The sequence below is a fragment of the Xenopus laevis genome, chromosome 5S (genome assembly GCF_017654675.1).
Source record: "Xenopus laevis strain J_2021 chromosome 5S, Xenopus_laevis_v10.1, whole genome shotgun sequence".
Classification (NCBI taxonomy): Eukaryota; Metazoa; Chordata; class Amphibia; order Anura; family Pipidae; genus Xenopus; species Xenopus laevis.
The window spans coordinates 110,840,078-110,984,256 of NC_054380.1; positions in this window are offsets into that span (position 1 = coordinate 110,840,078).

Consider the following 144,179-nt stretch of genomic DNA (forward strand, 5'->3'; position numbering starts at 1 on the left):
GATTTATTCTCAAAACAAACGGTGTCTCCCCAATCCGGCAAGCAATAGGGCTCTCCTCTACTGTTAAAAGATACTTTTCACAAATAGATTGCTGTATACCTCAGGTCATTGAGGGGGAAAGAACAGATAAAAGTAATATAGTGCAGTATTTAAAATACATTTGTTGTACACACACTGATAATGAGTTTTCTGTGCTTAATTACACCCAAGTGTTTACATTTACATAAAATTGTTGTGCACCAACTTAGAGGACATTATCCAGTGAATTGCAGTTTCCTTAAAAAGTTAAGGGTTTTTTTGCCTCAACCATGAAGTGCTAGTTTTAGACCCGTGGTATCGGATACCCCGGTTCCTAGTGTATCTGTATCGATTATACTCACAAGAAATGAGTTGATAAAGGCATTGATGGTGATAAGCGTTCCAATTTGCTTAAAATTAGGGATGGGCAATTTTTTCTCTTGTTTCACCGAAAAAAATTACGGCCATAGACTTGTATAGCGTTGTGCGTCAAAATAAAAAGATGTGCGTCAAATATAATTTTGCCGCGCGACAAAATTTTTTTGACACCCATAGACTTTAATTTGTGGCAAAACGAAATGGTCAAATTCGCCCATCCCTGTTTAAAATCTTCTTGTATTCTTAGTGGGTAAAAGGAAGCAACATGTGTGGAAGCGTTTATACAATTTTAATAAATAATTAAGATTACACTCATGAACGTTTCTCCAATAAAATCACTCTAAAAACAATGCAGCATCTCCATATGTTGCTCCGACTTCTTTAGCGTCTGTTACAATTCAACGCACTTGTCTCTGCAGCTTCCACACTCCCATGTAACCGCTGACGCGTTTCACCGACCGGCTTCCTCCACTTGGGTGTAATTAAGCACAAAAAAATTCATCATTGCCCTTTATCGCCCCTTTTCTTTAATATCGCCATAGACCCGCTAATTAAACATATAATCCTAAACACAACATTTGGGGGAATACAAATAGGTCACACGAACTTAAAAGTTACGGCATTCACAGATGATATTTTTCTATTCCTTGGGCAACCCAAAACAGACGTGCCTATATTATTAAACATCATACAAAGATTCGGGAACATAGCTGGATTCCAAATAAATCTACATAAATCGGAAGCACTTCAACTACATCATTCAGACCCTACGGACTGGCTTCCCCATTTCCCCTTTAAGAAAACAAAAAATCATATAAAATACCTAGGGATCAAAATCCCATCACACCATAAACATCTATATGCGTTGAACATAAGGAAAACAATAGATGAAATACAACAAGAAACACAACAATGGAAACATCTAAACCTTACCTTCCTGGGTAGAATACATTTAATAAAGATGATCATATTCCCAAAGCTCTTATACCCAATACAAATGCTACCTTACTACATCAAACCCACGGATGTCAAACGAATTAACAATATATTCCGAACATTTATCTGGAACAGGAAACGCTCTAGGATCAGCTTGTTCAAACTGGAACAACCTAAAGCTCAAGGGGGAGTTAATTTCCCTAATATTAAAGAATATAACACCGCAGCACTACTGAGATATGCAGGAAACTGGCTCCTCCATAGAGATCAATACGCAATACCTTCCCTAGATCAATACTTAAGCAAAGACTACTCTCTTAATTACCTATTACACGCTTCCCCTACTGAAACCCCCCCAGACCTACGTGACAATCCTCTGTTTGCAGACACGTACAAAGCATGGCACACAACTAGGAAAAAACAAGGTCTATCGCCATACCTATCCCCATATTTATCCTGGTTGGGAAACAAACAATTTCCCATTGGCATACGTAACCCCATACTTTTGCAGTGGCGTGACAACGGTCTTTCTACCCTCAAAGATTTACTAACAGATGACCACTCTCCAATTACTCAACAACAACTCCCAGCGAGTAGATATCAAGAGATGACTCTCCAAATACTACATAACTCTTATCTTACCCCACTTAGAAGACATAAAATGGGAAATCTCTCCTCCGACAACTGCCTGCGCTGCCGCTCACCAAGAGCCGACTTACTACACAACCTTTGGACATGTTCTAAACTACAACCCTTTTGGCAGGAAGTAATCATATATGGTGGACAGATGGTCGGGAAACCTGTCCAATTGCGAATTGAATGGGCATTATTCAGTCATACCACATTCTATGCCCAACTATCAAAACCTGAAAAAAACCTAATAGGAAGGCTGGCTGCTGCAGCTAGGAAAACAATCTTACATCAGTGGTTGACTTCAGATTCCCCATCTATATCGATAGTCAAACAAAAATTACACCACCTATTCCATATGGATTGGTTGGAAGCAATAACCAGAAAGGAACACAACACAACAAAATTTTTTCACACTTGGATATCATACATAACAACACTCCCACAACACACTAGGTATCTCACGGTTTATACATTTAGACAAACAACCTGGTACGCTGAGGAGTCGCTCAGAGAACACCCACTTGTGATGGAGGCATCCCAATACCTCGATAACTGGCACCATGAACAAGAAGAACTAGTTTTTGCACCCCCCAGGAGTCATCAGATAAACAGACTACTGATGTTATGTCCATCGAGTCCCGTGTGAAACCTTGTACTACATCTAGAGCTGTATGTTTTGTAATTATTGTTGGAAAAAAAAAAAAACATTTTTGCAATCTGTTCAACTTAGATAAACACTTGTTCTCGCTATATATATAACTGCAAAAAGTAACCGTATGTTATATGTGTTATAAACGAATAAAAACAAGTTGGAAAAAAAAAAAAAATCATCATAAGTGTGTGTACAACAATTTTATTTTAAATACTGAACTATATTACTTGTATCTGTTCTTTCAGCAATCTATTTGTGGAGTGTAGCAATGGGAACAGACATCAAAGTGGAAAAGGCTCAGGTTACACAGCAGATAAGCTCTGTAGAACATAATGGTGTTATCTGTTATCCACTATTTAATCTGAGCCATATAGCCTTCTTTCAATTTCCGCCATCGCTACTTAGCAGCTTGTTTATATGAACTATAGTTGTGTTTCTGAAGCAAACACATCAGTTTTACCAGTGCAGGGCAACAGTCCATGATATTTTCATTATTTTAAAATAGTTTAATTTTTTGGTGTTACTGTATTAAATAAACTATCTTAGTTGGGATCAAGTGCAAGGTACTGTTTTATTATTACAGAGAAAAAGGAAATCATTTTTAAAAAGTGTGATTATTTGATTATTAAAAGGAGTCTATGGCAGATGGCCTTTCCGTAATTCGGAGCTTTATGGATAACGAGTTTTCGGGTAACAGATCCCATACCTGTATCTCTGTAGATGGTAGATTTCATTAATGTGAGAATGCTAGAATATACAATGCTGCTGTTCTTTTTCATACAGGCAGTTTTATGGTTAAGTCATGCAAGCAATGAGTAAACATATCATTATAACATATAAGACATTATGTTTGATTAAATATTAACTGATTAGGCAGAAAATGCTTTATAAACTTAAAATGGAAATGTGAAGGTTTTTACCTGAAACTGCTTTTTCCAGCATGCTGTGTAACTTGCACCAGAAGAGGAGCACAGAGGTGAGTCCTAATGATATTCAGCTGTGAACAGGGTGTAATATTGTCTGATCAATGGGGGTAAAGCTCTTACACTTGGTATCTAAGGATGGAGGCACACAATGCTATTTGGGGGACAAATCTCCTCTTCTAATCTCCTCGCAATGCCTTCCCTCCAGCTAGAATCTAAATCGTGGATGGGATAGCACTCGGAGTCGCCTGAAGTTTCCTGGTGGTGCAACTTCGGGCTACTTTGGAAAACGAAGCGTTCCGAGTGCCATTCTGTCGGCGATTTAAATTCTAGCCGGCGGGGAGGCAGTTCGGGAAGATTAGTCTCCCCGAATCTTCCCGTCTGTCTCTGCCCTAAAAGTGCATCTATTCAAAGGCATATTGACACATCCTATCAACTTTATTTAATGTTTAAATGTTGTTTTTGTAGGTATGATCAAACAAACCTTATCCATAAAAGTATTCTACATAATAGATTCCCTGCCTGTACTGTGCAGTTCATGCACAAGTAAGTGTGTTTTTGTAAGATAAACATGCATCTCTCTATTTTATAAAAATGCAGCATGTTGGGTTTATAAAACTCTCTCTCTCTCCAACTGCTGCCTTAAACATTGTGACGTTTGTGACTATTTTTAGATGTATCTTTGTGGCAATTTTAGTTTTTAGAGTTTCAGCTAGGGACACATTTAGAGGGTTAAATTCATTTTAATGAAGAGTTCCACTTGAGCTACTTGTCATGCAGCTGCCTGGATATTTCAGTGCATTGCAATGTCTGCCCTTATTCTAGTTAATGGAAATAGCTGTGCATCTGACAAACTGAGCCATTTGTTTGTACATTTGTTTTGTTTGTATTGAAAAAGAAATGAAACTACAGAAAGCAAAATAGAAAAAGAAAAACATTTTTACATTCGTTTGACTCAATGGACAAAAAAGCATAGGCATAAGACTTGTCTTCCAGTGACATTAAATCAGTCAAATAATACACCTTTCCCATGTCACAACCTGTATATCATATATCACAGCAGCAATTACATTACTATTATGGGGAAAACATTACTCTATAGGTAAAACAACAAGACAATTTGTACAGGTATGGGATATCCAAAATGCATGGGTTTTCCAGATAAGGGATCTTTCCGTAATTTGAGTCTCCATACCATAAATACAATCAATTAAAAATTCTGCATTGTGTCTGAAATAATCAAGTTTATATTCGCTATTCCTCTCTCAGCATCTATTTCTATTCATTCTGTCTTCATGCAGCAGTTGGGTGTTTAATGAACGAAATTGCAAAAATAGTTTTGAGTCCCTCCAAAAACTGTCAAAACATTAAAAAAATGCAAAAATATTTATTAGGACAAAGTAGAAAATGGCCTTAGATGTACCATCCAATATATCCACTATAGGGGGGGACTCCCGTTCCTAGCAGATGAAATAGAGCTCACTCCATTACAAACAAAATCTAACAAAATAACTGCCTTTTGCACAAATTCTGAATGTAGAGAGAAAGGATTTCTGGTGATTTTAATATATTGAGCTCTAATACATCTTCTAGGCAAAAGGAGCCCCATTATAAGATATATTGGATCATTCATCTGACACCCAACTCTTGAATGAAGACAGAATGAAGAGAAACAAATGCTGAGAGAGGGATAGTGAAGATAAACTTGATTATTTCAGAAACCATACAGAATATTTAATTGATTGTATTTAGAACATTTTTTATTTCAGCATTCTGAAGCTTTTTTTAAAAAAAATCTTCATTTTTGTAATAGTTCCCTGGAGTCTATGAGAGATAGCCTTCCCATAATTGAAGCTTTCTGGATAAAGGGTTTCAGGATAACAGATCCCATACCTGTATCCAAAGTTGTGTTCTACTTTTTCTGTATTTAGTACAGTGGTGGGGGGGGCTCCTTTCCTAGCAGATGAAATAGAGCTCACTCCATTACAAACAAAATCTAACAAAATAACTGCCTTTTGCACAAATTCTGCATGTAGAGAGACAGGATTTCTGGTGATTTTAATAGATTGAGATCTAATACATCTTCTAAGCAAAAGGAGCCCCATTATAAGATATATTGGATCATTCATCTGACACCCAACTCCTGAATGAAGACAGAATGAAGAGAAACAAATGCTGAGAGAGGGATAGTGAAGATAAACTTGATTATTTCAGAAACCATACAGAATATTTAATTGATTGTATTTAGAAAGTTTTTTATTTCAGCATTCTGAAGATTTTTTTTTAATTTTCATTTTTGTAATAGTTCCCTGGAGTCTATGGGAGATAGCCTTCCCATAATTGAAGCTTTCTGGATAAAGGGTTTCAGGATAACAGATCCCATACCTGTATCCAAAGTTGTGTTCTACTTTTTCTGTATTTAGTACAGTGGTGGAACTGGTGCTGGATGTATTCTGCTGCCACTTCTACTCTTCCAATGAGTAGAACGCTGTCTTTAAAATGGCGTTATTCGCAGGCTGAGAATCAGCCCAGTGTGTTCATAGCCAAACTTGTAATAACCTCTAATTTTGGAGGGAAAATGTATGGTTTTAAATTGAGAGCTTTAAGTCTTCCTGAACAGCTTTAACCATGCAATCCTGAGAGATGGAGACAACTGTGCACGGATAACTCCATTATTCATTTGTTATTTGTCATATGCACTTGATAGGGATACAGCGAGAAAAAATAAGCCATTTCTTTAAATTAATGTAAAATTGCATTTTAGCTTAATGCTGCTATTCATAAACTCAATTTGCATACATTGCCTTTGAATACAAGGATTGTTATCCTGTGAGAACATTCACATTATAAAATATTATAAACTGTTAAATCAATTTTTATATTGAGGCCCTTCATGCATTCTTCACTTTTAATCTAATTTTCTTAAATGGAACGGGGGATGATTTCTGAAGAATTATTTCATTTTGCATACATTCTTCATAATACGACTGAAATATTAAAGGGAAATATACCCTATACCTGTATATATATATATATAGCTTATCGTTAAAACGGAGAACTTTTCTGCTTTATTCATTGTAACTGAAAGGGAAGTAAATATAAACACCTTTTCAAAATTATTGTTGTGACATTATATGTATGATGTGGCATCTCTAGTTGTGGGTGGAAATTGTCCCAGAGGGATATTGTCCTACTCTACTTTATATGGAGCATTGTATGTTTCTGACAATACATTAATATTACAGATGGGGTTGTAATGCAATAAATAAAAAATATATGCAGAGCCATCAAAAAATAAATGTCAAGGGACACAGTGTGAACTGTACCCTGTTATATCACAAGCTGGCTTCCTATTAAAAAAAAAAATATCTTAAAACACTTTCTATTATGAAAATTATAGCACTTTGAGGAACAGCAATGACATTTGAAGTCACCAGCTGCTTAATAGGCCAGTGTCACCTTAACAAAAAGGGCGCCTAATCTTTGGATTGTCACTCACTGGCATGTTTTAGTAGTACTAAAAAGGAAATTTAATCATTCTATTCCCTTGAAAATACATAAGAATATCTGTTTAAGGGGCAGATTTATCAAGGGTCGAATTTCGAAGCGTAAAATACTTCGAAATTTGACCATCGAAATTAAAATACTTCGAATTCGAATATTGAAGTCGAAGTATTTTTCACCGAATTTGGGGATCGAACGATCGAAGTAAAACCGTTCGATCGAACGATTCAAATGATTTTAGCGTACGAGCGAACTATTTTACTTCGATGTGTAAAGACTTAGAAGATGGTTGTAGAAGATCCCCAGAGGCTAACATAGCACTTCGGCAGGTTTAATTTGGCGAAGTATTGAAGTCGAAGTTTTCAAAAAATTTGATGGTCGAAGTATTCAAAAAATTACTTAGAATTTCGAATTTTTTTAATTTCAAAAATTCCCTCGAATTCACTTCGACCCTTGATAAATCTGCCCCTTAGTGTAAAATAGTATTTGTGACCCCACATCTGCCTATACTGCCTGCCCCTTATACAGACCCTGAGTATGGGAATTAAATTGCCAGCATTTTTTCGAAATGAGGGGATATGATGCCATGTTCATGCATTTAGTATATTAAATTAGTGGGCTTTTCTAATGAGTTATTTTTTCCATATCCAAAGGCAGGATATTCCTCATTTTAGGCAGATATTTCAAACACAGGAAGGTAAATTGTGCAGGTTTGATGGAGTCAATCCCATTGGCCTATTGACATCATTGCATCAATATACAGTACTAATTCAACAAATTTGATCAAAACATGATCATTTTCTACAGCCTTCAAAGATTTTATATCTTAGGACTTTTTCTTTTTTTTTAACTGATTAATATTGATCAATAATGGTTGCCGGTAGCTGTGAAATCAATGTGCCAATTATTTATTAGATGATCTGCAAACACATTCATTGGGTTTCCAGGAAATGTTGATATGCTCAAGGTCTTGTTTTCCTCCATTCACCAATATTTTTTATGCAAAAGTAGCATTTAAAACATATCATTCACAAACAAAGGAAACTGATATATGCAGGTTCTACTCATTACATAGTCCACTACTTTAGCACTGTTTGTAGATGCCAGTGTTACAATAGAACAGCAGTCATTTACATTTAAATCTGAGTATTGTGATAAAACATTTTGATTACAGAAGACAACTCCATCCATAATGAATCAAGATTTGCAAAACTCCAGAAAATGCAATTGAAGATCATTTCATTTGTACCTCTTTATTACTGTGCAGAAAGCTTTACATGAATACATGAAAAAACTGGATTTGCCAAGATTTACAGAGCAATGTTTGCTATTATAATAACCTGTTTTTTTAAATAACAAATAACTTAAATAATTAATCAGTGACTTGTTTATAGCATGGATTATTCTGACTGTGTAATCATTACCTGCCATAAGAACATAACACAGAATTAACATATTCATACTTATACAAAGAGTGTTTTTTTAAGATAAAACAACACATTTAATTATTTAAATTGACTGTAGAAAAGACGCCATAATAACATACCAGTGAATGAATAAGAATTTTCTAATAAGCTTTAAAGTTAACTCAGGACTGAGCTTTTGCAAGGTTTGGTTACTAGTATAATGTACACACCAATTGTGCAAACATACAGTACCTTATTGGAGCCAAAGGTTTAAGGAAGGATACTCTCTTCTGAAGCTCCTGGGCTGGTGTAAGGACATGGGGTCTGGAGTCCCAAGTGAGTTCATGAGCTTCTGCCCTTCCCTTATCGATTATCATCTGATTTCCTGGTTTGACTCATGACCTACTGTATGGATTTGCTCTTGTAAATAAAGTTCTATGCCAGACCTCTTGCCTGCTAAACTGACTTATCTTCTGCTACCCGCCACAGCCAATGACCTGTTATAAGGCTTTGCCTCTCTCAAGGCACCTTGCACATGTGTTGTTTTCTTCACTGCTTTCATTTTACTTCCACCATCACATGGCTTCTGTTTTTTCATCAAACCACTGATGTGCATTACCAGGGTTACACAGCACATGGGCTCCAACCAACCAGTTCCTCACCTATGGGGTTGTAAGGAACGTTCTGGCACACCAGAGGGCGCTCTGGCTGCTAGGATGCAACCAAATTGTCATGCGCCTGTTCTGATGTTGGAGCGTGATCACGTGTGCATGTGATGTGTGAATGTTTTGACGCAGGCACACGTACGCACACCAAACAGTCATCTGGTACTGGTACATGTGCACTACCTTTAAATAGATGCCAAGGCCTACAGATCCTTGGGAAGTAATCTGCGGCTATTCTGGTAGACTCTGAGCCTTGTTCTACTGATTGATACTCGTTGCTGACCTCTGTCTGTACCCTTTCCTGATTGATTGCAGCATGGACTGACTTCTGCCTGCTCTACGTTTATTGATATGCCTGCCGCCTGGACCGACTTCTGCCTATCCCTCATTTCTGATTGACTGCCGCCTGGACCAACCTCTGCCCGAATTGACCACTCTTCTGGGAATTCCTGTTCTCAGCACTTTTGCCATTCCTTCTCTGAGCCCAGCTCTGTTCTTAACCTCAGTTGCTGGTTCTCCAGTGGAACTTGTAGGAGAGGCTTCACACATTTCTCATGACTCCTTGGTAATACCCTTGACAGGGTTTTCTAGACAGGTTAAACAGAGGAGTACCAGAGGAGAATTGCCAGGAAATTCATGAAACATAAGTTCAGAAACTGGAGGAGACTTCTAGAGAGACCAAATCATCCCAAAAAACATCTGTGTCAAGTAGGGTCACGGTCAGGATCAGCAGTACAGAAGACAAATTAGTAGTACAGAAGGAAATTCAGGTTGGGTCACCAAACAGAATGGGTCACAGAAAAAAGAGAACAAACCCATTAATAATGACTGGGCCCCCCTTCAGAGTCCTACCAACTCCTGAACTGTACCACTTAGGACCCACTAAATGTGACTGTTCAACCATCCAAAACTCTGTAAACAAACAGAGGTGATTACGTCCTGACAATATCCTTTAAGTGAACAAAAAGTAACACTATACTTTTTGCAGAGCCTGTAGTAAGTCACCCACCATCTAGCTTAATGCTGCGAACAAAACAAGACAACACAAGGCTTTATTTAGAGTAGTTATTGCTCCTAGAGGTATTATATGAGCAGAGGTGAGTTTATTCTGTGATCATTGAGTATTAACAAAAGCCTCAAAGTTCTGTAAATTATTTAGGTATGTGCATCTAGATGTGCATTATACTTTGTTTTTTACATGAAGTCTAAGCATAGCATAAATATTTCTTTGTTTTCTGTTCCAGAAAGAAAAGCATCTGATCATCTTAGCTTAGATATTCTATATTAATTCCCAGTTTTAAATAGCATTTATCTTACAGAGCTCACACAAAGCATATTTCAAGCCCCCTATTCGGGACAGGGTATTTTATTAAGGTAAGAAATCTATTTGTAACAAACCTTCATACCAGGACCCTCTTGTATTTCTAGAGTGTGCCAAAGGCAAAATTCCATTTTTGCACTGCAGCCTTTAGTCAAATGCAATTCAGATACGTTCATATTTCAAGAAAAAAATAACTTTGATTTTACACTTTAGAACAGAGCATGGATTTTTATAAGTGTAAAATATACTTAGAATTTCGTATGAATTTGCGCGATTCGCCGCCAGCGAATAAATTCACGAAACGCCCGTGAATAAATTCACGAAACGCCCGTGAAAATCCACCCGAAAAAATTCGAAAAAAAACGGGCACCGGCGTCAAAAACGAGACGCCTGCGCCGATTCGTGAATTTTGCGAATTTTCCGGCAAAGCGAAACGGCGCAAATTCGCCCATCACTACTTCTATGTAATTTTTGATCTATTCCAAGTTCAGTGAGTTTGGTTACAGTTCTATAGGACTCAAACTTCTTAATAACATTGCATATGGTGGACTCAGGAACATTAATATCTCTGGAGGTGGACTTGTAAACTTAAGACTGCCTGTTCTTTACATTTAGGGGCAGATTTATCAAAATGTGAGTTTAGAGATCACCGCAAAAACTCACCCACTTTCTATTCATCCGTATGGGATTCTTAGAATAGTATTTATCATCTTAAAGTATGGTCTATCTGGGCGATGAGGGGATATGCAACCTCCCAAATGCACCCTCCATGGTTTCTTACTTTTTATTTAGGATCATCCTGAAAACCCCTCTTTTCTGTCTTTTATCAATACTCAATTGTAAATGTCATTCAGATTTTACCATTTAAACCTTGGTAAATCTGTCCCTAACACCACTGATAAATACACTTCTAAAAATCCCATAAGGATGAATAGAAAGTGGGTGAATTTTATTGTGGGGAACTTTAATCTCACATTTTAATTACAATTCTCAGAGAGTTCTCTGCTTTGCTTTCTTTTCTATGTGTTTGGTGCAGTGCACATGGACACAATATTTTTTTTAAAAAAACTAGATGAGTAGGTGACTCTTACATTGCAGTCTACTTACAAATTAAGAAAATAACTCTATAAATCCAAATAAGAAAATATTTAGTATTTTTCCATTTTTATTTTTTCACCTCAAGAAAAGAACTACATAAATTAATACCATACACTTGCTATTTTTTAAGTAAAATAGATGATTGAGAATAACCCCAGCCCCCTCCTCCCCTCCCAAACTGCACCAGGTACTCCCCCAAAAAGCAGATACAGGTATGGGTTTCGTCATCAGGAAACCAATTATCCAAAATGCTCTGAATTACAGAAAGGCTGTCTTCCATACACTCCATTATAATAGAACAATCCAAATTTTAAAAAATTATTTCCCTTTTCTCTGAAGTAGTAAAACAGTAATTTGTACTTGATCCAAACTAAGATATAATTAATCCTTATTGGAAGCAAAACCAGCCTATTTGGTTTATTTAATTGTTACATGATTTTCTAGTAGACTTAAGGTATGAAGATCCAAATTATGGAAAGATCCATTATCCCGAAAAGATCCATTGTCCCAAGCATTCTGGATAGCAGGTCCCATACCTGTATAAATGTTTCAGGCTAAAAACTGGCAAGAATGGAATCCTGCTTCTCTGAGTCCACATTGATTGTTATTGTAAGAACACAATATGCGCATTTGAAGCAAGGTACAGATCAGGTTCAACTGTGCATGTTTCTGTGGATAAATGTAATATGGAGGAGGACCCAATGTGGCATGAAATGGTGCCTGCCAAAAGCACTATGTACTGTGTATTATTCAGTCAGGATAAGTTATAACTGCTGTTTGGTGACTGTGGCTTTAGTTCTCCTTTAACAATTTTGGGCACAAAGCCGGCATTATTCTATTTAACAATGTGCCAATATTTTGGCCACGATAGCATAAGTTTACAGATATATTTCAGACTACTAGTGGTTTGAAAGCATAATGTTCCAAAAAACCTGTCCAGGTGCTTTGCCAAGGGCAGAGCCACTTTTCTTACCATGAGAATACATCCTACTAAGTTACCAGGGCCCTCCCAAAATGGGTTCCCAATTATTTACCCATATGTCAACTGGGTCCCCTGGGTGGTGGTTCCTGCCAAAAAGTAGAATGTGGGCTAAATGGGAAAAAAGTGATGAGTGCACTGGTGTCCCTGATCTGCGACATTAATGGGATACTGTCATGGGAAAATTTTTTTTTTCAAAATGCATCAGTTAATAGTGCTGCAGCAGAATTCTGCACTGAAATCCATTTCTCAAAAGAGCAAACAGATTTTTTTTATGTTCAATTTTGAAATCTGACATGGGGCTACACATATTGTCAATTTCCCAGCTGCCCCAAATCATGTGACTTGTGCTCTGATAAACTACAATCACTCTTTACTGCTGTACTGCTGGAGAAATTGTTGGAGTAATATCACCCCCTCCATTCCCCCCCAGCAGCCAAACAAAAGAACAATGGGAAGGTAACCAGATAACAGCTCCCTAACACAAGATAACAGCTGCCTGGTAGATCTAAGAACAACACTCAATAGTAAAAACCCATGTCCCACTGAGACATATTCAGTTACATTGAGAAGGAAAAACAGCAGCCTGCCAGAAAGCATTTCTCTCCTAAAGTGCAGGCACAAGTCACATGACCAGTGGCAGCTGGGAAATTGACAAAATGTCTAGCCCCATGTCAGATTTTAAAATTGAATTTAAAAAAATCTGTTTGCTCTTTTGAGAAATGGATTTCAGTGCAGAATTCTGCTGGAGTAGCACTATTAACTGATGCGTTTTGAAATATAACATGTTTTCCGATGACAGGATCCCTTTAAGTTAAGACCCCCCTGTGATCCACCCAAACACACACACTCACCAACTAGCCCACCTTTTTCAAAATCATACTTTTGCTTCTCTGCCACTGGGCCCCTAAATGAAGTATTCTGCCCGATGGAGCCCCTTACTCAGGGTATGTCAGCATCTGTTGAATTTACCACTGCAGGGCCCTAGAAATACAGGCAACAGTCTTTATTTTATCTTCTACTCCACAGATTATTTTATATTAAGAGTAGCCCAGACAAGTTAAAATGCTGGAAGCTACACCAATAAAACAGAAAAGTGAAACAGATGTCAGTATTGCCTATTCCTAGAGGAGAGGTTTGGCTCCCCGGAGGTTGCAGAACAACTGAATATTGCAGGGCATTCCGTTAAATCTGGTAGCTTTACTTCTGTGTCACTAAATGTTTGTGTATGTTGAGCTACCACATCTTTAGCCTTTTATGACAAGCTTGATTTGATCAATGACATTTAGGTACACACATCACAACAGTAGTCAGTAGAGATATAGTTAGTCTGTCACATGCTATTATATATGCTATTAATAAATCATGCTTTCTGCTCAAATGTCATATAGTGATGGGCGAATAAATTCACTGGGCGAACATTTGTAACATTAAACTATTTAACATACACAAAGTTTGGTTGCGTTTCACCAGTTTTACATACCCCTTACTAAAATTTCATTAAAAAAACAAGGCTTCTCTATTTTTAAACATAAGGTAGACATTCACAAATCACCAAGAAAATATAAAGTTCTTCTCTGTGAAAGCAAGAAAACAGTTATCCATCTCACTTATGTTTCACAACATCGCTCTTTTTTTTCTGGTACAAATAAACCCCTTTTATTTCATTTCAGCCCTTTTCTTTTAAAAAGAGTTTTACAGTATATAGGATAATCTATACAAGGAAATCACATCTGAGGTTTTAATGGGTTTAAAGGTATATATTGGCATGTAATATTTCAGATAAAGGCCAAATTGAATTTGCGGCTCTGGCTATGACCTCTGAGGAAGGGAAAACCGATTGATCCAGTTCATTTGTGTTTTTTTTAATCAATTTACTTTCAGCCCCTTGTCTCTCAAATGTCAAATAATAAAAACTCAATACAGTTAAAAAAATTCAGATTGCAGAATAAATAGATCATGATGATCATTATAATTATTAATGGCCAAGGTCTAACATTACCTAAAACAATTATCCATTAGGAGAGCCAATTAATTGACAACTGGGTATTGGTATTAAATAATGCAGAACATTCAGTATTAAACATTCAAAGGAAAGAAGAAAAAGACGTATCTGATTAAAATGACTCATTTTTTTCATGTTTTTAAAAAGATGGTGGCTGTTAATTAGCAATCTGGTGAAACAGATTTCCCCCGGGAGAAAATTTCTCTAGAGAGATTAATATAAATCAATTTTGGTTTTAAAATGTTTAATACACAGTATTAACATTTATTTATGTATATTGATATTTGCAAAGGAAATTATGCTTAAGAACCCTTATAGAAAATAATGTATTTTATTTAATAAAACAACACACACACAATCACACATATATTGCACCAGAGAAGTGAAGTTCATGAAATTTTTGGGTAGAATTCAGATTTTTAGCTCCATGTTGTATACAATGGATACAAAAAAAAAAAACCCCAGTCTTAACAGGTTTTGTACATGTAAGGCCCAATGGTACTTAGATAAAGGACATATAAAGAGGGAATAAATATGAAACACATATTCTGTCAAATGTTATCTGACATACATCTAAACCCATCCTGGTTCAGAGAATCTCTCCATTCGAAAATTCTTATTCACTATAACTGTTTTATGCAATTTGGGATTATTACATTCCTAGGAGGTTCATGTTAATGTAAAGAAAACCATAATTCTCCCAATTCCCGAATGGACCTTATTTATCATTTAAAAAAATGGTTCGGGCAAACTTCGGACTTTTGTCCCAAAAAGTCTGAGGTTTTTGGACTTTTCCAGAAAAACTAAAAATTTTCAGACTTTTTGTCCCAAAATCCCCAAAATCATCGGATATCGGTACTGACAGCAGCGCATACACTGGGACCTTCCCATTGACTAATACAGGGCGGAGAGCTTTGAGATGCCAAGTTTTCAGATTCAGAGTTTTCAGACCATCGGACTTTAATAAATCCCGAAAAATTCCTATTTTTTTTAAGGTCCGAAAAATCCAAATTTTTCTCAGATATTTTTAATAAATAACCCCCTTAAAGTGATACTGACAATAAAAAACGACTTTTTAAAGTATGAATGTACATTTAGGAGCAGATTTACCTAGGGTCGAATATCGAGGGTTAATTAACCCTCGATATTCGACTGTCGAATGTAAATCCTTCTACTTCGAATATCAAAGTCGAAGGATTTACCTCAAATAGTTCGATCGAACGATCGAATGAAAAATCGTTCAATCGAACGATTTAATCCTTCGAATCGTTCGATGGAACGATTAAATCCTTCGAATCGTTCGATGGAACGATTAAATCCTTCGAAACGTTCGATTCAAAGGATTTTAATCCATCAATCGAACGATTTTTATTTGACCAAAAAAAGATTGTAAAGCCTATGGGGACCTTCCCCATAGGCTAACATTGACTTCGGTAGGTTTTAGGTGGCGAACTAGGGGGTCAAAGTTTTTTTTAAAGAGACAGTACTTCGACTATCGAATGGTTGAATATTCGAATGATTTTTAGTTCAAATCGTTCGATTCGAAGTCAAAGTCGTAGTCGAAGGTCGAAGTAGCCAATTCGATGGTCGAAGTAGCCAAAAAAATAATTCAAAATACGACGTTTTTTTTATTCTATTCCTTCACTCAAGCTAAGTAAATGGGCCCCTAAAAGTTACTTACAGGTCATAGATTTGTTTTTGTAAGTTATTGTTAGTTGAAGTTTCTAAACCTGACTGTTTTGCCAACCTGACTGTCCCATCTCAGCCTGTCAGTTAAAGTTTCTAATGTTAACCGACTACTGCTGCACAAATATGGCAGCCCCTTCACAGGCGACCACAGGGAGTCAGATAGCTAATTTAAAAGCATTGGGCAAATACTTTATGGCAAAATGATATGAAGCATGCAAAGTCAATTTTATGGAAAAGGTTCAATTTCTAGTGTCAGTATCTTTTTAAATGCTAAGATGTGTAAGAAAGTATAAAGGTGATAGAAGAGCGAATATGATAATATATGTTACAAAAGAACAAATTATACTTGCATGTATGAGAAAAGGTTCAGTCCTAGAATTCATTTATAGATACCTAGGGGCCGATTCACTAAATTCGAGTGAAGGATTCGAAGTAAAAAAACTTCGAATTTCAAAGTATTTTTTGGGCTACTTCGACCATCGAATGGGCTACTTCGACCTTCGACTACGACTACGACTTCGAACCGAAGGATTTGAACTAAAAATCGTTTGACTATTCGACCATTCGATAGTCGAGGTACTGTCTCTTTAAAAAAAACTTCGACCACCTAGTTCGGCAGATAAAAGCTACCGAAGTCAATGTTAGCCTGTGGGGAAGGTCCCCATAGGCTTGCCTAAGTTTTTTTGATCGAAGGATATTCCTTCGATCGTTGGATCCTTCGATTCGAAGGATTTAATCGTTCGATCAAAGGAATAATCCTTCGATCGTACGATCGCAGAATTTGCGCTAAATCCTTCGACTTCGATATTCGAAGTCGAAGGATTTCAATTCCTAGTCGAATATCGAGGGCTAATTAACCCTCGATATTCAACCCATAGTGAATCAGCCCCTTACTGTAGCTTAGTGATCAGTGAATAGATTAGAAATGGGAGGACAGGCTCTAACATGAATCTTGGGCACTTTTTTTGTGTTTTGAAACACATTTCAATGGGCAGTAGTTATCACAAGAGATACTGTATTTGAATTGGTTTTCATTTTTTATTATTTGTGTTTTTTTTAGTTATTTCGGTTTTTTATTCAGCAGCTCTTCAGTTTCCAGTTTCAGCAATCTGGTTGCTAGGGTCCAAATTACCTAGCAAACATGCATTGATTTGAAAAGAGACTGGAATAGGAATAGGCCTGAATAGAAAGATGAGTTCTAAAAAGTAGCAATAACTATACATTTGTAGCCTTACAGAGCATTTGTTTTTTAGATGGGGTCAGTGACCCCCGTTTGAAAGCTGGAAAGAGTCATAAGAAGAAGGCAAATGATTCAAAAACTATAAAAAAGAAAACATGAAGACCAATTGAAATGGTACTTAGAATAAGCCATTTTATAACATACTAAAAGTTAACCACCCCTTTAAAGTCAATGGACATTTTTGTGCCAAATTTTTCCAAACCAAGCTATTTTTTTATGGTTCCCATGGACCATTTCCAGTAATTGTGTCATTTTTAAACCATGCTTTTCTTAGTTATCAGTTAGGTTATAATTAAGTGCCTATAGCACAAAACCCTTAAGATATTTTTGTTAGTATGTTCCTGAAAAAGACCCCAGGCTTAAACTTTATTTAAGCCTGGGTTCCTGTATTATATTATATTAAAATATTATTCTAGAATATAGTCTGGTACAAAGAGACGTGTACAGCATTTCCCCCATTAAATTAAATGTTACCTTTTCCTGACAGCCCTCCTTATTTTGGCACATAATGTATCGCTATACAACAGTAAGCAGGAGAAATAGGGGCCTTAAAAACTTTTTCACAGGCTACCGAATTTTAGCTCTTTAGCTCAGCAAGCCCTTGGAATAAACTTCCCCAAGCGATTAATTTAGTATTTCAAGGTCTCCAAAAATCTAAAACATTTTAATTGGAAATGTCAGGTCAGGTTAAAGATAACAGGAAATTTGTTCTAATCCATTAGATGTTCTGCGGTGCTTTATAAGCACAATGACGTGTTCAAAACATTGAACGATTTTTGTGCTGCTGTACAAGAATAATAACTTATAATAAACACACAAATAAAAAAAAGAGTGAGTGCACAGTCAAGCTTGGCCAAGTCCATGTACAATAGTTCTGGAAAGAATAGCAGTCTCTTGAATTAGTACATCCTATAAATTCCTAGTTCAGTATTTCTCTATGGCTCTCCTTGAAAATGTAAGAAACACAAAGAGCATAAAAAAATGTGCATTTCGTTTTGATAAAAAGAATTTCACAAATAAACAAACTCCCATTTATTGAGTTCCAGTTTATTTTTGTACAGCTGTAATGCTTCCTACGTAAACTGGAGTCTGTTGGTAAAAACATAAAGACCACTGATGGGGCAATGTAATAAAAGTCCGAAACAGAAAAGCTATTTTTTCCTTTGTGCAAATTTTAATAACTTTTGCAAACTCATGACCACTTCTGACAGTGAAAGAAAGATTGGGAATTTTATAGTTTGCGCCAGTGCACAATGTATGTAATAAAATTTCTTACTGAAAAAGTTATTTACTCCAGCACTTTTTACAAGTGCGCAATGCGAAATTCATATCTGCAATGCAATAACTGTCTAAAAAAGAATATTGCATTGTGAAATTCTTTATTATTATTTAAGCCAATTGCTTTTGTTTTTGCAACTTTTAGTACATTTTCCCCTTAGACCCTTGGGCTTTTGAAACACTAGACTGATGTCGATCGGGTAGGGCTGAAAATTGAATCGGATCACGGAATGCATCTGTTCGTTGATGCGGTCATGCGATCCGACCACCAGTATTGCCTTCATTATGATCTGATCGTTGGGCCCTAGGGTCCACGATCAGATCAGCCCAATATCGACCACCTCAAGGTGGGAATATCGGGCGAAATCGGCAAACGAGCGGATCTCTACATGTACGTTCCTTAAGCCTATGAAACAACTAATCGGCCCCTACACTCCTAACAGTTGCAGGCACATGGAGCAGATTTCTATGCTGAAAGAGGCAAGTATGCATTTTGGCACCTAAAATCACCCTGTGTACCTGCACCCTGGCCGAAGTAGTGCAAGCACATCAGAAAGGTGTTAGGAGTGTAGGAACTGATTTGTTTATTCGTAGGCTGCGAATCCGTCTAATGTGGCAATAGCCCAGGGTCTAAGGGGAAAATGTACTAGAAGTCAAGAATCCACCTGGTGTGTCTTTACCTTTAAAGCAATAGGAGTCATCAGCAACAAGCAGGAAAAATACTCTGCAGGGACAGGTGGAGTCTAAGGGCTCTTGCAGACGAGCGTTTTTACCTGCGCTCCCCTGCGTTGCGTTTTTCTGCGTTCAGCCGCAGGGGAGCGCAGGGATAGATGCATTACATTTTTTCCAATGGGGCTGTACTCACACAGGCGTGTGTAGGCGCCGAACACGGGTTGAGACGCAACATGTGGCATTTTTCCTGCGTTCGGCGCCTACACGCGCCTGTGTGAGAACAGCCCCATTTGGAAAAAATGTAATGCGTCTATCCCTGCGCTCCCCTGCAGCTGAACGCAGAAAAACGGAACGCAGGGGAGCGCAGGTAAAAACGCTCGTCTGTAAGAGCCCTAAGTGATTGGAAGGGGGGTGAAATAAAAGCCTGTGGCAATTTATGAAAAATATTAATACATTTTCAATAAATAAATGTTAATGAAATGTTCAAATATCTTTACTTGAAAATATAAATGTGGATGGGAAATCCTTTGGGGGTTATTTATTAAAACTCAATTTTTGTTTCTGGTCGAGTTTTTTAGTGAAAAAAGTCAAATTTTTAGGAACAAAAACTAAATTTTTCCAGCTTTATTATACTCCAAAGCTGCTAAAAATCAGAATCTGAAAATACTCCAGCTAAAACCTGTCAAAATCATGTAAAAGTGAATGGCTGATGTCCTTTTAACAATTTGAAGATGTTTCTTGCCTTCGCTCATCACTAGTTGTGAATGGTGTGTAAGTTGCACCAATAACATTGGTAATTCTTTCCAGCGCAGGGCTGTCAATTATGTAATAAATCACAATTAGGGGGTTATTTACTAAAACTCAACTCTCACTTTATTTAGAAAATGTAAAAAACAATCGCAACAAAATCGAATTGTGTAACTTTTTCTATTGTCGCTCTGAAAAGCATTTATTTATTGGATTATCGAACAAAAACCAGTGCAAACAGCCCGAAACTATCAAGAATCCTGAAGGTAAAAGAACATGTTCCAATTGTTAAAGGGACCATCTGCCATTGACTTCTACCTGATTTTGACAGGTTTTAGCTGGAGATTTTTGGATTTTTAGCAGCTTTGAAGCATAATAAATCTTGAAAAACCTGACCTTTTTTTCCCTCTAAAATTCTGGGGTTTTTGCCCTTTAAAGCTTGACCTGAAAAATGTGAGGCTTGACAAAAAGCCCTCGATATTCGACCATCGAAGTAAAATCCTTCTACTTCGAATATCGAAGTCAAAGGATTTACCGCAAATACTTTGATTGAACGATCGAAGGAAAAATCGTTTGATCGAATGATTAAATCCTTCGAATCAAATGATTCAAAGGATTTTAATCCATCGATCGAACAATTTTCCTTTGGTCAAAAAAAGCATAGAAAGCTTGGGGGGGGGGAAGGTCCCCATAGGCTAACATTGAGGTAGGTAGTCGGAGTTTTTTTTTAAAGAGACAGTACTTCGACTATCGAATGGTCGAATAGTTGAACAATTTTTAGTTCGAATCGTTCGAAGTCGAAGTCGTAGTCGAAGGTCAAAGTAGCCTATTCGATGGTCGAAGTACCCCAAAAAAAAAAACTTCGAAATTCAAAGGTTTTTTACTTCGAATCCTTCACTCGAGCTTAGTAAATGTGCCCCTATGAGTTACTGCTCCTGGGCAAGGTTAGTGATTTCATTGCATAATGGGGATAGACTTCTATAGCAAAATTGCCGCACCTTTGCCATTTTGCATCCACCTTTTCCTTCTGGTCCCTGCAGGAACCACCAAGATTAAATTAATGAGGTCAGTATATTATAGTCAAATACAGACACAATTAATGAGATGAGAATATTTAAACTCATGCTGGAGGTTGGTATAAAACGTGCTTCTCTAGTTGCATCCTTGAGAATACATTATTCATACCAACCTTTCTTGATGACAATGAAGATTTTCATTCATCCAGGTCATGGTATATCTAGGATAGGTAAATTTAAAACAACTGGACTTGCTGAGTAATCAATGAATTATTCATTGATTACTCAGCAAGTCCAGTTGTTTTAAATTTACCTATCCTAGATAACCTTTCTTGATGTTTGACCACCCACAGGATGAAAACAGGTTTCCTCAAATAGTAACTTCTTTTTTTTTTCAAGTTTCAGGTTATTCGTAAATCTAATCTAATGGCACCCTCCAGTGAATTAAATCACTTAAAATATTATTACCCTGAGCCATGGGTGTATGCAGAATATTTTCCGGGGGGGGGGGGCAAATAGGATAATATCACATAGGGTAGCATCCCACTGGAGATGAAACTATTCATAACAATGCAGAAGATAACTTAATTAAGGCTTGCCTTGGGGTGGGAAGTATAAAAAATGTTTTGTGTTGTTGGGAATCAAATTTACAATCAATTTGTTGAAACTAGCTGGAAAAGTCAGGATAGGGCAACTGCCTCCTCTTGCCCCCTTCTGCGGACACCCATGCCCTGAGCCATTGCTCATTTGTAAAGGAAAAAAACACCAGGCATGGGATTTTTCTAAGGACGTGCTGCTCAGCCATCCTACTCTATCCCCAGAAGTATTTTTCACTGACGTGGCTTTGTGCTTATCCCGTATCATAAAAAATTTCCTGAATTTAGTACCTTGCGCATTCACAAACTAAATCCTACTCAAGGGATCCTTGGGAATTAAAAGAAAGATGTTGGCAGTTCTGTAGAAATATCCCCAAGCAGGTTCAATTAAAATGCAGCACCAGTCTGGGGAAAAAACATAGCAATTTAATTGTCTGAGGGGGGGGGGGGCTGATAATGGACCCTGTCAGTGCCTTGTAAATTAAATACTCAAATCATTCTCCTGGGAATCTATAGCTCTTTTACAGAACAAATAAAGGTTAATTCAGTGAATGGTGCAATCATTCTGGGCACACCCAGTAAATCAGCTTTAATTTGTTATTTTAAATGCCAATAGATTTCCCAATGGGAGAGTCTGATTCTTTCATTTACGACCAGAATATTCAGTTCATTTTTGATATCCAGTACCAAAATAGAACAACTAAACTAATAAAGGCTATCTAAGAACTCAGTTCGGAAGAAAGACGGACAAGTTAGGATTCTTTACATTGTAGAAGAGCAGCAACGGCTTCGCATCGATCGCAATCAAATCCAAAATGCGCTGGCGTTGGCTAATTTGCATACGGCGGGAAATGATAAAGTTGAATGGATGTATATGTTGCAGCAAATACATTACATTACACAAGTCCAGGGAAACTTAATAAAAAAAATATAGTTGTTATATTGCCCTACACATGAGCCCTGTGTAAAGTTTATGTTTCATATGTTAGGAAATGTAGGGGTGAACACTGCTTACCCCCCAAAAATGTAAGGACTTTTGCAGGCTATCACTCTGAAAAAGGAAAAGACGCCAACGTTTTTGGGATTTTTTCCACTAAAAAATCTAGGAAGTCCTATGCACTCCATTGCACTTCTCCTGGTCTGAGCTGCCGAAGGCAAGTCTGGCAAAAGAGGTAACGTTCAGTAAAATCCGCATCTTAGTGAATTTGCAGAGTTACGTCCATTCGCCACAACGAAAATTCACCTGGGGATAGAGTGCTAATGATCACTAATGTCTGTCTCTTTCGCTAGGGACGTTATGCCTGCGCCCAGTAAATCGCAAAGTGCCTGAATGACGTCACGCTGCGATTTTTCGCCATTGTTAGTCACTTCGCCCTTTAGCAAATCTGCCCCCAAGACACTATTGTCTCTCTGCTTAATTAAATATAAAAAAATGTTTGTCCAAATAAAATAGAGCAGTTGTGTCACCAATTACTGCCGACACTCTGCAGGTTTGTTTAGTACAATACCTCATGCTGAATTTTTAGCAAAGAGAATACATCTATAGAACTCCAGTGTATGTATGGAAAAGTAGACCAATTTAGTAGTGCTAGACAATTTCACTGCAGATTCGGTGCAGAGCAGACAGCTATAAAGTGTCTAGCATGTAATTGAGAATACAGTTTTCAGAAGACAACAAAAGGAAATGGATCTTGGTGCTATTATTTTACACTTGTTTTAGTTTTAGGCTAAGCAAGTTATGTATCCAGGCAACAGAAAAAGTGTGTGAGTAAAGGGTTTTATAGGAAATTACTTTTATAGTCCTTTTATACTTTTGATAGCATTAGTAATGTATCGTAGCGATAGGTTCTAAACTTTAAAGGAGATGTAAACCAGAAAACCAGCTCACAGTTCAGCTCTTAGTCTGGAGCTACCTGGGATAGTTCCTTCAATGTCACCCCCCCCTTTGCAAATCAGCGCTTACCTTTCCTGCAACAGAGGGGTCTGGGGGTCACATCGCTAGTGCTGAGAGAGCAGTTGCACTTTCTTGCACTAGAAGAGCCAATTTCAGGTGAAAAAAAACTGGAAATTCGGTTTTTAGTTACCAGTAGTGAATTTTTGACACCCCAGGTAACTTGTGGCCTGAGGCAATTTTTTCAACCTGCAACATTCTTCCAAGTACGTTTGCCAATTTTTTTGTTTTGTTTTAGATTTGGAATGAAACAACAGTGTCACCAGCTACAGTTCTGCCAACCATCCTGACAGTGAGAAAACTTCAGGTGAAAAATTAGAAAATCGTATGATGTTGTTTTGCTTTGAAAAGATCAAAGAAACCTTGGATAACTGTTTCTCTTTTTTAAGCAGAGCAACATCATGAGTTCTCTCTTCTTCTGAAATTGCCTCCTAACTAAAGAACCAACTGCTGTTTCAATTTCATTATTAATTAATGTAATTTACAATTAGAAGAGCACTTTGAGCATGTTTACATTAATTTGCTTTGATGGCTTAACTTTCCTTTACCCAGTAGCACAACCTTTTTATAGAAAATAATTCTTATAAAAAGATGGTGTTTGTGACCACTTTAAGGGACAGATTTACTAAAGGGCGAAGTGGCTAACGCTAGCAATATTTCGCAAGAAATCTCATCTGCAGGGACATCAGCAATTTACTAACAGGTGTAGATGACAATTCACTAGCGTATGGGACAGTCGCTATCGTTCATTCACACTCTATTGCACGGCGCCTCTTCGCTCTTGCAAGCGGTCATTATTTTTACTGAATATTACCTCTTTCACCAGAGTTGACTTTGCCACCTTAGACCGGGCAAACTGTTAAAATGAAGCTGGATCTTCATCAATCTTATGTCACCTACATCATATTCTGTCTGCCAGAAATGCATTAAAGATGTAAAAACGCTGGCGACATTTCCTTTTTTTAAGTGGGATTGACTGCAAAAGTCCTAACTATTGAACTTTTATGGGATAACATTTTTCACCAGACATTTAAGGGGCATGGAACATTAATTTTAGGGTGGACTCATGTCTAGGGCATTATAGGATCTCTTTTGTCTTTATTAAGTTTCCTTGGATATTTGTAATAAAAAGTGGCCACTTCAAGCATTTGCACTAACATCTCTAATAAAGACACCCTTATAACTTTAATGTACCCGCCCTACTCAATTTGACAGAAGCCTAAAGTCGCCAGCATTCGTCACCCAGGTCGCAACTTTGCATTTTAATGAATTAGCGTATTGGTAACTAATTTTCACACATTTAAGTGGTGCGAAGTGTTCGAATCTGTCACTGCCGACAATTCGCCCTTAGTGAATCTGCCCCTTAGTGTTAAATCAGGCTACACGTATTTTGCTATCAAGTCCACTTTTTAACAAATACATATATAAACTAGAACTATAGAATGACGATCTTCTCAAATTTTACATGGGTTTTAATACCCCCACAGGACTCTGTAAGGTTTATATTTTAGAGAAACCAGAATAACAAAAAAAAAGCCATGTCCTAAAGGTCCTCTTGGGAAATTCAGAGTAATGAATAAAAAACATAATAAAATGGTAATATCAGGACGAATATCATTACTGGTTGAGACAGTGGAAAGAGATTGTGGAACATAGTGCTCCTCTTTGGCAACCAGTATCAGTTCTACACTTCAACAGCATTTATAGCAGTTTACAGTCCTAGTTTGATGTACAAGCCTGGCCGTGCTTTAACAATTTGCCTTTTTATATGCATTATTTGCTCCCAATTGGAAACATTCTCTTTTTACTTGTTAAATATTTATCCCTGTATTATTTCATGTTTGTTTTTGTAAATATCCTTTTATTTTAATATTTTAATAGAACTGCTGGCAGCTATTTGTTTAGTTTTTGCCCACTCTGGCTTCCAATGGTCCAAGCTTATTCTAGCTTGACACTTTATGAGTTGCACAGGTCCCTGTATGTTAAATTGTTACACTAACAATCTCATTTCCTACCTCAGACACATCAATAAACTTGTGTATTTCTGGACAACGAGGTACATTGAAACACATGTAGAACACCCACATGGACACCGAAAAAACAGTGATTCATGGTGCACACAAACAAACCATACATGTTAGGTCACATGAGCCAATTAACTAACTAACTAAACTGCGGTAAATGTTACTATATGTTTCCAAAACACACACAAGTAGGTTAACTGATACTTGATGAAACTGGCCCTAGTGTGTGTTTGTATGAATGTAGTAGGGAAATTAGATAGCAAGCTCCACTGGGGCATGAACTGATGTAAATATAGAGTAATATATCTAAAAGTGCAATGTAACATGTGAGAACTTTATGAATAACAAATTGTAATTACCTAATACATATACAAAATGCTCTTGTACTATCTCTTTTGTTGCCTACAAAAAGCCTGAAGCTTTATCTGTCTGGACATAAAAGCTTATTGAGCTCAGAGCTCAGTGAAGTAGCTTGAACACTTTTGTTCTAAAAGATTGTTCAAGGATACTGTGAAAAGCCAATGACTGCATTTAGCATAATATATTTATTTTTACCCATGAGTAAGACTAAATGCGTCTCTTATCCATAATCTGACAGACTTTAAAATAATCTGAATGATCTCTTCAAGCATAGGGAACATTGGTCTGAATGTGTCTGTTCTTAAAGGAGAAGGAAAGGCTAAAATTAAATACGTTTTATCAGAAAGGTCTATATAAATACATCAGTAAACCCTCAAAATAATGCTGCTCTGTCAAAGTCCTCTGTCAAAAGAAACATCACATTTCTTTCCTTCTATTGTGTATACATGGGCTTCTGTATCAGACTTCCTGTTTTCAGCATAAACCTCCAGGGCAGGACTTGAGCATGCTCAGTTTGCTCCTCTCTCCCCCTCCTTCCCTTCCTGCTGTAATCTGAGCCCAGAGCTATGAGTGAGCAGGGAAACTCAGGTAGGATGTGATGTCACACCAAGCTAATATGGCAGCTGCTATCATAAACAAATCGAAAGAGCTTCTAGAGCTGTTTACTCGGGTATGGTAAAGCATTCTACAGAATAAATAGTGTTATAGCTTGCACTATTGTGGCTAATCTATTGGCCATAAACTGCTTTGCTAGCCTTCCTTCTCCTTTAACACATACGAATATAAAATCAATAGTGAGCAATTGACTTACAGGTAGAAAAAAAAACTTGTTTTTGGACTTGCATATTATATACAGTATTATATATAAATGGATCTAAACAAAGCCATCTAGACAGGACACATTTTGTAATGATTTTCAAATATTGCTGGGCACTAAATTCTAAGTATACCGGGGGATTAAGAAAATCTTCTTAGAATTCTGCAATAGCTTGTACAGGAAATTACAGCAACTGAAAATCACTGTCATAATAAAACAGGCAGTTTCAAATAATGACTTAACCCTTAGATTACTCAAGGCTTTGCAAAATATGACTGGACCTTTGAGTGATCTGGCTACAAAATCCAATGAACATTTGAAATGAATGCAGATAAATGAAAATGTCATTGTATAATACAGCTTAATGGAAGAACAGTAGTGTTTGGATCAAAGAATTGTGTTTGTTTTGTTAGACCCCTATATTCATTCAATGTAATTGCACTGTAAATTAGTAATCAGCAGAACTACAGAGGACCCAACCGGTTCTGCTTCCTCTATAGCTGAAAAGAATACCTCCCCTCCCCAGCCCCTCTTTCACATGCAGGTGGATGGGAGAGTCAGTTGCAGAGTGGGTGGATGAAGGGCTAGGAGTGGGTGGATGCAGGGTGAGGAGTGGGTGGATGCAGGGCAAGGAATGGGTGGATGCAGGGTGAGGAGTGGGTGGATGCAGGGTGAGGAGTGGGTGGATGCAGGGCGAGGAGTGGGTGGATGCAGGGTGAGGAGTGGGTGGGTGGTTAGGGTTTGCCATGCCATACTGGGGGGCCCTGCTGACACTAGCTACACCCAGTGGGTAACTATAGCAGAAGCAGACCCCACATTGGCAGGGGGCCTGGGAGCAGGGGGCCCTGACTGTGGGATCTGCTTCCTTTATAGCTCATAAAGAAGAACCTCTTCTCCAGCTGCTCTCATATCTGCAGCAAGTAAGGGGGCAGCAATTCAGGTGGGAGTGGGTGGGAGTGAGCGGGGCATGGGCAGGTGGATGCGGGATGGGGAGTGGGCGGGAGGATGGGGATCAGAATTTGCGGGGCCTCTCTGAAGATTTTTTGCAGGGGGACCCGGCATACTCTACTTACGCCACTGGTTACACCACTGCTGTAAATAACTAAATCTGTCTGTTTGAATCCAGATCATATAAGGGTAGATTTACCAATTCTCATGCTCTGCTACTAAAACCAAGTGTGGTTTCTTCATTCAAATACTTCCATTTCCGCCAATTGTTTTTTCCCCTGCTCAGTACTTTTTGTTTATTTTCTTTTTTAAAAAAAATACAAAAAGCAGGAAGCTGAGCTAAATGAATGAGGTGTACTGATAGGGCACAAATGTTTATGTTATAACTGTATTTCTATGAAATCAGTCTGACATTTTAGTATAAGTGAAGTAGAGCCAGGCACTTGCAGATTTACTGCAAAAAGTTTTATTTCACAACATGTTTCGGGCAAAGCCCTTTATCAAGTGATACCCACAATGCAACCAAGCATACAATATAAAGAGTAAACCACACCCTCTAGTGTAATTATGTGGGAAGGACCACTGCTGTGGGGAGTAACGTAATTGTAATGAGCCTAGCCCTTAATTAATTGTAATATATCTCAACATATTGTTGGTTTTGTAAAAAAGTAGCCAAGGAATTTCGGTCAACCGCACACCGACACCAGCCTTCCTGAAATAATCACCTGGTGCACAACGATAGAGGCATCGGCCACCTCACAATGTCATAGAAAAGAATTTCGCCGGCACACAGGATTTTAGGCTGCAGGGCAAGCCCTTGCAATTTTTTAATGCAGTGCAGGTGCAACGTTTCGGGTCACGCCCCTTTGTCAAGCATAGTACAGACGTGATACAGACAAGTTTATAAAGGCAATCAATTAATAAAATTAGCAGAAAGTGCATGGTGCAATGATTTACATATGGATGAGAATAAGTACAATCGGGAGACGTTACTGGCTAAACACTTTCATGCACATAACTAGTGATGGGCGAATTTGCGCCGTTTCGCTTCGCCGAAAAATCCGCGAATTTCGTGCGAAATAGCAAAAAATTTGCAAAACGGCGCCGGCGTTTAGTTTTTGACCCCGGCGTCCGTTTTTTCCGACGCGACGCAGAAAAAATTTTTGACGCCGGAGAATTTTTGCCGCAAATTTCTGCCGAAATTTTCGCCGCGAATTTGCGCCTGCCGAATAAATTTGCCCATCACTACACATAACCACAGAGTGGCTCAGTTGCGCTGGCAAATTTTGGAAGGGGTTAGAATAAATCAGGGACAGGATACTAAAAAGAAACTGTTGCAAAGGGAGTGTTACTGGATCTGGCAATTGCAAACCAGGGCTCCCAGGGGACTTAATGAGGAATATAACTTGTCATGTTTCTTATGATAATTCCTTCCTTGATATATGTTTAATAGCAATTCTTTCTCTTTCAGATAATCAGATTTTAAATGAGTGCCCCACAGGGACAGCTAGTTTATTATGTTTACCTTATGTTAATGAAGATAGGGCTTTTCGCTACTTAACTACAGTTTTGATACTTTTTAACTGGATACTTTTTAACTTTTTAATCTTTTTAGGTATTTTGTGTCATTTTTGCATCTATTCACTTTTGCACAGCAATGGACTTAATAGGATGGGACTTTTTTACAGTTATGAAGGAGTGTTTGGACCGCAAGTGGCTACATGAATTTTTACAAATTGTGTCTTCAATTTTCAATTGCGGTTTATATGTAAATCATTGCACCATGCACTTTATGCTAATTGTATTAATTGATTGCCTTTATAAACTTGTCTGTATCACGTCTGTACTATGCTTGACAAAGGGGCTTGACCCTAAAACGTTGCACCTGCACTGCATTAAAAAATTGCAAGGGCTTGCCCTGCAGCCTAAAATCCTGTGTGCCGGCGAAATTCTTTTCTATGGTTTTGTAAAAAGTCATTTTGGGCTCAAATGAGTTACAATCATACAGTGTACAATTATAAAACAATTTATAAAAAAACAATTTATAGAAAAGGTAACCACCAAGAAGCTGGAGTGAATAAATCAAGTCCATAGTTTAAAGTCCATATTATCAGTATTTGAATGTATAACTCCCAGGTACTGCCAATTTGGTCCTACCTAAAGGGTCAATTGCTGTGATAAATCCATCATTAACCCTTTCGCTGCCAGCCAATTTGGCCAAGTTGGAACTTCTATTGCCAGACCGTTTTTGAACATTTTTTGCTCTTTCACTTTAGGGGACTTTCCTGGGGGGGTCTTTTAGTTTACCCATGAAAACAAGATATTGTTTTTTTCAGGACAACCTAAGCTTTCAAAATATGCTAGAATTTAGTTGTCATTCCAGTCCTGTAAAAAGATATGGGCTTCTAAGTGTATAAAAAAACCAAAAAAAAAACAGTTTCACATGATACAAACGCATATATCAGAAGCATAATTTATTTTATGCATGAGAACATGGCAGATTTGGAAAGTTCTGTGTCTCCCGAACAAACCAATACCAAATATATATAATTTTATGGAGATTTCTCACTTCGATAGTTGAAAACTCTGAAGCAGTAAACTACCAAATTTCCAAAGCACCGCTCCACAAAACAGCATACATCTGATTTCAAGGCCAAACATTCCACTTACAGTAGGTTTACCCTAAAAACTACCCCTCATTGGAAAGAACAGATTCCAACGAGTTCAAAATGGGTAAATATATATTTGTACTCCAAACTACCAAGTTGCAATTCTTTCCTAAAGTTAGCAGTTTTTATAAAAATGTGTTACATTTTTGAAAAATTACCTCAAAGTGTCCAGTCTACAGCATTGTATCTCCCACATATCATTATATACCAAGATACAACACCCCAAATATGAAAGCCCAGGGTCCGCTGAACAGTTTGATGCCCAATATGCATAGGTGCACCTAAATATGTGGAGTATAGGGGCCCCAGAACGAAGACACCCCATATGAGTTATCAGTTCTGGAATTCCAGATACTGCAAAATCCGCACATTTACATCATTTTTCAAGGGGCAAAAGTACAAAAATGTATGTTCACCCCAGAAAACCATATGTTTTTGGAAAGTACACATTCTGACGAATCTAATATGGGTATGCACGTCTTTCTACTCCAAAGTACCAAGCCGCAAAGCTTTCCTACATTTGGCAATTTTTACGACATTACAGAAAATCACCTCAATATTGCAACTCTGAAGCATTGTATCTCCCACATATCATTACATACCAAGATAAAACACCCTAAATATGAAAGCCCAGGGTCCGCTGAACAGTTTGATGCCCAATATGCATAGGTGCACCTAAGTATGTGGAGTATAGGGGCCCCAGAACGAAGACACCCCATACGAGTTATCAGTTCTGGAATTCCAGATACTGCAAAATAAGCACATTTACATCATTTTTCAAGGGGCAAAAGTACAAAAATGTATGTTCACCCCAGAAAACCATATGTTTTTGGAAAGTACACATTCTGACGAATCTAATATGGGTATGCACGTCTTTCTACTCCAAAGTACCAAGCCGCAAAGCTTTCCTACATTTGGCAATTTTTATGACATTACAGAAAATCACCTCAATATTGCAACTCTGAAGCATCGTATCTCCCACATATCATTACATACCAAGATAAAACTCCCTAAATATGAAAGCCCAGGGTCCGCTGAACAGTTTGATGCCCAATATGCATAGGTGCACCTAAGTATGTGGCGTATAGGGGCCCCAGAACGAAGACACCCCATACGAGTTATCAGTTCTGGAATTCCAGATACTGCAAAATAAGCACATTTACAGCATTTTTCAAGGGGCAAAAGTACAAAAATGTATGTTCACCCCAGAAAACCATATGTTTTTGGAAAGTACACATTCTGACGAATCTAATATGGGTATGCACGTCTTTCTACTCCAAAGTACCAATCCACAAAGCTTTCCTACATTTCGAAATTTTTATGACATTGCCGAAAATCACATCAATATTGCAACTCTGAAGCATCGTATCTCCCACATATCATTATATAACAAGATAAAACTCCCTAAACATGAAAGCCCAGGGTCCACTGAACAGTTTGATGCCCAATATGCATAGGTGCACCTAAGTATGTGGAGTATAGGGGCCCCAGAACGAAGACACCCCATACGAGTTATCAGTTCTGGAATTCCAGATACTGCAGAAGCCACAAAAAAGAAAGCTCTCTGTTTGATTTCAAATTAAGCAGAGAAATCCCTGTTTAAGGCAGGATTTTTTGTTCTCATTTGGTGTGTGAAGGTGTTAGCTACTTGGTGTGTGAATTTTGGGAAGTTTTGAGTTGATTTACTTTATTTAAAATCGATTTTTATTTTGACCCAGAAGGTGAGTGATTGCTAGCCCAGTTCCCTTCACTTCCTGTGGGCTACAAACTCACTGACAGATCCCCTACCCCTCCCCCACACCTGGGTGTCAGTTTCACTTGTTTTTTTGTATTTAGTTTCAGCTGAAATGTATCACTATTTGCACAGATTGTGTGTGTGCTTTTACTTTTATCCTTGTTTTGTAAGGAGAGAAAGCTAAAGGGAGAAGGATTTAAGAAAATAAAACATTTTCTAGTAGCAGTGCAACTCCCAGGCACCTGCTCTCGTTAACCCTCTCCCTGCTAAAGCTTCTCATTGTTGCATTTACTTTTGCTGATTCATAGAATTAAGCTTACTTTTTTGTGGATTGTTTTGTAAAATAATGGGAGGGAATAAAAAACAAAATTATAAAAAAATACCTCAAGCTCCTAAAGGAAAAGGAGCTGAAAAACCTGGCTGTAGCTATGCTAAAAAGCACCAGTCACAGCCTCTGTCAAAAAGCTCCACTGCTTCTGTTTCTGCTGCTGCAGCCAATGTGACCCCTGCTAAAAGTTTTGCACAGGCAGTGGCTATTGGCAACAACCCAAGCCAAGTCACTGCTGGGGTAGAGCAGCTTACAAGGAAGCATGGGGTTAGATGTCTAATGACAGGAGCTCATGGCATAGAGGCTTACATAAAAGCTGCAGCTGAAGTGGTGGGCCCATCTGTAATAGTGGCAGCAAGTAAAATGTATGGGAAAGCCATAATATTTGCCCGTACACTAACTGCAGTGCATACTCTAGTGCAGAGAGGCATCACAGTAGGGGGTGGTTATATCCCTGTAGAACCCCTAGAAGGATTAGGCATAAAGATAGTCTTATCTAATGTGCCCCCCTTCCTGCAAGACCACTTATTGCTACCCCACCTGCAAGCCCTCGGTGAAATAAAGTCAACTATTTCTAAACTTCCCTTGGGTTGCAAGGAGAGCAGATTGAGACATATCCTCTCTTTTAAAAGGCAGGTGCAATTACTTTTGCCTCGGGGTCAAGATACTATTGAGGGGTCCTTTGGTGTTCCATTTGAGGGGGTGCTCTATAAAATTTTTTACTGCACTGAAGAAGTGAGGTGCTTCCTTTGCAAGAACCTGGGGCACACTCGCCAGAGTTGCCCCAAAGGGCATATTAAGACCACAGTCCCTGTTCCTGCCCCCAGTACCTCTAATGCAACACCATACCCTGCCACATCTATTGCTGCAGGCTCCTCAAAGGAGAAATCCCCTTCAGTAAAGAACCTCAAGGGGGTTGTTACACAACCCACCTCTGAAACCTCCAAACCTCCTCCTTCTTCACTCAAGTTATCTAAGGCTACAGCCTGCATTTCAAGTTCAGCAAAAGAGAAGGGGGGGAGGAATGTCAATGCATCCCTTAGTGCTGCAGTTGTTCTTGCCAAAAACCAACGTAACCCTGTTATTAACACTCCTAAGGGTGTGGGGGTGCCGGTGGTTGTAACACCTGTCGTGGTGGGAGCAGAGAGTAGCATTTCCTCTTCAAATGACAAGAAAAAGAAGAGGAAATTTAAATCCAACAGGCTGATACCTGAGGAATGGGTTTCAGTGGTCAATGATGGAGCACCCCCATCCAAGGGCAAAAAGGGCAGCAAAACATCTGTTCCTCATGTGGTGATATTGTCTAGTCCAACTGTTGGATGCAATAAACTGGTGCCAGACCATGCACCTATAGACCCAGTTGGGGAAGAGGAGGGGATTATGGGTCTCCCCACAGAGTCAGGGGTGCTGCATCTGTCTCCAACAGGGGATCTTCCCCTGGAGTATAACGGGACAGCTAATGAAACCCCTGCAGAGTGGGCCGTAAGTGTCCCTGAGGTGCTGAGCTTTGGGAACTACAACCAGCCTCAGTGTTTAGTGCCTCAGGGTATTTCACTCCAAGAAATGGAGAACATTGGGACAACCCCCATACAGGATCCTGCAGACAATGCTGCGAGGGAGGATAATGAGGCTAGAGTTGTAAATATGGAGGATAGCCAGACAGACTCTGTAAGGTCTACTGTGCATGTTAAGATCTCTCCTCCTTTCTCTTCCACTGACCCCAATGTTATTGCCATTCAGGAGGCACAGGAGGCAGTGGAAAGGGCAGAGGTTGCCCATCGAGCCTCTAAAGCTCCTGTTGTTAAGGAGCCAATTCCATCTGCTACCCCTGAGCCAAACACCTCCAGTGGTGTTCCAAGCAAAATCCAAGTATTATCTGAGCCGTTGCTGGGTCTCCAGATAGCAGGTGCTTCTGATCCTTCTCCTGCGACTTCATGTGTAGATATTATCAAAGCTCCAGTGGAGAGGGGAAATTATCAATCCCTTAGCCAAGAAGAGTTCATGGATGAGGGGGACATCGAAGAGGAGGTTGACACAGTTGTGACAAATCCTTCTACCCCAATCATCCCAGCTGAGGATCTCAAGATGTTTCTTGAGAGCACCCTTGGTGTTAAATTGGAGAAGAAGCTACATATGGCTCTAGAGAAGTGGCATGATTTGACTTTGGTGATCAGTTCTGTGAGACAATACATCAAGGTCATAAAAGAGGCCAAAAACTATGGAACTGCAGAATATCTCCGTAGTGTTAAGTTCCACAAAAAGTGTTTGTCTCACCAGGCCTCTGTGAGGGCTAAAGCATTTACTAACACACAATAATGGCTCTAAGTATAAGCACTCTTAATACAAATGGCTGTCGGGAGCCTTTTAGAATGTTTCAGGTACTCTCCTTTCTACGCCAAGGAGGGTACTCTGTGAGTTTCCTTCAAGAGACCCATATCACTCAGGAGCTTGAAGCGACCTGGCATCTGGAATGGAAGGGTAGAATCTTTTTTAATCACCTCACATGGACGTCATGTGGGGTGGTGACCTTGTTCTCAGAATCCTTCCAGCCAGAGGTACTGAGTGTTAATTCTGTCATCCCAGGCCGTCTGTTACATCTCCGGGTCCGGGAGTCTAGTGGAACATACAATCTGATAAACTTGTATGCCCCAACTACTGGACCAGAGAGAAAGTATTTTTTTGAAAGTTTATCAGCCTATATGGAGACAATTGACTCAGATGAAGCCGTGATTATAGGGGGTGATTTCAATTACACCCTTGAGGCTCGGGACCGGAATGTTCCCCAGAAAAGGGATTCATCTGAGTCAGCTTTGCGGGAACTCATTGCCCATTTCTCCTTGGTAGACATCTGGAGAGAACAACACCCAGAAACCGATGCTTTCACCTATGTTAGGGTGAGGGATGGCCGTGTGTCTCAGTCCCGGATTGATAGGCTTTATATATCTAGCCATATTATGTCACGAGTTCGGTCCAGTAATATTAGCTTGGCACCTTTCTCGGACCACAATTGTGCTTCTTTGATAGTGGCAGTTGCACCATCTCTGCCCAAAGCAGCCCTATTGGCACTTTAATAACAGCTTATTAAAGGATGAAGGGTTTGCAAAGGCAGTCCAGGAAATGTGGACAGACTGGAAGGGTTATCAGGATGAATTTGCCACACTGAGTCAATGGTGGGATGTAGGCAAGGTTCACCTAAAGCTCTTGTGTCAAGAGTATACAAAATGTTTGAGCAGACAGAAAAATGCAGAGATTGAGGCTCTGAATAGGGAGGTGCTTGATCTTGAGCAAAGGCTGTCAGGCTCTGAAGACCAAGCCATACAGTGTGAATATGTAGAAAAGAAAGAGACTCTGCGTAACATGGAACATCGACAGGCTCGTGGTGCTTTTGTACGAAGCCGCATGCAGTTACTCTGCGATATGGATCGTGGCTCACGATTCTTCTATGCTCTGGAGAAGAAGAAGGGGAATCGAAAACAAATAACATGCCTTCTTGCGGAGGATGGCACCCCCCTTGAAGATCCGGAGGCTATCCGGGACAGAGCCCGGTCCTTCTATCAGAACCTTTTTTCTCCTGATCCCATCTCTCCAGATGCCTGCAGGGAGCTATGGAATGGGCTTCCAGAGGTCAGCGAGCGGAGAAGAGAGAGGTTGGAAAAACCAATCACTCTGAATGAACTCTCTCAAGCACTCCACTTAATGCCCCATAATAAATCTCCAGGGCTAGATGGATTGACTGTAGAGTTCTTCCAGTTCTTCTGGGATACTCTGGGACATGATTTCCATAGGGTTCTAAATGAGGCCCTCAAGACCGGTGAGATGCCACTTTCGTGTCGTCGAGCAGTGTTATCACTGCTACCTAAGAAGGGGGATCTCCGCCTTATTAAGAATTGGAGACCGGTCTCATTGCTCAGCACAGACTATAAAATTGTAGCCAAAGCTATATCACTCAGGCTCAAGTCTGTGCTGGCAGAGGTGGTTCATCCTGACCAGTCCTATACAGTCCCCGGCCGGACAATTTTTGACAATGTCTTTCTGGTTCGGGATTTACTACATTTTGCCCGGAAGGCTGGTCTATCTCTCGCTTTTCTCTCCCTGGATCAAGAGAAGGCATTTGACAGAGTAGATCACCAATATCTTTTAGGCACTCTGCAAGCCTATAGCTTTGGCCCACAGTTTGTGAGCTATCTAAAAACACTGTACACCTCTGCAGAGTGTCTTGTTAAAATCAACTGGTCTCTGACTGCACCTCTGGCCTTCAAACGAGGAGTTCGACAAGGATGCCCTTTGTCGGGACAGCTGTATGCACTGGCCATTGAGCCTTTCCTGTGTCTACTAAGGAAGAGGCTTACAGGACTGGTGCTCAGGGAACCTGACATGAGGGTAGTTCTTTCAGCATATGCTGATGATGTCATCCTTGTGGCCCAGGACCTAGTTGATCTTGAGCGAGCACAAGAATGCCAAGAGGTTTACGCTGCTGCCTCATCAGCTCGGATCAACTGGACCAAGAGCTCAGGCCTTCTGGAAGGTCCTCTACATGTAGATTCTTTGCCTTCTGCTTTTCGCGACATCTCGTGGGAGACTAAAGTCATCAAATATTTAGGTGTCTATCTGTCAGCTGAAGAGCGTCCTGTTCCACAGAATTTTATTGAACTTGAGGAGCATGTTCTTACCCGCCTGGGAAAGTGGAAGGGTCTTGCTAAAATGCTTTCTATGAGGGGGAGGGCTTTGGTGATTAACCAGCTGGTAGCCTCTCAACTCTGGTATAGGCTGACATGTCTTAGCCCAACCCAAGAATTCATTGCTAAAATCCAGAGAAGGTTGCTGGACTTTCTCTGGATGGGAAAGCACTGGGTCTCTGCAGGTGTTTCAAGCCTACCCTTGAGAGAGGGAGGACAGGGAGTTGTATGCATACGCTCTCAAGTACATACTTTCCGTCTCCAGCAGATACAGAGATACTTGTATGCAGATCCTTCTCCACAGTGGTGTACCCTAGCATCCAGCTTTTATCATCAGGTACGCAACATGGGGTATGACCGGCAATTATTTGTCATCGAACCTGAAGGATTCATAAGAAGCCTCTCACCATTGCCGGCTTATTACCAAGAGACTCTAAAGACCTGGAGCATGGTGACTGTGCTAAGGCAAAGAGGCATTCAGGGGGAGGACATTCTAACTGAGCCCATACTTTACAATCCATCTTTAAAGACTAGGATGTTGGAGTCCACCAGCATCCGTCACCGCCTTTGCAGGGCTCAGCTAACCAGAGTTGGGGATTTCCTGGATTTCGAGAGGTCAGATTGGGTGGAAGCTCGGGCAGTTATGCCACGCATGGGGTACCTTACCACTAGAGTTCCACATCGTCTGCTCCAGGAGATCAAGAATAACCTCTCTCCTGACTCTCACTCATTTATTGATGGGGTTTTACGTGGTGGAGAACCACATCCACCTTGGAACTCTCCACCTCCAGCCATAAAAATAGCACCCAAGACCCGTCAATCCCTGACACACCTCCTTCTCCCAACTTGAGCCAGTTGGAGAATTTTACCTCGACGTGCTTTTATGACATGACAAGAAAGCTATTGTACTCCCTCATGCTCCACACTGTACACTTTCTTGCTCTTGTCTCCCGCTATGATACCATCTGGAGGCGGGTGTTTAATGAGGGTGAGAAACCCCAGTGGCGAGCCCTTTATTCCAGCCTGGTGCCTAGACCCACTGGAGACTTGAGTTGGAGAGTGCTCCATGGTGCTTTGAGCACAGGAGAGTACCTGGTCCATTTTACAGACTCCACAGCTGCTTGCCCATTCTGTGGCAAAAGGGAGTCTGTGTTTCATGCTTATTTTTCGTGTGCTAGACTGCAACCTCTTTTGGCTCTTTTGAGGAAACTTCATCTGCAGTTCTGGTTACATTTTTCCCCTCACGTTTTTATTTTTGGACGCCCAGTATCCCGGGACAATCGAGAGAAAGACCTTCTCTTCAACTTGCTCCTAGCTTTAGCCAAACTAGCCATTCATAAGTCTAGAATGCAATGTTTGGAGGGTGGGAATCCTCTACCGGTAGAGGCTTTGTTCCGGGTGCTGGTGCGTTCCCGCATCCGAGCAGAGTACACCCAGGCAGTGTTCACTGGCCGGTTGAGTGAATTTGCTGACCAGTGGGCAATAGATGGGTTGCTTTGCTCAGTATCCCCAGATTTGGTTTCTGTTAAGACAACTCTCACACTTCATATTTAAGTGCACTTTAATTTAAGTGACAGATCTATTATATTCATCATCAACATCTCCTTTGAGGTGTAATTCATTTTGGTGAGCAATCACTCACCTGCAATTTGAATAATATTCCAGATACTGCAAAATAAGCACATTTACAGCATTTTTCAAGGGGCAAAAGTACAAAAATGTATGTTCACCCCAGAAAACCATATGTTTTTGGAAAGTACACATTCCGACGAATCTAATATGGGTATGCACATCTTTCTACTCCAAAGTACCAAGCCGTAAAGCTTTCCTACATTTGGCAATTTTTATGACATTACAGAAAATCACCTCAATATTGCAACCCTGAAGCATCGTATCTCACACATATCATTATATACCAAGATAAAACTCCCTAAACATGAAAGCCCAGGGTCCGCTGAACAGTTTGATGCCCAATATGCATAGGTGCACCTAAGTATGTGGCGTATAGGGGCCCCAGAACGAAGACACCCCATACGAGTTATCAGTTCTGGAATTCCAAATACTGCAAAATCACCACATTTACAGCATTTTTCAAGGGGCAAAAGTACAAAAATGTATGTTCACCCCAGAAAACCATATGTTTTTGGAAAGTACACATTCTGACGAATCTAATATGGGTATGCACGTCTTTCTACTCCAAAGTACCAAGCCGTAAAGCTTCCTACATTTGGCAATTTTTATGACATTACAGAAAATCACCTCAATATTGCAACTCTGAAGCATCGTATCTCCCACATATCATTATATACCAAGAAAAAGCACCCTAAATATGAAAGCCAAGGGTCTGCTGAACAATTTGATGCCCAATATGCATAGGTACACATAAGTATATGGCATATAGGGGCCATAGAACGAAGACAGTTCTGTAATTCCAAATACTGCAAAATCAGCACATTTACAGCATTTTTCAAGGGGCAAAAGTACAAAAATTTATGTTCACCCCAGAAAACCATATGTTTTTGGAAAGTACACATTCTGACAAATCTAAAATGGGTAGGCACGATTTTCTACTCCAAAGTACCAAGCCGCAAAGCTTTCCTACATTTCGCAATTTTTATGACATATACAAAAATCTCCTCAATACTCCAACTCTAAAGCATTGTATCTCCTACATATCAATATATAGCAATATAAAACTCCCTAAACATGAAAGTCTGGGGAACGCTGAACAGTTTGATACCCAATATGCATAGGTACCCCTAAGTATGTGGCGTATAGGGGCCCCAGAAAGAAGACACCCCATACGAGTTCTGTAATTCCAGATACTGCATAACCAGCACATATACAGCATTTTGCAACAGGCAAAGGTACAAAAAACTAGGTTCACCCCAGAAAACCATATATTTTTGGAAAGTACACCTTCTGCCGAATAAAAATTTGCTAAAACTGTCTTTCTACTCCAAACGTACATACTGCAAAGCAACGCTAAAGGCAGTGGTTTTTATGATATTTCTGAAAATCTCCTAGAAATATTGCAGTTGGTCGCATTTATCTCACCCAATTTCTTATACACAATTAGAAAACACCATAAATATTGACGCTAAGGGTCTACTGAACAGTTTGATGCCCAATATGCATAAATATACCAAAGCAGGTGGGCACGTGCGGACCCCAAATGAAAATCGTGCTTAAGAATTTCCTCGCTGTCAATTCGCCTTCTGTGAAGATAGCACTCTGACTCCATATAATGTGCCGTAAGACCCCCTAACAGTACGAAGACCCCCCAAAACCATATATTTTTGGAAAGTACACATTCTGCTGAATAAAAATTTGCTATAACTGTCTTTCTACTCCAAACTTACATACTGCAATACTATGCTAAAGGCAGCGGTTTTTATGACATTTCTGAAAATCGCCTAAAAATATTGCAGTTGGTCGCATTTATCTCACCCAATTTCTTACATACAATTAGAAAACACCATAAATATTGACACTAAGGGTCTACTGAACAGTTTGATGACCAATATGCATAGATAAACCAAAGCAAGAGGGCACGTGCGGACCCCAAATAAAAACAGTGCCTAAGAATTTTCTCGACTGTCAATTCAACTCCTGTGAACATAGCACTCTGACTGCATATAATGTGCCGTAAGACCCCCTAACAGTACAAAGACCCCCCAAAACCATATATTTTTGGAAAGTACACCTTGTGCCGAATAAAAATTTGCTAAAACTATCTTTCTGCTCCAAATGTACATACTGCAAAGCAACGCTAAAGGCAGTGGTTTATATGATATTTCTGAAAATCACCAAAAAATATTGCAGTTGGTCGCATTTACCTCACCCAATTTCTTAGATACAATTAGAAAACACCCTAAATATTGACACCAAGGGTCTACTGAACAGTTTGATGCCCAATATGCATAGATATACCAAAGCAGGTGGGCACGTGCGGACCCCAAATGAAAATAGTGCTTAAGAATTTTCTCGGCTGTCAATTCGCCTTCTGTGAAGATAGCACTCTGACTCCATGTAATGTGCTGTAAGACCCCCTAACAGTACGAAGACCCCCCAAAACCATATATTTTTGGAAAGTACACATTCTGCTAAATAAAAATTTGCTATAATTGTCTTTCTACTCCAAACTTACATACTGCAATACTATGCTAAAGGCAGCGGTTTTTATGACATTTCTGAAAATCGCCTAAAAATATTGCAGTTGGTCGCATTTATCTCACCCAATTTCTTACATACAATTAGAAAACACCATAAATATTGACACCAAGGGTCTACTGAACAGTTTGATGCCCAATATGCATAGATATACCAAAGCAGGTGGGCACGTGCGGACCCCAAATGAAAATAGTGCTTAAGAATTTTCTCGGCTGTCAATTCGCCTTCTGTGAAGATAGCACTCTGACTCCATGTAATGTGCCGTAAGACCCCCTAACAGTACGAAGACCCCCCAAAACCATATATTTTTGGAAAGTACACATTCTGCTAAATAAAAATTTGCTATAATTGTCTTTCTACTCCAAACTTACATACTGCAATACTATGCTAAAGGCAGCGGTTTTTATGACATTTCTGAAAATTGCCTAAAAATATTGCAGTTGGTCGCAATCTCACCCAATTTCTTACATACAATTAGAAAACACCATAAATATTGACACTAAGGGTCTACTGAACAGTTTGATGCCCAATATGCATAGATAAACCAAAGCAGGTGGGCACGTGCGGACCCCAAATAAAAACAGTGCATAAGAATTTTCTCAGCCGTCAATTCGCCTCCTGTGAACATAGCACTCTGACTGAATATAATGTGCCGTAAGACCCCCTAACAGTACAAAGACCCCCAAAACCATATATTTTTGGAAAGTACACATTCTGATGAACACAGAGTTGCTAAAAATATGTTTCTATCCCAAATTATCAAAGTGTAAATGAGGCTAAAACATTACATAAGGAAAAACAATGCAAGCATAAAACTGCAATAAAAATCACAAAAAAGCAAATACAATTAGGAAAATCAACGAAATAACAAAATAACTGATCCGACAGCGTGGTTAGAGGTCAGAATGCTTGATCCAGTAGTCATGCTGTGAAATCTAAAGTTTTTAGGGAAATAACATAAGGGAAACTTAGAAAATGAACTAAAAAAACAAAAAAAAAACCCCTATAAGTGTGTGTTTGTGTATGCATGGATGTACAGCTCTAAAAAGTGTATAAATATTTGCATATATGTATTTGAGTATGTAATATATGTGCAAAAGTTTGAAAAATCAAAAAAATCAGAAAATCAAAAAAAAAAAAAAAACTACTTTTACTAGTATGTGTACTGTGTATATGTAAATGCCTGTAAATGCCTGTAAATACCTGTAAATACCTGTAAATAAGTAAAATAAGGGGCACTTACCAAATCTAGATGAAGAGGAGTCCTTTTCAGTGCTTTTCAGTTGAAACACGCTGAGTCACAGCACCAGGAAGTGCGTGGGCGGAGCAGGAACATGTGCTGTGCTGATGCTTGGGACATGGAAGCTGCTGAATCGGTTGCTGCTGTTGCTGCGTCTCTCTGCGACTCTGGAGTGGAGGATCGCCGATCTTTTTCAGGTAAGCTCGTTGCCTAGGGGGTTCTGCTGCTAGCTGCTCCTCTCTGCACGCTGATTTTGCAGTGTGTGCAGAGAGAGAGCTGTTTTAGTAAAGAACGTAGCTCCTACGTTCTTGGCACTTAAAGCCTTTTTTCAAAGAACGTAGGAGCTACGTTCTTGGCAGTTAAAGGGTTAAGCACAAGTCTGCATCAAATATAACATTATGAAGATTATTGTTCAAATATTTTATCTGCCCAACAATTATGTTACTTTTATGTCTTACCGCACTGTGGGTTTTCATTAATCGCTAGAAAGGGCAGCAGAATTTTCTGTTTATTTTATCTGAAAAAGAGAAAGAAGATATAAGTAATCACAAAAATGGTGCAATGCTCCAATATTCATTTAAACCAAAGGGGGCCAGACTGTTTAGTCTCTTAATCAACAATGCCTCTTGTTGGAGGAGCAATTTCTTCATGTACCAGGCCTCTGTGGTTTATACAGTGTCGGACTGGCCCACCCGGGATACCAGGAAAACTCCCGGTGGGCCCAGGTGTCAGTGGGCCCTCTTGCTTCTAACCATTTAGCCTATTTCATGGTCATACCCTATTTATTTATGGGAAAAATGCTTAATAATAGAAGACTATAGTAAGTAGATATAGAAGATTAGGAGAATAAAAAGGTTGAGTGAGGAGAGGAGGAATAATAGTTTGGAAAGTGGACCCACAGTCTAAGGTTTTCTGGTGGGCCCCTGGCATCCCAGTCCAACACTGGGTTTATGTAGCCACTTAAGTTGTGGCCAACTGTGACATTTTTTCCCACTGGATAAATAACAGCTGCATCACTACAACCTATTTATTTTAGATTTATACACTAAAGTACAAGTAAATGCAGAAGGCCTCATTTACAAAACAAGTTTGTAGTGTAAATATGCATGCACAATTGCATCCATTTAAATTCTATTCACAACTTACATGGTATCAAAAAACAGAATGTATAAATTTTTTTTGCAATAATTACAGGGACATGGATGAGCTTGGAAATCAGCACCAAAATAAAGTTCTACTTCTAAGCATGTTGCGCCTACACACAAAACTAACTAATAAACTGTGAGCTATTCTTATTTATAGCATTTAATTATTTATTGGGGCTTCTATACCAGCTCAATGGAATCACTGCCCTTTAGCAGTAAAGATCTGTGTCTCCAAAGATGCCCCAGTAGCTCCCCATCTTCTTTTCTGCTGATTCACTGCACATGCTCTGTGCTGCTGTCACTTACTGAGCTTAGGGACCCACTCACAATATACAGTACACATAGAATAGAAATGTCACAATATAAGGATAATTACAACATTGCAGCAGATAAACCAGTTCAACTAGCATCATAATTTAATAATCAGCCTTGAAGAATCAGCTTATATTACAGACAAACCTTATTTTCTGCTGGATTTGTTACAACCTCTAAGCTTAGCTTCTCAACAGCTTCTCAGAGCCCACTGAGCATGTGAGTGTCGCAGACACTTTCCAAGATAGTGACCCCCTGTGACAAGTTTGAAGTCCTGGATCATTGCTGCTATTGACAAGCTGAAACTTTAGGCTGGTGCAATAAGTTCAATATATAACATATGGCATAGGGTTTAGTTCTCCTTTAAACCCTCAAAAATAAAACATGAACTCATCTTGCACAATTTAACATATCTCATGCACTTTGACAATTTGCTGGAATCCCGGTTAAAAAAACAGTACATTATGAATTTAAAAAACTTAAAAAATTTAAAAATATTTTTTATGTGTTTTAGTGCTTTGCCACTAAGTTGGCAAATGTTTAAATCCCTATAGCCTTCTTGTTGAGCCAATATTGTAACTATTTGTGCAAGTGATCTAGGATACCACAAAACCAACACAGCCATTTAAAAACCATGTTTATTGAAGGAATGCCATTTACCCACTTTAACTGATATTGAAAACGAAATATTAAATGCAAAGGTAACAGAGGAAGAAATAGCCGAGGCTATTAAAAGCTTTCCCACCAAGAAGGCACCGGGTCCAGACGGTCTGACATATAAATACTATAAGGTGTTTCAGGGTGAGCTCCTACCGATTATGCAATCCCTGTTTAATGATTATTTACAGGGGACCCCTATTCATAGGGAAACACTAAAATCTTATATCACTGTGCTTCCAAAAGAGGGGAAAGACCATACCTCTTGTGCAAACTATCGGCCCATCTCTCTTTTGAACTCGGATCTGAAAATCTTTACCAAAATTTTAGTGAACAGATTGAATCGGATCCTTCCACGCCTGATTCACCTGGATCAGGTTGGATTCATTAAAAATAGGCAATCGGGGGATAACACGAGGCGGGTCATAGATTTGATTGACCATATCAATAAAACATCGGAGGAGATCATCCTGTTAAGCTTAGATGCCGAGAAGGCGTTTGACCGTCTGGACTGGGGCTTTATGTTTGCTACCCTAGAAAACATGGGCTTTCCTTTTTTGAGGGCTTTAAGGTCGCTATATGCCAAACCGACAGCTATTGTGAAGACGGCAGGGTTGATCTCACAACCACTAGTTATTAGCAATGGGACTCGACAGGGGTGCCCCCTTTCCCCTCTCCTTTTTGTACTCTGTATAGAGCCATTAGCAGCTCGCATTCGTAATGACCCAAACATACGGGGAATCAAAATCAAACAACAGGAGTATAAGATCTGTTTATATGCTGATGATGTGTTATTGACCATTGCGAAACCATTAATATCACTCCCAAACTTACACCAAATTATAGATCAATATGGGCAGCTATCCGGTTATAAGATTAATCAAACGAAAACTGAGGCCCTCCCGATCCATGTCCCAGACCCTAGATTGAAACTGCTAAAGCTCAACTTTAATTATAATTAGCGGAAAGATAATATAAAATATTTGGGAATATATTTAACTACCAGCTACAACACCCTATATAGGACCAACTTCATTCCGCTATGGAAAAGGATTCATGCAGATTCAAACACTTGGCAGAAATATAATATTTCCTGGTTTGGTAAGATGGCATCTATAAAAATGAATATATTGCCCAAGGTGTTATATTATTTTGAGACGCTGCCCATATATATTCCTCGTATAGCATTAAGACAGTTTCAAAGTGCCTGTATTAGGTTCATTTGGGGCAGGAAACGTCATAGAGTAAAAGGGGAATTGCTACAGACTAGCCGATCACAGGGGGGCATCACTTTCGAGATTTCCATAAATACCATTTGGCGACCCACATGCGTCAGATTATATATCTGTCACAAAAGGAAGCCTACACAAAATGGGCGGAGATTGAAATAATAGCTTCTATGCCGCTACATCTTAGCACATTATTTTGGGGGACGGCTATGAAATGGAACATGAACACTTTGCCGAAAACAGTGCAATTTACGCACCATTTATGGAACCAAAGATGTAATAGATTGAATCGGAAAGGGTCTGCATCCCCCTTAATGCCATTTTTGTTTAATCCGGCCTTTAGTATGGGTGTGGAGGGGCACTTTATTAGAATGTGGGAACATACTAATGTCTTTCAAATATATAAGCTGTTTGATTCCAAAACTAACAAATTTCTGGGGAAAACTGAGTTGATACAGGCCTATCAGCTGCAGGGCATGAGGGACTACATGTATTATAGGCTGCGGCACTATGTAAGCTCCTTATGCCCGACTCTTACGAAACAAGCCCCATTGTACTTTGAAAATCTCTGTATGCATATGGTAACAAGAAAAAAGTTGATTTCGACTTTATATAATATTCTTAATGAGCGGCAAGTGGAGGAGACACCACACCCCTACATGATCCATTGGGAATCAGAAATAGGCACTGCTATCTCCATAGAACAATGGGGGAAAATTTGGGAGAATGCAACTAAATCATCAATATGTACCACCATGAAGGAGAATATATATAAAATTTTATTTGAGTGGTACCATACTCCTGCTTTGTTGCATAAACTTTTCCCAGACACTTCAGCTAATTGCTGGCGTTGTCATCAAAGCCCAGCTACGCTATTTCATATTTATTGGACTTGCCCAATTATAACACCACTATGGGACACAACAACCGATATATTATCAAGGATCACTTGCCTAACAATAGCGAAAGATCCTCTAACCCATCTACTGGGGCTACCGCTTGGGAATGTCGGCAAACGTATTCAAAAAGTTGCACGGAATATATTGATGGGTACACGGTGCTTGATTGCGGCCCATTGGAAGGTGCAAACGGCTCCAACTACGTTAGCTCTAGTGAACAAAATACAGCAAATACGGAGAATGGAATATTTAACCACCCTGTTACACGATAACTCAATGTCCTTTATGGAGGACTGGTATCTTTGGGATTCTTATCATGACCAAATTCCACGGTAAACCATGGATTCTCATGAGGGGGGTGTGGTGTCACCCTGCGACTATGGTGCGAGGTTCTTTTCTTTTCTTTTGCATACTTGATTACTGTGTAAAAGCGTAGTTTCCATGTATATATTATTCTTGATTGTCTTGCATATCTGGGGTTATACTGGATGTGCGTGGGAATATGATGCTCCCCTTCTCTGGTGGCATCTATTTATGGAGATGTAACAGATGCACAGTGTCACAGATTGTAACATTGGGGTTCATTTTTGTATCCTTTGCATTATCTTCTTGAGGTATGTTTTGTCTTATGCTGTCGTGTATTGTGATTTAAAACCAATAAAAAAATATGGTAAAAAAAAAAAAAAAAACATTTTTCTCATAAAAATAGTCCTGAGAAGTGTGTTGTGAAATGAAAACTGGAATAGCAGTAACCAATCCGATGCCAGTTATGCACAGATAAAATAGAAAACAATAGAGTGTGGCTGTTGGACACCTTTATGACCACTGGTCAGGACACTTCAAACAATTGAGGCTAGTGGTAATCTTCTGGTAAAATAAGCAGGACAAAAGTTAGTGCTGAAAGCTTCAATATTTGTGGTGTTCTGTCTTAACAAATCAATGCAAAGACCTCCTTGGAGTGTTCTATTCGCCAGTTTAGAACAGCTCAAAATCATTTGTATAACATTGCCAATCCATCTGATCTGGGCAGGTTGCCAGTTTTGGGAAAGAAATCCAAGGAAACCCATAGCACTGTGAAACCAATCTTTCCTAATAAAAGCCTGTCTCCTAAAATTAGAAAAGTGCTTGACCATATAGTAGACAGGGGATCTGAACATAATCTGGGGCCTACAACAGACATTGTTATCCAGAATATACAAGCTTACAAATTGTCATACTCTTATTAAAATATTCATCAAAAACACTTTAAAAGAAGCTTGGTTATTAAAGCGTGAACAGTCAATTAACCACAACATTTAAAAAAGAAAATCACAAAAAAACAATAGAGCAATCATTGTCTCTGTTATCTTGTAATGGACTATGATGTTTTTTTCTGGTTAATTTTGTGGTTCTCTGTTCTACTTTGATTCCCCATTGTTGAGGCACCACTATTCTATATGAGATCACATACTGTACGCATAATGTGTCACAAACTATATATTGCATGCTTAAAGGAGAAGTAAACCCAAAAATAATTGCCTAATGAAGGCAATTGTAATACTAAGGCAATTTCAGATATGCATTACTTAAAAATGTCCAATGCTAACATTTCACCATGCAATGCTCTATTAAAATGAAAAGAATGTGATCTATTCTGCAGACATTATTATCCACCCTACTGTATATCAACCAATTGTAATCCACTTTTTAATAGTAAACACAAAAAGCAGTGGCTAACCTTCTCTTTGCATTTCTGCCTGTTCCATTAAGGAACAAGTTTGGAGCAACAATTCACTTAAGGGCAGTAAGCTTAATGTGGGTTGAGATGCCAATGAACATTTTTGTTAAAGCATTCCTGGTTGTTATTGATTTGTTTATGAGTATATGAGTTTTAAATGGTGTCATTGCCACATATTTCATAGTTATATGCGTCCCATAGTTACCTTATAGTAATTGAGAATGAAAAAAGGACACATTATCAGTGATCCAACCCGTTCTTTAAACAAATCTAATATATTTGCCATTATAACCACTTTAGGGGCAGATTTACTAAAGGGCGAAGTGGCAAACACTGGCGACAATTCGCCAGTGTTACTGCCCGCAGGGACATCAGCAATTTACTAATGGACGCAGGGGCCAATTCACTAGGGAAAGAGGCGATATGCTCATTCGCACTCTATCTCCAGTCGACAATTCGTTCTGGCAAATTCTCTGCAAATTTACTAAAAATGCGGATTTTACTGAATGTTACCTCTTTCACCAGACTTGCATTAGCCAGCTCAGACCAGACGAAGTGCATTGGAGTGCATAGATCTTCCTCAATCTTCTGTTACTTACATCATATCCTGTGAGTGTAAAAAGCATCAAAGTTCAAAAAACACTGGCGTCTTTTCCTTTTTCAGAGCGATAGCCTGCAAAATTCCCAAATTTTTTTTTTTCGGGTAACCGGTTTCCCCCATACATATGGAACATTTACTATACAGTGGGCTCATGTGTAGGGCATTATAACAACTCTAATGTCTTTATTAAGGTAATTAACATTGGAAATGTAATGTATTTGCTGCAACATAAAGACGTCCATTCAACTTTAAATTTCCCACCGTATGCAAATTAACCTGAGCTCAAGACCTCTAGCGAATTTGTGCTAGACAGAAATGAACGGTAGCACATCTTCAATTTGAATTGTTTTCATCTCCAGAGTAACGGTAGAGAAAATTTGCCAGCGTTCTTCGCCAACGACGAAACTTTTAGTGCATTAGCGAATTTTCGCCTGGCGAAGTGTAGCGATGGGTGCCAAGCGGTCGCTGCTGACTTTTGCCGGATAGTGAATCTGCCCCTTAATGTGATAATTTTATAGCTTTCTCTGTAAACCTGGCACTTAGCATCCCAAAAGGGAAAGGACTTTGCAGTGTCATTACCAACTGAGTTATCTACTATACAGATAGCACAACAATTCAAAATACTCAAAACATTTCTCCCAACCTGTTGTAGGAAATTGACACAATTTATATCACAATTTATATATATATATATATATATATATATATATATTGATACAATTTACATATATATTGTGGTCTTTGACAAAATTAATAAATATTGGTTAAAATCTTGCAGGATAGTCTAGTTTTCAAATTTATTTACCCACCATAATTAGCACTGTTGAATCTTAAAACTAGAGTAAATCCTACCTGATATTTCTTATACTAATAGGATGTAGAATACTAACAGAGAACTAATACTAAAATTTTGCTGGAGAAGGCACCTCTCACCATTCCCATGCAGCAAAAAAATGAAAACTAGCACTATACATATAATATTGTATTAACTTGGAAAGTATGATAAAATTAAAGTTAAAAAATATAGTACAGTATAATGCTATTATATATATATATATAATGCTACAGAAATAAAATGTGCTCATTCACACTTTTTAGTAATGTAAACTGTAAGAGTAAATGTAAACCAGCTATACAAATTCGACTGGTGTTATTGTGGCAGCTCAATTTTGATCAAATATATTTGTGTTACAAAAGAAAAACAGAGAATGGTGCCACTTCTTTTTCTTATATTTTATTTCCCATAGTAGACTGAACACCAGACATAGAACCTTATATTTATCTCTAATGACAGTTGGGAATATTTTCAACTTGGGGTGGCAAAAACAGATTCTGATAATTGAAATACGGTTGAACAGAACAAGGGACCCATTTAGTAAATTCTGATGAAAGCGTGGCATTACAAGCTGCAGTGAGTCGCATAATGTTTACCTGTAAATGAGAAGGATATTCAGCCACTAGTGTATCCTTGTCAGTGTGAATACAGAAAGATAACTTTCTCTGCAGACATTGCAGACATGGCCTTTGTACAAGTTTTGCTGTGCAGGCAAAACTGAGCATTTTCCAGACGGATTTCAATTTCTTACCACTAAAAAGATTGCTTAGGTGAAGCGTCATCAATTTCCTGCATTGGAAAGTGACAAACAGAAGTAGCAAAGTAAAGAAAATAAAAGTAGACATACAGTAGTCGTTTCTTTATTACTAAGCCAATGCTCTTATCTTGAATGTAGTATAAACTCATCCCATACACTGCGCCGTTTTGTAAGGGCAGTTTTTATGTAGAGGGATACAAATACGTAATTCTTATCTTAACAAGAAGCAAGCAGGCAAGTATTTTGCAGGATGGCTGCACATGGTTGATTGAAAACAACAGCCTCTGGGGAGTTTCACATTGTGAAAAACATCATTTTCAAAAGGTTTTAAACTTCGACCATCCTGTTGCACAAATAACCCTTCAAAAACATCGACAAATGCTGTATTTGACTTCACTGAAACAATTCACACAAATTGCTCTTTGCTTTTGCTTCTTGAACTGCAATTCTGGTTGGTAGCTCCTGGTACAGGACAATGGACAGGGCTATTTAAAGTTCTGTTAAATCTTGACGGACAATGGAGTTTTTTTTAACTATGGATGGAAACACAGATAGTTGTGTTTTTGCAACGACAGTGTATACAGTATGTCTACAGTATTTTTTGCTAAAAATAATAATTGCATTTGTTATTGTGGTAAGTTTTTTGAGCAAAAAAGGCAGATAGTGAGCCTAATTTCCTAATGGGGCTAAGTGCCTGCTGCTAGGTGCAAGCCATGTTAGAATGGCCAACATCACATTCATAGGAATGGGAAATATATTACACTGCCTTCATTTGCATTGAATTTACAGGCACAAAAAATACTGTAATAGCACAGTAGCCATTTGCCAGGCATAAATTTGCAGCAAAATTCTGTGATTCGCCATCACCTAATTCTTTGCTGCAAAATGTTGCCATGGACAACATGCCCAAGAAAAACAACAGCCCTTTAACTTCAATGCATTTTGCTTAAAAAAGCTGCAAAAATACCTATTAACTTCAATGTGCTTTGTGAAATATTTGCCGTTTTGCAATTTTTTTAATAATGTGAAGAGGAACACTAGGAGGCACATTTATCAAGGGTCGAATTTCGAATTGAAAAGACTTCAAAACTGTAATTCAAAAAGACCAACCGAAATTAAGTCAAAGTTTTTTTTGGGTCGAATAGGTCAGTTTTAGATCGAATAGGTCCGTATTTGGCCGAATTCGAATCGTACGAATTGAAGGAATAGCTCATTCGATCGAATTCGATTGAAAGTTTTATCCCAAAAAAACTTTGATTTTTCATAGTCCACCAATTGACTCCAAATAGGTTATAGGAGGTCCCCTATAGGCTAAAACAGCAATTCGGCAGGTTTTAGATGGCAAATGGTTGAAGTTGAATTTTTCAAGAGACAGTACATGATACATTTCAATATTTGAATTTTCAAATTTTTTTCAAATTCTAATCAAATTTGGACTATTCCCTAGTCAAAGTATGCAAAAAATAGCTAGAAATTTGAATTTTTTTCATTCGAAAATTCACCTAAAGCTTTGATAAATCTGCCCATTGATCATTACTAGAAGGGAACCTTCAACTATGTACTGTGCTTAATAGCAAATATAGAGTACAGGGTTATAATGGCAATTATAGACAACAAGGCTGATTGACATCCCCTAATTAAGACATGTGGATGTGCTGTGTGTGTGTAAGAAGCCTTTTGTCATAAAAACAGAAGTGTTATATTTCTGTATGGCGTTGTTGTAAGAGTTCTACTTATAGTCTAATAAATATTATATGCATGGTGAACCAGATGAAGTTCTTAGTATCCATTCACAATTTATAAACTGACATCCTAACACAACTTATAGAAGTCAGGTTGACAGTTAATGACAATTAGACAATGGATTACGGCTGAAAGAATAGCATAGTCGTCAGACAAATATTGTAAGAACATCTAAACTGCAAGTAAAGAGCACATATCAGATACATGTATGGTCTTGAAATCTTTAATTCACAACTACATTGGACTATATTGGAATACAGTATATTGTGACCACAATGAAAAAACCAAGATGTTTTCTGACCCAAAATGTTAATGCTGAGCCTGCCCTGCAGCAGGAGAAAATCTGTGACTGCTACAGACGGAACAAATGTTTTCACGCCATCTGTCTCAGGTCTGGCACCATATCTTCCAGGTCACTCTGCTTAAATAGTTCATTATTGCAACTTTGATTCACAAACAGTGAAAAACTCACAAACTGCATTAAAATCAATAGGCGACAACATTTTTGGATGAATGCTACACTGTTTTATTCAAAAAATTTGAAAAACGCATTCAAGTCAATAGGTGACAACATTTTTATATGCGTGACAAATTTTTATGTGTGACGTTTTTTATTTTCACTCCAAATTCATTAAAGTCAATGGGTGTTTTTTGTCTTGCTGCCAATTTTGTCTTGACAACTTTTTTGTCACAGCAAATTTTTCAAGTAAATTTTTGCAGCAGTTTCACGAAAAAATTGTCAGATGCCAATATGCGTAATTTCACCACGAATACATGCATCAAAAAATGTGTTCATCCCTACTGAGCGTACCACAGTAGCAGGCTTTATAAAATAAAATGACAGTAACAAATGAGAAGGGCTTGGAGAAAATAATATGGTTCCATAAATTGCAGTGTGGAAGCAATACTTGTGATAGATTTCTGGGATCCCATTTGAATGCTCACATGTGGTTACCATTTTTAAATATTCAGGCTACATGGCTAGGAAAAGCCTGTCAACTGTAGCAATGAGATTAACTAGATTCCAGTTGTATATTACATAATATAAAGGTATACAGTACATATACAGCTTCTCCACTGGAGAAAAGACACTTAAAGGGATCCTGTCATCGGAAAACATGTTTTTTTTCAAAACGCACCAGTTAATAGTGCTACTCCAGCAGAATTCTGCACTGAAATCCATTTCTCAAAAGAGCAAACAGATTTTTTTATATTCAATTTTGAAATCTGACATGGGGCTAGACATTTTGTAAATTTCCCAGCTGCCCACAGTCATGTGACTTGTGCCTGCATTTTAGGAGAGAAATGCTTTCTGGCAGGCTGCTGTTTTTCCTTCTCAATGTAACTGAATGTGTCTCAGTGAGACATGGGTTTTTACTATTGAGTGTTGTTCTTAGATCTACCAGGCAGCTGTTATCTTGTGTTAGGGAGCTGTTATCTGGTAACCTTCCCATTGTTCTTTTGTTTGGCTGCTGGGGGGGAAAAGGGAGGGGGGTGATATCACTCCAACTTGCAGTACAGCAGTAAAGAGTGATTGAAGTTTATCAGAGCACAAGTCACATGACTTGGGGCAGCTGGGAAATTGACAATATGTCTACCCCCATGTCAGATTTCAAAATTGAATATAAAAAAATCTGTTTGCTCTTTTGAGAAATGGATTTCAGTGCAGAATTATGCTGGAGCAGCGCTATTAACTGATTCATTTTGGAAAAAAAAATTCCCATGACAGTATCCCTTTAAGGGGTGATATGATAACTATGTATTAATATATAAGGGAATCTCTCTAATGCTTTATGCACATTTTTTTATTTTAGTTAGACCAAGCACTGGCAATTTGTTTTTGTTTTGTGTACATATTGTATATTGCCTATAGCTACCACAGGGAATTATTTATAGGTATATACAAAATATGGTAGTCCAACATCAAATAGTAACTCACCAGGTTATGGAAGAGGCCCAAGTGCACTGGCCTGAGCCTTCAGCAAGGGGAGCAGTTCAAAACCAAAAATTTGTAGAACAGGCACTCAAATGAAGTCAATCTTCCACCAGGCAACAAAAATAAGTACAATTATTTATTATATCACATATATATAGCCTTACATGTTTCGTGTTACAAACACTTAGTCATTAGCCTATGATAATTATAATTAATATATAATTATTTGTGTTTGTAAAAAAAATGTGCACAAAGTACCTTGTAGATATTTCCAATGTGATTTAATATTGTTTTATTGTAATCTATCACCCTACCTTTTGGGTTTGTAAGCGACACTTGGGAAATGTGTAACCAGTGTGATATAAATTCTGAGAGAAAATCAAACTGAAGTTGCAGATAATGTTACAGGAAACTGCTATTATGATGGCATTTTGTGGAAAAAGCTGCAAAACCAGCATTCCAGTGCTTCTCTGGGTAGGTTATTGCTAATGTCTATATGGGTACAATGTATTGTCATTTTTTATTTAGGCATCAAGAACATCTAATTCTGCTGTAGAAACTGAATGGGAAAATATGGAAACAAGCCTGTTACTGTATGTGTTATCCATGATGCCTTGATACAGCACATTAACATTTTAACTAAAAGTTATTTCTGATTTCAAGTTCTAATAGTACACTATATATATTGTATCTATAATAACTGGTAAATTTATGAAAGCAATTTCCTAGCTCCTCTTCGCAGCTCTGTCTCTATTGGCCTGTCCTTATCATGTCTGAGCAGATAACCTTCCAAAAGGCCACTTCACTCAGTTTCTCACAAGGCATTTCCAACCTCTGTAGACTCATATTCAGTCTTCATTTATCTTTCATTGTTGTTAACCCCCTTCACTAATGCAAAAGCCTATGTTAAACATACTGTATTAGTATTTCTCTGTGGTGACAAATATCAGTATAAACACACTTATTTTTATTGTATTGCTTTTGAGCAAATTATGTACAGTAAGTGCCCTTTTATAATTGGGTCTTTTATTAATAACAGCTTTGTTCATCATTTGTGTGATTGGTTATTATTTTTTTTTGTAATTACATTTTTGATTGCATAACATTAGGAATGGTCATGGTAGTACTAATGAGGCACTGTACATAAATATAGTATAGTATGTATATATGAATGGGTACAGCTCTACATTTTCATAAGACTTGTTAGCGGCTGTTAATTGTTTTTTTTATTATAGTGGCATCATCATGTCAGGCAGATTGCCTAGTGAAACGTGCTGGTTCATTGTAGAGCACTAAAACTGATGCTTTTTGATTTGGGTATTTCCCTATGAACTGGAATGGAATTTGGGAAAAGGAGCTGCTTTTGGGACATTCAATGGCAACAAAGGATGCTTATTCCTTAGTCAAAGACCAGAGGAAATGTACCTATGACCTTATCTGGCCCAAGTGGAGCAGGGATCATTTAAGAAATTGATGCAATAATACCACTTGCCGTATGATACATAGCGGAGATAGGAGTGCTTTGACCTGGTTCTGAAGGCTTAGGGGTTTATGTATCAAAGAGTGAAATTAGAGATAACCACAGTCCGCTAGAGTGAAATATCGCCTCTCTCCATTCATTTCTATGGGATTTTTAAAGTCGTATTTATTAAAGGGTGAAAGTGAAAGTTCACACTTTGATAAATAAACTTTTAAAAAGCCCTAGAAATGAATAGATAGAGGTTGTATTTTACTCTAGCGGACTGTGGTTATCTCTCACTTCACTTTTTGTTTAATATACCCCTTAGAGAGGAAGGGTTTGATGAAGTCACTGACAGGGGCTTAGATATATGGAGATGTGGCTAATCTAGAAAGGAACAGGAAGTACACAGGTAGTAAACCCTCTTTATGATTAAACACCTGGTAAGAGCAGCATCCTGTTCTGCCCAGTAATTTGGTGGCTAAGCAAGGGCTACCTAGAGGGTTCCGTTTTGGTAGTGTTGGTGAAAGTGATGGATGGTTTTTGTCTCAATTGGGTTGGCGGAAATGTTTGCTGGAGTGAGACTGGGTACTGTAATGGATATTCCTTTTTATGGTAGAGTCTGCTCAGTGGCTCTTTGAGTAATGGATCCATATGGAAACATAACAACAGAACAACTTCAGAATATACAAAGTCACGTTATCTGTTGAGAATGATATATAACATAGTCTTACTTAAAGTCAGTTAAAAACAAACAAGTGACAAATCACCATACATACATCAAAGTAAAACACCTAATGTGATCCTAAATATGTATATCTGGTCATATTTTCCTAGGCTGGTACCTTCCTGCCTTACAGTTAAACCTACCCCTGCTGTAGCTTTTCACAGGAAAGTAATATCCAATACCAACACATTGCCTAGTAGGACTGGCCATACTAGGAATGACTTTGACGTAGTTGGCCAGCTTAAATATATTGCAATATATGGACAAACAATCCCTGTTTTGTTTAAAGGTTACGGCATTTATTTTAGTAGCTTAAGGCACAAAATGTCTTAATGTCCTAAATATATTGATAATGGGTTGAGTGAAGAGAACCTCTTGCATTTGCCTTCTTGTTGAGTCACAGGAGGTGTTGTGGGCTCTGCCTTGAAAATTGCGTCAATGTATTTCTTTCCCTCTGCCTGTGACTGCCCTCAACTGCAGATGCATTATGTGCAGCTTCAGGCAATTGCCCAGTTAAAGGGCTAATTAATCCTGCCTCTCCTTTTACCCAGTGCTAGTTCATTAAGCCCTTCTGCTGTGATCAAGCCTCCTATTCCTGAAGTTCCTAGTTCCTGAGATCTTGCATTCCTATATTTTCTATCTGAAAGTTCTTGTCTCCTGAAATCTTGTAAGCCCGTTCCTGCCCTGCCCTTGTCCTTCGTATTCTGACTCCCTGGTTTTGACCCTTGGCCTGTCACTTGGATTTTGTCACTTTGCCTCCTGCCCTGATCTTGTGCCCAAACTTGAACTTTTTTGCTTGCCACCTGTCAAGAAATTTTTGGATTGGTTTTTCTGTCTGCTCATTATTCACTAAGGTCCATTATTCACTGAGATCCTTTTTTAGTTTTTATAAATAAATCATTTTGTTTAAACACTCAGTTTGTGGCAAACCTTAGTATGTATGGTACGGGTTACACAGCTCACAGATTTCCATTGGCTAATACAGCTAGCACCCCTAACGCACACATTTGTTAAAGCAAAAGACCACATTTTTAGGGTCACCATTACTCTGCTAACTTTCCAAGGACAAAATATGGGTCAAATATAATAAAAATGCAACCGTCAATTAAGAATGTTACGAATAATGAATGCAGACAACACAAAGAAAGTAATGTATTAAAACAATAGTGAACATCATGTTTTGAAACAAACGCTGCATTCTATAACAGATAACAACATAGCATGTAAGCAGATATCAAGCAAAAAAATACTGAGTGTGAGCTTGCAGGGTCAGAAAAGACAGACTGATGTTGTAGAGTACACTATAGTGTTTTTGCACTACCATAAAGATAATATACACAGTATACATTGCATTAGAGTTTTATAGAGAAATATATCCCAGTGTCTCATTACCCTCAGCATAAAAATGATCCAAATCTGGCAGCTTTATAAAAGCCATGGCACAGATTTAAACTTCTCGGGTTCCTACAGGCATAAGTGAGATGGCACTTTAAAAATGTATTATCCTGAAAACATTGATGCAGGAAAGTTTTTATTTGATTAGTACCCCAGAATCTTACAATGAGAATGGTGTTAAAGGTGTTTGGCGTTTTTACATAGTTTACATACTGTAGATAGCAATGTAGGGCATTGGGATGCAAACTGGAGAATTACAACAACATTTTTGAGTGATACAAAATGTGTCAGTACATTTGCTACAAGTGCCATAGGTTTTATTCATTTTAATGTAATGCTCCTGTAGTATCAATCTTGTTCAGTGCCATCAATACTTGTGCTCCTTTAGGTCACATTTGATACCACTATCCACAGTTTAGGAGGAACTCATGCATTCAGTCCTCTATTACTGTCATTTGAGACCATGTGCACAGCAGAGCAACCTCACACAAGAACCTTATCTACACTATTTGAACTTTTACAAATAACATCCTATATTACCTCGTTACAGTGTATTCAGAATGGTCCAGAGATCTTGGGAATAAGTAGGAAAAGGTACATGTGAGAGCAATAATTCATACCTTAATGAATAGTTCTAGATGCTGCCGGATTAAACAAATGAACTACAAAATATTAAGAAGATGGTACCCCACCCCACTAAGAATTCATAAGACATGGCAGTCAGCATCAAATCTGTGTAGCTGGATTTTTACGTGACGTATATTAGGATTGCCCCAACGTTCAACCATATTGGCAACAGGTTATGCCACATTTATTAAATGCAGCTAAACGGCTGATCCCCACAAGATGAAAATTGCCACAGCCCTTTATAATTTAGGATTTGATGGATATGTGAATGAATTGTACCCTTTGAGGAGCACTCCACTACAACCTCTAAAAAATTCACCAAATTTACTGCCAAATGTATATTTTGGTTCTTTTTTAAACATCTGATGCATACAAATGTTAAAATGTATGCACGGTTGAGGTGCAGATAGTGCCACTGACCTTAACCAGCTCTGTTTTTTTCCCTCTTTCCTTTGCCCTTCTGCCCCTGTCCTCTCTTACTATCTCTTGCTCCCCACAGACTGCCCTACCTGTATTCCAATTTCCTTCTCCAGTCCCCCAAATATTAGGCTCTATTTTAGATCTGCAACAGTGGTGCAACTACAGGGGGCCCAGCTTAGCCACATTCATGCTGCCCTCTCCTCATCCCCCAGCCCTGTTCAGAAAACCCTCCTTTGCCCACTGCTCAGTTACTTGCAGCGGGCAGTGATCTTTCTTGCAGTGTGCAAGGGGATTACACTACTGCAGACCCCACTGTCCAGGACCCCCTGCTTTCATTGGGTCTGCTGACCCTCCACTTTAAAAACCAATTCAAGACTGTATATTCTAAAATGTGCTAAAATAGCTTTTTCTCAGCTAGGAGTAAATGACTCCACTGTGAAGTCATACGTAACTCTATGTAGTGGGTGTGGACAGTCTCTTCTCAAGACTCTTGAGAAAGTGCAGAAATGCAAAACACTTAGAATAAACTGGTATAATGTGATGTATTTAAAAAACATAAAAATGTTTGATTCTCAAGTGACTGCTTTTGTAAGGATAACCTAATACGTACCAACCTAACTGATATTTCTGTTCCACAGCAATAAATTCTTGAAACATATTGAAGCCAATGGGTGCTTTTGTTTTTTTTTCCCTGCACAAAATCCTCTGAAGTCAATGGCCATTTTTTGTAATGAAACAAGAGCACGAGAAAATGAAATTGTGCTGTTTTACAAAAATAAATGCTGATGTCAAAACACAGAATTCTGCCATGAATTAATGCCTGTCAAAAGATTCCTTAGATTCCCCTAGATCATTAGATATTTCTTAGTATTAGTGGATTTTCACAGCCCAAGCCTCCTCCACTGTATCTTCCACTTCCTGCCTATACCATCATTGGGTGAACCTATTAATAATACAGTACCTGGTTACCTTGGACCAGCATATTTCATTAAACCGATCTAGTATTTTACAAGAACTCTGATTATTTTAAATGCAGTATGAAAGCATATCATATGTATACTCAAACACTTTTGGGAGAATGTAATACGTTTGTTAGCACTAAAAACATTCTCAACCACCTTTGGGAATGTTAGTGACCATGTTTGCATCCATTTTACCTGATTACAGACCCAAATGACTTCCTCTTAATGTTTGAGAACAAATGGATTTTGTGAACATGCGCAGCGTATGTAATAAAATTTAGCAATTACAAAAAGCGCCATTAGTGATTTTTAATTACATTCCCCTATATCTAGTATAGGTCAATCTAAAAACATTGACCTGAATGAATGAAAATCTTCATAGTGATACATTCCCCTATGTAATTACAATTGCTTCATCATTGTGGATGTATTTACTGGCAAAGGTTTACCTTTGGGTGATTTAACAGATTTATTGTGAAGAACAGAAGGTAAGTAGGTACACATTATGCCAGTAGGTAAGCATCATGAACACCAGTAAATAAGCCAAAATCAAAGTGGTGAATCTTCTGCTCTAAGTGATAGCCTTTCCTCTTCAATTGTCAATTCAATTTGTTAAAATTGCCTGTATAATTATCCAGATAATATATATAAATAGATTTTGTATGCTTTCAGTTTTATCCATTATTTATTGGTTCATTTTTCCATCTTTAGAAATGAAAAACGTCACAAAGACGTAACCCCTTTATCCAAGAAATTGAAATATTTGCTAGAAACATGCCTGCATTTTAACCTACTTTTATTAGTACAGGTATGGGACCTGTTATCCAGAATGCTCGGGACCTGGGGTTTTCCAGATAACGGATCTTTCCGTAATTTGGGTCTTCATGCCTTAAGTCTACTAGAAATTCATTTAAAAATTAGATAAACCCAATAGGCGGGTTTTGCTTCCAATAAGGATTAATTATATCTTAGTTGGGATCAAGTACAAGCTACTGTTTTATTATTACAGAGAAAAAGATAATCATTTTTAAAAATTTTGATTATTTGGATAAAATGGAGTATATGGGAGACAGCCATTCCGTAATTCGGAGCTTTCTGGATATCGGGTTTCCGGATAACGGATCCTATACCTGTACAGTACACGTTCTTGGAAAACTGAGCAATAAGAAAAGATATTGACTTTCCAGAGTAATTAACACCATGTGAAAGCTAGGCTTTGTCCTCATGACATGATTTCCATGAAAAGAAATTACAAGACAGACATGTTGAGGCAGGTTATGTTTATTGGCTCTCTGGAAAGCCACTTGTGTGGAATTATAATTTAAAATGACGTGAAAATAGTCCTTGGCTTTTCTGCTCTTATAGTGTCATTTGACAATAAGGCCCTGTAGGTGTTTGGCTAATGGCAAATAATCACTCATGTTTCTCAAAAGACAAGCTTATTCTGTTCTGTCAAACATGTAAAAATCTCTTAATGTGTCAGTCACTCTTACAAATGTATGTGTTATTGGCCACTAAGATTACAAGGTACAGTGTGATTGACCTCTTAACTAAAATGGCTTTAAAGTAGCAGAACAAAGTACTATGGTATATTATAACTATAGCGTGAATAGGTTCTTTTTAACCATTTGACCAGAGGAACCATTTCAGGAGCTTCAAGTGGTTCTTATTCACACAGTCAACACATTTTCAGACTTTGTTCAGAGTCAGCATGGTACACAGAGTAAGTGAAATAAGCAGTTTGTATTTCTTAAAATATTTCCCACTTTTATTAAAAAAACTGTATTTTTTAAATTAGATTATATATTTTACTTTACTTCCAAAGAGGATGCAAACGGTAGACATATAAGCAAGCTTTAATGCTGTGAGTGAAGAAATGACAGGTGCAATGAATTTATGCTCATGCTAAAAAAAAAAACACTGGGGGTAATTTCTAAAGTTCGCTCAGCGACTATTTATTGACCATGCTTTTTTCCTGAACCCTAAAATATTGCACTGGTGTGCCCTTGCCATTTTTTCTCGAAGTCGCATTGCGCATACATTTTCTCAAATGGCTTGCAAATGAGGTGCAAGGTTGTTGTGACAATAGCATAGACAGTAACTTAAATTTTCAATTGCTTAACTGTTTTGCAAATATTTTCTCCAACACCAAATTCAAACGCAGAGTGTGCGCATAAATATTCACAATTTGCAATTTTTGCCATATTTAAAAAGCGCTTATGGATATTCACAGTGTGAACGAAATTTACAATAATGTTTGTGCACTCTTTTTCAGCTTTATAAATATAACAATGCGCAGGACAAATATATTCACTGTGCGAACCAATCTGCCCTGCTCAAAGTTTATAAATGAGCCCCCAGTGAATCTTTTACAGAGGAATATGGTAAAATAAGGGATGTGTGGTGTTCATGCAAATGGCCTGTAGATGTCACTGTGCTCATACTTATACTGTGCATACTTCCTAGTAGCTTAAAAGTGAAAGTGAAAGCTTACTGTTGTGTAATGCCTGCATGACTCTGCTAATAAAGCACTGTTATACTCATCCTCGGCTACGCAAAACATAACCAGATGCATCGAATCCAGGATTCGGTTTGGGAGTTGGCTAGGATTCAGCCTTTTTAATAGGATTCAGATTTGGCAGAATCCAAGTGCCTGGGCAAACTAAATCCAAAGCCTAAACATCATGTGATATTTCATAACACAAACAAGGAAGAGAAATATGTTTCAAATGCGTGCTTCTCTGTAACCCTTCCTTGCCCAAATATTCATTTATAAAGTAGGATATGAACTTGTTTGGTATTCACCAAATCTTTCATGAAGGATTCGGTGCATCCCTAGGTACAATATCACAAAGGAATAAGTATGACCATTTACAAATTTTTTACTGTTAAGTCTAAGGATACTGGTGGTACAAAAATATGAATGTGATGGAAATAGGCACAACTCTGGGGCAGGGGGTGGAATGTGAATTTTGACCCAAAAATGTGGTGATTTGCTCCTGGTTTTCACTCTATACTTCCCTTAATATTGGCCCTATTTTTATGACATTTTTTATCCCTAGTTAGCTATACAAAATATTACACAAATGGAGAAAAATAATATCTGTGTTTTTTATGTGTATTCTTAAAGGTAGAACCTGATTTAGACTGTATGCAATACACCTTGGCTGCATACTACAATATTTCTTATTTATGTTTTATTTCAGCAATGTATCTGTAGTTCATATTAAAGTCCTCTTGCATCCCTATAGCCCAGGCACCTGCAAGCACTGTGGGAAAACTTTAGATGAGATCAATTTTTCCCCTGAAATAGATTCAAATGGGTTTGTTTGATATATTACACTGTGTGTTTTAATGGTGTATAGTCAAAGAATAATTGAATTTTCATGTAATAACACAATTCTTGAATGTAGAATGAAATACCTCACACTGTGGAATAATTTACTGTTCAATAATAACACATGTGCACGTTTAGGCTTGCAATGGGAGAAGACTATTCTTCATTTTGTGCTCAAGAATAAAGAAAAAAAAACAAATGTTCAGTTGTGCGACAGTGTTTTTACCTTTCTTTGCTGCTTCTTTTATAGTAAGTTATAAAGTGCATGAAAGAAGTAGCAAGGGTTTATTTACCAATGCCAAATAAAATAGTTTTGGGGTATTTTAGTAGCAATTCTAATGAAAAATGTAAAATCTTATACAGTATTTGCTTACCATAGTTTTTATATTGTGACAGGGTGTCTCAATGTTTAGCAGAGAAAGTGCTGGATGGTGTATACATTGCACCAGGATTCCGGCACTTCATGTGTTAAAAGACTCCAGGAATGTTTGGGGTTTTACCTGTCTGTGTGCTGATCACACAGGTGGAGTATTTAGGTCAGTGGGCCTGACACAGAGCTCTCTTGCTATATGCAGGCTGCCTGAAAGCTGGAAGGAAAGGAGCTCTGTGAGTGATTTGCAAATTCCCTGAAAACCATGAAACTGTAAGTTGCTCTGTTTTTGCCAGTGACTGTGATCATTATATTTGTGTTTCTAGTATAGAAAGGGCCACTGAGTGAGGTAGGCAGGAGCCAGACGGCTATGATTTATTTTCGTTTTGTTTGTTATTTTGAGCAACTTACAAATAAAGCCTGAGCGGCTGAACAGCTTTATGACACAAACTTGTCTGCACTCCTATTTCTGCACGACTGACCCCTGCAAGAGTGTGTAACCAGTCACAATTGGTGGAGCGATGCGGGCATGTTGATTCCATGCCAGGTGCAATTCACTTAGCAAGTTTGATTGCGTTGCTTCACGTCTGCAGTTTGGAAAAACGATGGAAGATCTCGTGTTACGCTTGGCTCAACTTAGTGCAGCCCAGCAAGATGCAAATGTACTTCAGCGAGAGACTAATGCACAGCAGTCTGCCCAGCAGGAGGCGCTGGCTGCACAGCAGGCTGCCCAGCAGGAGGCGCAGCAGGAAATTGTACGTCTGTTGAGTGCTCAGGTAACAGCCCTGGCTGAGGCAGCAGAGAGAGACAGGCAAATGCAAGCTGAAGCTGCCAGGAAAGATAGAGAAACCCTTGCAGAGGTTCTGCAGCAGCTGAACTTGCGCCAGGAACAATCTGGCATTGCCACTGCTAACAGTGGGTTGGTTAAAGCAAGCCATTTTCTCCAAAAGATGACCCCACATGACGATGTGGAAGCATTTCTGAATACATTTGAGCGTACAGCAGAATGAGAGGCGTGGTCTAAGACCCAGTGGACAGGGTTGGTTGCTCCATTTCTAACGGGCGATTGTCCACTGAGGATGGACAGGACTATGAGAAATTGAAGTTAGAAATTCTCCGCCGTTTGGGTGTCACTCCAGCTGTGCGGGCCCAACGAGTGCACCGTTGGAATTACCGGCCCAATAAGTCTCCCAGGTCACAGATGCATGATCTGATTTATCTCGTGCGGAAATGGTTACAACCTGAGACACTCACTGCACCCCAGATTGTAGAAAGAGTCACAATGGATCGGTTCTTGACAGCTCTGCCGCATGAATTAAGAAAGTGGGTTAGTCATGCTGAACCAAAGTCCGCAGATGAGTTGGTCGAGATGGTGGAACGCTACCTCGCCGCAGAAGGGTTTTTGGCAGGTGTGTCACCTCCAGAGAACGTACCTACAAAGCGGCGTCTGCCAGCAGGGCCAGGAAGAGGCACATCAGCTTCAAGTCCTCCTGGTGGTTCTAAACCGTGGGTGAAGACCAATATCGATGCCAGGTCTTTGAAAGATACTATACCAGGCTCCAATGTCCAATGCTGGCGGTGTCAAACCTGGGGGCATGTAGCTGCCAAGTGTCCTACAGTCACAGAACCTATGGAGTGTGAAGCAGCACGGCGCTTATCCTTCTTTGCCCACCCAGCATGTCTGACATCTGCTATGGCTCACATGGCGCTGGTCAAAATTGGTGGAAGGAGTGTCCAGGCCTTACTGGATTCTGGGAGCCTGGTCACACTTGTACATTCAGATCTGGTAACACCGGACCAGATGGAAAAACGGTGCATTGGTGTTTTGTGCATACATGGCGACGCAAAGAGTTACTGTACCGCTGTGGTCCCAATTGAAACCCAATTTGGTGTGACACTCCATGAGGTTGGAGTATCCAAATCGTTGATGCATAGTATTATACTAGGACGTGACTTTCCCTTGTTTTGGGATCTCTGGAAGGTCGAGTTCCCACCTCCGACTTCCTTAACTTTGGATGCTGAATGTCCGGTTGGTTTGCCAGAAATTGGGGACTCAAGTTCTGAAGTTTCAGCTGTAAGACTGGCCCCAGTTGAGCCTGACCAGTTCCCTCTCTCTGTGTTACTTGGGGACACTGAAGGGCCCCAGGAGTCTGGGGAAGAGTCACCCATGCCAGAACTAGACTGTTCTCAGGATAACTTTGGCACATCCCAATTAAGGGATCCAACGTTAACTCATGCTTGGGAAAATGTTGCTATGATTAATGGAGTGGCAAAGTACAGGTTTGGAGAATGTGTATCCTCACTTTGTTGTCAACCACAATCTCCTTTATCGTGTTGATGATATAAGGGGTGATGTGGTGGAACAACTGGTTGTTCCTAGGTCACACAGAAAGGTTGTACTTGACCTGGCTCATAAAAACCCTATGGGAGGACACTTGGCAGCTGAGAAGACTCAGCAACGAGTTCTCCAAAGATTTTTTTGGCCTGGGGTGTTTGCAGAAATCAAACGTTATTGTGAGTCTTGCCCAGAATGTCAGTTGACGTCCCCTGCTCCTCATTACCGGGGCCCCTTGGTACCACTACCCATCATTGAGGTACCTTTTCACCGGATTGCGATGGATCTGGTGGGGCCCCTGGTGAAGTCTGCAAAGGGACATCAATACATTCTCGTGGTTTTAGACTATGCCACAAGATATCCTGAGGCGGTTCCCTTGCGGAACACATCAGCTAAAACAATTGCCCGGGAACTGTTTTACATGTTTGCTAGAACAGGCATTCCAAAAGAGGTCCTGACAGATCAGGGAACGCCCTTTATGTCTAGGGTAATGAAAGATTTGTGTAAATTACTGGGTATAAAACAGTTAAGGACATCAGTCTACCACCCTCAAACTGATGGCTTGGTAGAGCGATTCAATAAGACTCTCAAAAGAATGTTAAAAAGGGTGGTTGAGGCAGACGGGAGAGACTGGGATTGCCTACTTCCTTACTTGATGTTTGCAATTCGTGAGGTACCTCAGTCATCTACTGGGTTTTCCCCGTTTGAGCTTTTGTATGGGCGACACCCCCGGGGACTTCTAGATGTTGCGAAAGAGTCGTGGGAAGAGGAGCCTTCTCCTCACCGCTCAGTTGTAGAACATGTTCTACAGATGCAGGACCGCATCACAGCAGTCATGCCCATTGTTCAGGAACATATGCGGCAGGCTCAAGAAGCACAGAGTCGCATATATAATCGGGGAGCCAGACTCAGAGTTTTTCAGCCAGGTGATCGGGTCCTGGTTCTGATTCCCACAGCAGAAAGTAAATTCCTAGCAAAGTGGCAAGGTCCCTACGAAATTATGGAAAAAGTAGGGGATGTGAATTATAAAGTACACCAACCCGACAAACGGAAAAAAATGCAGATCTATCATGTCAATTTAATCAAGGCTTGGAAGGACCCTTTAGTCTCAATGGCAGCCGAGTGTCTCAGTCCTTCACTCCAGGGTGGAGTTCCTGAGGTGAAGGTCTCAGTGGCTTTGTCAAGGCCACAAGCCCAAGAAGTAAAAGAATTCCTCCTTAGAAATGCTGACGTGTTTTCAGAGGTGCCAGGTTGCACTCATGTCATTGAGCATCATATCGTTACAGATCCGCAAGCACGGGTTCGCTTGAAACCGTATCGCATTCCTGAAGCCCGTAGACAGGCAGTAGCAGGTGAAATTCAGAGAATGTTGGAACTTGGGGTTATTGAACCGTCACATAGTGAGTGGAGTAGCCCTATTGTGTTGGTACCAAAACCTGATGGATCATTGCGGTTTTGCAATGATTTTCGTAAATTAAACGAGATCTCAAAATTTGACGCTTATCCTATGCCACGGGTGGATGAGCTAATAGAAAGATTAGGGCCAGCGAGGTACATTACCACCCTAGATCTAACCAGAGGGTACTGGCAGATTCCACTTACTCAAGCCACTAGAGAGAAAACAGCATTTGCTACCCCACAGGGTTTATTCCAATATGTGCGAATGCCATTTGGGCTTCATGGGGCCCCAGCCACCTTCCAGAGGCTGATGGATGAGATCCTCAGGCCACACCAGCACTTTGCATCGGCTTACCTTGACGATGTCGTGATATTCAGCTCGGACTGGGAAAGTCATCTTCCCAAAGTTCAAGCTGTGATAAACTCCATTCGGCAGGCTGGTCTGACTGCCAATCCAAAGAAATGTGCCCTGGGCCTCGAAGAAGCACGATACCTAGGGTACATTATTGGAAAAGGCCTTATCAAACCCCAGAAAAAAAAGCTACAAGCAATCAAGGAATGGCCTCAACCTTGCACAAAAAAACAGGTCAGGACGTTTCTGGGCATGGTAGGGTATTACCAGAGATTTGTCCCAGATTTTGCCACCATAGCTGCCCCACTTACAGACCTAATCAAAGGCAAAAGCTCGGGGGGAGTTACTTGGAACGAAGATGCTGAGGTTGCATTCTGTAAACTCAAGGAAGTGTTGTGCAGTGGGCCGGTTTTGATTGCTCCTGATTTCAAAAAAAGTTTCTAGTACAAACGGATGCTTCCAATGTGGGCCTAGGGGCTGTGTTGTCACAGGTGGTGCATGGAGAGGAGCATCCGGTGGTATATTTGAGTAGAAAGTTAACCCCAGCTGAGAGAAACTATAGTATTGTGGAGCGCGAGTGTCTGGCCATCAAGTGGGCCTTAGAAGCTCTACGGTACTATTTACTTGGCCGTCGCTTTCTTTTGGTGACTGATCACTCCCCCCTTACCTGGATGGCACAAGCAAAAGGTCAGAATGCGAGAGTGACTCGCTGGTTCCTGTCTCTACAGGACTATAACTTCTCAGTGGAGCACAGAGCAGGAAAGCTGCAGGCTAATGCGGATGCTCTATCTCGGACTTATTGTATGTTTATGAAAAGTGTCCGTACCCACGGGGTCGAACAGAGGGGGGAGGTATGTGACAGGGTGTCTCAATGTTTAGCAGAGAAAGTGCTGGATGGTGTATACATTGCACCAGGATTCCGGCACTTCATGTGTTAAAAGACTCCAGGAATGTTTGGGGTTTTACCTGTCTGTGTGCTGATCACACAGGTGGAGTATTTAGGTCAGTGGGCCTGACACAGAGCTCTCTTGCTATATGCAGGCTGCCTGAAAGCTGGAAGGAAAGGAGCTCTGTGAGTGATTTGCAAATTCCCTGAAAACCATGAAACTGTAAGTTGCTCTGTTTTTGCCAGTGACTGTGATCATTATATTTGTGTTTCTAGTATAGAAAGGGCCACTGAGTGAGGTAGGCAGGAGCCAGACGGCTATGATTTATTTTCGTTTTGTTTGTTATTTTGAGCAACTTACAAATAAAGCCTGAGCGGCTGAACAGCTTTATGACACAAACTAGTCTGCACTCCTATTTCTGCACGACTGACCCCTGCAAGAGTGTGTAACCAGTCACAATATTAATGAATAGTACGAAGTACTCTCTACTTGGTCCATTGTTGTTCTCATTGTTGTTCTCCCTGTACACTGTGTCTTTAGGACATCTCATTTGTCTTTAACTATCATTTATATACTGATGATATCCAAATATATTTTTCAACCCCTCATTAACAGTTAAAACTAATACCCAAATCTCCAATTGCCTCCCAGCAATCTTCAACTGGATGAATCAATGCCACCTCAAACTAACCTTTAAAAAATTGATCTTTCCACCTAAGCTTGTCCTACTCCCCCTTTTTACTACTTGTATGGCATGCTCATTAACCCTGTCAACTCAGCACATTGTCTGGGGGGCAATATTTTTTTAGTCTTCTTTATCCTTCTATGACCAAATTAACATATTAACACCGCTATCAAAACCTTTTCACTTTTTCTTTGGCAATATTGACAAAATCCATTTTTTTACCTGCAATGGCTAAAAAATGTCTGCATGATCTCGTCCTGTCCTGACTAGCCAGAATTCTTCAATCATCCAAGAGAGCACAGGCCCCTCTCCTGCTGAAGACCTTATCCCATTAATCAAAGAATAACTTACAAACTCCTCCTCCTAATCTTCAAAGCCCTTTATTCCTCTGCACCTCACTGCATTTCTTCTCTTCTGTCTCCATACATTCCTGGCCGACACTCCGTTCCTCCAAGAGCAACTGCTTGGTTGCCCCCCCTACACTACTACTGCTGTTTCCCACCTTAAACCCCTTTGCCTTGCTGTTCTTTACATTTGGAATACCATCCGTGAAATCCTGAGATTCATCCTTCTCAAGAAGGAGGAACACATAACACCTGAACTGGGAACTGGCACTTATATTGCATTGTTAAACACTGTAACTTACAACACTGGGAGGCCCATTTATCAAAGGTCTAATTTGAATTTATGTGAATTTTTTTTTACTCTAATAAATTTGAATAAACTTGAAATTCAATTGGGAGGTTATTTAAGAAAACGTCTAAAACTCGAACAAATATTACCAACCTCGAATTAAATTAGACTAAACTCGAATCGAGTTTTTTTCTCCTAAAAAAACTCGAATGTCATGAAGGCTATTAACATCTTCGAATGGGTCACTGGACCTCTCCCATTGACTTATACATGAATTTGGCAGGTTTTAGGTGGCAACTAGTCGGATTTGGATTGTTCCAAGGGTTAAAGTTTGATAAATCTCAATTTTCAAGTTTGGATTATTCCCAATTAGAATTTGAAAGTTTTGACCAAAACAACATTTCAAATTCATATTTACCCTTAATTCATCTGCCCCTTAATATCCACCTTTTGTGTCTGTTAGTTACCCTCCCACTTAGACTATACGTTCTATGGGGGAGGGGCCTTCATCCTCCTGTCTCTTTGACACTTATAGTAGCTCTTGGCAATTTTTAATGCAACTGTTCTTTGTATTTATTTGTATTTATTTGTATTTATTATTATTATTATTATTATTATACTTTGTATTTATTTGACTATTATTTTAATTACCCATTTGACTCTTTTAATTTATTGTTCTGTACAGTGTTTCGTACATAAGTAGCGATATACGAATACAGTATACATATATTACATTTATACATAGTGATTACCATCAGTTTTCCCCAATTCTAAACATAAACCTTCTCTAACCTTCTCTTTCAGAAGGTTGTGTGTAGCAGGGTTACACATATGAGGAAATGCTTGTTGGGAATTTATACAGATGAAGAATAGACAGCTGCTTATCCAGGATCACGCTGCTTGTGTCTTTCCGGCTTTATTCGGCGTGTCTGCATCTGACATCATTGCGGACTTAACTTTAAAGGCACATGTCTCTTTTGTGCATTGCCCAAAGTAAGGTCTAATCTTTTAGTTCCTGGGTGAGCTGAAGCCTATTCTAGACCCTGCCTGTCCCTGACCTTCTCTAATTATGCCGACTGTCCCGATCATTGCCTGTTTTTCAGCTACTCTCTTGGATCCTGTTTTGGAACTGTGACCCCCGATCATTCTCTCTCGTCTCCTGTTCTTTACTGCATTGCCTGACTGTTTCCAACCCGACCTGGCATTTGACTACACTTTAAGTTCCCCGTTCTATTACTATACATTCGGTTCCCTAGTCTGCTCAGAACACTCTCCTTGGTCCTCTCACTTTAAGTTCTGGTGGCATCTGAGTAGTGGAGGGCTTCACCTGAAGCCAAAGGCGGCTGCTACAGGCAGAAGAGTGAGCCAAGACCAGGGTCCTTGGAGTTTGTTCTAAGTTTTATTTTTACTTTTATTACAAAGGAGGGAAAGTCTATACTGATGTCTGAAGGTCCTTGACTATGTCTGATTCATAAACATGTCTTCCTGTATCCATATTCCTCATATACCTCCTAAAAGTCTTCCTCATAAGCCTCCCTTCACTGTCTAATTTCTACTTTCACCAAATATGTAATAGCCATTGCCTGAGAATAGCACCCTTCCCATTCTATGACCATCTTGCTGTTGCATGTGGCCCTATTTGTCCTCATCCTTTACAGGCAAAGAAATCCTTAACAAAGGAAAAGGCAAAACTTTTCAAACTTATCAAGTGCAAGTTTTCTGTTTCTGGTCAATTTTTGGGATTAGCAGGTTTCTATCAACAAGTTCATTTTACTTTTCTACAAATAGCTTTTGAGCAATTTCTTGAGACCTATGACAGCATAATATTGGCTTAGCCACACTTGACTAAGTCCATTCCCATTTCAAATTGTCTGTGCATAAATATCCTGTCAGTTTTCACAAGGCTGGATGAACAAAAGCATTTCAGTAGTGTTCCTTAGTAGTCTGAACCAGTAAAATTTACCCTTGCTATTTGATAATCCAGAAGTGTGTGTTACAGCATTTTTATGTCAAGCAACTTTTTTTTAACACTTAACATTGTTTTGCAGGATTTTTAAAATTGCAATGTTCCACCATCTAATCACAAAGATAATAGGAAAAAAAATTATTTTGTTAAATTTACAATTCGTTACATTGTCTTTTGGGGCCCTGGGAATTAAATTTATTCCACCTCCCAGTTGCCTTTTTCTAAAGGAAAAGCTATTAACAAAAATCAATCAACATTACAATGAGGATCTCAAACTGAACAGAAATATATGCAGGACTGCCACCAAAATGTTTTCATTTATCCTAGTTAGTCTCTCAGATATCCAGGAAATAATTTAAAACATAAAAGGAGCAATAAATGAGATGCATATATTACATGTTTATTTCCTTCCATTACTGTTCGAAAAATATATACATATAAAATAAACCCAAGCTAAAGAATCAGAAACTTTATAGATACCTTCACATAAATGTGACTACAATCCTGTCAATTTATACCCTCTGGAGACTTCAACTTCATCCATCTTTTTCAGGATTTAATGGGATTCATTCACTTCTTCACTGTCCTTGCAATTTGAATTCATATGCATACTAAATATGTGTGTATGCTTGAGTATCTCTCAACTAGAACAACAAGTCATTGGCTCAAAGAACACACAATAAATAGGTCACAGATGTAGGAAATGGTATCAGCTTTAGAATCCCAGAACTGAATGAATGGATTATCATTGAATAGTTTTTGAGGAATAAAAATTGGCAGCCTTAATGTACTATATAATCATTCTTACCACCATTATAACTGTTGTATTCAAATCTTGTCCAATATAATAGATACTATATATATATATATATATATATATATATATATATATATATATATATATATATATATATATATATATATATATATATATATAGTGTGTGTGTATATATATATATATACACACACATATATATATATATATATATATATATATATATATATATATATATATATATATATATATATAATCAAAATAAATGATCATATAAATATATTCTTATATATTGTCGCTCGTCTATCGATATGATTCTCAACTAGGGATATATGATTCTCAGCCACAATGAGTAAGTCTCTCTTAGATTTAAATATATACTTACTGAAATCGAGCCTGGCCCCAAAGTTCCCCCTGGGCCTGACTTGAACCACTCAGATTCACTCAGGTATTAACCAGACATCTTTATTTGAGGTATAAATGAATACAGATAGTGATGGGCGAATTTCCTGCGAAATTCACGAAATGGCGAAAAATTAGCGAAACTGAGTTTTTGACGCTGGCAAATTTTTTTTTTGACGCAGGCAAATTTTCGCCAGCGAATTTTCACGGCCGTTTCGCGAATCACGCAAATTCGCCACAAATTCACGTCTGCCGAATGAATTCACCCATCACTAAATACAGACTATTACAATACAGAGTATTAAATAACAGCTCATACATCCTGAAAGCTCGTGAGGACGTGGAGGGAACAATTAGAAATACAACATGTTACAATTTAACCACTTCTTCTGCCATGGGGCTGATCCAGTGGTATCCAATCATCATTCTTGTTTTAGCATAATTGTGTCACTATTTCCATCTTAGGGACAGACACACAGTCTCAGTACAATAGCCAGATAAGGTGCATCTATTGTGTCAGCACAGTGTCCAGAATGGTATCAGTCCTGTGGTTTCTGAAACGATATGTGTCTTTCTTGGCCTTGCACTATCAATACTTGTGACATGCGACAACAGATGTATTCTGTAAACATTCTACAACCCTAATAACAGAACGGCCTTTAACCTTGAGCTTCTTCTACAACACAGCAGCTCTGTATTAGTGTCATGTTCTATAATCTTTGTTCTTTGATAATAACCACTTATATGGCTTAAATCTAAAACCATGAAATCTACAATAACTTCTACAACTTATATTACTGTTTACAATTGGGTTTTTAATTGCACTAAATCTGTTCTAAACTTGCACATTTTCTTACTGATTTCTGCTTAGTACAGTGGAGTACCTTTGACCCTGGATGTAAGTGCTAAAACACTAAGGGGCAAATTCACTAAGAATCGTAGTTGCGCCAGGCGCAACTTCGCCACACTTCGCCACACTTCGCCAGGCGTAGTTTCGTCAGCGCTCCGCAGATTCACTCAAATCCAAAGTTGCGCACAGGGGTAGCGTAACGTTGCGAAGTTGCGCTAGCGTTGATTCGCTAAGTGAAGCGAAGTTACGCTAGCGATGGTTAATTTGCATACGGCGCCAAATTCAAATTTCAATGGAGGAATACGTAGAATCACTACAAATGCCTTGGAAACCTTCAAAACATCAAATAAAATTTTTTTTTGCCCTACACATGTGCCCACTGTATAGTTAAGTTGCCATGAGTTAGGAAATGTAGGGCGGAAGGAGGGGAGCCCCAAAAACATTTTCGATCTTTTTCAGCCTATCACCCATAATATAGAAAAAACGCCAGCGTTTTTTGGGACTTAGAAAAAATGTAACCTTTTTTTTAAGCAATCCCTATCTACTCTATTGCGCTTCGCCTGGTCTGAGGTGGCGAAGGAAGTCTAGCGAAAAAGGTAGCGTTCAGTACACTGCGCGCGTTAGTGAATTTGCGTAGTTACGTCCGTAGCGAAAATTCGCCAGGCGTAAGGGTGCGAAGTAACACTAGCGAATTTACGCCAGCGTTCGTTATTGAATTTGCGAAGTAACGAAAATACCCAACGCTAGAGAATTGACGCTAGCGTTAGGCGCTTCGGCGCTTAGTGAATTTGGGTCTAAGAGGTATAAAAGATACTTGTGATTGCACATGGACCAGACCTGCTCACTCTATCGCTGAACTCTCGCCTTGGTTTCAAACACATTTTTAATGGCAATGGTCCTTTGATATAACTCCAAACAGTGGCTCATTAGTTTGCGCCTACTGAGTGTCTTTTATTATTGGATTTGCTGGACTTTGCCTATTTCTGTATATGTATTCCTTCTGCCTGTCCTGCCATGTGCCTGACCTTTCAGATTTACTTCTTGCCTCTCCACTTTTGCTATCTCACTACTATGGACTAACCAGTATGGTTTCCACCTCAAACCTCACATTTGTGCATTAGAAGTCATCATGACCCCCGACATTTATGCAATAGCTAGTTCACAGATCCAATTCTTGTAATCCATATTAACCAATTATTAACCTAATAATAGTTACTATTTAAGTGGGACAGCCACTGCCCCACTTATATCTCTTTTATCAGTTGTTTAAGTCTATGTTTTGTATTTTTTTATTTAGAAATGCATTTATTTGAATTAATAAATAAAACCATCCTTAAAGTCATATCTAAGTAGTATGCTGCAAGGTAAGTAGGATCATTAGAACAAGCACAGTGCCATTTGTATTACTTTGCCTTTATAGAAGCCTTTGCTAAATTTATTATGCTCTGCTGAATTTTTAATTGACATAAAAAAACTGAAAATTCCCAGTGAATTATAAGCTTTATCATATTTTTCCTTCTTTTTTTAGTGCTTTTTTCTTAAAGTTTTCTACGGTATTTATGTTTTGGATGATAAAATCCATATTTTATGCAACACTGCAAATTAAATTGGTTGTGCATGGTTTTCCAGTCATAGTTAATATAAAAATTGCAACATCCTCAAAATAAATGTGCTCATAGAGTTTTACGCCTCCAGGGAATCAATGGTACCTTCTTATCATTTTTCATGGTAAATAATAAAAGAGAACTATCTGATCTTTTCCAGCCTTTTGGAGACAAATAAACAGTCTGGCTGGGATGTCAACCTTTTTCGCTCAAATTTAGACACCATGAAAGTAAAACACAGCTTTCATAGCCATGTGACTGTGTGAATAAAATCTGTGTTCATGTTTGGCCAGCTTGAAGTTTACTCAGTTTGAGAGATGGGAATTTTGCTGCTGATAAGGGATGACAGCAATCTGATTGCAAATCCACAGTGTGAATTCAAAGTGAAAATTAAAACCTTTTCATGGTTTCGGTATTCCACAGATTCTAAAAATAGGACATATTTCTCTTTGGACATCTCTCTTCTCTCTCAGCTTCATTCTTTATGTTCTAGTTCTTGTATTTTCATTTCCAATCAGTCTATTTGCCATACTATCTTTAGGGTGCAAGAATATTTATGAAATAACCCTTTTTTAGTTTAATTTAGTCTTATCTCAACAATTCAGCCAAAAATAGAGCAACCCTGGTGTTATTCAATCTATGCCCCGTTTTGCAACCTAGTAGTAAAGATAGATATTGATTTGAATTGGCTAAATTAATATAAAACTGGCTATTCAAATGTAGAAGAGTAAATGGATTGCCAAGTTTTAAAAGGAATTGTTCAGTGTGAAAATAAAAACTGGGTAAATAGGATATGCAAATAAAAAATGTTTCTAATATAGTTAGTTAGCCAAAAATGTAATAAATATTGGCTGGAGTCACTGGATGTCTAACAGAACAGAACAGAACACTACTTCCTGCTTTGCTGCTCTCTTGGTTTCCACTGATGGTAACCAGGCAGTAACCAATCAGTGAGTTGGGGGGGGGGGGCACATGGGCTATAACTGTTTTGTAACTGTATTTTGCACAGCCCAGTTTTTATTTTTACACTGAACTGTTCCTTTAAGTCCTTTGGTCCTTGGTATAACTTAGTCAGATAGATGCTACCTTTGGGGTGTTGTAAACATTCATCCTGAAGCTTGTGAGAATGCACTGGATGATTATTTGTTGGAATTGCTTACTGATCATTTGTGTGACTATACACAGCACCCACCTAAGAGAGACTGTGAAGAGATAAATGTGTCTGCATGTTATTTAAAGTTACAGTGTTCTACAAATAAACCTTTCCACAATATCCCTGTGTAATTGTGGATTAGAGAAGTTCCCAGGGAGGGGTATTACAGTTGAGTCTGTCCTGACCCTGTGTGTAGACACACCATTTTATAGAATACCTGCTCCCCCATATAGTGGAAACACAGTATCCCTGTAGCACCACTAGGAAGGAAATCAGTGATAGATTTCTTGCAATAGCAGGAAAGGGCTATATAAGAAAAGTTTACAAAATGAGCCTTTGGCAAATGAGACTTCCATGGGCATGAAAGAAATATGGCTGATCCAGTCCCTTGGCACCATATCATTCACCGGATCAAGTGGGGGCCTTGTACAAACTTGTCAGCCAAGATGATTTTTCAGTATAAAGTTATCAGCAAAAAAATAGGCAAACTAAAGTTTCAAGAAGCAGTCAGATCTAGAAATTCAAAAATTAGGGTCAATATGCAAAGTTTGTTCAGACACGACAAGACAACCAATAGTAGACTCATTAGTTAATTGATTGGATATAGGCAGATAAGAGCTTAGCCCCTGCGCAAGAGGAGAAAAAGGCAAATGGCTAGTCCACACTCTCTGCGTGCCTCAAAGGAGAACTAAAGCTTAACTAAAGAAGTAGGCTAGAAATGCTGTACATTATGTTTCGGGCCCAAGACAACCACAGCCATTTAGCAGAAAGGTCTGTGTCTCCAAATATGCTCCGGTATCGCCCCATCTTCTTTTCTGCTGATTCACTGCACGTGCTCAGTGCTGCTGTCACTTACTGACCTTAGGGACTGACTAAATATAGACAGTACACATAGAATAGAAATGTCACAATATAAGGCTGATTAATAATTAATACAGATAATTACTACGTCAGTTCAGAAACCAGTGCAACTAGTATTAGAATGTAGTAGCCCTGTAGCATCATCTTATATTACAGGCCAACTGCATTTTCTAATTGATAATTTGTGAAAACCCCTAAGTTTAGCTTCTCAACAGCTGCTCAGAGCCCACTGAGCATGTGAGTGTCACAGACACTTTCCAGGATGGTGACCCCCTGTGACAAATTTGAAGTCCTGGATCATTGCTGCTATCGAGAAGCTGAAACTTTAGGCTGGTGCAATAATTTCAATAAAAAAAATATGGTATTTTTAACCATATTCATTTTTTAGCCTCATTTCACTCAGATCCTGATTGCATTTAATTGCTTCTGCTCTCTATGGATCTTTTCCATTCTGTATTTGTATGTTAGTAGTAGATCCTCTCTTGGTGTTGTGTTCTGTTTCATGACTCCAGCCAGAGTAATGTGCTTCTTTGTTCTTGCTACTAATTTTATGCAATGTATTTGACTTTCACTATAATTTTCTATGTCTTCTGACATTTTGCCTATAAACATGACTATCATTTTGTCTACTAAATGATAGTCTTCTACTGATGTCCCTATTTCGGTCCAAGCATATTTTTGTCATTATCGTTGGCACTATTTCTTTTTAATAACCCATGTTTTCTAAAGTTTGTCTACAAAGTTTGTCTTCCATTCTAGGAGGACTAGTGGATCCTAACTTCAACCTGTGATGATCTGTCTGCTTCTACTTATTTCATGTGAGTAAATAGTGCTCCATCCAGCTTATTTCCCAGACAAAAAAAACATTTGGTATTGAGTACAGCACTCTTTTTCACAAACTCAAAAAACTCTTTTTAAAAATGGAGAAAATAAAATCTTAAAGGACCAGTAACATCAAATTGCAAGAATGGGTCGCTGTTGTGTAGGAGCATGTCTGTCTGCTCAGGGGCAACCATACCCGGGAACGGAGAAACATGGTTTGAATTTCTCACCACTCCATTTAGGGTTCCCCCAGGGCCTGGGGAGGCTGATCAAACAAATATAGCGCTTCCCCGGCAGACAGCAGTTGGTCTTCCTGTTCCCCTGGGCAATCCTGGCACGTGATCCTCCCTGAAGTACCCGGGGGTGTCAGCGAGTGGGGGGCTTCCCTGGCCAGAGGTGGGTCCCAGGGGAGTCTGTGGTACATTCCCGAGCTGCATATAGAGCCACAAGATGGATGGTCGCCCTGTCGCCGTTTCTGGAGGAGCGGAAGTGGAGTTTCAGTAAGTTATTTCTTAATAAAGGCTTTGCTATTTTGATGTTACTGGTCCTTTAAGATGAAAATAAAAGTGGTTTAAATGCTTCATAAAAATGTTTTCCCTGTTTATACAAAGTTTGTCATGAACTCTTAAAGGAAAATTAACTTATACTGTAAGGTTATGCTAGGACATTTTATTTGTATAATAATGTGTAGTTTTTATTTCTAAATTACACGGTTTACACTGCAAATAATTCACTCTACAATATCAGATTTCATTCCTGAACAAGCAAGTGTATTCTTTTTAATTTATAATATTGGTGTGTAGGCAGCCATCTCAGGTCATTTTGCCTGGTCACGTGCTTTCAGAGAGAGCCAGCACTTTAGGATGGAACTGCTTTATGGCAGGCTGTTGTTTCTCCTACTCAATGTAACTAAATGTGTTTCAGTAGGACTTGGATTTTTACTGTTGAGTGCTGTTCTTAGATCTACCAGGGAGTTGTTATCTTGTGTTAGGGAGCTGTTATCTGGTTACCTTTCTATTGATCTGTTGTTAGGTTGCAGTACAGCAGTAAAAAGTGACTGAAGTTTATCAGGACACAAGTCACATGACTGGGGGCAGCTGGGAAAATGTCAATAAGTCTAGCCCTATGACAGATTTCAAAATTAAATATAAAAAAATCTTTTTGCTCTTTTGAAAAATGGGTTTCACTGTAGAAGTCTGCTGGAGCAGCACTATTAACTGATGCATTTTGAAAAAAACATGTTTTCCCGTGACAGTATCCCTTTAAACACCAAGACAAGTTCCACTTGTTTGCTAACCTCCCTTTCTGTATGACCTAATTTCATCCATCTTTTCTCCCAGAATATAAATCTGAGGATTCCTCTTTGAATTAGTTCGCTAAAACAAGCCTTAAACCAATCTTTACCTTGACACCTACCTGATGTTAATTAAAGATTTGCATATTAGTAAATCTATTTGCTGTCCAGTACCATATAATTAACCTAAGCAGCAAACTTTCCCAAATCCAATTTAAAGGCTTATTACTGACACCTAATATTGGATAATACAAATTAATCAAACAGAGGCAGGCAATTTGCTGTATTTTATCAACATCCTTTGGCTGTTTAATTAACCAATAATTGCTAAATTGTTAAAGGAAGCACAGGGCTGTAGAGATGAAAAGTGTTTTCAACACAGCAAACTACCTTTCCTATCTACGTGGAGTATTATTGTTACACGACAGTGCTACTTACACAAAAACGATAAATTTAAAGATATTCTTATGTATTGAACTGCAAAGGCTGGTGCACAGACACAAACACATATATTATATAACATAAAATATGTATATAATATAAATATAATATAGTATAGTGTATGGTAAACATGGTGATAACACTTTCTGGCTTTCAGAATTAATTACTGGATTCTGCCTAATCACGGTAAGTACAGCCCTTAACTTTTTTTTTAGCCTTTTCACTATTACTCAAAAGTAAGGTAGCAACAGGTTCACTTTTCTCCTTCTGGACCTGATTTCTTTTCTAAACTCTCAGTATTCTCTTGTGAACCTCTAAACTTCTCTTTTTCTCCAGGGACTAAAAATACTCCTAGCAGCATTTTGTCTTTTTTTTGGAGAAGTCCTTTAACCAGTATCCCTGTGCTTGCTCAGTTATTTAGCTGTGGTCTATCATCTACTATTTTCTTCATCTTCTTTAACAATGCATGGGTCAAACAAAACCTTATAAAGTTGAGACCAATGTTTCTGCCCCTGTTCTAATATATACTGTATAACTGTAATTTAAACTCTGTAATGTAAACTCTATGTGGGAAACCATGGTAGAAGTGCCCAATTACTTTGACTTCACACCCTACTCCCTATGTTTATACAGCACCTATCATGAAATAACAACCTTTCAGAGAACCTAAAGCATGTCTATGTATATAGATAGTCTTCTCACTGAACAAGTGAAGCAGTGTGAAAGTATACATTTACATCAATAATTATAGTTTGCAACTCTTTAAATATAAATAAGTTGGTTATACAAATATTAAAATGAATATCTGTAGTTTGTCATTTGATCCACATCATATCACTAGCAAGACCTGATAAATAGTAAGTGGAGGCATCAATTAAAAAACAATAGAAACAAGCAACCAAATGTTCTGATGAGAGGCAGATAGAATGATTCTTTTTGTTTTCATTATAGTTCCCCGTTAAAACCTTATTAGGAGAAAGAGAGTTTGTTAAAATGGCAAGCAAGAAGCAGTGCTAATTCAGCAACCAGTGAATAAAGGCTGTATCTCACTCTGTAAATCTCTGAAGCATTCATACATCGGACTGATTAGTTATAGAAAGGATGCCATTTGAATTGATAGCTATGTTGTGTTTGCTAATTATAAGTTAAGACCAGAAGGGTTAATTTCATTTCACAACTGAAAATAAGCTTGGTAATTACATATAACATTCCCAGAGCCTGGCACAGTCAGAATCAAAAACCATTGCATAGAACTAGAGGAAAAGTTGTAGACACATTTCCCAACTAATCAGAAACAGTAACTGGGCCCGGGACACTGCTAGACATATATATATATATATATATATATATATATATATATATATATATATATATATATATATATATATATATATATATATATATATATATATATATATATATATATATATATATATATATATATATATATATATATATATATATATATATATGGGTTCTTTGAATGAAATAACACAAAAAGCATAGCAATAATAGAATTCAAACAAATAGACTGACATTTACTTTAAGAAGTAGGTCAGCTATTCCTGTAACTTATTTTATTTGTTCTTTGATCTGTTTTTTGATGGTTGGGCAGAAAAGCTTCCATCGGTTGCAGCCACTATTGGGTTTGAGTCCTCCTTCTGGATCCTTTGACTGGGGGCTTTTCTATAAATGGGGACTACTTCTGGTTAATGGGGATGACATGCTACTACATTAAAGAGGATAAAACCAGAGCCTGTTAGACATGCAAGTTGCATCTGTGCCATTAAGGGGGGACACCTACATGTCCTTTAATTGGCAGCAGTTTTCACAGCCAAATCACAGACAAGCAAACCAGGAGTGTGCATGGCCAAATGTACAGAGGCAGGACTGTACTTAATTCCATAACAATATCAGGTATATATGACACTACCTTGACATTAGTTACAAGATAAACATGCTTTTGATAAAGTCATGCAAGCATTCTACCATTGTTCATGACCTTCTGGCCCACAGTGGAACCTAAGGATTAGATTTTGTAGGCTGATATTATGAGTAACAGTAGAATAGCGGGTGCTTTATCTGGAAGCAGAAATAGATAGAAAATAAGGGTTGAGAACAGTAAAATGCACCAGCCATTCATTCTCCATTCATCCATTCTTTTTCAATATAACCCTGGAAAGTCAGGTTATAGTTATACCCAACTTTAGCTAAATTACCAGAGACCTAGAACATTATTTGGGGTGACAATTATGTAAACAAATTACAATTGTGATTATGTGATCATCACTTGGTATCAGTAGGGGACAAACAAAGAGAAAGGGAGAAGCATTCAGTATACAAGAAGGATGCTGTGAGGGATAGACAATAGACAATGCATGGAAACTATTACCATGAATGGAAAACAAAACTGAAAAAAGCAAGGGAAATGGCGAAAAATTCACTAAACTCATTGAAGTTAATGGGAAACAAAATTATTTTGACGCACGTCAATTTTGACACCAGGTGCCCAAATTGTCTCCTCAGTTTGCCGGTGGTGAAACGGGGAAATTCGCCATGAATTTGCGTCTGGTGAATTTATTCGCCCTTCACTAAAAACATGTTATACAGTATTAAAACAATATAAATGGAAAATGCATACCCACAGATATATTTATTTTTTACATTTATTTATATATCGAAATTCTGTTTTCACATATTTTTATTTATGAAACCATATAAAATGGGTATGACGACAATGAAATAAGTCAATCTATGACACAAGTGAAAATAACATAAGGTGTTGCACACAGAACGGAAGGTGATGAGACATAATTCAGAGACTGCAAAGCCAAACAGAATTAAACAGAAAAACATTGAAGCCAGAAAAACAACTGACTGCTAGGAAATGGAAGAAAGTCCAAAAACATTATTCAACTGTATAGAATGAAAAACTATATTAAGAGTAAAATATTCAATGCTGGAAGCAGAATAAATAGTGGTAAAACTAACATTGTAATGATGTTCATATATAGACCTTGCTATTTGAAAGTATATTACGACTGCTATACGGTAATACAGTGATTCTGTTGTTTGGACACCTATTAAGGCACTTACCTGTTGGCCAGGGACAACCCCGTTACTCACAGTTACTCTGTAGGGTGTGGGAACAGCCGTACCCATTTACACTTCAACATATTCCTGACAAATCTCAAACCCAATTTAACATTCATATTTAGGAATAAATATATTTATATATAATTAAGTTCTGTCCCTTTTGGGGCAATTTATGGGAAGCTAATGCATAATAAACTCCTACAAAAAGGACACCAAAGGCCTGACTATTTAATCTTTGCCAATTTCCAGCAGAATACTAACTTACTATTTAAGTTCTTTAAGCATAGTTCCAAAGGTAATAAGCACCGCAGGCACTTATCCACTGAAGATTATTAGTTTCTCAAATAAAAGTAAGTAATAGAAATGGCCTTATTCAACTGAAGTTCAATGAACAGAGTTTGTGCTGAACATACTTTTTGCCTATTGCTTTCATTACAAAAAACAATATATTTTTATTTATTGTTTTAGCTTAACAGGACAAACAGAAACTGTAACTACTCAATGTCTGATCCTTGGTGGTAAATAATTAGATAATCAGAGCACAGACTCTGCTTAATTGTAAGACAAATCAGCAACATTAAAGGGTTTTTGGAAGGGAATTGTTTATACAGAGCTTACTATCTCTAGTTAAACTAAAGCAGTTATTTACTGTAAGCAATTAAGCAAACTAAACAGGAATCCTGAAAATATGGACTGAAATTCTGCACAATACTACCAATAGTTCTATAAAAACGGGTATTTCTGTGTAATAATCTGTATGTAAAATACTAGTGATGGGGGAATTTGTCCCATTTTGATTCACTGAAAAATTTTCCGCAAAATTTGCAAAACAGCGAAAAATCGTGAAATCTGAAAGTTCACGGAAAAAACGTGAAATTCTGACCTTTTCACTCAAAAATCGTGAAACCTAAAGGTTTTCACAAAGAAATCATGAAATTTGAAGGATTTCACTCAAAAATCGTGCAATTTTAAGGTTTTCACTAAAAAAATCGTGAAATTTGGAGGATTTCACTCAAAAATTGTGAAATGTGAAGGTTTTCACAAAAAAATTGTGATAATCTGACATTTTCACGAAAAAATCATGAAAATCAGAAATTCACAACGGTGAATTTTCTCCAGCGAATTTTCGTGGCAGCAAAACGCTAGAATTCGCCACAAATTCGTGCCAGGCGAATTTATTCGCCCATCACTATAAAATACCTTTAATATGGTACAGTATATGGTCCCCAGGAGAAGACATTACATAAAATCAACCTTAATACAGTCAAAAATTTGGAAAAAATATCTGTCTTCAAGGTGTCCTTCAAGGTACCCTATGAAGACCCAACAGAAGCCCTTTGTAAGAAAACCCCAGCTCTAAATAACTAACAATAGTTAAATTGTGACATCCCCTCTATTATCTACCCAAAAGGTTGACTGAGTTACAAGGTCCAAATTCTGCCATACTTCAAAACACTGGTTCACTTAAGGTTTTATTTGTATGTACAGTACCATTCTTTGCCTGTAGGGTAACTTTCTTCTGGAACATCATAAAAAAGATGTAACAAATATTGAACTTGATGAAGACTGCTGAAACCTATGTCACAATAATACTTAGAATTGTTTGTGTGGGCTGAAGAAAAGAAAGGTCACAAGGGGAAAACGATACGTTTAAGCCTGAATATAACAAAAGGCACACGTGAAGAGGTGTTTCAATGTCAGAACTAAGCAAAGAGAATGCAAAAATAAACAATAAACAGCTGTTTTCAAATATCACAAAGGCTTTTTGTCTTGAATAAGATGTAGTATTTTCCATTTAAGCTCATGCTGTGAAAATATTCTCATTACAATTTGAGTATTAAAGCTGAATTAATATTGATTACTGCATCTAGCACCAGTGTAGGAGGAAGAGCATGAACGAAATGAATATCTTAAGATTCATAACACATAAAGATCCACACATTCACAAATCTTGACCAATAGGTAATAGTGAAGATTAAATGTAATTAAGGAAGGATTGTTTGCTCATTTTTTGTGTTCTCATTATAAATATTGTCAAGCTGTTTAATTTATGTTTTTCTGCATTACTTGCTTATCAGAGGTAGGCAATATTTAGAATGCATTGCATGTGTGTTGGAGGATATTAAACAGGTTAACAGGATTGTGGTTTCATTATGTTTTATGATTGGTGGGTTGATTTCTTATGGTCACCAAGTTAGCTTGTTTTTCTTATGTCATTTTGAAATTGGGTTCTGCTGCATCTAAAGTGCCAGGCAATGGGAAAGTGAAACATATACTGTCTTTTTTAACCTTTTTACCATAAAGTTCCTAAGGCTCAATTTATATAATTTGAGCACTGTTACAGAACACTTTGCTGACAGTCAATACATATTTCTTACGAATTAACGCAATGATTAAAGCAGATCAATGTTGCCATACTGTATGTCAGAATGTATTCAGGGCAGGTATTACAGTGCTTCCTTATACCTGTGAGCATGCCCAAAGCACAGAGCTCAGCTTGCACGCTCAATGGGTCACTCTCTTCTCCTGGAATGCCTTCTAGAAATGTAATTGATTCCACTTTTGCTTCTGCTCATAAAATAGGTTTGTATTATTTGCCTTTCCCTTTGGTCACCCATGCAATGGATGGGATTTCTGTTACTGGGAATCTTATTTCCTCAACTGTCACTTATTTGATTCTTAAGGAAGGCAGCCTTGTTTATACTTTGCTACACCACCTTGACTACACCACCATAATCCTATGTAGATTAATCTACTGTCAAATAGTCTCCTTGAGACCCTTCTATTACTTCAATTGCCCATCTATGCCTACCATGCCTGCAGTTTCTTTCAATACAATCAAATACATTTGCTTATGTGCCCAAAGTTTTTTTAATTCGATGGTCAAATTTCGAAGTTTTTTTGTACTTCGAAATTCGACCCTTGATAAATCTGCCCCTTAGAGTAATGTCTTCATATCATATATATCATATGAATATGTCCTTCAGCACCTAAGGGAAGATCATTTTTAAAGCTAAGATGGAAAAAATGTTCTTGGCTATATAATTTGATAATATAATTTCCTCAGTAGGTTTCAGAAAATCAGTCCTTTTGAAAATACTCTGAGTTCCACTGTAATTGGTTTATATTTAGACAGGTTGATTACAGAATAGTCAGTGTTGCACTGTATACTGTTTCCTTGATGAGTCCACAGTCAAGCCTGCCTTAAGTCTTAGTCTACTAACGTTCTTCATTTTGTTTTGGACCAGATGACATTGTAGGCTTTTGTAATATTGTTACAATTCCTGCTCAATGTTGTCTGCAATCGGTCCACGCAGTGTACCATTCAATATATTAATTTCATTTTGAATCATCTTCTTGTTACTGTAGGATAAATTGATAAGATTATTTTGAAGCCTTTTAGCCATTCTGGAGCATACTTTATGAGAAAAGTGGCTGTTGTAGGAATTCTGAGTAGGATTTTTAAACCGGAGTCCTTTTGGAATCAGGTTTTCTTTTTTTGCACTTTCTTAAAAAGAAAATGTCTCTGTCCAGTTGTGCCAGTTTCTGCAGCAGGGTTTTACGTCTCATTTGTATGTGGTACATTGTGGTATCTTCCATGTTGTGTACCAATGTTTTGTTTTATGCTCAGTAGGTTTCAAAATTGATCCAAAAATCAAACGGTAGTGTTTGGGAGCACCCTGGTAATCAGCCAGCTCTTGCATGCTACAATGTAAGATCCTGCCCCTGGATGACATCTGTATCCAATCGAGGAGTATATATATCACGGAGCACTCCAAAAGCCATGATAAAATTAAAACATTAACATAATTTAAGTTAATACAGTATTAAGCATATAATTTAAAAACTATGGGGTACTTTATTGCAGAATTTCCTTTTGATCGTTACTTTGGATGCAATCCCACCTTTTTTTTCGTAGAGGCAGGAACATAGCGTCCTGGGTGTCTAAGAGCTTTTACAGCTCGGGTAAAGGGTCTCAGGGATTGGCCTGGTTGAAGCATAAGGGTACATACAGGTGCGGTTGTGGTAGATGCAAACCTTGTAACGTGATGTACATTTCTAAGAAATTTAGTAGCACTTATACTACTAAATATCTAATCCCACAGTATTTTAATTGTTTATCTAAAGGGTATATTAAGCTACCTGTCAGTGTGGAGCACAATATGTGAGCCAGACCACATGTTGTGTGGGCACAAGGATTTTGGAATATCTTTCAGCTGTGGAGAGGGGTGATGCTAAATCAACTTTAGCTAAACTTGTACGCTCTGTACATATTCACTTGATTAACATCTGGTTTCAAGTTATATTAATAAAAGATTGTTTGCCAGAGAGGTATATTGGATATATCACCTGAAAACGATAGAAGAATATGGAGGTAGGAATCGTAAATATGAATTATCGTGTTATTATTCATGTAAGCTATATTTATATATTTATTTTTTACTTAATATGTAAATCCTTGTGGAACTAACAGTTATTTTTTGGATTTCCGTATATGGACCTGATCACTATGCTATACTTTGTAATTTTGGACATAAGGGATTAATATGTCTCAGAGTTAATGGTTTTATGGGGTGGGTTATGTAGGAATTTAAATTCAAAATTGATCCTGCCAAAGTTTCAGGAGTTCCTGGTTGGCTTGCTCCCATGAAAGGCAATGGTTTTTAGGCTTTTTGAGCTACTGCAAACATTTAATTAGAGGCTTCCCCTAGATAGTGTTTCACCAAGATGTTTGCTTTGAGTCTTCTCTTATTCAATAGTGGCCATTTATTATTATTATTATTTATTATTCAGTATTGAGTGCATATATAATAAAGGAAGGTTAATTATGCTATTTTTGTGCACATAACTTAAAAACAAACAATGCTTTAATTAAATGTATGGTTCTTCATGGCCCTAGGATTTCATACCAAATGTTGAAAAAGCAGATGGCAGCTGCGCTAAAGCCATAGGAAAATCTTTCTTCTCCACAGCTCAAGGCTACAGATTTAGCAATACATCTGTATTTAATGCATGAAAATGCAAGGCAGACATTCGTTTTAATTTCTATTAACTATAAAACTAAGCAATGAAGACTTATTAGGTGATTTTACATTAGTTCTGTTGAATCTTTTACATTTTCAGGCTCAGAAGAGTGAGGTGTTTCTCATGTGTGAATTACCATTTTTATTCTGATGACCGCCACTCACCTTTTGTGTTGGAAGTGAAATTACTGTCAAGTCTTGAGCAGCCCAGACAACTTCTTTGCCTGGTGTTATATCAACGTGTCACTGTAAACCTCTTTTATAGCTATTGCTTTGTTTCATTAGTTTAGCAACACATAATTCACTCTCCTCGGGGGTCGAAAGGCTTTTACAGAGACCAGCAAACTAACTTTTTCATGCCCTGAGCCAAATGCTTGCACTTAGAACAGTTAATAACTGGGGAAATAATTGAAACAGAAAAAAAGGAAATAAAAGAAATAAACACATTTCCCTACATGTTCAGAAAAAAAGGCTGTGTATAAAAATGCAATACATCTATAACTTTATGTAACAAATATAAGATAAAATCTCGACAGTTTTAATAGTTGTATATATAGTAGAAGGAAAGGCTTAATCATTGGCAGGTGCCAATTTGTTATGCACCTCATTGATTTTAATTGCGAACCTTAGTCCTTGGGCTGATGTTCCTTATTACTGAAGAAAGCCCCAGCCTGTGGTAACATACTATTGAGAGCTGCACCAACATCTTCTTTCCTTTCCTAGGGATCCTTGCTGCTGCCCTGAGCCGTCTGCAGAAGAATAAAAGTTCTAATTATACCATCCATGTTCTGATGATACTGCACATTCATACAGTCCAGACCAACTGAAATGTAAAATCAAACTCCCAGATTGTGGTGATCTCCAATTTTGCATCTTGGTACAACTCAGTACTGTGGAATTGTTCCTCTGTTGGTCTCCCTCAACTGTATTCTCTCTCCCATTCTCTTTCATGGTGGGTTATTTGTTCAAATATTGTGTTTCACTCACTCAAATGTATCAATAAACACAATGGCAAGCTGAAGGGGATAGAGAAAATGTGAATCGATTTTTCATAGTTGTACAATGCATGGTCAAATAAAATGTCCCACTCTCTAGACCAAATCACCAGTTTATTGCCCTATTTTTGGTACCTATGGAAAGATATACTGAACCAATATCTGGTCAACATAGTCTAAATATCTATCAGATGCTGATGAAAATCCTTTCAGGTAAATACTTCATTGGCACGTTGATGCAGTACAGCTGGTTCTTGTAGACTCACGGTACGATCAAATCATTGGCCTCTGTGTCATCAATTGGATCAGCCTGATTTGGTCCTGCACATGGGTGGCCTTGACAAATAAGCAGAGCTTTAATTTGGGTTAATTTGGATTCCATGCTAATTGCTGATCAAACATTTAACTTGGCTACTCATGTTGTCCATCATTTGGATAGATAGTTGCAGCATTATTTTATTTCCATGTTAGTTTTGTGCAGCTTTTATTATGCGTGAACAATAGTATGTTCATTGAGAGCCTTAGACAATTATATTTGCATTTAAATCACAGTTGCTTTCAATCATACAGTAGCAATCTTTCAATAAAAATAAAAAAAAGAATTCTAATCCTAGTAATAAACCAGCTTTGCGGCCACTCACCGCTACATTTATAACTCATCCCAGACTAAAGATATTCTGCTCCAGTACTGAGCAATATGAACATTAGTGAATCATTTGTTACTGCATAGAGGGTTTAAACTCATAGGTCTTGGCCACTTTTATAAAGATTTAAAATTCATAGCTCTGCAAAAGTGCTTATGACTGTTAATCTATAAATGTCTGATTGAGCTATGGCTGGCCGCTCTATGATATTTTATCTTAATAAACTACTTTCCTACTCTGTGCTCTCTAGCCATGATTGGGTTTAAATGCTTTTTATGCTTTCAAAAATTGCTTTTTTTCTGTCAAATAATTATTCCTTTGTTTTGCATTATTTTGTGGATTTTAAGGCAGTGGTATTTTAAAAACAATCAAGCTGAGTAATATATTAGAGATTGTACTATGTTATACTCTTCATGCATTCAGCTACAAAATAAAGCATCCTATACTTTGGCATTTTTTTTAAATCATTTTTATTTGGTTTTAACAGTCATGTCAAATACAGAAATAAAAATAAAATAAAATAAAGTTACCATTCAACCATTTGTGGGTATTATTAATATACATTTTTCTCTCTGACAGCCTAACAAAGCATATAAGTCGTAGTGTGACTACTTCAATCAAATATAAGCTTTAAAGGGCCTGCTACATGGTTAGCCAGTTTAGGGGTTACAGTTCTTATGTAAGGGAGAGTCCTACCAAGGTTGCCATATAAGTTCAGATTTCCCCAGGTTTTCCCTTTGTATGTAAACCAAAGGTGTTCCCGCATCAGATTCTTCCACACTGCAATATTGGGAGATTCCCCTGCAAGCCATTTCAGAGCAATACATTTTTGCGCAAGAAACATTGCTTCCCTAATTAGGAGAAGCATATAATGAGATTTGGTAAGGTGTGATACAACCCCCAGTAAACACGTTTTAAGGTGGCCATACATGGGCCGATAAAAGCTGTCGACAGACCGAGTCGGCAGCTTATTGGCCCGTGTATGGGGCCCGCCGAGGTGCTTCCCCGATCGAGATCTGGCCGACTTTCGGATGGGACTAAAAATCCCGTCGGATCGCTGCCGCATCTGTTCATTGATGCAGTCCCACCATCCGATCGCCCGTTCCCATCCGTTAGGATCTGATCGTTGGCCCTAGGGCCCACGATCGGATCAGCCCGATATTGCCCACCTTAAGGTGGGCATATCGGGGAGAGATCTGCTCGTTTGGCAACATCGTGTATCCGTGTATGGCCAGCTTTAGGAGAAACAGTAATCTGCAGCATAGTAATTTTGGTGAGAACCCCACAAATATGTACCCAGAATGTTGCTATATTAGGGCATGTCTACATCAAATGAAAAAAATCTGCGCCAGGTAATTGACATTTTGGACATCAGTCATCCGGTCTTAATTTAGCTTTGTACAGACAAGTAGGAGTAATGTATGCCTAATGCAAAATGAGCATTTGTGAGAATCTACTCCTAACATTAAATGATACTAAACTAGGGGCCTCTAACGCCTCCTCCCATTCCTCATCCTCCAAGTCAGGAATGTTACTCTCCCATTTACCCCTGGTAGTACTGACCATGTGCTTCTTGTTTTTAAGTGTGATGGAATACATCCACGCCATGAGATGGGTTCTACATATGTTAACCAGGTAATCCAATATATTTTCCACTGGTGAGTTAAAAATTATAACAGGTGAAATTGGCCATTGTGCCTTGGTAGCATGTTTAAGCTGACTGCAACCATGCCTTAGGTGTGACATCAAAGTCAGCCTGTGTTTGGCCAAACGATTTAAATACTCCCTCGATAAAAAAGTCATCAAGTGTGGACATAAAAAAAAAAAAAAAATCATCTACTATTTGGATACCCTGCGGATGCCACTATTCCTGTAGTTCTACATTTTTCAGATGGGGAAGACTATTATTCTCTCACACAGTGGTGTTTGGGCATTTTATAATGTGAAAATCACTTTACAGGAAAGCTAACTGTAAATGTATGTAAAATGCATACAAATACTATAAATATTTTGTGGGGTTATGTTTTTGTTATGTATGTATATACTCTCAAGCATATACCCAGTTAGGGTTGAAAGGCTATACGTTCCTTAAAACCTAAATTAAATGACTCTAGTGAATGCACAACACAGTCCAGAAGCAAAAAATACCATAGAAGATCAGGAAAGGAGCATGGTAAGCAATCAGGCACATGACAGGGCAGACACCAGACAAACATAACTTAGAATAATAATGAAATTGAGATCCGACAATTAATAGAACATCCAAGTACTCACACAAATGAGACCTACAATTGGGCTATGCATCAATGAAAAGTAGGGTTTTAGATTTCAGTTTACAAAATTGGAAGACATTGGGGGGTCACTTATCAAGCAGAAAATTAGGTTGACCTGTAATATAAGCTGATGCTACAAGGATGACTATTAAATTCTCATGCTAATTGCACTGGTTTCTGTGCTGCCATGTAGTAATTGTCTGTCAGCCTTAAATTGTGATATTTATATCCTATGTGTACCGTATATTGTTGGTCCCTAAGCTCAGTAAGTGACAGCAGCACAGAGCATGCGCAGTGAATCAGCAGAAAAGAAGATGGGGAGCTACTGGGGCATCTTTGGAGACACAGATCTTTACTCCTAAAGGTCAGTGGTTGCCTCGGGCTGGTACAGAAGCCCAAAACATAATGTACAAAATTTCTAGCTTACTTCTTTAGTTAAGATTTAGTTCTCCTTTTTTCAACCTTTATCCATTTTTCAGTGTAACCAGACATTGTAGTGTAGTATTAATGTTAAACAGTATTGCACATTACTATAAATACACTTATTTTTAGCCCCAAAGCTCTCAAAATTAGTGAAGGTTAAAAACATCTTCAAATGGTTAAAGGGACCATGATTCTTTAAAGGAAAAATATACTCCCCTTTTTGACATGAGCTCAATCAGTTAGGTTTATGTATAGAAGTTGCTTAAAAACATATGAACTTCCAAAAATATGTGTTTGTTTTTTTCCACAAATAGAAAACAGCATCAGTTAATAAGGAACCCTACAGGACCTACTCCTCTGTGTAACAAGGGAACCATTGCAGCAACAGAGACATGAGTCAAAAACAAGAATAACTAATGAATTGCAGGCTTGAGCAGAATCTGAATAATCATAAGCCATTTTGGACAAAGTGCATAGGGAGAACCAAAATTTAATAAGAGGGGGAACCAATCACAGCAGAAACTAGGGAAAGGAAAAGAGCAGCAACTAATGCAAAAGCTCAGTATGTTTACAAACTTTTTTTACATCATCACACTTGCTGCAATGCATACCCCAGAGTACCAGAGCAGACCCACTTCCGGAGGGTTTCTGCTTTCCAGAGAATCAGTGCACCACCCACTAAAGAATGCAAAGGGTCAGTCCCAGAATACATCACTTCATGATGGAACAAGGTGAGGGAGGGGTTGCATGACACATGCATGACTAAGGGGGTTTAGGAAACGGTTCCTTATCTGTGATGAATCAGGTATGGCTATGCAAAAAAATGATTTATATTTCGTTCTGTGAGTTCATGTAGTGTCTTTGCACCTTTTCTATATATTTTCCAATCCAATTGCTTATCTAAGTATTATTAGAGCACCAAGTAAGCACTTACAACTAAAAACATATAGTTCCCCTAGTCTACAGGCATATTTTGCTGGTTCATTCAAGCTCTTTGCTATTTTTATATTTTAATGTTTTACCAAAAAATGAGAATCAGAATTTATATCACATACTCTCAGATTTCTTCCATCGTTCCATTTTCTGATGTACAATAATGAGTAAGAAACAAGGGTTTATGCCAAAAGGGATACTCTGATCTGCTTATTGCCACTGACATAAATGGTGATGGTAAGAATAATATATGAAGGTCTTAGGTAATTGAAATGAATGTGACGGTTATTTTGGAAGTTTCGTTTATGGAAACAAGAGGGAACTGTCATTTTCTTTGGTGAACAGATATCATGGTGTTGACATAATATGCTGGTAAATAAAGGAATTGTGCAGTACATTATAAAAATCTTAGCTGCAGGCTTGGAAGTGAGGTGGATGTTTGCTGCAACAAAGCCTTGTACTTATTGCTGCCCTATAGCAATCTGTAAGGATAGAGCTGATTTTCATCTGTTGCATTTTCAGTCTGGTTGTAGATGCAGAGCACAACCAGACACCAGTGCAAGTGCTTTTAATTATAAGGACTAATCAATACAATTTTAACCCCCCCCCCTATGCTTTTGCAATTGGGTCTCTGTAAATGCCTTCTTGAGACTTTGGTTCAGTAGAACACTGTTGGGCGAATTGCAGTTACAGTCACACACAGGTTGCAGTAGTCTTTCCACAAAATCAACATCATTCCTTCAAAGAATTTTAAAGCTACTCCTTCCATGTGTGGATTTTGGTGTAAAACAATGAATTGCGCACAGTGATAACTTGACTGGGACAGTAGACAACACAGACATAATTTTAAAAAACTGGCATTTTTGTGAATGTTTAACGCTGCTCACAATGTAGAATCATTCGCTGGCAAATATTAAATTGCCATTATTGCTAAGCAAAGGTTAACGTTAACACCTGCTCTGGAGTTTCGCAAAAGCCATCTGTTCACAAACATTGCGAGGAAGTCATTGAGGTCTGAAATCAAAAAAGGACATAAACACTGTCAAAACAAAACATATCACTTTGCCCAATAGAATATAATGGACAGTGATTCTTGGTTTAAAAAAGTTTAGCAGTTTGAAAAATTGACGCACCTTTTAACGACCATCACGTTTGGTGACTTTTTTGCCCAATTTATGTCACTAGCAATTGGCAAATCTGACCCATTTTGCTTTGCCAAAAAGTCGCAAAACAAGTCAGATTTAGCCATCACAATGATATAAAGTGGGCATATAAATTTTTAACGCAATCAATGTGAGTAAAGGACTTGTGCCCAAAGTTGCACTTTGCACCTGCTTATGTAAATGAGCCCTTACCACTACTAGACACAAAAAGGTAAAATTAATGCAAATTTACTCTACAAGGGCTCTTAAACATGTTTTTAATGCATTTGCAAACTCATGCTGAGAATAAAAAAACATATTTATATGCTTTTTTTAAATGTAACTAAGTGCGTTTTTGTGAGTTCCAAACGCAACCTTTTATCCCATTGTCTTTTGAACGCATGTCAAACACAAGAAAATGCTGCAAAAACATGAATGCAACAAATCACAATTCTGCAGCAAGTTGCATCTGCAAAAACATGAATGCAACAAATCACAATTCTGCAGCAAGTTGCATCTGCAAAGACGTGAATGCAACAAATCACAATTCTGGGGGCTTATGAGTACAACCAGGCAAAATACAATAAAATCAATTAACTGAAGCATTTTGGTGCACTCAAAACCTGCGCATCTCAAATGCAAATCAAATGCATTAAAAATCCCTGTGTATAAAAGCCCTTAAGAAAGATATTTGCATTTGTCCATACCTTCTTTGCAACTTGCTGTGAGTACCAAAGCACGCTTTCAGCTTTAACTGTATGTGAATCCAAGGGTACCTGGAAATACCACCGAACAGAAACTGTTGTTAATTGGGGGGCTTCTTTAAATAAAATTTCAGTGTGGTTTTGTAGAGGGTGATATTCTGAGACAATTTGCATTTTTGAACCAAGTGGACAATGACACAGTTACAGTAGCTAGTAGTGTTGGGCGAATTTATTCGCCAGGTGCGAATTCACTCGATTCGTGAAACGGCCACGAAAATTCACTGACGAAAATTCAACGGCGTCCAAGACGCCGAATGTGCGCCGGCATCCAAGTGAAACGGGCGCCGTTTCACTTATTTTTCGCCGTTCCACTAATTTCACAGGAAATTTATGAATTTTCCAGCGAAGCGAAACAGCGCAAATTCACCCATCACTAGTAGCTAGCCCTAAAGGTTTTACTTAATTCATTTGTAGGTATTGCAGGAATCTGAAAAAAACTTGGAGCAGGCACTCATTGAAGGCAATCTTCCACCAGGCAAATAAATTCAAAGTCAAGAGTTTTTTGTGTCCACAGCCTTACGCGTTTCGTGATAAACACTTAATCATAGGCCTGTTATTAAGTATTTATCACGAAATGCGTAAGGCTGTGGACACAAAAAACTCTTGACTTTGAATTTATGTGCCTGGTGGAAGATTGCCTTCATTGAGTGCCTGCTCCAAAAGTTTTTTTCGGTTTGTCCCCTCCCCGTGCTGAGGGCTCAGAGCGGTGCACCTGGGCCTCTTCACTTGTGTGGTGAGTTATCAATTTCTACTTGCAGACCCTAAACTACAGATTTATTATTGCTGGACTCTATCAGGTACATTTGTCTAAGAGTATTCTACTGTGCTGACTACTTTTTTAAGGAATATTTACAGGAATGAATAGTTCTTTTGCTTAAAATGTAAAGGTACAAATACAAAAATGTGACCACATTATTCAAATTGTCTTTGTTATTTGGTTCATTCGGTATAAATTCTATGCTAAGCAGTAAACGTGCCGTTTGTAGCTTAAATGAAATTTTCCGCCCCGTTCCTCGTTGTTCGATTTTGTTTTCTTAACATAGTACATGTCACAAAGTTTAATAAGATTCAGCACACTGCAAGCGTTACACATGAGCGATCCCAACATAATCAGTGGGTTTGTTGCTGTTACATGCGCAGAGTAGCTTGCCTGATTTGCCTGTTTTAAAATCAATACACAAGAGAAAGACAAATTGTTAAATTAAAAATGCTCAGCTGCTGAACTTGGGAAGCAATGGCTTTAATAAAGAGAATGAAAACTGGGTATGAGTCGAATTTGTCAGTCTGACACAAGTTAGGCACACACATAGCAAACTCATAACTGGACTGCTAGGTGTTTTTTGGTACCTGGTTTCTGGTTAAGCAAGGGAGTTTCAAGGGTGAAGTGAAGACAAGAAAATTTGGACTTGGACATTAATAGAATAAATTGCAGTCTGAAGTTAAAGGGAAATACACTAGAGTGATACGATGGTTCAGAAGGAATAACATATATAGCTGTATTTATGATGGAAAGGTGAGGAAAGAGGGGGCCTAAGAACACATGCAGGACAGCTGGCACTGTATGGAGAAGGAAGAAGGAAGAAGGAAGGAGACCTGACCATGGAGGTAGGATTTGTGAGCTCTTATAAATAATTTTGATTTGGAAAGACTTCCCCTTACTTACTGAGAAATAATAAAATTCTGTGTAAGCAGATTCCCCCGGGAGCCCCCTGACTTGGATGGATTTTGTTCTCAAGCTAGTTTGGTCATTATCACCTTGACCTTGAGGAAGAACCATCTCTTTAGTTACATGGGCAGTTCTTTGTTTTTCTGTGCTGTGAAGCAATATCTCTATGCTCTTGCAATGGTCATGTCCTTTTATTCCTGTAAGTTCTTATGCCATAGGTTCCCAAGTTCATAAAAATTCTGTGATTCCGTGGGTCATTGCTGCTGTGCCGTGAGCTGTGACAAGCCACACTGCATGTAATACACCAAAATGATAATTACCATTGAACTTGCAGCTAGCATCTGAAAATTGAGGACTGCGTCACTTTAGACAGATGTCATTTACCTGGTGCAAGTCTGTGGTTGCTATTGACGTAACTTGCTGAATTTCTGCCAGGTCCAGTAATTAGTCAGATGTCACTAATGACCCATCTATGCAAGTACTAACAATTGCAAGGAGTATTTATGGGTGCAAGTAACTCTTTTGAATACCATTAATAGGTGCTTCATTTTCTGGCCAATTTAGCTTGCCATGCTAGCAGTTGCTTTTGTAATATCGCGAGCAGGTCTGTAGCATAATAGTGCAGGAAAACTAGGTTTCTCTTTGCCCAGGACCCCTACTCTAATTGGAGTTCTATACATAATATATGGAGCAAGTCAAAGGCTTATCCTTTCTCATAATGTAGTTAAGCATAAGCATTTTGTACAGCACCTTCACTCTCATCCATAGTTTGTCTCAAGACTTTACCAGGACATTCTACTAGAACTTATAAACTGACTTCCTTTGAATTGTGTAATTGCACTTAATACTTAATTTTAGCCAGCCATATGTCTCTTACTGGGAACTCAGAGCCCAAAAATGAACAGGGTTGAGCCCAGATGTAGAGTTTGTAACCACTTAGCTATAACCAAAGTGGAGAATCAAGAACAGGTTCAAATGGAATTGCAACCACAAGCCAGGCAAATGGTCAGGACAAGAAATAAACAAAATAGTCACAAATGGTCCAACAGTACCATGAAGTGCTATACCAAGGAACACTCTGGGGCACATTTACTAAGGGTCGAATTTCGAAGTTAGAAATTCGAAATTTGACCATCAAATTTGATACTTCGATAGTCAAAGTATTTTTTTGATCAAAAATGGGCGTTTGCGAACGAAGTAAAATCGTTCGATCGATAAAATCATTCGAATTGAACAATTCGAATGATTTTAAAAAAAATACTTTGACTACTCAAAACTTAGCCAAAAACTCAGAGGTTATAGGAGGTCCCCCATAGGCTTAACAGCAATTCGGCAGGTTTAAGGTGGCAAAGTGTCAAAGTCGAAGAGACAGTATTTAAATTTTCGAATTGTTGAATTTGTGAAGTTTTTTTTAATTTAAACCAAATTTTGGCCTATTTGATGGTCGAAGTACCCAAAAATTACTTTGAGATTCTAAGTTTTTGAATTCGAAAATTCACTTCGACCCATAGTAAATGGGCCCCTCTGTGTCAATTTGGAAGGAAATCCCCTTGCACTGGATTGAGGACCTCAGCATCTATTTACTCAATCACTGTGTGCATGTGTCTGAACAGGCACAAGGATGCATTGAAGGGCGTGCACCGGAACACACATAGAGTCCCAACTGACGGGTCCAGTGTAGAAGACAAAAAAGCATCTCACCTACAAAACTTGCTAACTGAAGGATGACAGAAAGGGCGAAACCACACATTAGCGCTTTAATGACTACAAGTGCAGTTGTGGCCGGTTCACTATGAGTTGCATAAAAAATCCCATTCACATGCGCTCCTTGCATTTCTATTTTGTTATGGTGCCTCCCTTCTGATTTTTTGCCTCCCCTGGTTACTAGGGAGCAGCGCCCCTGCTTCCTCCTGCCTCCTGTTTTGATTTAAGTGACAGGGAGCCGTTGTACTACCACCACCTTTGAACCAGGGTTCCCACACTGGCAGTGCAGTTTTACCGAAAGAATAAGACACACACCGGACTTTTCCAATTCGCATCAAAGTGCAAGCCCAACTGAATCCATTTTTAATGCAGCAGCTGCAATTGTGTCAGGTGCAACTCTACCCAGTGACTGCAAAGATGCTTGAGTTATGGAGACAAAATGCTGCACAGACAGTTGTAAATGACCCTTTTTGTCAACTTCTGTTTTGTTACAGTGATTAAAAATACTTATTAAATTATATTAAAAGTGGTTTTGGTTCTACAGGTATGGAATCCATTATGCAAAATGCATCGAATCTGAGATTTGAGCAAATATATGTATTTTGGCTGTACTACAACATTATGGTTAGACATAAGCATGACACTGCCAGCTATAAATATCCTTGTTAAGTGAAAACGCAACAGTGAACAGCAACAGCATTACTACTATCATGAATCAAGCCATAACGTGAATCAGCCTGCATTCCTCTGAGGTGCTACCCGCAACTGCTATTTATTACAAATCAAACAGCATGTGCAGTATGGGTGATTTGTTTCCTTCTTATAATCACATGCCAGTCAGAAGGGTTGCACTATGAAGGCTAGTTGCTGAATTAGCTTCAGCACACTATTTGCAGCTCTAGACTGACAACAACAAGGTTCATTTCAGAACAGAAAGACATGTTTATTTTCATAATTGCGGGGGGGGGGGGAAATCTCTTTTAATATGGCACAATTAACAGATGAAGGAATAAATTACTTTTTTACCCAGAGGTGCACCATAATGAATAAAACCCATCTGAATATTTACACCAGGCACAGAGGGGATGTTACCATATGGGAAACATCATATCACATCAAAAACAAACAGCAAACTCCAATAAATATCAACGAAACAGCTTTGTTTTTGAATAAACTGCATCTGGATGTCACAATAAATCTTTATCTTGCCTCACTAGCTCTAAAAGCATGATAGCTTTATTAAAGATCTCGGGGAGTGGAAACAGAATGTCAAAATGCAGCCAATGTGCAATGAGTTTTATGCACAATCAGGGAAGCCTCAACTTGTTAGGGCGCATTTATGAAACCAAGTGCAAAAATGTACACAACTGTTGCACGCATAAACCCAATTTACTTGTGTCCAAATATGCTGTTTACACTGCTGCATGGTGACCATTAGTTGTGCGCGAGTGTGCCAATTAGCACAAGGGAACCCCAAAGCTACCATAACCTCGGATGTGGTGGTAATTCCAGGGCAGACACAGCAGGCTATGTGAATAGGTGCAACAGAGTATTGCACGAAAAACAGAAAATCACAGGCTAATAGTGTTTTAATGCCTAAAGGTGGTCATAGATGCAAAGATCCGCTCACCAAACGAGCGGATCTTTCCCCGATATGCCATTAACGAGCATGGCTATATCGGTCATAATCTGATTGTTCGGCCGTATGGTGATCCGATTATGATGTGCCATGGGCTCCAGCGGGATCGGTCGGGTCAAAATCAAACCTGACCAATCGACCAAACGACCGATCTCCGCCGGACGAAAGCTGTCTGCACTCCCCACACACGATCCGAAAATCGTACGAATCCTCGATTCGTACAATAGGATCTGTGTGTCTATGGCCACCTTAAAGCTAAAAAATGAAAATGTAAGCCTCAATGTGCTAAATTAACTAAGGAACACTTGCATGATTGTGGGCCGATTGGGCCTCTGTGTACCTGAAATGCCAGGGCCTATTTTAATTCTCAGTCTGGACCTGATGCACAAGTTAAAACAGTGATCCCTAACCAGAGGCTGGTGAGCAACATGTTGCTCACAAACCCCTTGGATGTTGCTCGCAGTTGCCTCAAAGCAGGTGTTTATATTTGAATTCCTGGTTTAGAGGCAACTCTTGCTTGCACAAAAAACAGGGGTACTGCCAAACAGGGCCTTCTGTGGGCTGCCAGTCCATATAGAGGCTACCAAATGGCAGCAATTCATTTGCATCATCCAAGCATATTTTTCATGCTTGTGTTTCTCCCCAACTTTTTTTTACATCTGAATGTTGCTCATGTATAAAAAAAAATTGGGGACTCTCGGGTGGGAGGATGGGTGGGGGTGAAAGGGGGACGCCTATGTACTTCCCCCTCATGAATACAGTGCTGCCAAATGCATGCATCTCTGGATGCAGAAAACATGGGCTAATTTATTTTGCATTTTGCACCCTGTAAATCACTCATATATATATATATATATACTGATTGTTTATCTGTTTAGTTTATTTACTTCATATGATTTATTTGATTTTTTATGTTGATGCTAATGCCAGAAGTACTTTCTGCATTGAAGGAATGCAATGCTTATGAAAAATATTATCAAAAGCTTTGCAAATTCACATAGTGAATTTTTAGAAATCCAAATACATATTCATCAAGACTTTACATAATAAAAGTAATAATAAATCATTCAATACCATGGGGATGTGAGCGTGCCCTATTTTGTCCATTACCATGCTACAGCTATAAAAATTATACATCTAGCAAAAAAAATCACTGTAATTCAATATACTCATTGTAACAGATTTAATCATGTGACATTTCCACCCCACTTGCAAATAGGATGCTTGTCCAGAAAGTATTTCATTGTGTTATAGTTTCCTCTTTGTCATAGCTACAACATTAATAAATGGTTTTGGCATAAGAGGCTGAATGTTATAGATGTCCATTTTAATGGGTTTTAAGTGCAACCACTTCTCATAGTTGTTGGAAAATAAGATTTTTTTTCCGCTTGACAAGTAGCTTAATATTTAATAGTGTTCTTTTGTTCTTTAATCATATACACTGAAGGTTTTCTTTCTACAGCCTTTTCCTTCACTGTGGTCCATCACTTACAATTAAATGGCAGAAAATATTGTTTATGCAAGGAAAATGACCAAGCTGCTGCTGATATTTATTTTGTTCAAGATATTAACCTTTCATTTTAAGATCCAAATGTCCCCTGGCATCTACTTATATTTTAAAAGGCTCCAAAAGAAGGATTACATCAGTGACTAAACTAAAAGTAGTATCAGTGTCACATTTTTTATTTATTGTTCAAAGTAAAATAAAGTCTGATACTGAATAAACAATACTTGCCTAATGTAACACATGTGAACCCTTGACTGGTAGACCCCCGTTGCCAGGAAGATATCTGAAGAGGCCTTTGTGGTGTACAGTAGACATCTGAATGCAATCAGCCAAAGCACAGACCTGGTTATATCACAGGGATGCGTCATGCCATAAAATGTATACTTTCATTAATGTTATGTAGGGACCCTGAGATTTGGGGTAAATTACTCAGGCAGTTCCCCTTCAGGATTTGGACACCTAAGGGTTCTTTAGTTAACTTAGGCAGCTATGTCCCTGGCTGGGTCCACACTAGTTCATGGGGACTGTCCACTAGATGGCACTGTTTGATAATATAAAGGGGTTTAGCACCATGTGGTTGGGGTCTTTCCTGGGACTTTGCCTCACTGAGAGGTACTACAGGTCCAGGTCTGTCGGTAAAGTTAGTGAAGCATGAGATAGGGATAGTAATACAGTAATAGTCACTCTAGGAGTGAAAGTCAGCCCAGGGTAGCTATAGAGCAGACGTGGCTCCACCGAGGAGAAATAGTGGGGTTAGGACCCCGTGGTATTTGAACCACTAGAGCAGGGACTACAGTGGGTGAGTTGAGGACCAGATAGGGTACCAAGACCCAAGACCCCAGGCTGAATACAGGGGGTGAGGTGAGGACCATGTCCGGTGCCAAGATACAAGACCCCAGGCTGAGAAACCCATGCCCTAGTGCTTAACCAGAGGGATAGTGCCGAGTGAGAGTGGTAACTATTTCCCAAGTCTATTGTTACTGATTTATATTGATTTCTACTCTATCTGCTGTATCTTGTACCCCCTTGAGGGAATATTGCTGTTGGAGGCTACTCTATAAGTACTGTAAACATCAAAGTGCTTGTGACTTATGATCTTGCCAGTTCTCTGTTAATAAACAAGTTATAGTTTACTGCAAAGAAACTGTCTGGCTGAATATCTGGCTGCACTGATTTACACAAGCTACCGGGAGTTGCAGGGAGTTGCACGGGTGGGGGTCCAGGGCACACTACAAGCAGTTTAGCCTGGTCACACACAGCCTTAATATACAGCAAAAGCTTCAACTACGGGTGTGCTACAGTTATAATATTTTTATGAAATATCTTGTTTGGAATTACTAAAACAAATATATCTTGCAAAATGTTATCTTGCTATCTCCTTTGGAAGAACTTGGTTACATGTGTACATGCTCCACAAACAAATTAAATATACCATCTCCAATATTCAATTCTTTTCACTCTTGTGGCAGTGGCTTTCTAACCCTTTCTAAACTTCCTAAGGGAATGTATTGCTGTAACACAGCAATATCTTAGACTCATAAAGGTCAAGTGGCCTAATGAAATGTTTCATTGACCTTTATTTGGTTTTTATACATTTAACAAAATTAACAGTAGGCCCCCCGACTGTTATACTGCTATTTAGCTTTATTTGTGGAATACAAATATTTGTCCAAGTTCAACCTTTATACAAGGTGACTTGATAAACTCAGCCACTTCTAACAGTAGCAGAGCTTTACTTTCCTCGTCTGATATAACATCTATTCAGTATTATAGCTGTGTGCCTTTTGCACTGCACCAAGGACCTCTTTATATTTAAGATGACTTTTCAAGTATCCAAAATATTAAAGACCTTGTCGCTGAGGTAATTCACTGGGCACTGAGTTATAGGACCTAGCAGCAAGGGTAAATGGTGATGTTCAGGTAATTCGTTCTGTTAGTTGCAGAAACCACCATTTCTTGAGTTATTAAAGAACTGTATATCTATTTTTGTTTCTCCTTCAGCACCTCATTAAATGTTCTTTTGATACCTAGGTAAATGGGACTAGCAAAGTTTAAACTTGCATTAAATTATGCAATCCTGGTAAAAAAAAAACCTTGATTTCTTGTTAATTTTACCTGGATCTTTTGTATGTGTTGTCATCAAATGCATTTAAACAGCTTGACTGCTGCATTTTTCTGCAGTATAGCTGGATGTAATACCATTTATAACCTTAGGTATCACAGAATATAAACAGCTGCACTATATAATAGTGGTGTAACTGACCATTCTTGATATATTTCCCCAATGTAATTGTGACTTCTTGTACAGTTTGTCTACCACAGCACTTATAATACTAAGTATACAAAGTGATATTCTCCCTGCACACAACACAACATCCCGTACATGATAACATGGATGCTGCACCACACTGTGTAAAAATGCCAGAGCCGGGCCAGGGCGGGCAGGCGCCCTAGGCAACCTGGCCTCTGTGTTGCCGATGGGGCTCATGCGCACAGATGCAAATCGACACAAGATCGGACAGAGGAGGACAGTCCAGACAGGCGAGAGGGGAACGGACTAGTGGGTAGCCTCTAGTTCCGGCCCAGAATAATGCACACCCTAAATTCCAATAAAGAGATACTGTCACCAGAAAATAACCTTTTCTTGTATTTCTAATAATATTGTTTTTGAATGCTATTCATAATTTTGCCATAAAAGTATTTGTGTAATGATTTTATGTTACCTTTCTTACCCCCCGTGTTCCTCTATGAGGGGGCTGCCATATTTGTGCAGCAATAGTCCGTTAGCATTAGAAACTGTAACTGACAGGCTGAGAAGGGACAGTCAGGTTGGCAAAACAGTCAGGTTTAGGAACATCAAGTAGCAATTACTTACAAAATCAGAACTATCAGCAAAAAACGATCAACATGAGCCATAGGCAGCTTTTAATGTAGATTAATATTTTGAAAATAAAATTTTTAGTGGCAGTATCACTATACCAATACAAATTTAGAACAAAAAATGACAGTGTATGAATCTGACTAATCTTGCAGCCACCTGCATATCCTTAACCATATCAATTCAGAAGTGCATTCACAAAAATATTAACAACCACAATGCAAACTTGTAAGTCCATATAAAGTATAGTCAAGAGGAACTCCAGGATGAGGGAGACACTGAACTCTACTACACGTGTATTGCCAGTCACAGGCTTTGTCAGGAGCTACATCATCAAACTGCGTCAATCCTCTTAAGAGAATAATTTTGAGTATTGCTGATTGGCTATATTATGTCACATGCTCCACAGACATAGGTTGATGCTGATATGTTCATGATTGAGACATTTTTCTTAAATAGATTTGGTTTGAAGAAATCTCTTGCCCAGGTCTGCCTCGAGTGAGCAGATTTCAAGATGGATCTACATCATTTTGTTTTAAATAATAATCAAAAGAGATAGATATTTTCCATTGCAGACCCATGTCACTGAACTGCAATGAAGCAGTGAGGTCTCCAAAGGCAATACTGTTTGGTACTGAGAAAAGCAGTCTCTCTGAACAGGTAGGTAGACATGTTATATAACTTTCTTCACCACTTCTACTAACACCATTGCTTGAAGAGTTTGATTCGCCATTTCTGCAGCCCACCACAAATTTACATATACGGGTACTGTTATCCAGAATGCTTGGGACCTGTGGGCTTAGGGGTATTTCCGTAATTTGGATCTTCATACCTTAAATCTACTAGAAAATCATGTAAACATGAAATAGACTCAGTAGGCTGGTTTTGCTTCCAATAAGGCTTAATTATATTTTAGTTGGGATCAAGTACAAGCTACTGTTTTATTATTACAGAAAAAAGAAAAGAAATAATTTTAAACATTTTGGATTATTTGATTATAATGGAGTCTATGGGAGATGGCCTTTCTATAATTCTGGATAATGGGTTTCCTGAAAATGCGTCCCATACCTGTACCATAAACAAGTCATAGGCACAGTGATTTTTTTCCCTAACCTTATGATAAAACTTTTCCCACAAGAGTTCTATAAGGCTGAGGTATGGTGAAAGGGGTGCCTCCTTCAAGCATCATTTTTACCAGTCAGGCAGGTAAAATACTAGCCAGGTGGCAAAGCTATCTGGTGATTGTGCAGGCCAGTTCATCAATCACAGTACTCTGACTATTTCCTACTCAAATAGGTACACCAATCAAGAGCTGACCAGAGGTGATGGCATGATATAAAAACATACAAATTCCTTAGTGATTCCAAATTTTTGGGCTCTACTGCATATGTGATTTTTTAATATAGAATCCAATTTTTTGGTTTAAAATGTCATAGCTTGCATCCACAGCCTGGATCACACAGCTTAGAAAGAATATTGCTTGCTACAACAGTCAATGTTTTCATGGCTGCTAGGAAGACTGCTTTGTTTGTACATTCATAAATGATGAACATGATTCACCATTTGTAAAAAGAAAGAAAAGATGAGTCTGAATAACAACATAGCCACCTGTGGTGTGACAATAATAATTACATCCAATTTATTATGTCTAGAGCTGAAATTAATAAACAATATCATCTCATCTTCATAACTTTATGCTTGCAGTTTTATTTTAAGATTACATCAAATTCAGTTATGCAGATCGATGCTCAATAATTGTTCATCTTTTATAACATGTAAGCTTTTGTGAGCTCATTGATGTGTTTACATTCATGCCTATTTATGAAATAAATGTCAGCCTTGTTGTATTATACATTTACAGTCATCTTTTACAAAAGACATTTCTACTGAATTGCTGCTTACAGTATGTAATTGTGTATTACTGTAGGGCCAGCAATTGTAATGAGAGCTACAACTTGTAAAGAAAGTAAACATAAGTGACAGTGCTGTCACAGAAGAAACAAGTGCTCATTTATACATCTAGTATCTGGGAAAAAATATTTAAAAAGCTCTGAAAGAGGCCACTGCCATTTCCCATAGTTTCCTAGTCAACAATATTTTATACAACAATAATTGTTTATCTGTGATGATGTTTTGCATCTTTTTCTCTTTAACACAATGTGATAAAAATACCATATATCATAATAATTCAAAAAAGAAAGAAAGAAAGAAAGAAAGAAAGAAAGAAAGAAAGAAAGAAAGAAAGAAAGAAAGAAAGAAAGAAAGAAAGAAAGAAAGAAAAACTATTACAGGGTCACATTAAACTCATTATGCAGAAAGCGACTTATTATGGGAAGGCCATCTCCTATAGACTCAACTTTGTCCAAATAATCTAAATTTTCAAAAATTACTTACTTTTTGTCTGTAATAATAAAACAGTATCTTGTTCTTCATCCAAACTAAGATATAATTACTGCTTACTGGAAGCAAAACCACCCTTTTTGGGTTTTTTATTTTATTTTTTAGTAGACCAAAGGTATGAAAATCCTAATTAGGGAAAGTAAAAAATGCTAACATAATTATCCTGCAGAATAAGATCAGAATATAAAACAGTACAAATGCTTAGGTAAGATGAATTATAATTAAATTAAATATACATAAATGCTGACTGCATCTCTGTTTTTCTAATATCACAACTAGATCTTATCCATATACTGTTTCCATCTATAGTTGGATAATGCTAACTGTGGCATTCAAAGACAATTACAAATGTGTAATTTTTTATTCATTTGTTTTTAAAAGATTTACCAACATTGGCTGGGGTAATTGGCGAGCAATTAGTTGTCTAAGGGGCTTATTTACTAAGATTAAAAATTATTTTCTTTTTCGCAAATCTCTAAAAAAATGTGGTTTTTATTTCTTTCTTTATAACTCAAAAAATAAGAGATTGATTAGGTGTAAAAAACACAAAAATCTGAAATACAAAGCTACACAGTAAAAGCTGTTGAGGTCCCATCGAAGTCAGTGGGAGCTGTGCTCATCTTATTGGACCATTTTTAATCAATACAGGCTTTTGGAGGCCTATTTATCAACAGTCAGCTTTTAGCAGTTTTTGAGATCATAAATAAATCCACTTTATCTAAAACCATGAATGTCATAACATTTATTAAAAGATCTTGATATAAAAAAAACGTGATCTGAATAAAAATCTGAAAACCTCTAAAACCTCTACAAGTTTGATTAATTGGTTTGGCTGTATTGTAGACTATCAGGGGATACAGGGGATTGACAATACTTATTATTTTTGAATCTCCCAAAACACACTTTTCTATCTTAAATTATTTAAAGAGAGAGCTCACAGTCCTGCTTTTGTTTTTTAACTAACATAATTTGATTCTATACAGTATTTATAGAATTTTACTGAATTCCAGTTGTTTCAAAGTACCAAAGTATTCAAACAGGACCAGGACAATAGATTTTTGGGGTAAAACAACCAGAAACCAGCACTGCAATTCTTCGGTTCTGAGTTTTATTCTGACCTGCTCCCTGTGTCTGTATAGGTTTCCTTTGGGTACCACAGGTATGGGACCTGTTAATCAGAATGCTTGGATGCTTTGGAGCTTCATACTATAAATCTACCAAAAACATTAGAATATTAGATAAACATAATTGGTCTGTTTTGCCACCAATACGGATTAATTCAATCTTTGTTTTGATAAGGTAAAAGGTACTGTTTTATTATTACAGAAAAAAGAGAATAACAATACATTTTGAATTATTTTTTTACAATGGAGTCTTTGGGAGAAGGCCTTCCTGTAATTCAGAGCTTTCTGGATGACATGTGTCCTATACCTGTATCATTTTCTCCCATATTCCAATACAAAATAGACTAATGGATTGGCTTCTTTTGAAGTTCACCCTAGGGCAGGGACTGAAATGAATAATGAACAATGTTTGTAAAGCATTGTGAAAAATGTGTCAACACCATCTTATAAATAAATACAGTATACGGGGAATGCAGTTTGTTTTGTTATTTCACCACCCTAGAAATACCAAAGCTTATGGTTTGAAATATACAGGACTATAGCACATGAGTACTTTGTCATGGTGGTGTTCTCAAGGAGAACCTAGACAGTTGAAATGCCCTTCCCTGCCTGACCATGCTTTGCATTCAAATAAAAAGGAAATGCCATGCTGGGACCACTTGGGAACTCTTTCCTAAACAGGTATCTGTATTTAAACCGAATAGAAAGTGTAAAAGAAAAACTTTAGCCTGAGTTCCATCAGTGACCAGACTGTAAGCACCAAATCAAAAATGGCCTAGGAAATCCAACAAGACCTCTTGGTCCTTGAAAGGTACATTTAACATTTTAAAGGGTACCAATCTCAGTAAATCCATTAGTGTTGGGATCCTGAAGTAGGGATTGTTCTGTGGTCATTATTGCTGAAATACTTAAGCTCAGCATAATAACTAAGCAAGGTATGTGGGGGTAGGGGGATAGAAAAATGTACTTTATGCCGGAAAAGTCTATATTGGGGTCTATGTTAAATTTTACATATTTTTGGGTGAAACATAATACTATCCAAAGCAGGATAGGAAAGGAGAACTACATTTTGTAATGGAAGATGGTGAACTTACCCCACGAGATGTCCAAGATGGCGACCTCCTGCTCCACCATGTGGTTCTTCCTGGTCGCAATGTGACTGCGTCAGAAACGAGTTGCCCCCGGATTGGTCGCCGGCGACGGAATGGACGCCGGCGTCAGAATGTGCGTCGGCGTCAGGACGCTAACGTGAGGACGCCGGCGTCGGCGTCATGACGTCATCGCGTCAAGGTTTTGGCGCCAACTTTGGACTATTTATTCCTGACTGCCCTTTACCTCCTTGCCCAATTATAGGTCTATCTTGCATAGTTCCTGGGTGTGATTTACTGCTCTCTGATTATCTGTGTACCGACTTCTTGCCTGTTTTACGACTCTGATCCTTGCTGCCTGTATTTGACCATTTGCCTGTTTACGACCATCCTCTTGATAAATCCTTTTGTACCGCGAACTTGGTGTTATTGCCTCCTCCTTGGTCCACACTACAACGGAGCCTTCGGGCCCTGACACATTTTAACTAAAGAAGTAGGCTAGAAATGTTGTACATTATGTTTTGGGCTTATGTACTAACCCAAGGCAACCACAGCCCTTTAGCAGTAAAGATCTGTATCTCCAAAGATGCCCCAGTAGCTCCCCATCTTCTTTTCTGCTGATTCCCTGCACATGCTCTGTGCTGCTATCACTTACTGAGCTTAGGGACCCACTCACAATATACAGTACACTCAGGGGCACATTTATCAAGGGACGAATTTCAAAGGTTAATAAACCCTTGAATTTGACCCTCGAATTTAAATCCTTCGAATTCAAATATCGAATTAGAAGTATTTAGCGCAGTAAAATCGAAGTAAAATACGATAAAATCCTTTGAATCAAACAATTCGAATGATTTTAAGTGATCGATCGAAGGATTTTTCTTCGATCAGAAAAATGTTAGAAAAGTGCTGGGGAAGGTTCCCATAGGTTAACATTGTACCTCGGTAGGTTTAAAGTGGCGAAGTATGAAGTCGAAGTATTTTTTAAAGAGACTTCCTTATGATTTGATCCATATTATCATCAGTATTGCAAACAGGCACTCAATGAGCAGTTCATCAAAGGTAAAGAAGTAAAACCTTACACGTTTTGTTTATTAACCAAAATTCTAATTTTTGTAGTCAAGTTTTGAAGGGGAAAAAACTTGAATTTTTAGAGAATTTATTTTTTTTGAGATTTAGAATACCCTGAGGTTGCTAAACATTTGAATATGAAAATACTCCAGCTAAAGCCTGCTGAAATCTTGTAAAAGTCAATGGCAGATGGTGACTTTTACCTTTGGAACATGTTATGTTTTATGGTTCTTGAAATTTTATGCCTGCTTACTCTGGTTTTTAATTTGAATTATTAGAATAATAAAGTCCCATGATTTGAATTGATGTTGATTTTGTCGCAAAGGTTTTTTTCGCACATGATTTATTCAAGATAAATTATTGCTGAATAAAGGGGGTTTTAGAATTTGGTTGAATTTTTTTTTTTTTGGAAAAATTTCAGAAAATAGCCCCCTTCATTCATAGGATATAACTTTTTGAAACCACTCCCGTAGATAAAGGCTCAGGGCATTCACCTGGGCCTCCATTTGACCTTTGTGAGTTGTGGGCACAACTTTTCTCCTATTCCAGTTTTGAGAATGTCCCAAAAAGTATTTATTAAAATAGTTAAAGGACAAGGAAAGTCTAAAATAGAATAAGGCTAGAAATGCTGTATTTTGTATACTAAACATAAGCATGAACTTACTGCACCGCAAAGCCTAATCAAACACATGATTTATGCTTTCAAAGTTGGCTACAGGGGGCTATCATCTTGTAACTTTGCCTGGCCCTGACCCTGCACATGCTCAGTGTGGTCTGGGCTGCTTAGGGATCGTCATAAACAAAGCTGCTTGAATTCTGCATGGCTGGCAAGTAAGGAGGGGGCTTCCCCTGCTGTTCATAAGTATGATTGTTTCCCTGCTCAGCAGTTAGGGACCATCTGACAATTCCTATCCACAGCAGTAAATGAAGGGAGAATTTCACTGCATACAGTCACATTTTTAAATTAAAGTATATTGGAGATATAATTATCATTATATATATCATTAAAGAAAGTAAATATGGTATTTTATTTTTTTTGCCTTTCCTTGTCCTTTAAGTATTCTGGAATCTTAGTGATTCAGGTAGGTTTGCTTAGAAACATTATGGTGTATATTTACTAAAACTCGTTTTGTTCTCATATTTAACCAGAAACAAAAGCGACCAATACCAATACCAATTCCAATTCCAATTACTAATATTAAAACAAAAACTTGAATATTTGAGTTCCTACAAAAAAATAATTAAATCGAATCATACTACTTTATTGAATTGCCATTTAAAAACTCAAATTACTTGAATTTTCAAGCAAAAGCCATCACCAAAGACCCCAAAATTTGTGAAGGTTAAAAACATCTTCAAATGGTTAAAGGGACAGCTGGAATTGACTTTTACATAAATTCAGTATTTTAAGATTGTAATACTTTTAGCAGCTTCAGGGCATTATAAATCTCAAAAATGTTGTGTTTTTTTCTCTAACAATTTGAGTTTTTTCAGTAAAAAAACTTGACTAGTAAAAATCGAGTTTTAATAAGTAAGCCTCTATGTCTTCTGTGCATACAGCTGTTTTCTTAATACATCTCACAAGGAAGAACCTTTGGAAACCCCGTTTCTCATAATAGAGGGCAATGCATAGTTTTTGTATTTATCATTTTGTTTTGTGTTAATTAAATGGAACAAGGGCTAGAAGTTATATCCAACCCTTTTTAAATGATGTGGAACCTGGTTAAGTAACAAATATGTTTAAAATACACAAATTGCTTGATGTAGCCTAAAACCACAATCTTGCCTGAAATCAACGGGGCAAATTTACTAACCAGCAAAAATCGCCAGCGATGGCTTTGCACACATGGCAACACTTCGCCAGGTGAAAATTCACTGGGACAACGCTAATTTACTAGAATGCTAGCGTTACTTCGGCAATGTGAGCAAACCAAAGTGAAGGTGCGCTAGCGTTCGATTCTGCCTAGTGCAAATTCGCTAGAAGTCTTGCACTTATGCTAATTTTCATACAGTGGGAAATTTAAAGTTTAATGGGCCTTTTTATGTTACAAGTTGCATGAAATACATTACATTTCCACTGATAAGTAGACATGTCCAGGGAACCTTAATAAAGTCAATAGAGTTGTTATAATGCCCTATATATGAGCCCACTGTATAGATAATGTTCTATGTTAGAAAATGTATGGGGGAAACCAGTTATCCAAAAAAAATGTTATGACTTTTCCAACCTATCACCCTGAAAAAAGGAAAAGTTGCCAGCGTTTTTTGAAATTTTGCGTTTTTTTTATGCTTTTTCCACTCAGAATATGAAGTAAGTAACAGAAGATTGAGGAAGATCTAATTACTCCAGTGAACTTCGACTGGTCTGAGCTGGCAAAGGCAAGTCTAGCGAAAGAGGTAACCTACAGTAAAATCCGCATTTTAGGGAATTTGCGGAGTAACTTCCATTCACCAGAGTGAAAAGTCGCCTGTCGATAGAGTGCGAATCTCCACTAGCATCTATCTCTTTCGCTAGCGAGGTGACGCCTGCACTCGTTCCCTGCGGGTGGTAATGCTGGCTCCCTTCGCCCTTCTGCCTCAAAGACATCACAAGTTACAATAAATATAAATAAAAAGAACAGATTAATGAATTGATCTAGGCCTGCATGTTGGTATGCATAGAGAAAACTGTAGGTCTCTTTCTCTAAAGAATACATATTTTAGTGGACTTCATGAATTTTCTACGTCTTGCCTTATTGATAGACTTGCTGCAAATGTCCCTGAAATCCATGGTTACTGAAGCATCTCTTTTTCTCTCTCTTAGTATCTTTCATAAAGTGGCTCTAGAAAGCCATATCTCCACAGACTGATGATTTTATGAACCATATCTGGTCATCAGGTTGAATTACATTCACATTAAATTACCCAAGTTGTAGGGTGAGGCATTGAAACTAACCATCCGCAGCCCCATACTTTCTGTGAAAGTCACCTCATCACGTTGTATGCTGACATAAAGCTTCTCTTATTCCACCTCAGAAGAACATTATATTGAACATAAGAAACCTCTGAAAAGGCTTGATGACTTGCTCTTATTAAGTTGTCTTTTAATGCATCTCTAGGGTCATATAAGTCACGTTGGATTTAAAGGTTATTTGCATGGCTAAAACCTACACCGGTTGCCCAACATACCCAGTAACAAGTTTTGCAATTGTGAATGATCATAACATCATAAACAACAGTGTGGTTGAGGAACTAATATTGAATTACAAATAGTACAACACTGCAGAAGTTATCAATCTGCAACTTGTTAAAAAGTGTATTTATAACTCGAGTCATATCGATTAATCAGCACTTCTTCCTACATTTACATTAGTCCAAACAGCAGATTGTTCAGTACGAATGATTCATTATGTCACATTTCTTACAGCATTAGCTGAAGCTCAGTGCTAAAATTCTCAAACTGGTTCTAAACAAGAAACTTTATCAGATAACAGTTACAGTTCAATTAATGCAAATGCTTTTCCTATTGCCAAATAAACAAAATAAAAAAAAACATGCAGAATCCTTTTTCTTAATAGTAGCACAATGAATTTTTATATGTTCTTATGTTTTTTTTCTGCATTTAAATGTGCCAGTGAAAGCAGCTGCTGGATAAAATGTGCATTCCATATTCATTTTGGCGGAAGAAGAATCTGTAATAAAAATGTGTCTCATTTCCAAATACAGTAATTGTCAGTAGCTTGTTTCCCAGCTAGAACTGAGTTTAAAATGCCTTGAGCCTGCAAATATGGAATTAACTGTAAAAACTGTAAAGTCATTAAATTTGATTTTAAGTAGTGTGTCATACTGGCAATATATTTGACTATATTTACGATTTAACAAATAATAATGCAGCAAAGAATGTCTCAACGTTAGGGGTTGGGTTAAAAAAGAACAACAGCTAGAGCTGTCTATTGAAAACTAAGACTATTCTTGGCATTCTATAAGGAGGATAAATACAATTCCTTGTGTAATTAGATAATTATTTTGTTTATTTTCTTTGTTGGGGCCCAATGCATTTATTCACACCACCCCTGATCTAAATAAGATGTTAATAAAACAAAATATTTATCATTATTATAAGCGATGGGTGAATCTGTGGCATTTCGGTTCACCGAAAAATTTGTGAATTTACAGAAAAATTTGCAAAACATTGAAAAATTCGCAAAACGGCGAAAAAAATTGCTAAATGAATTGAAGTCAATGGGCATCAAAATCATTTTGCCTCACGAAAATGTTGACACGATCGTCAATTTTTATATGCGCGTCAATATTGTCCAAATGCATTAAAATCAATGCGCGTCTGAATAATTTTAACGCACAACAATTATTATGTGTGTGGCTATTCTGACGCGTGACAATTTTTTTTGTCAGCAACATTTTTTGCAAGCAAATTTTTGCTGCAGTTATTCGCTGGAATGCGGAAATTTGCGGTGAATCCATGCCTGCCGAATTTATTTGCCCATCACTAATTATTGGCTAAAGGACATGTAAACCTTTTCTAAGCAATTTTCTAGATATCATTATATTAGCACTTTATACAGTAATACAATAAAGTTAAAACAACGGCACCACCTGCATGGCAGAAGAAGGTAAGTCATCAATTTGAGATTAATATAATTTTGTCATCAGCCCTGTCCCACCGCAATTTGTGGTGACACGTATATCTATGCAAATTATTTTGCACATCAGAGGGTATATTTATCAAAGAGTGAAGTTAATAGTGAAGTTCCGCCACTAGAGTGAAATTCCGCCACTCTCCATTCATTTCTATGGGATTTTTATAGGCGTATTTATCAAAGGGTGAACTTTCACTTTCACCCATTGATAAATACGCCTTTCAAAATCCCATAGAAATGAATTGAGAGCTGCGGAATTTCACTCTAGTGGCGGAACTTCACTCTTTGATAAATTTACCCCATTGACTTGTGTGGATAGATAGGACATGGCTGCTGGTAGTTCTAGGGGTCTCAAATTATTTAATTCTTTATCATTTTATTCTGACTTGCATTTATTAAAGGTTGAATGTTAGTGGAAAGAGTACTTTTATCTAAAAAAAAAAATGATTTTCTGGTACTGTTAGCTATAGCCAGTTGTCACAGCTTGTATCTGCCTTGTAAATGCCTTTAAAGATTTAAACATTTGAGAACTCTGATCTTTTAAATTGCTTAATTCATCTGTTTTTATGCTCAGTGATATGAGATTCATAAATCTTGTGTGAGGGTTTGTGATAAGATGTATGGAAAGATTATCCAATATTGTGTTAAGCATTTATCAGAATTAAAGTATTTTTTCCAATCTAGGCTCTGAAATAAATATGAGATGTTAGGAAAAATTTCTGGCTCTGAAACGAACACCAGCCAGGACATATATTAACATGAAATAGATGCAAGAGCTTTGTATTTCCATTTTTTTTAATTATAGCATCAGTGTCATCCCAGGAAAGAAATAATTAGAATAATCCTTATTAGCTGCTACATATACCATGTTTGAACTGGGTTCAGTGGTTTCTTTATAGCAATTCATAGTCACAACTACAGTCCTCCTTAAATGGACGCAATTGTCCAGTGACGCCATTCATTAATGTATCTGTGCCAAGCACCACTGTTTTTAGAGAGCCCTGACAAGGACACCATTTCATTCTGCACCCTAAATTAAGCTGGCTGTTCCACAGCTAATACTTGAACTGTTATCATCATGTAAAACTTTCCTGGGAATTCTATTAAGGCCTTTTTATGGCAACAGATGGAAGTCTGTGGGTGAAAAGCACAGTCAAACTCTTGGCTTGTAGAAATTACCCAAAACTCTCATTGTTCTCTTTGTCACTTTAAAAGACATGCATTTCTGCTGCCAAAAGAAATGTAGAATTTAACCCTTTCCCAACATCCAGGGGTTGTTCTTGGGGAAAGCCACTAATGCTGTCTCAGATGACACTTTTGATCCACTCTTGCTACAGCCATACAAGGGCTCCTTCCAGACCTTTTTTTTACATTCGGCAACATGTCAAGCTATTGTGCCATATTTCAGTATATTTTGACACCTCGTGCTATGGGCTCCTATTTCCCCTTTTACTAAGAATATAGGCACCATCTTGGAAAGGTTAGCCATGAGAGAAAGAAGGTCTGTGTGAGCTTGCCTGTCAAGACAAGAAAGTGCATCCTTGGGCACAGTAGTGCTACACTCTGGGCCTTGCAGAAGGTGCTTCAACAAAGACACAACCAGTAGGCACAAGTGCAAAGTATATGGTTTGTAAGAGTTAACAGGTTCTTAAATGGAGCCATTTAAGCTCCCTTACATTGTATGACCTTTAATTACAAAAAGCACAGGCAATCTGGATGTCACAATAGGTTTCTACTTTGCATAATATATTTGACTCGTCAGCACTTTTTGACATTACTTTCTCAAAAACTTACAATATGTCTGGTCGATGTATTCAGGAATCTATGGCTTAGACCAGTGACCATGACTATTTGGCTCAATGGCATGATATAATCTCTTTCGCAGGGACTGTGCTGAAACTAAATGGGATGTCTTCAAAATGTTAAAGAAGAAGATTATATGATAACAGGAATATAGAATGTAAAATTGACATTTAGAGGGTTCAGTGATAGTATCCTGTGATTTAGATTGATGGTTTGAAGAATAAAAGACATAGTACACATTCAGATAAGGCCAAAGGTTTTTGAAATGTCAGAAGTCCATTTCTATATTCATTTGTTCTTGATGTGTAAGATGACGGGGTTATAATCAAGTTCAAAACTAAACTTCCTTATCACCCCCCCATCTCACAAATAGTCTAGAGGCTCACTATTGTATGTTAGGCTCAAAAGGCAAACATTAAGGGCCCATTCATTAAGTTCGAGTGAAGGAATAGAAGAAAAAAAACTTCGAATTTCGAAGTGTTTTTTTGGCTACTTCGAACATTGAATGGGCTACTTCGACCTTTGACTTCGAATCAAAGGATTCAAACTAAAAATCGTTCGACTATTCGACCATTCGATAGTCGAAGTACTGTCTCTTTAAGAAAAAACTTTGACCCCCTAGTTCGCCACCTAAAAGCTACCGAGCTCAATGTTAGCCTATGGGGAAGGTCCCCATAGGCTAGCCTAACTTTTTTTGCTCAAAGGATACTGGGAATGAAAATCCTTCGACTTTGAATATCGAAGTCGAAGGATTTTGCGCAAAAAAGTTCAATCGAACATTAGAAGGAATAATCCTTCGATCGAACGATTAAATCCTTCGAATCAAACGATTCGAAGGATTTTAATCCAACTATCGAAGGATTATCCTTCGACCAAAAAAACTTAGCCAAGCCTATGGGGACCTTCCCCATTGGCTAACATTGGGTTCGGTAGCTTTTAGGTGGCGAACTAGGGGGTCAAAGTTTTTTCTTAAATAGACAGTACTTTGACTATCGAATGGTCGAATAGTAGAACGATTTTTAGTTCGAATCCTTCGATTCGAAGTCGTAGTCGAAGGTCGAAGTAGCCCATTCGATGGTCGAAGTAGCCCAAAAAACACTTCGAAATTCAAAGTTTTTTTTACTTCGAATCCTTCACTCGAAGTTAATGAATTGGCCCCTAGGTTTTTATTCATTAAAATAGATAAAAGTGCTTGTTTATGACCCACAATGGTCACCCAAAAATGGCTGCCGTTGTTACACAAATTAACTAGATTCATTAAAGGTAACTCACATCCAAAGCTGCTTTTTCAACATTAAACATTGTTGCATTTGGCATGCTGCGTTCATCCTGCCTCCTGTTACAAATTTGCGCAAATGTGCTTACTGATGCTGGGGAATCCTGGAGCTACATTCACCTTCCATACATAGAAAATATATGCTCCTTTTTGTGTGAATAGAGTGTTTAGGCTCATAATAATAGTTCAAGTTTGTTCAGCATGCCAGTTGAGCATTCATTTTACAATTGATAAGACAACAGGAATATGACAAAGAATGCAATATAATACTACTGAAATGTCCTCAGCCGTTGTAAATATTTTAGCAGGAAAAAAAATAGATTACAAAACAAATATTAATGGTTATGTTTGGAGGAAGCCAATTTATTAGACCAGTTGTCTGAAAAGCCATAAACACAACAATATATATATATATATATATATATATATATATATATATATATATATATATATATATATATATATATATATATATATATATATAGATATATATATATATTAACTAGTTTACATACATGAATAAGCTATGTGCTGTAAAAGCAATGCGGCTTGCTTATAAACTTAAAGAGGGGTGAAATATTGAGTTTGGGTTTTCATAATTGATGCAAAGTGCTTTGTTAGTAAACTTGATTCTTCTTTTGATTCTTCTGAGCTGCACAGTTATTGAATTATAAACTGTTAAACCATGAGATCTAGGTGCAGTACATGACTTATGTATGACTCAATAACGTCCATTAACTATTTTAACCCCAATGAGACACAAAACAACATTTTATGGTGGAAAAAAGGCCGCAGCTTATTTATTAACACTCACCAAGCTTTGTAAAACAATCCACCAACATACCCATAATATTAATCTTAATGTAACAAATGCATAACCAATGAATAATCTGTGACATATAAAATAATAGCCACTTAAGGCTGCATAACATTTAACCTCTTAAGGCTGCATAACATTTAACAGTATCTAATAATGCATTCACATTACTCTTCATAATCAACCCATTCTCCAAACTAAGCAAGCCTCCGTCCTGTTTTCTCACTTACTGTGCCTCCTTGCCCCTAAGCCTAGCCCCAGGCCCAATCTCACCTTAAGACTCCATCCCCCCTTATTTGGCTACCCATTAGGGCAGCCCCACACCGCCAAATCCGCAACATGGTACCCCTACCTTCCGATAGGGCGGGCGGGAAACACTGCTCCCTTGCTTCTGCCTAAGGTAAGACTGCTCTCCCGCACTTTTCAGCTTACTTTAAAGGCTCGGACCTGCCTGCAATCCCCACAATGCCCCATTAAGACCTCCCCTTAATCTATTCGTCCCCTAAGTCATGCCTTACTCCGCTCCACCTGTCCCAGGGTCCCTCCATAGGCCTCTTGACTTACTGCATTGCATTTTTTTTTGCACTCCCCATAATATACAGATTTTGTTTTTTATGAGCATTTTTAAAAACCTGTTTTGTTGCTGTATTTTTGCGTTACATACTGTTTTTGCAAAATAAACCATCAAGAAATTAAAATCATTACATTTAAAGAAGACCTATCACCAAACCATAAAAGCTGTATAATATAAGTACTTTGCAAGATGAAAACAAAACCAATTTTTTTTATTAAAACATCCAAACCTGTTATAAATGAATTTAAAAATCTCAATAATGCATCTGATACGGGCGGTCGGATTGCGGGACCGCATAACGCACCGATGCGGCTGCGATTTGGTGGGATTTTTTAACCTGCCCGATCGAGATCTGCCTGACTTTCAGCCAGATATCGATTGGGGAAGCCCGTCGGATGGCCCCACACATGGGCCAATAAGCTACCGACTCTGTAGTCTGTATGGGGGCCTTAAGACAGGAAACAAAATTTAAATAAACAGTGTTACTAAAGTTTATTTTGCTTGACTAACCCTGAAAGGGGTGACAGGTGCCCTTTAAGGGAAAATAAAAACCCCTTTTTGACATGAGCTCATTCAGTTGGGCTTTTGGAAAAAAGGTTCATAAACGCTAGGTTCCAAGCTACCCTAGCAACCATGCATTGATTTAAATAAGAGACTAGAGTATGTAGAGGAGATGCCTGAATAGAAAGATGAGCAATGAAAAGTAACAATAACAATACATTTGTAGCCTTACAGAACATTTGTTTTTAGATGGGGTCAGTGACCCCCATTTGAAAGCTGGAAAGAGTTGAAACAGAAGGCAAACAATTCAAAAACTATTTTAAAAAATTAAGGCCAATTGAAAGGTTGCTTAGAATTAGCCATTTTATAACATACTAAAAGATAACTGAAAGATGAACCACCCCTTTAAGGTGACCTTAATTACAGAAAGTTTTCTTATTCAGAAAACTCCAGGTCCCAAGCACTCTAATATTTCCTATACCTATAATAGATTTAAAAACACTTTTCGCTAAGCAAAATATGCTACATACATTTTTAAATATGGCCCTAAGCATTGCCTTTCTCTTTACTGAAGTGAGACTTTTGAATATTAATAATGCCTATAGCTGGATTTCATATGTGTAGAAATTATTCGATACAGCCCTATTTTGTGTTTCTAAATATGTTGACTTAAAATTGTAGGACATTCAGGATGATTAACAAGAATCTCATCTGCTTTATACTGGGAATCCAATCGGGAAGGCATGAAAGGCAGACGGGTCTAATTCTACGAAATCTGCAGCACATCTATATCTGTTTAATTTTGCATAACCCTAGCACATCTACAACCTTGTGTACTGTAGAATGTTTCTATAAAGCTGTTGCATTCAAGGAAAAATAGAATTATTGAAACTTTTTGCATTGACCACTTTCTTATACAAAAAATAAATTTTTTCATATATTTACAACTGACCTGACATAATAATTAAGAAAAAGAAAAGAAGACAAAGGGAAGAATAAAGACTCTGGATATTTCCAAGTTTGGAATGGGGTCTAAGTTTAATAAAAGCCACATTTTACAATCATTTTCTCTGTTTTGTCAGGAGTGCCCCCCTGCTCTCCTTTCCCCTCTGGAGCTGCATTCAAAATGGTGGCACCCATGGCCACCATGTGGGTTGCAGCTCCGACATAACGGCACCAGCGCACAGACAAGTGACATCAAAATAAATAGATGCTGAGGACCTGGGTTCAATGCCAGAGTATAGGTTCTACTTTAGAATGTTCCTGGGTGTATTATTATTATTTTCTGACTAATTTCTGGATCCTGACCCTTTTGTCTTGTCTCCTGACCTTGTTGATTGCTGCCTGCTCTGATCTCTTCACCTGAATAAGACTACGAACTTGCCTTAACCCTTTGGATAATGCATACTGGACTGTCTTTGTCCAACTTCTTTCTTGGTCCCTAATCCTACCGATCTATATGCTGGTTGGCCCTGACACTCTTCTTATGTTATTGCTGTTTTTTCACTTTTTCACTTTTAACTTTATAAGTGTCACTCAATTGTTGCAATGTATGGGTCTCTACAACATACAGTTTGCAGTATACGAGTTTTCACTTGCTGAAAGAAGTCATTCCATGGGATCAAACCCAGGCTTCCCATTGCAGTGTTCATGGTCGTACCCATTGTGGTGGAACTAAAAAGTTAAATGTATATGGTATCTGGGCATAAATAAAGGCAGCACCCCTACTCATGCATCTTATATCAGTTCAATTACTTGTGAGTCTAACTACAACAGCTTAAGGTTTTTTCTTCATTTATTAAAGCGTTTGCAGCCTGAATGTCCAGCAGTAATGAGTTCAACAGTTTTATAGGGCAGTGTTTAAAATAAAGTGCTTTCTAATATGTCATTTATATCAGCTGTCTGATTAGTTTTATAGATATTCTCCAGTAGCTTTCAAACATTACCTTTTTCATTTTGATGCTGTTTTATCTGTCTGTAACCTTGGAGCACCTGGTTCCTAATGCATTATGCATTGTCTAACTGAAAGAGTTCATGGGAAATTGCTGACCTTTCCAATATGTTTTTTGCTTGTTTGGCATGGTCACTTAACATCCAAAATGCTTATACCTTGGCTTACGTGCAGGTAAGACAATCGAGATGCAAAAAGGACTTGATATTGAAAGAAATACTCTGCAGCAAAGGTCTTGGGGAAGATTTATGATGTGTTTATTAAATTCTGATTTGACAACATTAAAGAAAGTGAAAGTATCTGAATCACGGAGAATGCATGGCATGCAAAATGCTCATATTAATGGAAAACTAAACAATAACAATAATAATAACAAGCAATAATAAATTAAATTAAAGGTAATGTATTGTACTTATATATATTTTTTAAATTCAAATGTTGTTCTTATTTTTGTGGGGTGTAGGTAATTTGTATTTCTAAGATGAATTCCTCATTCTTCAACTGTACATATACAAGGACCATTATACTAAAGGCAATTCATGTTGCCTGACCCATTTCACTTTAATTACACCAGGGAATGCAGTATAGCAGATGGCTGCAAAGGTAACTAACTGTGAATCACTACAGGGCATATGAGTAGTGTTATATTTTGGGTAGCCGAGGATGAGTAGAGTATAACAGTGCTTTATTAGAAGAGACTTATGCAGCCATTACATAACTTTCACTTTTAAGCTACCAGGAAGTATGCACAGTATAAGTCTGAGCACAGTGACATCTACAGGCCATTTGTAGAAACATCACATATCTCCTCTATAGTAGGAAAGCATTTGGACAACTATAATAAACAGCAACAATTAAACAGTATGCATTTTTAAAAATATTATACATTCTTCACATAACAAAGTCCTTGGTCCATGCAGGTAGTTTTCTGATTCTCTCAGTACACCTTATAGGTTCACTTTCTTCAGACTATTCTATACATTACCATTACCTGATGATTCTTATGAAACTGCTCTTACGACTATAAAGAACTTTTTTGTGCCAAGATTAAATGTGGTTGCTGAAAGATATAAATTCCGCCAACGTGGACAGCGTAATGGCAAATTCACAGAACAATTTGTAGCAGCTTTGAGAGAGCTTGAAGAATATCCACGGGATCCTTAAGACCAGATGCATCCTCTACAGGAATTAAAGTCTTTTTGGATAATCTGGCCACAGCCACATCTACCTTGGGAGGCAACCCCCAGGTGCTCACCTCTGTTTCCTGAATGGGAAAAAGTAATTTATGTCATTTAGTAATCGAGGGCCCTTTTTCCGGACTCTTCAGCTCTCTGGTCATAAGAGCTTTAATAATAGTATGAACAGGAAAAGTCTTAGGTTTCCCCACAAGTTGTGATGACGACGTCTTAAGGTGGCCATACACGGGCCGATAAAAGCTGCCGACAGACCAAGTCTGCAGCTTATTAGCCCGTGTATGGGGGCCCCCGATGGGCTTCCCCTATCGAGATCTGCCCGATAGTCGGCCAAGATCTCGATCGGATGGGATTAAAAATCCCGTCGGATCGCGGGCGCATCTGTTCGTTGATGCGGTCCCGCGATCTGACCGCCCGTTTGCGAATGCTAGGATCCAATCGTTGGGCCCTAGGGACCACGACCGGATCTGCCCGATATTGCCCACCTCAAGGTGGGCATATCGGAGGGAGATCCGCTCGTTTGGCGACATCGCCAAACGAGCGAATCTATCCATGTATATATCCATGTATATCCAAGGCCACCTTTAGGGTCCTACCCCTCCAATGCTTCCATGGTGGTTCTGACCCTCCTAATTAATCTAGAGGTACTGTCAGGTGGAAACAGATAGATAGCTTCTTCTTCGTCTGAGGATACTGCAGAATCATTATGTGACTCTTCTAATTGAACTGTGTTGGAAAAGGAAGAATGCACCGGACTTGAGATGCTTTCTAAATTAGTCGCATGCTGAGACTGGGATAACATCTCCTTCATGGTGGATCTTATAACATCCTTAATCCAGGCAATTGAAGTTTCTGGGTAAACAGCATTTCCCTTCTCCTTATCCGCCAAATACTTAAAGCACTGCTCACAGAATCTCCATTAGTTTCCGTGAAACATATTAACAACAAGGGGGGGTTCACCACACGGTGCCTTAAAGCCTACTCAGGAGGCTGCAATCCAGGCAGGAATCAACACAGCTCTCAGTGTGCAATCTCCTCCGCATCTAGAAGGCGACGTGGGTAAATTACAGCATGATATATTCACGGGACGTGCACTTTTTTCCGTGCGCATCAATTCTCAGCGAGCACGACTATTTCCGGCGCACGACAATTTCCAAGCCTCGCTCAACTTTTGTGCACATGCCCATCAGAACACTCCTAAGTCCTTGAGACTCCAGCGTCCTCAGACCACCAGTAACTCCTCTCCAGAGTGCACAGCGGCCTTAGACGTCACTGTGAGGTGCCCACTCACCTCAGAAAAAAGCATACTCCTGGAAGGATTTAACTGCTGAATGATCGGCCACCTTTGGGACTGGCAACCCTAAGGCTGCATAATGAGAAGATAGACCAACACCTAAGGGCAGTAATCTACCCCTGGCAATTTACCCCTTGGGTGTCATGCCTGCGGTCATCAAGCCCCATTGGGACCTGGACAGCTACATACTGAAAAGAGAAAAGAAAAAAACATCAGTTACTGAAAACCACTTACCTACCGCAGGTAGGACAAGATTACACTGGTGAGGAGGGTGAGTTAACTCGTAATTATAGGTGGTGTTAGTTAAATTGTGATTGACTACTTGTCCTACCTAACAGGGAGGGAGATAAATCTCACGGTTGCTGCCAAAGGGACTAAGGGAAAAGTAAATTTCGGTAAGTATAAAAAAAAAAAATTATAATTAATAATAATTATCCTTTATTTATATAGTGCTGACATATTTCTCTATAAAGATATCATTCACATAAGTTCCTGCCCCAGTCAAACTTACAATATAAGTTCCCTATCACATTCACACACACTAGGGCCAATTTCTTCAAATGTTAAAATCACAGGTAAAACTCACACACAAATACATTAATTACCAATAAAAAGCAAGCATTTGAAAGCTCTTGCGTACTCACCGTTTGTCGGACGATAAAATGACATGAAAAAGTTTTTATCACTACATGGGCATTGTGATATCATCCATCATATGACGTCACAAAAATACAGTGCATGTAAACAACAAATTGTTTACCCAAAAGGTTGCATGTTATGAACTTATGCCACAAACATAAATAGATATTGTGCAGTTGGCTAGAAGCTGAATTTTTTTTAAAAAAAATCGGTACAACCCTCAGGGAAGGGTTTGGAAAAATCATATATATTAACCACAAAAAAGGGGGATTCGGGCACCATATGCAATTTAGTGTATGTTTGATATAATCTGAGAATTGTTTTTGCCTTGCCATATTTTATCTTTGTATTTAACTTTGGATATTTGTATTTTTATTTATATAGAAAATTAGTAATGTTTCTTTAAGAGAATATATATAATTTATTGGTGAATGGTTGATAAATAGTAATTTCTTGTTGCTCTCATTTAGCCTGTGAGAGGACAAAACACGTAGGGCAAGAGATGTTGTTCAAATAAAATTTTTCTGTTTACTTATTTTTTGGTGACCTTCGTGGTTTTTGAGTGCCTGAATGTCCCTTTTTGTGGTTAGTATATCAGATATAAACTGCTAAAAGCACTGGTGTAATTAGATTTCTAAAGAACCTCTTATGTGGAGGCCCGTTTATTGAAGGTCAGATTTTAGTGGTTTTAGAGCTTTTTGAAACCACGATCAAACCCTATTTCTCTAAAATTATGAAAGCTTTGAAGGATATTAAAAGATCTGAATACTAAAAATACAAATGAAAATAGCAGCCAAAACAATCTGAAAACCACAATTTTTTGGGGAATGAAAGAAAAATGTGTACGACAATGAAGGCTTTGATGTGAAAACCTCTAAAATCACGAATGAAAGGCTGATCTTTGCAAGAAAGAAAGGGAACTTCTGTTGACTGCTACATGACCTCGACAGCTTTTACTTGCTGTATTTGTAGATTTTATAGACTTTACTTGATAAATTCCAAAATAAACTTGGATTAAATAACTATATAAAAAATGCATTTGTTTGTGCTAAAAAGTATGAATCAGAGAAATAAATCAAGCAAGCAATGAGGCATAAAATGAAATAAAAAATATATGATAAATGAAAAGAAACACCGGGGCTCATTTATAAACTTCTCGCAGGGCAGAATAGTTCACACAATGAACATATTTGCCCTGCGTGTGGTTATATTTCAAATGCTGGATAAGAGTGGTGTATTCAGGGCCGGATTTAAAAGCGGGTGCCCCTAGTCCCACTGCCATTCGTCGCCCCCCATCCCCTCCCTTTATTCGTACAAATTTTCATCATTGGGACTGAACTAATGGTGATTGGCGCATGGGAAATTTAAAAAACTATCGTATCTCCTGTGAATACCCAGTGTTTCTGAACCAATGTGGGTGTTGTTGGGCAGCATGTCGTCACATAAAATCCTGCCACCCTAGGCCCAGGCCTTGGTGGCCTCTCCACAAATCCGGGCCTGGGTGTATTTAATTTTTTTTAGCGCTGTGAATGTCCTTAAGAGCTTTTTTAATATATAAAAAAATCACAAATAGCAAATATTTATATGCACACTCTGCATTTGAGTTAAGCCACAACTTTGGTGGCAGAAAATATTCCAAAAACATTTTTGCAAATTGCGAATTTAAATTACTGTCAATGCTATTTTCATGCACAGCAGGCGTGCACAGCAGCACAATAGTTTAGCGTTCTGAAAAAAACATGGTCTATACACCGGTTTGAGAATAAATATACGCTGTGCAAACTTTAAAAATGACCCCCACACAGCCAGTAAAAACACATCAGGACTTGAATTTCTTGTATAGTTGAAAATTACTCAAATAATATGCTCCTGCAAACTCCTTTATATAGCTTTGGTATGCTAATATGCTTTTATATTCTTGGTATGCTATCCCAACTGCATGTTTATATCTTTGGCGTGATACTGTACCTCTGTTATGTAGCCTTGTGCATTCCAGCCTACAGAATTACTTTGGTAGCTTGATGTGCTACCACAATCTACTTTACACACATAGGGGGTTATTTATCAAAGTCCAACTTTATCTCAATATTTTCTGCTACAAACTCTGATAAAATCTGCTTGGGGTTTTTTACGCTTATTTATTATTCAATTTTCCTGAAAATTTGCTTTGCGGGAAAAATCAGATTTTCACGTTTTTTCCTGATTTTTCATCTGATTTTCAAGATTTTTCTGGATTCTTCGCCCGAAAACTCAGATTTCTTATGCTTTTTGCTCAAAAATTCAGGGTATTGCACCAAACCCAGCGCACATCAAAAAATCATTGAGACTTCTCCCATTGACTTATATGCAACCTCGACAGGTTTGAGGATTTTCAGATTCTGACTTTTCCATCCTCGGGGGTTTAATAAATTTAGAAAAAATTTAGATTTTTTTTTAAAAGTCCGATTTTATTAAAAAACAAAAACCCTTTGTTTGTTTTTTTAGCCTTTGTGTAATACCACAATTTATTGTGTGATACCACACATCCTTTCCTATAGCCTTTTTGTGATCCCGATAATCACACTGAAGTTAATCTCACAATTTGTCTGTAATTGCACCTGGTAGTTTGGCACCATGGGGCCAGGAAATGTGAATAAGTCATTTCTTTGAACTGTACATTTATCTTTAATTAGTTGTACTGCATTCTTGAAAGCTTATTCAAAATGGACCACATATGTTACAGAGCCATAACGCCAATTGTATATTCATTCTTTAGAGGGAGAATTAGACTTTCCATTTCCATTGAAAAATGGAAATGAAATTGTGTCCCTTGTTTAAAGATATACTGTTTCATCTCCTGTATTTAGTTCAATAATATGTACAGGTACAAAATGATTCTGGAAATACATCAGTTTCATATTTGTCAGTTGTGAGAGGTTTTGAGAATACATGTACAGAGACCACCTATCGTATTAAATGCTTAACATATATTTGGTGTAACATAAATCCATAAAAAACAAAAAGATATAAAGGCTGAATTTCCTGATGGTCATATTTCCTGACTTTCCCTGCTATTATTAAAGCTAGAATCAGCCGTGAGCTTCTCTCCCTATACATTTCTATGAATATGAAATTGTTTCCCTGCACAAGCCACTATCTCAGAACATGCAGAATGTTTGAAAAGGCACAAAGCTTTTCGAATCCCCGCTGTGTTCGATAATAAAATGTTCTTGGTAGTCTCACCTCACAGATATCATGAAGATGTCAGACAAAAAACAAAAAAAAAAGGAAAGGCTTTTAACAATATAAAATTCTCTGCAGCAATTTTTCTATCTGATGGCTGCTTAGAATAAAAAAGTTTGTGCTGGTATTTAAACTTAATGGAACAGCAATGGCAAACAATGGGACATACAAGGAAACCAAAACGTGTGATAAATATAAAGAACACATAAGAGACATTCTTAGGGATAATAATGGTACCTTAACATCTGACACACAGTCAGCAAAAAACATCAGAACTTGTATATTCTAATATTATTATGTTCATTTTCGTATACCCTGCATAGTATAGATCTAGTTTATTATAAAGAAAAAGGATATCATCATGTGGTCTGACTTTAGGGGGCAGTGGCTTAACTAGATGTTACTGGGCCACACAGCAAATTAATTTTAGCGTTCACAATATATCCAGAGATTGTCCAGTTTTACCAATATATATTGACATTGCTCATTAATTAAGTGCCTTATGGGGCCCTCTACACCTAATGGGGTCCGCTACACCTCATAGGGCCCCTGCAGGCACAGGGCTGCTTACCCTGTAGTTACACCCCTCCATGGGTCTTCAGTCTAGCATGTAAAGATACTAGGGGGAAATATTAAGGGGGAAATGTATTCATATTTGTAATGAAGATGTTGGGGTGATTTGTTTACAATCACTGCAAAAAATGCAGTCATAACCTTTTCTTACACAATAATAATTAAATGAAAATTACATCACCAATTGGAAATGTATCTCAGCCAGTTGCTTACTGAGTTTTTTCTTCTGTGATTTAATGGTAGGCGCAAGTTTTCAGCTGGCTTAATATTGAACTGAAAAATGCTATTTGCAAATTTTGCAGCTAGTTAACATGATCATGATTAATTTATTCAAGATTCTTCATAAATATGTGCAAAAGCAACTTTTTTTTTTTTATAAATATGGTCCTCAGGGTAGTATATCAGCAATGCTAGGTATTGTAGCATATAGATGGCAAAAAATGTATCTATAAATAAATGCACTAAGGGGCATATTTATCAAAATGTAATTAAAATTAATTAAATTAAAAAAGTTCGACCAAACTAGAGTTCACGATTGGAACTTATTTATTATTTTAGAAGCACTATTTAATTGGATCTGGGACAAATCCGAAAAAATCTAGCAAAAATCCGAATTCTATGAGTTTTTTCCCGAATCACACGTTTTTTCGGGTTTTTACTTGAAAAGCGCGAATTTTACAGATTTTTGCCCGAAAAGTCCGAAATAGTGCAGGAAATTCTAAATTGACTTACAATTTACTATACAATCTCAGTAGGTCTGAGATGCCGGATTTTCAGATTGTGATGTTTTCCATCATCTGGGTATAATAAATCTTGATAAATTCTAGGTTTTTTTCCTCAAAAAAAATTCAGATCTTATATTAAAAAGAAAAATGTGAATTTTTTGAGTTTTTGGCATTCAGACTTTAATAAATAACCCCCTTAACTTTTTCCCCAATGAAATGAATGTGCTATATGGGCCCTGTGTCCTATATATTGTGTGTAAAGTCAAAGTATGGAAGTTCAGTGAAAGAAAGTATACAAAGCATACCATTGTGAACTGATCTGTTAACATTTTCCTGTAGCGTTGTGCTATTTCATAGGCTATAACCATCCCATTCAACTCATAACATGAAGGCCCGTCCTGAGAGATACAGTAAGAATACAAGAGAGGCCATCTCATTTTAGGCTGCTAGACACATAGGTGAAAAGTATTATAGGTAATATGTATTTGGGCTTCTGTTGTATTGTTATATATTTATTTATTTGATGAGTGAATTTTTCACCATGGAAATGATGCCCGTAGACTCCAATGGGAGAAAAAAGTGTGTAAAAAAAAATGCAGCGCGTCAAAAAAATTGTTGCCCATAGACTTTAATGCACTTGTATGGCGTTGTACATCAAAAGAAAAAAAAGACGCGCGTCAGAAAAGTTTTTGACGCCCATTGACTTTAATAGGCGTTGGCAACATTTTGCTGGCGGTGAAATTTTTGGTGAAACGAAACGGGTCAAATTCGCCCATCCCTATTCGCCACCTTAAACCTGCCGAATTGCTGTTTAGCCTATAGGGGACCTTTTGAGGCTTTTGGGCAAGTTTTGAGAAGTCAAAATTTTTTTTTGTAAAACCCTTCAAATCGTTCGATTTGAAGGATTAAATCGTTCGATCGTACGATTTTACTTCGAACGAATACAGCCATTTTTGCTGGAAAAAATACTTAGACTATCGAAGTACTCACATTTGACGGTCGAATTTCGAAGTTTTTTAACTTTGAAATTCGATCCTTGATAAATATGCCTTTTAATATATGGTTTTACCATTCTGGCCAGAAAATCACAAGGGAAAACAATTATAAGCAGTCTGGAGTCTGTGGTCCTGAACATCACTTACCACATATAAATAAAGGTAAAATGTAAACTGGAAGAGTCCATGGAATTGTAGAAGTTTGTATTTTTCCCCTACAGTTAGCCATTAACCCTTTAAGTGGCTTTTATTATAGACTCTAAGGTATAAAAGATATGGATATATGCTATGCAACTTTTACATGCAGCACTGGAGTGCCATTGAACAGTGCAAAAATTAAGGTTTTTTTCCTGTTTGTTCTTTTCTTCTTTGTATATCATTTCCAGTTTTGTTTTTTTTGCTCTGGATCAGCCTCTATTATGGTTTTGAATAATCTCTTCATCTTGTCACATGTTCCCTCAAGAAATCTTCTTTCAATGTTTCATATGAAGTCTCTGGGTAATAAATAATTTTTACTCTTTAAAAGTGATGAGACACCCCCATTTTATACCACAAAAATGTAATTTAAAACGGAAAGCAATGCAGATGTAGAGGTCTGTAAGTTGCTTTCATCTTTGCTGTTCTCGATAGAGTAAACAGCTTAGATGGCTTGTTCATTCAATCCATCGTTTATCTGACATACTGTACAAATGATGTGTTTACTTCCTAACAACAATATGCTTATTCGGCGTACGCTTTTTAAGTGTCTTATGTTCCAATAACTTACTCTTGATTAATCTTTCAGTCTCTGACTGATTTATTTGCCAGGTTTTAATTTATACGTACGGAAACTAATTTAGAATTTTAACAAAATGTATAAGCCATCCAGAACAATCAATAGCTTCATTATGGCAAGGATTTATAAATTGTATAAACAAACTATTACACACTGGCAAACACCACATGCCAGGTGATTTTTTAAAGAGAACTGCAGAAAAATGCCATCTTTTATTAACCTCATCGTTACGGCAATGCATCGATTTCTGTTCATTTGCTTTAAAAAATGAAAGTGAACTAACAATCTAAAGTTAGAGCATAGGAGTTGGTGTGAAATCTGTTGATTCATACCCTAATACATGTTCTAACACTGTATGAATGGAGAGCACACAGTTATTCAACATGCAGCCCATCAATCTGTTATTAGTTTCCCAGATACCTTCAGTCATGTGGCTTGTGCTCTGGTAAACTTCAGACACTCTTTACTGCTGTACTGCAAGTAGGAATGACATCACCCCTTCCCTTTCCCCCTAGCAGCCTATCAACAGAACAATGTGAAGGTAACAGGATAACAGCTCATTGCTACAGAAGTTGTAGATATGAGAATAGCACTCCAGTTACACTGAGTAGGAGAAATACAGTAATAGCTTTATTGAAAGCAGTTCCATTATGCAGTGCTGGCTCTTTCTGAAAGCACAGGATAAGGCACAATGACCTGAGAAGACTGACTACGCACCAATATTAAAGCTAAAAAAAAAACCCTGCAATTCAGCTAAGTTTAAATAAATAGATAAATAGATTTTTGTTTTTTAAATGCATAATGCAAAAATAAAACAACAGAACTTTTTCATTCCCACTAAATCTGTTTGGCTAGGCTGTACTTTCCAAACAGATTAAACAATCAAATATGGTACATCTTTTTACTTTTCTTTATTCCATTTAGAATTTTGAATAATTAAAAATAATTGGTGGAAATATTTGGTTGAAGGAATGGAATTAAAGGAAATAAACTTGAAAGGTGTATTTCGGAAAATGTCTGTTTTAATTGATTTTCAGTGAAAAACTTTCAGTGAGTAAATCTGGCCCTTAGCATTTCTATTAAGGCTATCTAATGGGCTGATTTATCAATGTTCAAATTAAGATCTTTAGCTAAAACTCACAAATTTGAATTAGACTTTCAAAAATGATTTATTAACATTGGAGAATTAGGGGCATATTTATCAATGGTTTGAAATTGAAAAAAAATTGAAAAAAAAAACCTCGAAATTCGAATTCAAAAAGACCAACCGATATTAAGTTGAAGGTTTTTTTTGGTCGAATAGGTCAGTTTTTGATCAAATAGGTCCGTATTCAGTCGAATTTGAATCATACCAATTGAAGAAATAGCGCATTGGATCAAATTTGATTCGAAGTTTTTACCAAAAAAAACTTTGATTTTTCAAAGTCCAGCAATTGAATCCAAATAGGTTCTAGGAGGTCCCCCATAGGCTAAAACAGCAATTCGGCAGGTTTTAGTGAATGTTCGAAGTCTAATTTTTAAAGAGACAGTACATGATAAATTTCGATATTCGAATTTTCAATTTTTTTTTCAAATTCGAATCTAATTTGGACTATTCCCTATTTGAAGTACACAAAAATAGCTTGAAATTTTTCATTCAAAAATTCACATCCACCTTCGATAAATCTGCCCCATACTGTACATCACCAGTGAAAAAGCAACCAATCAGATCTTTGCATTTGTTTTCTAAGTTGTTCTAAAGTCAAACTTTCCAAAAAATAATAAAATTATCAGCATTGCTTTCTCATCACAAAGAACACTGCTCTCTCTCTCTCTCTCTCTCTCTCTCTCTCTCTCTCGCTCAATCAAATAAACCAATACAAAATCAAGCTTCTCTATAAGTTATCTCAAAGAATAAACTCCCTTCAGCTGTGAATTAATCATAACTCCCAATCCCCCGCCATTAAAAAATGAAGCAGAGAATGGAATGTGCCTATACCTGCTTGTATCAGCAAAGCTCTCTGTAGATTTTTTTATGTTCCTTGGTATCATTATATCTTTGTGTATCTGCAGGATTTAGATATGTATCATATTAGCTCGGGAAAGAAATGCAATCTTGGCTCTCCCTATTTTTGTATGTGAATTGTACCTAGTGTTAATCAGTAATGTCGCAAAGCCAACAATAGGTTTGACTACTCTGATGCATCTTTTATGATTTGCAGACTAAGAATGGGGAATAAAGAAGAGTGTGACTGATTTCTTTACATGGGGGACCTTATACAGTATGCCTAGAAGTGATAAGCAAAAATAAGTGATAACAAAAATGCCTACGTTCAAGATGCTTGAATCATTTGATATTTCGCAGTAAATAATTCAGCATGGAAAGGCGCACTCTTCAAAGAAGAATAATGCATTATCCTTCTAGAAAGCAATTCCACTTAAAGCCATTTATAAAAAAAAGGCACAGCAATCCGAGGACCTTTAGTTTAAGGTGCAGATATTTAGCAAGTGAAAATAATTGCCTTCCAAAAGCCACTGAACTGAGCTTGATTGCAAGCCAGGCTTTCTACGTTATATATGTTCCCTTTAAATTACATTCATTTAAGGGAATGTTCTATTGATTCTGGAATACTGTGTAATGGAGATCAAATGGTCTCCAAGCTGTCCATTATTTTATATAGGTTATATCACCAACGATGGTGTTGTTTATCCGTGTCACTAAACTCTGACCTAATAAATGTTCAGAAGCTGCTTTTGAAAGAAAGAAAGCATAAAGCCCAGCATGGAGAGGACTCACCCCTATCTAGTGAACTGAAGAAGCTAGCATAGATTGGCAAGGATAATGATGGTAAGAGAGACAAAGAGAATCTCTCATTACATGGGGCTTACTATTGAAAAGCATCTGTGGTTGGGGAATTCCATTTTCATTCCAACATTACATTGTCATGATAATATTTATAGAAATAATGTCAATAATAAATTCATTGACCATAAAGTGTGAGAGCAGAATTGTAAATATTATTGTGATAATGAAATACCTTTATTTTTATGGAGTATTGTTTATTTATTTTTTTAAGGTATTGTTATTGCAGGGTGATGCGTTTAAGGAAGATACTATGAAATTTTTTTCCAGGAGGGTAATTCATTTCTATATACAGGTATTGCACCTTTTATCCAGAATGCTCGGGACCTGGGATTTGTCGGATAACGGATTTTTCTGTAATTAAGGGGTATATTTATCAAGGGTCGAATTTTCGAATTGAAAAAGCTTCGAAATTCGAATTCAAAAAGTCCAACCGAAATTACGTTGAAGTTTTTTTGGCCAAGTAGGTCAGTTTTCGATTCAATAGGTCCGTATTCGGCCGAATTCGAATCGTACGAATGGAAGGAATATCGCATTTGATCGAATTCGATTAAAAGTTTTTCCCAAAAAAAACGTAGATTTCCACCAATTGACTCCGTTCTATGAGGTCCCCCATAGGCTAAAACAGCAATTTGGCAGGTTTTAGATGGCGAATGGTCGAATTTTTAAAGAGACAATACATGATAAATTTCAATATTCCAATTTTTGAATTTTGGACCATTTGGAATTTGGACTATTCCCTAGTCGAAGTACACAAAAATAGCTCAAAATTCAAATTTTTTTTTCATTCGAAAATTCCCCTCAACCTTTGATATATCTGCCCCTAAGTCTACTAGAAAATCATGTAAACATAGCATAAACCCAATAGGCTGGCTTTGCTTCCAATAAGGATCAATTTTATCTCAGTATGGATCAAGTACAAGCTACTGTTTGATTTCTACAGAGAAAAAGGACATCATTTAAAAAAAAATTGGATTATTTGGATAAAATTGAATCTATGGGAGACAGCTTTTCCATAATTCGGAGGTTTCTGGATAACAGGTTTCTGGATAATGGAACCTATACCTGTATTACGTGATTGGCTATAGGACTCTACAATTTTCCAAGAAAATGCATTGAAATATATGTGAATGTTCATGCATTCTGAATGACTGTGATTTTGCATTACAATGTATAATATTACATAGGCTGAGAAAAAGACATTTGATCTTGTTCATGTTCCACCCTTCAGCTTACAACCTGGCACTGATGAACTGTAGCAAGGTGAAAAGAAAAGTTCCTGTTAATACCATCCATGAGCATTTACTTGCTATATTGTCACGTTTGGTAGTTTCAGCTTCAGATGACATTTCTTGATAACATATCTCAAAATGACTTTGCTGCTAGAGATAATATAGGGTTCCTACCGTCCCAGAACCAGCAGCATTGCTTCGTTACTCCCTCATACAAAGTTATCCAGTGAGGGAAGACTCCTTATATTCCTATAAAGGGGACATTAAGAGGCCTATTCACTAAAACTACGATTTTTCTCATTTTTTTATTGACAAAAAATCGACATAACTCCCAAACACGAATTGCCTTAATTTACTAAAAACATTAGATAAAAAAAAAACAAAATACAGGAAAAGGTGCAACAAAATTGAATTGTCACTTGAAAACCATAATATTTTTTGATATATTTTTTGATATATGGACGAAAACTAGCATCAAACAGCCCAAACCCTTGAAAATCATGAAGGTAAAAAATATCTTCAGATTATAAAAGGCACATCTGCCATTAACTTTTACACACTTTTATAATTTTTTTAAGTTTTTTTCCTCTAATTATTCAGATTTTTTTCCCTGGACCAGAAAAAAATGAGCTTTGATAAACCGTCCCTAACATTATTGCTAAACCATGGGTTACCCAAATCGCACAGTATTTGAAGTCAACATTCCAAATATAAAGCTCAGTCCTCCAGTTTAATACAAAAAGATCCTCCAGTGAGAATATACCTTCCTCTTTGCACACTTGGAATCCTGTTATCCGCTTATAGTGAGGCGAATCTGTTCCGTTTAATTCCACCAGAAAATCTGTTAAACAATGAAAACAATAAAAATTTAGCACACAATACGTTGAAGGCTAAAGGCATTTTTGGGGTGTTTTTTCACAGGAAAAATCTGGTGAAAAATGTGAATAATCATTAAAGTCATTGGAAGCATTAAGCACTGAACACTGCAATACTATTTAATATGACCTAAGAAAATTCGCAAATTTCTGACGAAACTGCGAAAAATTTACAAAACATGGCAAATAAATGCAATTGCACTTAAGGGCACTTCATGCCATGTTCGAATTGGCAGTCGCTCCCAGGCACTCCAGTGCCCACTGGTACAAAAAGTGTCTGGATTCAAGCACCTGTAATGAATGGTGTCAATTCATGCAACAATTGCACTTTTTAGCAGAACCATGCTTTACATTGCTTTTTAAAATAGTATCATAGTAAGTTAGGTTGAAAAAATCACACGTCCATCAAGTTCAACCTTTTCCGTCAATATACAATATTCAATAGTCAATAAAAAACCTCAATATGAAGCCTCTCCAATTGGCCTCAGAAGGGGCAGAGGAATCCTTCCTGACTCCAAGGTGGCAATCGGACTAGTCCTTGGATCAACTTGTACTATGAGCTATCTTCCATAACCCTGTATTCCCTCACTTGCTAAAAGCCATCCAACCCCTTCTTAAAGTTAAAATGAACACTTACGTCTATCTTCCAGACTTCACATGTTTGATTGCAGTGAATACAGGAATATCAGCAAGCGAACACACAATAATCTCCCTTTCCGAAATAAAAGAAAAATGTGTTGGTAGACAGGATTTTATGTAAGTCTCCTGTTCAGCAATTACTAAATATGTTGTTTGAAGTTAAAAAAAAATGGATAAATAATGTATGGGGGTTCATACAAAGAAAATAGAATTCTGTTTCATTTGGAATTTACACCGGTTTGTTGTATTTGTAGAAATTGCGTATTTGATGTAACTTATGGTATCACTTTGCACAGTATTTATATTGTATTCAGTAATATTTCAAATTTTTTTAAAAAAAAATTTAAATTATGTATTCACCATTTTAATGGAATTGTGTATTTTTAAAAAAAAAAAAAAAAAGTGGGTGTATTGTGCTGCATTCTCACTCTCTTTGATTGGATAATTAACTATTACACACTATTGGATAACTATGTATGACACACTAATTGAATAATTTATTTGGCTATATGTATGCACTTTTTTTCTGAATTCGTATGCTTGACAAAGGGGATTTCTTTTCCCCGAAACGTTGCATTTGCACTCCGTAAATAAAGAATTTTTGGAAGAATTCCTGTAGTCCTGTGTGCCATCGGATGTTGCCAATTTGTATCCTGTTGTGAGGTGGCCGAGAGTCTACCTTTGTGCACCAGGCGTCTCTTACCTTCCATAGGGTGTGCGTGGTCCTGCACTGCTTCTAACCTGGACTCTTCTGCTGCCACTGTCCACTACATATTAATTCATATCCTTGGTTTTTGGAGACGACAAAGAATTGATAGAATTTTGTCAATGCTACAACCTGCAATGCCACAGTATGAGCTACAATGCTGGAGCCTGGAAAACCAATCTATGCACCTTCTGTAATCCAAGATATGAGAGACCGCATTTTAAAAGTCATGGGCCATTATTTATTATGCAATGGAAGTTATTTCTAGGAAATAAAATAAAAATATTCTGGATCCTCCTGGGCAGCATTACGCAGTATGTAACCCTCTGTGCTCATTCTATATCCCTCTTCTTTTTTTTCCACTTGTATCTGTCTTCTGCTGTCTTGTCAAAATTCCCTTAGTGATGTTTACTGACCCACAGTTCTTTTTGTTTCTATCCCTCATGACAACTAATTAGGAACCCTGCAGTTGGCAGCTGTTAATACAGCCACTGTTCTGTCAGCAGTTGTTTTCTGTTTGACAGCATTAAATAGAGATTGAATAGAATCTGCATTATCATAGCCAAGCTAAATGTCCTACAAGTAAATTTTCTCAATAGTGCTCTACTCTAAATAATATAAGAAATATAATATTACCGTTTACAATTGATGCTAATGCATTCCTATCATATCTAGCCAGGATCTGCCATACATAAAGTGTTTTGTATCCACCTTCAGCCATGGCAGAGAAAATGTTGTGCCACACACCCTCCTTTTTCTCTGCCCACCCATATAAAGGCAACCAGAGAACAAGAAAAGCCTTGGGCATATCCAGTTCAAGTTATGATTGCAGAGAGTGTGTAGCAAGCTGTTAATGATAAGGTAGTAATGAAAAAGCACTGGGCATAAAAAAGCTAGAATCATGACGAGACATGTATAAAAGGCTCTTAAAAGCATAATGTTATCAAGAAGACACTAACAGACAATTGAAGGCATTACGCATATCCACGCTGCTGTCTTTTAAAAGCAATATGATAGTACACAACACTGGCATAACATTTCGGACATCATTACATTTTTAATTTAGAAAGCAACATGGTAAAATGAAAATGCTGGCAAACAATGCAAATATTGGTGTTAACTTGTTGGTTTTGTGCCCACAGTGGTCACCGGCATTAACAACAGTTTGGACAGCACTTCATTTAGGGGATTATTTATTAAGTTCCAAATTTTTCTACTTTTAAAGGGGAAAATACCATTTTTTCAGAGGAAAAAAGAAACTCCAATGGATTCTGGGATTTATTAAAGTCCAATGGTGTTAAAAGTCAGAAGAAAAAAGTACTCCAACTCAGACCTGCCGACTTGCGTTGGGTATCTGAAAAAATCATAGCTTTTGGGCGATTTTACTAAAAAAAAAAATTTAGGTTTTAAGCACAAAACCCTAAAAAAATTGTAGGATTCAAATTTTGTATGATTTTATCGTGACTATTTCTGCACAAGAAAAATTTGTATTAATAAATAGCGGGGGAAAGTCCGTGTGGATTTGGTCGGAGTGGTTTTCAGAAAATGTGAGAAATTTTCAAGTTTGTTAATTAAACCCCCAAATGTTAAGAATTTAAAACACCTTTAATAACAATACAATGGCACAGAACACAATCCACAATATTTCAGGCCCAGCTTGGACTTTTATTAAGCCATGGTATTGTTAATGAAGGCTCTTCAATTGCATTAATTTGATTAAATACTAGTGAACAATATTTAGAAAGTTTTTAACTCGGTGACCACTGTAAAAAATAAACTGACCAATAGCATTACACTTTCAAGATTTACAATACCATTTCTGAGTAAGGAAGGCTGGAGTCTAGTAGTCTTGAATTGCTAGCCAAGGTGGCACGTCAAAAGAGTGCTGGTGCTTGATGTAGGACTATGCCCAAATTTGTGTAAAAATATTTCTTTGCCTATAAAATTTGTAGAACTAATGGTAAGGTTAATTTATATTGAACTGCACAAGTGCAATTACCCATAGCAACCTATAAATAAATCAAGCAAAAATCAATGAACAGCTACACTGGTTCTTGTTACGTATGGTATCCCAAAACCCAGAACAAACCCCAAGGTCCTGGTCTTAGCTCACGCTTCTGCCTATAGCAGCCGCCTTTGGCTTCAGGAAGAGCCTTCCACTACTCAGATGCCACCAGGTCTTAAAGTGTGAGGACCACGGAGAAAACTCTGGGCAGGCAAGTAACCGTAACGTGTACTGGAGGAACAGGGAACAGAGAGTGAAGTAGTGGAACAGGCTGTGACAGTAACAACCAGACAGAGCAGTACAGAATCAGGAACCAGGAGGTTAATCAGGATAAACAGGCTGGGGTCAAAACCAATCAGTAACACGGTACAAAGTCAGGATCCAGAAGACTGGTCAAACAGGCAAGGGTTGGTTCAGGCTGTGATACAGCAAGGTCAAAACAGGCAAAGGTCAGGGACAGATAATCAGACAAGAATCACACCCAGGAACTATCAGGAAATAGACCTAAGTTGGTCAATGAGTCAGTGCAGAGTAAGGGGTTTTATAGCCAGACTAATGTCTTACATTGATCACCTGTGGCCAGATTGGCAACAGGTGAAACAAGCCAAGCTTACTTGCAATTATAAAGCATAGCTATAGGAGCAAACTGCTCTATGTGAGCTGTTTGCTCACATAGAGCAGTGGTAATGCAGGAACATCAGGTGCTCGGTTCAAATCCAGGCAGGTTGTTACAGTTCTATTTCGCACTTGTGTTTGTAATTTAGCCCTTTTAACTAAAACTATAACCCAATTGCATGCATTTAAAGTAGGGCATAAACAATTAGACACAGAAAAAAAACTGAAAATGATTAAGAATTTTAAGCACCGAACAGCTTTAAAATTAAATGAAAGCTCAATGAGGTTTATTATGAACATGTTGAGCAGAATTTTCATTTGGCCTGAAGGAAAATGAAACAGATAGACTGCTGCTTCCTTTGAAACTTTCATCTTCTCTTCACAAATTGATTCAGAAAATAGTTTTTCTTAATTTATGAAAAAGAAAACATGTTATCCAGAATGTGTGGGACCTGGGATTTTCCAGGTTAAAAGATCTTTCTATAATTTGGATCTTTATAATTTACGTCTATTAGAAAATCATGTGAACATTAAATAAACCCAATAGGCTGGTTTTGCTTCCAATAAGGATTAATTATTTCTTACTTTGGATCAAGTACAATGTTGGATCAAGTACAATGTACTTTTTTATTGTTCCCGAGAAAAGGGGAATCATTTTTAAAAATTTGGATTATTTGATTATAATGGAGTCTATGGGAAACGGCCTTTCCATAATTCGGAGCTTTATGGATAACGGGTTTCTGGATATCGGATCCCATATCTGTGTGTATATCTATATATATATATATATATATATATATATATATATATATATATATATATATAAATTGTTACTTATTCGTGCAAATGTAACATATTCTAGGCCTTTCTAGGAACTATTACTTTTAGTAAAGATAAATGTGGTTAGCAAAAACTTTCTGCATCTTATGTTCTCTCTCTTATCTCCAAAATATTACAGACAGAGAGTACTGCATGGGAAAGTATTGATATATTATGAATGATGTACCATGAAGTTTTGCACATCAGAAAAAAATAGTTAAAATGACAGTGCACCATGATATCTTTATTGAATTACTTCAGCACACTGCCAAGCCTTGAAATATACTGGTGCTTCTTTCCTCAAAGACTTTACCGCAAGTCTTCAATCTTCATCTAAAACACACCATTTTAGTTGCATAGGGTTATGTTTATGCTCTACACCACTTTGGGCCCAAGAGATCTCTCTATGACATATAGCATATCTTACTTGTTTCTCTTTGCAAAGAAATAGATCAGACGTCTATAGATTGCAAATTTTCTTGAATAGCTTATCATGGTGCAGAGGAATGAGGAGACCAATCCAACAGCAGAATAACTGCTACAATGTGATTTATTTGCAACTACAAAACACTACAGGGCCCATTTACTTAGCTCGAGTGAAGGAATAGAATAAAAAAAACTTTGAATTTCGAATGTTTTTTTTTGGCTACTTTGACCATCGAATGGGCTACTTTGACCTTCGACTACGACTTTGAATCGAACAATTCGAACTAAAAATCGTTCGACTATTCGACCATTCGATAGTCAAAGTACTGTCTCTTTAAAAAAAAACTTCGACCCCCTAGTTCGCCACCTAAAACCTACCGAAGTCAATGTTAGCCAATGGGGAAGGTCCCCATAGGCTTTGCAATAATTTTTGGGTCGAAGAAAAATCGTTTGATCAAACGATTTAATCGTTCGATCGAACGAATTGCGGTAAATCCTTCGACTTCGATATTCGAAATCGAAGGATTTAACTTCGACAGTCGAATATCGAGGGTTAATTAACCCTCGATATTCGACCATAAGTAAATTTGCCCCTACATGTTTCGGGCCACACAAGCCCTTTATCAAGTGTAACAAAATGGAAACAAAGTGACCTTTTAAACATATCCTGTTCTTGGATGTGGATTTTTATTTCCCTTTTTTGTTTGTCCCACATACCCGCATCCAAGAACATAGGGGTAACATTAGGAATTCACAGACAGATACACCTGTGTCTAGGCATTTCGTAGAGAATAAACAAAGTGGTGCGTTTTAGATGAAGCTTTACCAGACAGGAGAGGTGGAAATAGGCTGAAAAAATTATTACAACTTGAAGGAAAATGGATTAAAAAGCTGAATATTCTCACCCCTGACGGAATAAATGACCATTGGAACTTCAAACCGTATCTCTGATGTTAATTGCATGTCTTCATCATTACAGGTCCTGATAATAGGAAATACCAGCAACCTAGTCGCATGTAAGGGTAAGATGATCTAACTACTTACTAGCTGGTTTCTGTGCTTTAATTAGAATAATTAGATGCTGCTAAAGTCGCTTGACTGATAATTGGTTACCCTAGTTTCTGTTTTTTAGAATGTTTCGTTGAGCCTAGGTAGGCACCTAGTTGTACACTACTAAGGCACTATATCAGTGAATCACTTTATTTATTTATAGGTTGGGAATTGGCGATATGGCAATGGATTGGATATGCCATGATTTAAGAATTGGTTAATGTTGCAGGACTTTTAATATCGGATTTCTGACATATTATTCTATATGTCACAACACATGGGTGGGGGTTTTTATGCCATTATAGACCACTGTATTGCTGATATTACTGTTTTTTCCTAAATATTTTTAATTAGTTTATTTCTTACTATTGTATTTTTATAATGGCACTGTTGGATGCACTTTAACCGTGGAACATGACGTTTTTGAACTTTCACCTGGAAACTAAGGGGTGGGATTCAAACAGGATTTGTTTCCATTTTGTTACACTTGATAAAGGGCGTGTGTGGCCCGAAACATACAGGGGCAGATTTACTAAGGGTCGAATTTCGAAGTTAAAAAAAACTTTAAAAAAAAACCCCTCGAATTGAAATCCCTCGACTATCCCTCGAAGTCAAGGAGTTTTTCCCATATTTGATCGATCGAATAGAAATCGTTCAATCGAACAATTAAATCGTTCGAATCTAACGATTCAAACTATTTTTAGCGATCGATCAAAGGATTTTTATTTGACCAAAAAAAACGTAGAAAAGTGCTCTGGAAGGTGAAGTATGAAGTCAACGTTTTTTCTCAAGAGACAGTACTTTGATTTTGGAATGGTCGAATAGTCGAACGATTTTTACTTTGAATCGTTCGAATCGAAGTCGAATGGTCGAATATAGCCTATTTGATGGTCGAAGTACCCAAAAATTTACTTTGAAATTCGAACTTTTTGTAATTCGAACCATTCACACGAGCTTAGTAAATCTGCCCCGTAGTGTTTTGTAGTCGCAAATAAATCACATTGTAGCAGTTATTCTGCTGTTGGATTGCTCTCCTCATTCCTCTGATTGAGGAATGATAAGCTATTCAAGACAATTCTATGGACCTCTGATCCATTTCTTTCAAAGAGAAACAAGTAAGATATGCTATATGTCATAGAGAGATCTCTGGGGCCCAAAGTGGTGTGTTGAGAAGAAAGTCATTGCTGTTCAAAAAAAAAGTATAGCTGCCAATAGCTGCATTTAGACTTAATGGAACTATTTGGTATGAAAAGTTACAGAATACTGCATTTAAATAAAATAATTAAATCTTTTAACATCATACAGTAGCATTTGAGATATCATAGTCTGGGTTTACTTTGCAGTCGTAGGACTCAGATGTT